Source organism: Notechis scutatus, chromosome 1 (genome assembly GCF_049901735.1).
Source record: "Notechis scutatus isolate UNSWTSFEM ecotype Mainland chromosome 1, rNotScu1.2, whole genome shotgun sequence".
In the NCBI taxonomy this organism is placed as follows: Eukaryota; Metazoa; Chordata; class Lepidosauria; order Squamata; family Elapidae; genus Notechis; species Notechis scutatus.
Genome location: NC_142009.1, coordinates 190,268,252 through 190,412,430, shown reverse-complemented (window position 1 = coordinate 190,412,430; position 144,179 = coordinate 190,268,252). Strand labels below are relative to the sequence as shown.

At 38.6% G+C, this 144,179-nt stretch overlaps 2 protein-coding genes across 3 annotated transcripts; both read right to left on the bottom strand.

Annotated features, from left to right (window-relative positions):
• Nucleotides 1–37,872: 37,872 nt before the first annotated feature.
• TLK1 (tousled like kinase 1) lies at nt 37,873–127,487 on the bottom strand. Of its 2 annotated transcripts, none has more exons than XM_026677722.2 (21): nt 126,583–127,487; nt 81,522–81,640; nt 80,182–80,253; nt 69,904–69,979; nt 68,760–68,806; nt 64,288–64,374; nt 62,576–62,665; nt 60,622–60,714; nt 60,173–60,283; nt 59,353–59,489; nt 58,689–58,877; nt 57,179–57,245; nt 53,009–53,106; nt 51,243–51,324; nt 50,367–50,458; nt 50,188–50,277; nt 49,869–50,038; nt 48,275–48,410; nt 45,509–45,620; nt 44,954–45,061; nt 37,873–39,708 (listed from the first exon to the last, which is right to left on the bottom strand). In XM_026677722.2, exons 1-21 carry the CDS (start codon nt 126,776–126,778, stop codon nt 39,532–39,534), a joined length of 2,349 nt encoding a protein of 782 aa, XP_026533507.1. In that variant the 5' UTR covers nt 126,779–127,487; the 3' UTR covers nt 37,873–39,531. The 2 variants fall into 2 exon arrangements, with proteins under 2 accessions (XP_026533507.1, XP_087805862.1); XM_087949736.1 differs by lacking the exon at nt 126,583–127,487 and adding an exon at nt 83,645–83,863.
• Nucleotides 85,636–89,759, bottom strand: LOC148133143 (uncharacterized). Its single transcript, XM_087959071.1, has 4 exons — nt 89,625–89,759; nt 88,089–88,578; nt 86,193–87,296; nt 85,636–85,643 (listed from the first exon to the last, which is right to left on the bottom strand). Exons 1-4 carry the CDS (start codon nt 89,757–89,759, stop codon nt 85,636–85,638), a joined length of 1,737 nt encoding a protein of 578 aa, XP_087815197.1.
• Nucleotides 127,488–144,179: the final 16,692 nt, after the last annotated feature.

The following is a 144,179-nucleotide window of genomic DNA, read 5'->3' as shown; positions in this document are numbered from 1 at the left end:
GCCTGGAATGCACTACCTGACTCTGTTGTTACATCCTCTAACCCCCCACTCCTTTAACCTCAAACTATCCACTATTGACCTCACCCCATTCCTAAGAGGTCTGTAAGGGGCGTGCATGTGCACAATCTTGCCTACCGTCCCTGTCCTATTGCCCCCATTTATTCGTACCTATTTCCTGTATTCTTACTCATGTTTATACTTATATCTATTATCTTGTAAGCGATTGACAAATAAAATAAATAAAATAAATAAATGATCTTGTGAGGGGTCAGGTGTTGCACTACCTTCAGGAGAGTATTAATACTTCAGGAGTGGAGGTCCCTGCAATTTTCAAAGACTGGGGTATCCTTCCCACTTAAGAAACTTATTCCATCTCTGACTTCCCACCCTTTTTTAAAGAAAAGTTTTATTGAAATTCAAATCATTGGGCAGTTATAGAGCAACTTAGGAAAAAATATTTCAGTCAGAGCTCAGGTTTGAGCATTGTTCATGAGCTTTGTTAGAGCCTGAGTGGAGGTAGTATGTCCTATCTTGTCCTTTCAGATCTCCCAGGAGTCTTTGATTCCGTGATCTTTTTGGACCTGGAGATTAAAGACACTGATTTACAATAGTTCTGTTCCTTTAGTGGCAGAGAAATTCAGAATTATTGGACTAGAGACGTTAACTAGTCAGTTACTCCTACATGGGATGCCACAGGTCTGCTTCCATCCTTCTTGTTCTCTAATATCTACACAAAGCCCATAGTAGAGGCCATCTCTCAGTTTGAGGAGCAGCTGATGTTACTCAAGTTTATGCCCCCAGACCAGGACAGACCAAATATGTTGCCCATATCTTGTCTTAGTACCTGGGGGCTACTAAATGTTAAAACCTTCAAACATCTCTCACAAACACATGGTTTTCACAAGTTCAGAGTAGGCAGGATATTATATTGACAAAGGGCATGTTATGGAATTTGGGAAACTGGATATGTGTCACTTTTGCCCTCATTTAACAATGATTGCATTAAGGTAGAGTTTCCCTGTTGCTTTTCATCTTTTTTCTAATTGAGGATTAGATAGATAGGAAAGGATTGCTTTTTTGATTACATAAAATATCTATCTGGTGTTTTTTTTTGGGGGGGGGGGATGTTTTGGACACATCCAGTGTCAGATATTTCCTCCCACAGGACTCAATGCAGTGGTGGGCTGCAAACGGTTTAACAACTGGTTCTGTCGGTGGTGGGATTCAATTTTTTTTTTATTATCGGTTCTGTGGGCGTGGCTTGGTGGGTGTGGCAGGGGAAGGATACTGTAAAATCTCCAGTCAGAGGTGGGATTTGCTGGTTCTCAGAATTACTCAAACTTTCAGCTACCGGCTCTCCAGAACTGGTCAGAACCTGCTGAATCCCACCTCTGGGTTCTGTGAGAGTGCGCGCAGCATTCAAAATACAGCAATTTGAGGCTCAACAGATTACCTTCTAAGGCAGTCCCAGTAAGTAGAACAGCTGAGGCGTGGAAATCTGCTGTGCCGTGCGAATCAGCTGAGCCAGAAAGAAGGAAATACAGGACAGGATAGAGCAGGGGCAGGTGGGTGGGGCCAGATGGTGGTCGGAACTACCAGTTCCCTAGAACTGGTATGAACTGGCAGCAGCCCACCGCTGACTCAATGGGAATGAAGTTGAACCTCAGCAAAATAGAGCTGCTGTTTGTTCATTGGATCTTATAGCTCCAATGAAGTCTCTTGAATGCTTGACCTGATCCATGCTTTGGGATTCTCCTGGGCTAACCACTATCACTTTATGGGCATGTGGAGCATATGGTCAGAAGGCCTTCCTCCAGCTCTATCTGGTAACTAGTTGTGCTTTTACTTGGGGTGGTAGTATCCTACAATGTTCATGTTTTTACATATTGTGTTTGGACTACTGCTGTGTGCTGCCCATGGATCTGTCCTAGAGTTTTAATTAATCTATAATATATAGATATATTATATATAATATACTATATTATATATATAGTATAGATATACTATATTATATATATAGTATAGATATACTATATTATATATATAGTATAGATATACTATATTATATATATAGTATAGATATACTATATTATATATATAGTATAGATATACTATATTATATATAATATAATGGCTCCTGTACAGTGATAGCTGGCACTTGTCATCATGAAATATATCAGTGTTTTGAATCCTGCGCTAGTTTTCAGTTAGCTTCTGAATGTAATTTGGGGTGTTAGTTGTTAAAGTTTATATGGCTTAATACCAAAGTATTTCCAGAGCCATGTACTCCAATAAAATCAACCTGATGTATTTATTCTAGGAGATACTGCTACCAGTCACCATTTCCATAAGCTCCTGCTACATTTCTGTGGCAGTGTCTGTACTTTGGAGTTTCCCTACCATTTTAGCATTCCAGGAACTACTGAAAACAGAATCATTCTTGGAGTTTATGGTGATGCATAGCATCGGCAATAGATAATTGTAACTACGGTTTTATGATTTAACAAATCTGTAATTTTTATCTTTACCATGGGTGTTTTATTTTTTATGTTCTCATTACGAGAAACCGCCAAGAGTCTTGAGAATGCAGTGGGTAATCAATCCAATATATAAATAAATAAATAATAGATATTAATTTTTAAAATGCAATTGCTGTACTACCGTATTATTATGGCTATGCCTACCGAAACATACACAAAGGCAATTCTTAGCTAGCATTCTGCTATATTTAAAAAAAAAAAAAGCAAGTGGAATCATTTAAATGGCTTCCTGGACGCATGGGTCTAATTTACTGTTAGAATGAAATTAGGAAATGAAAAAAAGAAAATATGTAGGTGTGAGTGCACACCAAATATACTTTCCATTTCTTCAGCTTTCTTCTGAATTATGCAGCAGTGATAATTGCACTCTGCCTTACTTCTCTTGATAGGTTCTTTCAAGAGTGGGAAAGAGAAAGGGATGTAGCACTGATGATGTTACCTAGTTTGGGTAATGAAACATCTGCAACAGTGATGGGATTTAAAAAAAAAATTACTACCGGTTCTGTGGGCATGGCTTGGTGGGCGTGACTTGGTGGGTGTGGCAGGGGAAGGATCCTGTAAAATCTCCATTCCCACCCCACTCCTGGGGGAAGGTTACTGCAAAATCCCATTCTCTCCCCACCCCACTAACCTGCTTTCCAGCTCCGTTCTCCTGTGCAGGGCAACAAAAGAAGACCCAGCCAATCAGCTGGGACTCGTGAGGCAGAGAATAGATGGAGGCGGGGCCAGTCAGAGGTGGTATTTGCCAGTTCTCTAACTACTCAAAATTTCCGCTACCGGTTCTCCAGAACTGGTCAGAACTTGCAAGAAAACAACCAAGAGAGCACCAAGGACCCCTTAGAAAAATTAGTGCATTTAGCATTTAGTAGTCTTTGCTTACCGTGACCATTTGTCTTTGGCAGCTCCCTCTGCCCCACCAGTCCTGGAGGCCACCAACTTTTCCTGCCTGTTCTAGATGACTCCATATCCTGAAATAATTAGAAACATTAGCAAATGTATTTTTATCAAGTGTCTATGAAGATTTTCAGTCTTTCAGGTCATTGTTGTTCTGTTGCTCAGAAAGTCCAGTTGCCTCTTGAAAAAAGCACCTTTGGGATATTTTTTATCAAGAGGCAGATAGAGATGTTTTTGTTTTTTAATTATAAGACTGGAGGGGGGCCAGTGACCCCACTTGTTTCTTCTGCCCTAAGAACCACTGAAAATGAACCCAAACCCCATGCCAGACAGTGATTAAGATTTTTTTAAAAATACTTAAAATTATAGCAAGGCACCTTGAATCAATGATTTCTTAAATCCCATTAATCTATGCAGCCTGCTCTTTAGTAGCCTAGTAACAGAGTCTCTCCGGTGGGTTTAAATATAGAACAAAATTGAAATGATGGTTAAAGCATTGACATGAAATTAAGATCAACGTTCAAATGCAACAAAAAATCAGAATGCATCACATTGCAAAACAGAGATCCAAGAGAGCCAGACTGTGCCAGGGGTCCAACCCTTTCTCAGGCTGATGGTTGGCTAATATTGCCTGCCTTATCACTTGATATTTTACAAGGACAGGAGGAGATAGGTATCTTGAGAGAGCTCCCTAGATAGATTCATCTTCATCCTTACCCAAGAGGAAAGTGGGTTTTGCTTTCTGCTGACATTGCTATCCATCCATTCAGAAAGTAACAGAACACAATGGCTCCTACTGAATGATCCTCCTTGTGGATCATTATCATTGAAGGAAGGGATTTCCTCAGTGAACTACATGCAAGACATGTTTGGGGTGGGTGGTTGATGGCTCCTTGCTTTGCGCTTCACTGCAAAAGAGTGTTTTTAGGCTTAATGGAAAGAGGCCTAAACATCTGATGGCAATTGCTTTATGGGATCTCATTGATCGGAATGTGATTGCAGATCCAGATTCACACTTCTGAAACAGTCATCCCATTAACCAAAGTAACATTGTCATGTTACTTTTAAATGAACCATACAAGCTAAATTTTAACCAAGGGAAAAATCTCTCTTAATGACCAGCCATTCTCCTTTTAAAGTTCTAAGGGCAAAGGATTTACTGTACATCTGAAAAATACTCAGCGTTAGTGTGTGAAGATGGACAGGATCTCCTTTTTTTGCCAGGTGAGAAGCATCCTGATTCAGATTGCCAAAACTGGGCTGCAAAAAAGCTGGATGAGCAATAGAAAAAAAAGAGAGATAAAAAAAAGAGAAAAGAAAAAAGGGAAAAGACAAGACAAGAAAATTCTCATTGTTGTCACTAAGTGATAGGTTGACTCAGTTTTTGCAGTTTATATAATAGATCTACTCTTTAAAAATTTATTGATACAAGGGAGCCATTATCAAACTTTATTTTTTTAAAATTTGGGTTATATACACTGTTGGGCTATGAATTCCCAAGATAGCTTCAAACTATTGTTTATTTATTTATTTATTACAGCTGTCCATCTTGAATATGGGACTCTATCACCATTGTCATCATTTCAGTGTATTATAGTTGGTCACACAGTCAATCAGATGTTTAGATTGGATGGATCTGGCAATTTTGTCCACCTATCAAGTCCTTCCCAAGGACCTGGAATAGGCAGGTGTTGTTGTTTTCAGGGGTTAAAGATATTGTCACAAAGCAGTTCTCATTGGCCCTATTAACACTTTCCTTCCAGATGTATAACACCAAAAGAAATTGCCCAACCCATACCATGTTACTGAACTTCATTTTAACTTCACCTTTCCTGAGGGGAAATGTGCACAACTTCCTCCCACCATGCAGATTTTGCTACAAACTTTTTAAAAAGACCTTAATTTAAAAAGACCTTAAGACCAGAAACAGAAAAAATGGAAACTGAAACTGAAGTTGAAGAAGGATAAAATGTCTTTGACAGATTTATTCCTGCCCTTTGCAACCATCTTGCTCTTAGGCCAAGCCTTCCTTACTTGGAATTTTAGGGTTGTGGTCCTTTGCAAAACCATGGTGAAAGAAGGGTGCTTTCCTGGAAGAAGCCATCTTAACCTGGTGGTTTCATTCAAAGCTGTTGTCTATTGTTACAACTCAGTGAGGTTTGTGGAATTGAATGCCACAATTTCTCAACATCTTTTTCACATGATCCTTTGCAGGCTAATGTAGCCGTCTCATGCAAATTTTTGCTCTTTTGCCTTAGAGGGCAGAAAGCAATGCATACATTGGTTGGATGAGGTAAAAAAAAAAAAGCCCAATGATTCTTTCATTTGTCCAAATGTGCAACACTTGTTTTCAATGTTTATAGTAGGTCAAAATGTAAGAGAGCCTGTGGGAATTAATATGGATTGAACTGATGAGATTTATTCATTTACTTCTTAGAGCTGGAGATGAGGCCTAGCAAGTTCAAAGCAATGGGCCAGTTATTATTAGATGCCCTGACTTCACTATTGCAGGCCTAGGATTGTTGGTTATGGTAGCATTATTAAGGTGTGTATGTGAGTGTAGAGATAATTTCTATCTGAGGATGGAAGAGGAAATTGAGAAGTGTTCTTCCTTATATACTGAACAAGATGGGTAGTGTTTGGCTCCATACTTTTTGACTTGAGAGAACAGGAACCATTTTTCTTAAGGAACTTGGCCAATTCTGTACAGCAACTTTCTGCCCCACTATCCCATCCCATCTGTGGCTTCTTTGATCAAAGGAGTGCACTGTCCATCAGACTTACACTAAAAGGACCATTCTCTTGCCACCAATCTTAAATTGAGGGACTCTCTTCCCTGAGATTCCAATAATGACATCACAAGGTTTCTGTGCACGTGTCTGTTTAAATGCTTCTTGTTCAGTTGTGTAAATCAATCAGTTGCTTGGATTTGTTCCAAATCTTCTACTGCTAGGATTGTGTCAGATGATTTGTCAGATGTTTGATTTGCCCTCCAGGACTGAAAAATTATTACCCAAAACTAACATAAAAGGAGCATGCGGAGACAGGGTGAAATTTATGCTTGCAAACAGTTTTCATATGAATGTAAACTAAAATTAAAACAAAAGACAATCAGTCTCTAATGCCATTCTCCAGAGTTGCCTCATACAGCCAAAATGGGTGACATATATATTTAATAAATGAAAAGTAGTAAACAAATAAATAAAAACATTCATATTAGATGAAGGTACACACACAGAAAATGTGAAATCTCCTTCACCAGTATTAACAAAAGTCTTAGGAGTAATTGATGTGAAATTGTTATGCGGTCTAAAGAATAATCACAGATATAGAAACAAATCAGAATAAATGACAATAGAAGAATGGTAAAATGGAAAATATTATAATGAACAGAACTTTTTAATTTTAACATGCTGCCAGGGAAAATAAAGCTCCTAATTAGGCAATATTTTCTTTTAGGACCATTCAAATTTCCCCAAATAGTGAGCAAATTCTCAAGAACCCTCACTCAGGCAAGATGGTAAACCAAATGAGTAAGAGAAGGAGGAGAACAACATAAAGCTAATTTGACAATGGAAGTGGAAAATGCACCATTGTTCTTAATTATGACGTGAAACTCAAGTTACAGCTGGGTTAGCTGTGATAAATAAAAAGCTAACATGCCCTTTCTGCTCTGAAAATATGAAACCCCAAATTCATAAGCCACAAGCCAAGCATAAAGCATCTATATGGGGTAGAATGATATAAGAGAAGAGAAATAAAGTAGCTTGATATTAATAAAACTAGAGATGAATGGAATCAACAACTTCAGGAGAAAAATAATTATCAGTATGCAAAAGAGCAGGGTTGTGTGATTACTTTTGTTGTCCAGTCAAAACTGTCCAGTTTAAGCATACTGTTAAGAATTCAACAATAAAACCTTTAAAACTTTATTGGCACTACAAGAGGTATTGAGGATCTACAGCTATTCATTGGATATGGTATAGTATACAGCATGTTCATCTCCGTCCCTTTGTGCTATCCACACACTGAGAAGCCAGGAGACTGTATCTAATTAAAATATAGAATTCTTAAACACATGAAACACATGTTATCATAATGTCCCTACAGTTCTATGCAAAAGTCAAGTTCCAACTCTAACATAAAATAGGAAGTATCTCTCCCTTCCTCTGTCCCTCCACCCTAGTTTTAGAACATAAGGTAAAAAGAAATTAATGGATTAGGGTTTTTCAGGACACAACTAAACCAAGTTTGTGCATAGCACAGGTCAGGCATTGCAACCTAAGAACAGGCTTTCAGGGTCATAGTTACTGTTATATTCTGGGCATGGGTGCAAGTAATTGAGACGAGTCAGTGACTTAGTGAACTTCAACTCTTTATTAAGGATCAGAAACAGAGAGCGAAACCCTTGGGCAGAAGTAGCCCTTTTATAGAGCTAGCTACTGACCTGTTAACCAATGACCTGTGTCCACATGCTTAACTTTTGGCCAATGAAAGATGTTAGACTAATAGCCAATCAGGTTGCTCCGTGAGGACCAATCCCAGTTTGCTATCCAAGGGCCAATCTAAAGTGCAGGATTTCAAGCCTGCTTAACATAATGTTAATAAGTTTTATTAAATGGTTTTTTGTTAGTTCATAACACCCCTCCCCCCTAGGTTCCGTTTGAGGGGTGCGGTAACATATTCATGTAGATATGCAGGTCGTTTCACCTGCCTGTTTGATTTTCGCAGTTCCACCGGTTTTTGTCTGCAGTCTGATTCCGGTGGAACGCTATCAAGGGTTTCTGGTGCGGCTAGTTCCGTTTCCACGCGAGAGGACTCGGCGTGGCTCTCGTTGTTGTTATCCCAGTTTCCTAGGCTTACTTCTGGGTCCCGTGGGCTTGCCTCCCTCGTGCTATTTCTGGGCAGAGATATCACCCCGCTCCCTGATTCTTCTTCAGGTTGCGCATTTCTTCGGTTAGGTTGCTGGGTCCCCGTGATTATGTCATCATCTAGCCCGTTTTCGGCCTCCTCGATATATCCTCCCCCCTTAGTTTGTGAATTATGGAAGTCACGGGAGGTGGGTGCCATTCTGGATCGAAGTTGATCTATATGGCGTTTCCAAAGTCTCCCGTCATTAGTCTGTAGGCGGTAGGATCTGGGGCCGGTGGGTTGGGTAATAGTTGCAGGGACCCATAATGGGTCGCCTGAAAAGTTTTTAGCAAACACCAAGTTGTCTACCTTGAATTCGTGGCACTTTCCGCTAGATCCACAGGGTTTTTCTGGTGAATAAGAAGGATGGAGGCGGTCAAGGTGAGAGCGAAGTCTCCGCCCCATTAGCAGTTTGGCAGGCGTCTTATTCGTGATGCTGTGTGGGGTGATGTGTTGGAGCAGGATATTCGGTTGAGCTTGTCGTCGATGTCCCCATAGTCCATTTTATGTAGGGTTTTCTTGACGAACTGTACCATTCGCTCCGCTCTTCCGTTAGCCGCAGGGTGCGCTGGCGAGGTGAGCACGTGGCAGATGCCCCGGTCCGCTAGATACTGTTCGAAAGCTAGGGCCGTGAACTGGGGCCCGTTATCAGAAACTAAAACGTCTGGTAACCCATGCGTTGCGAATAATTTATTCAGTTTATTAATGACTGACTCTGTTGTGGTTGTCTTCATCTTTTGAATTTCTAGCCAGTTTGAATAGGCGTCAACTGTTAATAAAAACGTGTGTCCTTTGGTGGGTTCTGCAAAATCAATGTGGATACGGGACCATGGACCTCGAGGGGTTTCCCACTCGGTTGGCGTCGCTTTAGGTGGGGCGTTGCTAACGTCTTGGCACTTCTGGCACGTGGTTACCCAGTCTGTAATCTGCTTATCAATGCCCGGCCACCATGCGTAGCTTCGTGCGAGCGCCTTCATGCGCACGATGCCTGGATGTCCCTCGTGTAATACTTTTAAAACAGTCTGTTGTAGCCTCTCTGGGACGACTACTCTATCCCCCCAGAGAACGCAACCTCTCTGGGAGAAAAGCTCGGTCTGCCGATTCTTGAATGGTGCGAAATTGTCGTGGATTTGGTCGACTGGCCATCCTCGTTTGACCCAGCTGAGGACTCGTGCCAGGACAGGATTCCGTTTTGTCTTGATCGCGATGTCTCTCACTGTTAGTGGCGGCGAGTGCAGCGTTTCGATTTGGAGCGTCGTGAGGGTTGGAGCTGGGTCGTCGACGGCTTCCGGAAGTGGAGAACGACTCAACGCATCAGCGTGGGGAATGGCTTTCCCTGGGCGATGTTGCAACACGTAATTGTAGGCAGCTAGGAACTCAGACCATTGAGTCATTCTTGGCGATAATATCTAGGGGGTTGACTTGTCTCCCGCTATAATGCCAAGCAATGGTTTGTGATCTGTAACTATTGTAAATGCTCGTCCATACACATACTCGTGAAAACGCTTCACAGCAGACACAACAGCAAGTGCCTCCTTATCGAGTTGGCTATAGTTCCTTTCGGCCTTTGATAATGTTCGTGAGAAAAACGCAATAGGTGCTTCGGTTCCATTTGGGAGTACATGGCTTAAGATTGCTCCCACTCCAAACGGTGAAGCGTCACAAGTAATAGTTAAAGGTAAAGTCTCGTTGTACTGCATCAAAACAGCGTCGGAGGTTAGCAAGTCTTTCACTTGTTGGAAGGCGCGTTCCTCTCGACGTCCCCAGACCCAGGTAGCTCTTTTATCAAGAAGTCTGTGTAAGGGCTCCGCTACAGTCGCCTTCTGGGGCAAGAAAATGTTGTAGAAGTTAATGAGCCCCAGAAAGGCTTGGAGGTCTGTTCTATTCTTGGGCGTTGGGGCGTTTTTAATCGCTTTTAGCTTGTTATCAGTGGGATGGATTCCTTGACTATCGAGAAGGTATCCCAGGAACTCCACCCTCTCAGTACACAGTTGACATTTATTTTTTTTAACCTTCAGGCCGGCGTCTTTAAATTTCTTTAGAACCATTCTGAGACGCTTTTCTAAGATGTCTCTATTAGGGGCGGCGATTAACACATCATCAAAATATGGTACGACCCCTTTTATGCCTTGTAAGAGTCTCTCCATTAAACTTTGAAAAATTCCCGGAGCTACGGTCACTCCGAATTGGAGTCTATTGCACTTAAAAGCGCCTCTATGCGTAATGATAGTTTGTGCTTCCGCAGTTTCCGCATCAACGGGCAACTGTTGGTACGCTTGTGCCAAATCCAATTTAGCGAATATCTTCCCACCACCCAGAGAGTGGAGAAGGTGTTGAACCACCGGTACCGGGTAAGCACTTTGTTGAAGTGCGTGGTTCAAAGTGGCCCGATAATCCCCACAAATTCTTAACGATCCATCTGGTTTAATGGGTGTTACAATTGGGGTTTCCCAACGGGCGTGGTCGGTTGGTTCTAAAACGCCCTGGGCTATTAATTTATCAAGTTGCTCGTCGATCTTTGGTTTTAGTGCAAAAGGCACCCGACGAGGCTTAAGGCGGATAGGAGCTACTTCAGGGTTGAGGTTAAACGATATTGGGGTCCCCTTGTACTTGCCTAGTCCGTCTGAAAAAATGTCCTGGAATTCTTGGACAAGAGACTCCTCCCAGTCGTTGCTCTCAGTTCGGTGGACGCCGGCTACCTCGATCCCGAGCGGGGCGAACCATTGTAGGCCTAATAAGCTAGGCCGGTCACGGTCGACGACGGTCAGCGGTAGTGATGCGATACGGTTCTTGAAGGAGACTTGGATTTGGCTGGAACCGACGACTGGGATTCTGTTGCCCTGGTAATCCTTGAGTATGATCCTTTGGGGGCTGAGGTCCTGGCGACGGATGGCCGGGATTAGTTGCTTGAAGGTTTTCCAGGAAACCATTGACAGGGACGACCCCGAGTCGACTTCCATCACGCAAGGTTGGTTCTCGATGGCGACCTTTACTCGGATCTTCCTTGCGTCTAAGGATGTAGCGTGGCCGATGGTAATGGTTTGGTGTGCCTCTTCCCATCTCGTTGAAGAGGCAGGTGCTTTATTTCTGTAGGAGTGGTTGTTCCATTGGTGGTTCAGGTGGTTCCGATTCGCGGGTGTGAATCCCGAAGACTGGCTGCAGTTATTCTCCCTGCGCTTGGGACTGGACCCTCGCTTGCTTCTGCAGACCTTTGCAATGTGGCCTCTTTTTCCACAGGAACGGCAGAGTGCGTCGAGGAATTTGCAATCGGATCGTGGGTGGTTTGCCCCACAACCCGCGCATTGTCGCGGGAATCGTTGGTTTTGTTGGTCTCGTTCGGACCGGAGTCGGTTGACCTCTTCCTCATCACTTTCTGATGTGGATTCCAGGTCTTCATGATGCACCGTTGTTGAGTGCCTCTCGGGGCGAGGCGAGGTGTCATTCGCGAGTTGACGGAGCGGTGCGTTGGTGCGGCGCATTCGAGCGGCCGACTTCCTGGTTGCTTCTGCTGCAGTAGCGTCTGCGATGGCATCGGCAAGATCGATGTCCCCTTTGGCCATGATCTTGCTTTGCACCATCTGGTCATCTAATCCCAGAACTATGTGGTCTCGCAAAGCTTCTTCGAGGTTGGAAAACCCACAGAGGCCTCCCAAATTCTGGAGGTCAGCGATGTAGTCTGCGAGACTTTCGCTTTTCCGTTGGTCCCTCTGGTAAAATTCATGTCTTCGGACAAGTGTGGGCACTGCGGGTGCATAGTGGGCCTTTAGTAGAGGAGCGAGGGCATCCCAGTCCATTGATTTCACTTCAGCCGGTTTTGCAAGTGATTTCGCCATTTTAAATACGGCTGGCCCGCAATGGGTCAGGAATATTGCTCGTTTCTTGCCGGTTGTCGCGTCCTTTAAGTTATTGGTCTCCAGAAACATCTGGAACCGATCCATATATGAGTCCCAGTCTTCGTTTGCCAGGTCAAATGGAGCGGGTGGTATAGCACCGCTGGCCATGTTGCCGTCGTTGGTGCGTGTTCAGCCACGTGCTCTGTTTGGCTCTCTTTAGTGTTCAGTCAGCTCTATCGTCTCTTGCATCCCACCTTCGTCGCCAGTGTTATATTCTGGGCATGGGTGCAAGTAATTGAGATGAGTCAGTGACTTAGTGAACTTCAACTCTTTATTAAGGATCAAAAACAGAGAGCGAAACCCTTGGGCAGAAGTAGCCCTTTTATAGAGCTAGCTACTGACCTGTTAACCAATGACCTGTGTCCACATGCTTAACTTTTGGCCAATGAAAGATGTTAAACTAATAGCCAATCAGGTTGCTCCGTGAGGACCAATCCCAGTTTGCTATCCAAGGGCCAATCTAAAGTGCAGGATTTCAAGCCTGCTTAACATAATGTTAATAAGTTTTATTAAATGGTTTTTTGTTAGTTCATAACAGTTACTAACAGGGTGAAATATATGTTTACAGTTAAAAATTAGCTGACATAACTCTACACACAGCAACTTGTGTACATTTTCAAGAAACAATGTATTTTGCTTTTATAAGAACGTGCTTTATTCTCCGGCACAAAACACCATCATCGAACTGTGACAGTGGGGCCAAAAAACAAACTATCCAACATATAGTGATAGAGTGCCAAAACAGAGCCTATAATATAGACTTTTTTCTGATTTCTTGGCTGTGACAAATGAAGCACACAAAAAAAGTATGTTTGTAAACTAAAATGTACTTTCATAATATTTTATATTTCATATTTTATACTTTTGTTCCTTGTGTTTTTAATCAAAATCTGACATGAATGTGCCATACAGTACATACATACATGCTGTCTATCCCTGAAAGTGTAAGAAAAGGGAAAAAGAGAAACATGTAACAAGTCCTGGAAATGAGCCACAGGAATCCATGGCCTAATTTCAAGATCATCACAAGATGCAAGGGAAGAGGGAAGGGAGAACTGAATGCCCAGATGTCTTTAACAGAGCAATTATTAGCTATTTTTGCTTGCATTATTTGTTGCAAAGAAACAGTAGAAATTAGAGAAAGCTAAAGAAATTCCCTCCACACGTATGTGGCTCAACACCTTGGTAGAGACTAGATAATGAATAGCCTGAAGGTCCCCACTGAGCTGGTGTCTATTGCCTCTATTTCAAGTCAATGCAGTCACCAAACTGCTCCCCAAGTAATGGATAATAGAGGTTTTACACAGCGTGGAGGTGTTAGAAGCTGATATAATTAAGGAAAATGTAGGCCTGGCTCACTCATGGGCGAGGGCAAGAACGAAATATTACAGAGACACATTAGAAAAAAATATTATAGGTAGTCAATTATGACCATAATGGAGCCTGCCCATTATAGTTACAAGTCATAATTGTTGTTAAGTGGGGCATCCACTTGGTTGCCTTGCTTAGTGACCCCCACCCCTTCTCTCCCCAAAGTAGTTCTTAAGTAATTATGTGGGTCACTAAATGGGGCATGAGTTATCTTGGGGTTAAGAGAAGGCTTGGGAAGCCTAGCACAGGCCGAGGTTAAGCTGTCCAGGGTATCCCAAAGTGTTGTGGCCTATCAGACGCTGGTCTCTCCAGCAGTCAAATTAGAGGAGGAGGAGGAGGAGGAGGAGGAGTGGGAGTCAGGATCAGCATCAGGGCAACCTGGGAGCTCGAGGGAGAAGAGGGAATGGAGCAGGCAGAGAGAGAGAGACAGAGGTGGAGCCTGGGCCGTCCGTCAGCCCTCAGGTGGAGAGTCAACAGCCCCAGGTCTGGAGATGGCTGATAAAGAAGAAGAGGAACATCTGGGTCCAGTGCCTGATGCTCGGCTGTGCAGAAGGCAGAGACAAGGAGAGCAGTAGAGAGCCGTGGGCCGATCCAGTTGAAGGAAGAGCCACCACTGCTAGCGAGGCCTCACCCTGGCTCTGGGGATAAAAGGCAGTGGGTGGAGATGAATAGGTGTGGCAGACAATTGTTCATCTTCCGGACGGATGGACTTGTTAGCCTGCTAGAGAAACTTTTTGCTGGGGTTGCCGGCATCCCTAATAAAGGAATCTTTTGAATTCACGTCAGAGGGTTTGTCGTGTTTGGGGAGCTGGGTCAGAACACAAGGCTTCTGTCACCCCCTGAGGCTTCCTATGCTCTGCTTCCCATCCCACCAGGTGTTGATTCTCAAAACGACTTTAGCTGAAGCCATATTCTTTTTTATTTCATTTTTAGGTTGCCATACATATTGTAGGGGGGAATTACGGGGTGTGGGATATTTTCCTCCTATGTGCCAGACATAACAGCAATAATGAGAATCAAGGTCACCTCAACGAGAGCTCGTAACGGCGTGAGGGAGTAACTGAGCAGACTGCCATCTACCTGGTTGGCTAACATGACCTGTGACACTAGGGGTGGGTGGGGGGTGCCTATTTCTTTTATTATAATGAAATGCAGGAAATATTTAGAGTCGGTTTCATATTTGAACGTGTCGAAATGATGCACCCAATAAAATGAATCTTTGAGAAAAGCTATAGCCTCAGAGTCCTCAACTGATTGGGACCAATACTCAGAACCATGACACTGGGTTTTTGCAAACCTTGAGGCTTCCTTCCCAACCAAGGTTCTGACCCAAACCCTTTTCCAATAAAACAAACATGAACCAAAGGGAACAGAAACCTTTTAATGATTCTTATGAATCCCCAGTTAAAAGGCTGCTGCAAACTAATTAACTTTGATAAGCACAAGCTTCGCCAAAACTGTGCTAGTCTGCCAAGAATAACAGATAAGAAAGATTTCACAACATAAGAGTCTTCAAATACCAACTTAAGATACTGTAATGTCCACGAGGCTGAGTTTCAAAACGTCTTTGCTTCCTGCAAAGAACGTTCGCTTCACAGCTGGTTTTTATCTTCTTGAAGGAGGGGCCATTATCTTGCAGCCTTACTCCTGAGTCGCCTGTGCTGCTGCAGCTGCTCTTTCCTGCGAGCAATCCTGCATGCACGCACACTTGGCACAGGCTCCTTGGGAACCTCCTCATCACTGCTGCCAGCCCCCACAATCTCTGAAGGCAGCAGTCCACTCCCTAATGGTCCTGGCCCCTCATCTGAGTCTTTGCTCTCCTCAGCCATCTGCACCTTCTGCCATCTAACCACAATACCCAACCACTCAGCCATAAATAACCAGTGGAATAGCTCAGGGTCATAGTCTTTGTACAGAAGCCGGCAATATTCTTTAGATGAATTCTGTAAATAGATTTCTTGCCTTATCAGTGAGTGGGGTGGCATATAAATTTAATACAGGTGGTCCTTGACTTACGACCACAATTGAGACCAAATTTTATGTTGCTTAGCAAGACATTTGTTAAGTGAATTTTGCCCCATTTTGCAACTTTTCTTTCCACAGCTGTTAAACGAGGAACATGCTTGCTAAGTGAATCTGGTTTTCCCACTTTGCTTGTCAAAAAGTCAAAAAAGATGATCAATCACATGCAACCATCATAAATGTGAATCAGTTGTCAAATGTCTGAATTTTGATTACGTGACCAAAGGGATGCTGCAATGGTCATAAGTGTGAAAAATGTTCATCAGTCCCTTTTTTTCAGTGACGTAAATTTGAGCAGTCACTAAATGAACTGTTGAAAGTTGAGGACTACCCGTAAATAAATAAAATAAATAAATAAAAATTTTCTGTAGAGATTTCAAGTACAGCTGTCAGTGCAGAATTGGTTCTATATAGGAAAAGGTTCTGGAGCATAAAATGGCTGGAAATCACTTTTTTTAAAAAAATAAATCCAGAAGTCTTTTCTACTCATTGTACTTTTGGGCTGATTGATTTGAATATGAAATGATGAGGGAAAGGGGGATCAGGCCATGCTTAGGGCCATTTCTCTCAATCTGACCTGCAGAAAGAACAGAAAAAAAGTTTCATTTGAGAGATATTTGGTGGGGGGGAGGGAAATCTTTGCAAATCAGAGCTGTGACTTTCAGTTATTATCATATTTTCACAAGGGATAAATTCTATAGCAGCTTTTCATTTCCAATTATATTAAGACAAGTCTAATTACAAACCAAGACCCGCTGAGTGGGAAAACATTAGTTTAAAAGGCATCATTTTCAGTATTAAATTTGTTAAGCATTTAATTATCAGAGAATTCACAACCGATTCTGCTGATTAATTGTCCTGCCATTCAGGCAGTTTATTGTCCCATTCATGAAGATGCCCAAGTCCATTTACCTTAAAAGGAAAATTGCACTGCTGGGTAGGATGATTTTCTCCCTGTATTGTTAAACATTTCACAACCATCAAGTTTAATGTTTTAATTCTTATTCCTGACCATATTTAATGTTTTTCATGGTTAAATATTGTGTTTTTATTACGTTCTTAGCTGCCCAGAGTTTCCTGGTAGTAAGATAGGTGGCATATAAGTTTAATAAATAAACAAAATGGTCAGAAAAATATTAGTGCTATATAGACATCACTTCTGATGAAACATCCCATCTGCAAATTATTTATGGCAACATGTGTACTTTAACCAATTCCTATACTTAGTCATACTATTGCAATATCCAAGCTATGATGCCCTAAAATTACAAAACTTTAATTTGTAGAGCCACAGTGGCACAGTGGTTTTGTGCTGTCCCAGCCAGTCTATGGGAATTGGATAGTTACTTAGGAATTATGAGCTGTCCCCTTAAGGGAATGCATCATGGTAAATGTAGTTAAAGGTATCCTGGGAAATGTAGTTCATATCACATGGCCAAATCTGTATGAGGAGGGTGGAGCTGGCGTCGCGACGATACGGCATGCAATCTCGGAGGTCTGAGATCACTGCCGATATCTTTGCCCCTGGACGGTCCAAACAGATCTAAACCATCCCGAAGAGACAGCGATAGTGAACAGCGCATCCTGTAGATCCCAGGGATACCGCAAAATCCCTGGTTGATCCAGGAGAAGCTCTTCTTGCCAGCGGCAAAGAGGCAGCCATTAAAGCTGCTGAAGTTGGGACAGCTCCGAAATGGAAGAGAGCAGAAAGAGAAAGTGTACCGGTTTGGTGAGAACTTTTTCTTTATTATTCTAAGACTTAAAAGGACATCCTAAGGAAAAGAAAAAATCTGTAAAAGTTTTGACAGAAGTGACTAAGCAGTGATTTTAAATGGAAGTGTCAAAGTAAGGTTTTGCTTTTTTTTTTCTTATTGCTGGATTTCTATATGCAATTTTGCATTTGCTAACTGGACTGGTTCTTTTCTTATTTATACCTACCCTTTCTTCTCCTTTTTGATTTTGCAATATTTTAGGCTAGAGGCTCCCTTTAGTTATTTTTCTTTTTTATATATATCTTCTCCTTTTTAAAATTTTTATTACATTTTGCTTGGGAAAGGAGGGGGAAAGTGAGAGCAAAGAAACTTTGTAACACTGCCAAGTAGAGGCTTGAAAATGTTTTAGACGAAGCTGAGAAAGCTGAGAAAGAAAGATCTGAGACTCCTTTTAAAGGACATTGCTATGTGATAAGATAGAGGGAAGAGCACGGGAGAGTGTTATTGCAGGTGTTCTTCTGGATTTCTATCAACAATTGAAGCCTGGTGTTGAAGCTTACGAAAAGAAAAGCTGATAAGTCTGTGGAGAAGAGACTTATAATAAGAGCCTTGGATAATTAAATAAAGTGCAGTGTGCCCTTTTTATTTCTTTTAAATTGTGCTACCCCTCCTTACCAGCTTTACTGTACTTTTTTTTTAAAAAAACCCTTTATTTTTGTAATATTTTCATGTTTGCTTTTTATCTTAAAGGGAAAGCCTCAAAAAATTTTCTCCTTTCTTTTTTGGGATTTTTTGTTTTTCCATCCACCCTTTTGGTTCATTTTTATGCATTTTTTTATTTTATTTGAGACCTTTCAATTGGATTAGGGTGTTGAAGAACCTGAAAAAAAATTTCTCTTTTTTTTTTGTTCTCTTTAAGCCTTTTTTTCCTTTCTTTTTACTTAACTATTGATTGGATTAAGGTTTAGAAGAACCTGAAGAAATTTTGTCTCCCTTTTTTTTAAAATTACTATTGGGCTTTTTTCTCTCTACCATTTTTATTTTTCACCTTGGATTATAATTGGCTACTTCCTAATTGGATTAAGGTTTAGAAGAACCTGAAGATTTTGAATCGCTTAAAATGAGTAGGAAATTTATAGCTCCTGGCTCCTCAACTTCTACTTCCGCCTCCCCACCATCTGGAGGACAACATTCAATACAGACAATGTTAAAGCAAGACAAAGAACAAGAAAAAGTGACTCTGCAGATGATTATGCAAGGAATCCAAGATCTTAAAACAAGATCAGAGACTATTAAAAAGAGAATAGAGAACATTGAACAAAGAACAGAGAACATTGAACAAAGAACAGGGAAAACTGATGAAAAAGTGGAGAATATTCAACAAATGATGGTGAAGTATGATGAGAGATTCCAAAAAATTGAAGAAGAAGATAAACAAAGAGACAAGAAGATTGGAGACATTGATAGTAGATTAACAGTGGTTGAACAAGATAAAAGTGGGATGCTGAAATGGGAGATGGACAGATCAGAATTTTATCTCAGATTTCAAAACATAGAGGAAGAAAAAGGACAAAATCTAGCTGAGATAATGATAGAAATATTGGCTGAAGCTTTGGAAATAACTGAAGAGAAGATGATGGATGGAGTAGATGAGGTATACCGAGTTTTTACAAGATATGCGATGAGAAATAACCGACCAAGAGAAGTTCATATCAGATTTACAAAAAAAGCCATTAAAACGCAAATATTACAAGTGGTAAGAGAGAAAACGTTGAAATACAAAGGCAAGGAGATTGTGGTCTTAAAACAAATACCCAGAAGAGTGAGAGAGATGAGAAGAGAATATCGATTCCTGACTAAAATGTTACTGAAAAAAGAGGTGAATTATAGATGGCTGATCCCAGAAGGGTTAATGTTCACATGGCAAGAACAGAGACATAGAATTGATTCAATTGAGAAAGCAGAATTATTTTACTCAGAATTTTTTGGAAGGAAAGAGGAAGAGGCAGAAAAAGAGATCTCACTAATTGAATTCCAAGAGGACCAAATGGGGATTGAAAAAGAAGAAGGCGCAGCAGGTGGACAAAGTGGAAACCAAAGAACAACGTGAACCAAGATCTACGAGAGCTGCCAAACCCAACTACAAAATATAATCATGGAAGAGAAAAAATTGATTACAATTAATATAAATGGATTTAACTCAGCCGTTAAAAAAAGGAAAACTTTTCATAAATTAGAGAAATTAAAATTTGATATAATTTGTCTACAAGAAGTACATATTAAAAAACAATATGAATAACTGTTGGTACAGCCAAAATTAGGGAAAATATTTACTTCCTTGACCCAATGTAAGAAAAGAGGAGTGGTTTTATATATTAAAGAGACCACCCCAGTAAAACTGATTTATACCGATGAAGATGGAAGAGTATTAATGGTGGAAATAATGGACAATAATATGAAAACACTCCTGATTGCAATTTATGCTCCGAATGATAAACAAGAAGAATTTTATAAAAAATTACACATGAAAATAATTGAACTGGACTATGCCAATATAGTTATGATGGGAGATTTCAATGGAATTGTAGACAATAAACTGGATTATACAGCAACAACAACAAAGCAAAACAGAAAGACTCTCCCTAAATCTTTCTTTAAAATGGTAGATGAAATAAACTTAAAAGATATATGGAGAGAAAGAAATGCTAAAACCAAACAATACACCTTTTACTCAAATAGACATTTATCATGGTCCAGAATAGATATGATATGGATGTCAACAGAATTAATATCTAATATTCAAGAAATAAATATTGAAACAAGTACTTAGGCAGACCACAATCTAATGACAATTAAATGGAAAGGACAAAAAAGAAGATCAAGATGGACGTTAAATAATACTATTTTAAAGGAAAAAGATTTTACACAGCGGATGGAGAAAGAATTGGCCTTTTTCTTTAAAGAAAATAAAAAAGAAGATACATCAATTTAGAATGTATGGGACACAATGAAAGCATACGCTAGAGGCTTGATAATAGACTATACAAGAAAAGGAATATTAGGAAAAGGCAAGCCACTAAGGTTCTAGAAGATGAGCATAAAAGACTTGAAAAAGAGCTACAGAAAACACCACAGAAAAAGGACATCAAGCTAAAAATGGATATAATTAAACACAAAATGGGTCAAATAGAGAAAGAAGAATTAGCACAGAAAATTAGAGGTGCTAAACAGAATTATTTTGAAGATGCAAATAAACCAGGTAGATGGTTAGCATATAAATTGAGAAAAGAGAAAGAATCAAGGAAAATATTGCAGTTAATAGATGATCAAGGCCAAGTTCGCCATGGCAACAAAGAGAAGAAGGAAATTATTCGAGATTTTTATGGGAAATTATATAAGCAAGAGAATATTGATGAGGAAAGAGTTAAGCAGTATTTACAGAATGCTAATCTACCTAAGATACCGAAAGAGACTGAAAAAATATTAGAAAGCAATATAACGATGATGGAGTTAACTGAAGCACTTAAGAAGCAAAATAATGGAAAGGCACCAGGCCCAGATGGACTTCCGGCAGAATTTTATAAAACATTACAAGAATTGTTAGGGTTAGGGATTAGGTTTGGGTTAGGGTTAGGGTTAGGGTTAGGGTTAGGTTTGGGTTAGGGATTAGGGTTAGAGTTAGGGTTAGGATTAGTTATAGAGGTAATAGTAGGAGTAGGATTGGGTTAGGGTTAGGGTTAGGGATTAGGGTTAGGGTTAGGGTTAGGGTTAGGGGTTAGGTTTGGGTTAGGGGTTAGGGTTAGGGTTAGGGTTGGGTTAGGGTTAGGGTTAGGGTTGGGGTTGGGGTTGGGGTTGGGGTTGGGTTAGGGTTAGGGTTGGGGTTGGGTTAGGGTTAGGGTTAGGTTTGGGTTAGGGGTAGGGTTAGAATTATGAAGAAATTTTGGATTATTGCTGCTGCAATATCAGGGGACAGTAGAATTGAAAACATAGAATTGGAGATCACAATGTCTGAAGATCTGAAAATCAAAAATTTTAAAAGATTATGGCATAAACCAGAAATTGGCACATTGGGTGCCATATCAAAAACATTTTGGATGACACTTCGAGTGTCTGCACATTGCCAGAATTTCTAGTTGTCAATTATAAAAGGCCACACTACTTGGATTTACAGATATATTACACTGATACATTATCACATCCTAGTTTCTTGAGAAGAATTTGATGTGTATGAAGGCCATCCCCAGGCAAAGAACTGGCAGCTGTAACTTCACATTGTTGTGAAGTAAGCACCCCTGATACGTCAAGTTGGCCATGCTGACCCAGTCACATGACCACCCAGCCACGCCTACCCAGCTAGTCATTAGAGCAGAGAACCGGTTGTTAAATTATTTGAATCCCACCTCTAGTTGTGAATAGATAATAATAGTATTATGGGAACAATATAGGGAGGGCATCCTATTTCTTGATTAATTCCCAGAGATAGTGAATGTTTAACTCGGAAAGAAACATCAGTTACACAACAAACTATTTTAACATTATGGAATGTTAACATTAGTAGCTGTGTTTCCCCACATCTGTGTGACCTGCCTTACAGAACTGACTAATGATGTATTTAGCACTGCATTTTAAAAAGATCTCCATAATTGACAAACTGATCATTCTCACTCAGTAATTTATAAAAAGCCTCCATTTAGTAAAAGGAAATATTATGGTATAAAATATGCCATTAGGAGGGAATATTTGCAGCTCAGGGTTGAAGTGTGAGGTCCTTGGTGCTCCCATAGTATAAGGTATAATTGCAGAGCAGATAAGTTGCATAATTAATGAAACCGGGAAGTCCTGGATAGTTCTAAAGTTCAATTTATTATGCAGTTCACTTATACCCATAAAGTGCACTCACAACAGCATTTGGACAGGAAGGCAGCTGTGCCAAAATACTTGGTACCAACCTTTCTAGCATCAAGCGTTTGTGGAAAACAACAAAACAGCAAGACTCACCTTCTCACCTTTTTATTCCCAGTCCTCCGTTGTCCTGCCTGGACTTGGTTTATTTGATATTTAAGTGGCTGTAGAGAATACAAAAGCTTACCAGTATCATTTTAACATTATGGAGTCCTGGAAGGAAACAACTCTAATTTTATGAAATTAGGGTAAATTAAAATAAGAGATAAAATTCCATATTTTACATTTAAAAAGCCTAGGGCAGTAGAAAGATCTTCAGCTGCTATCTGTATGCATACAGAGATGGTGCTACGGGAGCTTTCTAAATACAACCTGTAAATAATCTTTTTTCCAAGTAGATTCCCTCTTTTAAAGAGAAAATTAATTCAACTATTAACATTATTTACAGTGGCCATCTTCATAACCTTTTCAATGGCATTGATTTTATGGAAACTTCTCCCAATATCCACATTTTTTTCATATGCTGTTTATTGTATTTCATACAATTAATTGGCTTTTAAAAAAAAAATCTAAACCTTTCATTTTTTTTATGTTGCTTTCTTCTACACCTCTCCTTATAGACAAAAATAGGAAATGCTACTAAAAAAGAAAGATTAAAGAGGATGGTGATTGATGTAAATTTAGGATAAGCTACTATATATATATATATATATATATATATATATATATATATATATATATATATATATATATATATATATATCAGGATACAAATACTGAAATACAGTATTATAATTGAAAAAGAAATACAATGCATATCACCATAGTAGTCAGACTGTGACAAGGATTTCTATATTTATCGAGCATATTCAGACTCTAGGTGCAAACCATTAATAGACAACTTTAAAGTCCTTTCCTAAGATCATTTATCTTAAAAATCAGTTTGGGACTGGATAGCTCTTCAAAAAGAGACCTACCTCATGTAGAGTAGAAATCTATTATTGGTAAATGAATATATCATAAATCTTTTTTTGGTGTGCTTTCAGTTTGATGTTGGTTTCTCTGTTGGACAGCAGATAGCTTTGTACAACATAAAATAGGCTTTTAGAGGTGAACATTCAAGTAAGGAATATAATTTTATATGAACATTTATTGGAGAATGATAAAGGTATGAAAGGAAATAATGTTTAATTTAGGACATGTCCTGATGAGTGGTGGTATGCTGCCAGTTTGCACTGGTTCTAGCAATCTGGTAGCGGCAGTGAGCAGTTGGCCCTGCCCAACCATCCCTATACTGTCCTATATTTCCTTTGCTTCTAGCTCAGTGGATTGCCGTGCCTCAGATGCTTTACTCACCAGTGCTGATGGTAAGTTTTCATGCATAAAATTTCCCGTTTCATGCTTCACCCACACGTGCCCACAGAACCAGTGGTAAAATATTTTGAATTCCACCACTGGTCCCGATGATAGGAGAGCCTAATTTAATTAACCCAAGCAATTGTGGAAAAGTGTGGAAAAAGAGAAGTCAGGTAAATATCTGAGATCAGAGTCAGAAAAAACGATAAGTGAGAAGAAAGAAAAAAACAATGGAAGCATAGAAAATATTAAATAACTAGCATGGAGTACATGATGTGAAGAATTGCAAAGTCAGGGACTTCCGGTTTGAGCTTCTTTGGTGACAGACCGAAACCGCGACTCTGCACAGTTTTGATCCGTGCTCGCCGCTGGAGAGCCCCGAGCTAGCTGGTTTCAGGGCTAAGCCACCCCGTAGAGGTGGTGAAGAAGGGGGAGACTGCCTGCAGGGTTGAGGAGAGCCACACCTCTCCTCCTCAGCTGGCCATTACTCCCTTTCCCGAAGGCGGTTGTAGTGGTGGTCAGAAATGGCCACCACAAAGAAGAACTCGACCGGAAAAGAATGTGCAGGAGGAAGATAAGAAGAGAAAGTTTTGGTTGACCAGGACAAACAGCAAAAGCAACAAATAAGGTACCCTGGAATTTAAACTATAAAAAAATAATACTGTTCCCAAAGAAGATCTTTAAGCAGTGAAGGAGAGAGAAAGGGGAAAGGATTTGGTTTTTGTTTTCCTTTTCCTATACTGACAGCTAAGAGACTTAAGCAAGAAATTGGGGAAAAAATCCACTTTGATATTAATAGGCATTTAATGCTGAAAATAAAAAGTCAAAGGGATAATAAAGATTTCTGGATAATTAAAAGCTTTTGAAAACAGGAAAGGAGAGAAAAAGAATAAAAGGGCAGGATCTGGAAGGGAGGAGACTGCCTGGAATTAAAAAGAACTCACAGTAAAAGCTCAACAAGATTTCTAAAAGATACATTTTAACTGAAACATGGCAACAAAATAGTAAAACCCTAGGAAGAGAAAGTAAAAAAAGAAATAAGAAGATATAACTCGGGACTGATTTCTGGATTCTTGGTTATTGTTTTGAATGACTAAAATCAATCGGGTGGTTGTTTAAAACTGTTTAAAATGGCTCCACTTTTAGAAGAACTGAAAATGGAACTTAAAAAGTACAAAGAAGATGCACAAGAAGGGAGAGGTTCTTTTGGCTTTGTATTTCAGTTTTTAGAAATGGAGATTTGGAATTATGAGAAACAACAAGAAATGCCTGCAGAACAAGAGGATTGCGACAAAGAAGAAGCCATCTTTAATGAACAAGTAATCTTAGGTGGGGGAGAAAAAGGAAAGGGGGGAAAGAGAATGGAAAGTTTAAGATTGGGAAAAACAACTCCAAAAAAAATAGAGTGAAAAATAAGTATAAAATCAGAAAGCAACAGAAGAGGGAAATGCAGAAGAGAGAATTAGAACTAGAGAGACAAGGGGGTAAAAAGGGGAGGGAGAAGATGAGAGGGAAGAAAGAAAGGAAAAGAAGTTATAAAGGACAGAAGCAAAATATAGAGAAACAGGGCTTATTTAGAGATAATGGGTGAAAACTTAATGGAAAAAGGGATTCTGCAAAGGTACATAAGATAGTATGGTTATATTAGAAACAGAAATAATTTTAGAAAATGTGAAACAATGTATGATTAAAATGTTTGATAAAATAGCTATTGTAATTCAGTGGAATGCCTGTCAATAAATAAATGTAACAAAATGAATATTTAATGATTTACAAAACATATGTGAAGAGAAATAAGGGAAAATTTAATTATGGAGATTATATGTGTTAGGGATAACATTGTTTTACCCTAACTGTTTTGGGTAAAGATAATAAAATGATGAATCATGGTTTGTCACATAAAGTGTATGTGACTTTAAGCTAAAGGAATGTAATTAAGGGTGCAGCTGTAAAAGTACTATATAAGCAGCAAGGCACTCTCTGGCTCTTACTGGCTGGCTTATTGAAGACTGCATTCTTGCTGGATCGGGGAGGAGGAGAAGTGTTGGATTACTTTGAAGATATTTCTCAACGGAGAGAAGATAAGTTTTGGACAGATTTATTATATGTGTACTGACACTGGCTATTCGACACGGACTTTGCAATTAGAGTATCCTCGACAAGACTTGACTGAATTTGGTATATGACTAATGGACTGTTTATAATGACTATGCTATAATTCTTAAATGGAATAAACTATAATTTTGATAGCACAAGCGTATCTGTATTTTTACTGCGTGTTAACGAGAAGGCTTATCTCACACATTTACCTGTCTTCCTATCTGACTTCGCTGCACGTTCTGTTTAGTTTGTTTTCCTTAACACCCGTTGGGGAATCCAGGCTTAACACTGGTTATGGGCCCAGAGAGACTGCAAAGTCAGTTTAACTAGGATAAAAACAGGTTTATGTAAAAAGTGAGATTTTTGTGTTGTTACACGTTACAGTAAACAGACAGCTGTGTTTTATCAATTATAGTTTTATATCCATATAGTGAAACATGGCACAAGACAGTCTACAAAGTTTGTCCCTTATATCCAAGCTGGATGGAACAAACTATGTTTCATGGTCTATGAAATGTAGTCTACTTCTACGAAGAGAAGGTCTGTGGAACATAGTTGAGAATCCACCAAACGTAGAAGAATGGGATCCTGAAGATGAGGAAGATAGTCTAAAGATAAAAGAATTTAAAGAGAAAAATGAACAAGCATTTTGCATCATAGGATTAACTTTAACTGATCAGCAGCTTATTCATATACGCGGAGAGCAAACTGCAGTTGGGTGTTGGCAAAAACTGAGGAGGATTTATGTTCGAGATAACGTTGGTGCTCACATAAATCTAACACGGAAGCTTTTCCGCACGTATCTCCAAAAGAATGGTGATATGCTGAGTCATTTGAACACTATGAAAAGCATTTTTCAAGAACTTCATGAGAAGGAATTAATTTTCTCTGAACTACACCAGGTCTACATAATTCTATCTTCATTAGACGAAAGTTTTGATGACTACGTAACTTCCCTTGAAATATTGCCTAAAGAAAGCCTAACTTTAACTGATATCACTGGCAGATTGATTGAAGAGGCCAGAAGAAGGCTTGAAAGAGATCAGTTAAGGAGGGAGCAACCTCAAAAGGAAGATAATGAATCTCCTACTGCATTCGCAATTAAAAAGTGTTTTAATTGTGGGGGGAGAGGACATTTTGCAAGATTTTGTAAGAAACCAAAGCACCAGAAAGCAAGCCAGAATGCTGTAAGCCAACAAAGAAGAAATAAGAATTATGAGTTAGCCATGTACAGTAATGGAGTTGTAAATAATAATTTATGGGTGGTTGACAGTGGTGCGTCCCACTGTATTACAAATGATAACAAAAAATTTGTAAAAATGTCCATGAGTTCACAGCATATCTCATTGGCAAACGGATGGAAAATGAAGGCAAAAGGTCAAGGTATAGCTCATTGTTCTAGTATAAATGAGAACATAAAAATGTTATATGTACCTCAACTTAAATTTAATTTGCTTTCAGTTAGAATGTTGGTTAAATTAGGATACATAGTTACCTTTAGGGGAGATACTTGTTTAATTGAAAAAGAAGGTAAGAAAATTACTGCATCTTTAAGAGGTGACTTATATGTGTTAAATGATAATGGTTTAAAGGTGGCTAACACAGTTTATGATAATAAAAAACCTCATAATGAATGTATTCACTTGTTACACCGAAGGTTAGGTCATTTAAATTTTAAAATGATTAAGAGAACTGTTCAACTATCTAAAGGAATAAGTTTGAAACCTTGTAATAAGTATTTGCAATGTTCTGCTTGTAATCAAAACAAAAGCAAAGTTATACCGGCAAATAGAGTTGATGGATTAACTACCAAAGAGCCTTTAGAGGTAGTATTTGCCGATATAATAGGTCCTAAAAAGCCAAGTGTAGGTGGTGCTAGATACATATTAAGCATAATGGACCACTATTCTAGGTATGGTTTCTGTTTTTTAATGAAGAGAAAAACTGAAACGTATACAAATTTCTTTAATTGGTTAAAATTTGCAGAGAGGAAAACTAAAAAGAAATTAGTAACTCTTATAACAGATAATGGTGCGGAATTTACAAATAATAAATTCCAGAATAGACTTAGAATGGCAGGTATTCAACATAAAAAGTCTGCACCATATAGGCCTCAACATAATGCATTTATAGAGAGACGAGGTCAAACACTGCAATCAATGGGAAGAACAATGTTATCTGATTCTGGATTACCTGACAATTTGTGGGGAGAAGCTATAATGTGTGGGAATCACATATTAAACAATGTTGTTAATTCAACAACAGGTGAATTACCATTCACTCTGTGGCATGGTAGGAAACCTGATTTGAGTTATATTCACACATTTGGTGCACCAGCATGGGTGCATATCCCTACACAACTCAGGCACAAAGGACAACGTAGAGCTAAAAGATTAATTTTTGTTGGATATCAAGCAAACCATAGATCTTATAGATTCTGGGAACCAGGTACATCTAGAGTATACTGCAGTGCTAGTGCACAATTCCTAGAACATATAGGATGGAATAGATTAGAGCAGGATTCAGATAATGATGTTATTATAGAACCCTATAAGAGGTAGAAAGAAAAGACTAGTTATAAGAAAAGTCCAATTAAAGAAGAAGTCCATGAAGAGCAAATAGAACCAGATCAAGAGGAAATAATTGATCAAGAAGAGATAGATAGTCAAGAACAGGAAATAAAGGAAAGTCCACCTGTAAGTCCTGTTATACCTAGACGCACAACACGTATAACTAGACCACCTGAAAGATATCAAGCAAGTATTGTTTGCCAAGTAAATAAAGTTCCTACTAGCATAGATGAACTTAAGATGTATCCTGCTAAGGATCAGGAGAATTGGAAAAAGGCAATGGAAAAAGAGTTAAATTCATTAAAGGAAATGAAGGTTTATGAAGAAACCAAATTACCTCCAGGAGAAAAATCCATTGGGTGCAAATGGATATTTAAAGTAAAGACTGGAAATAATGGGAAAGTAACTTATAAGGCTAGATTAGTAGCACAAGGATTTAACCAAAATATATTTGATTATGATGAGGTATTTGCACCAAATCTTAAGGCTACAACTTTAAGAGCAGCTTTAGTATGGGCAGCTAAGAAGAATTATACAGTTAACCATTTAGACGTAGAAACTGCATATCTACATGCACCATTGCAGCATACAATATATTTGAAAAAACCGGTTGGTATAAATGATAATAAAGTAAATAGCAATGATTGTTGGAAACTCAAGAAGAGTTTATATGGATTGAAACAATCTGGCTATGAATGGAACCAATATATTGTGAAAGAATTAAACAATATAGGGTTTAAATCTGGTTTAGCAGATCCATGTATGTTTAAAAGAGAAAATAATGGAACGGTGTCATTATTGTTATTATTTACAGATGATATTGCTTTGATTACTAAGACCAATAATGAAGCTACTGAGATTATTTCATTATTAGCCAAAAGGATAAAATTAAAGCATTTAGGTGAAATTAAAAAGTATCTAGGATTGACAATTAATAAAACCACAAAAGGATTTAAGATATCTCAAGAGGATAAAATTTGCCAATTAATTAAATTGTATAAAATGGAACTTTGTAAGCCTGCAAAGACTCCAATGAGTCAGGAAATTTGCAAAATGGATGCTCAAAGTCCCAAATTTGATAAGACCATATATCAATCTTTGATTGGTAGCTTATCATATATAAGCAATTGGTCAAGGCCAGATATAGCTTATAGTATTAATCAGCTGGCACGATTTAATAATGATCCACATCAATGTCATTGGCAAGCATTAAAGAGAATTTTAAGATATCTTAAAGGAACAATGCATCATGCATTGTATCTAGAGCCAAAAGGTGATTTGAATCTTAGTGCCTATGCAGATGCAAGTTTTGCAACTGACATAGACACTAGAAAATCAACATCTGGGATGGCTATATTATTTGGTAAGACTCTAATAGGGTGGAGGTCAATCAAACAACAGCATATTAGCTTGTCAACGATGGAAGCAGAATTTTCATGTCTGTCATTACTGTGCACTGACTTAATTCTGTACAAACAGTTATTATTAGACATGGGTATAACTGTTAAAGATTCTATTATTGTGTACGAGGACAACCAGGCAGCTATACAATTAGCTACTAATATTGCTGTAAAGACTAGATCAAAGCATACTGATTTTAGATACTTAAATGTTAGTGAATCTGTTAAAAATGGTCTAATTAAACTTGAGTACTGCATGACGGAAGAAAATATTGCAGACCAGTTTACAAAAGCACAAGGTGTTGTAAAATTTAAAGAGAGTTGTGACAATTATGATTTGAAAGTGTAAATGGATATATTATTGTAATATTTATTATTATTACCCAAAAGGGGAGAATGTTAGGGATAACATTGTTTTACCCTAACTGTTTTGGGTAAAGATAATAAAATGATGAATCATGGTTTGTCACATAAAGTGTATGTGACTTTAAGCTAAAGGAATGTAATTAAGGGTGCAGCTGTAAAAGTACTATATAAGCAGCAAGGCACTCTCTGGCTCTTACTGGCTGGCTTATTGAAGACTGCATTCTTGCTGGATCGGGGAGGAGGAGAAGTGTTGGATTACTTTGAAGATATTTCTCAACGGAGAGAAGATAAGTTTTGGACAGATTTATTATATGTGTACTGACACTGGCTATTCGACACGGACTTTGCAATTAGAGTATCCTCGACAAGACTTGACTGAATTTGGTATATGACTAATGGACTGTTTATAATGACTATGCTATAATTCTTAAATGGAATAAACTATAATTTTGATAGCACAAGCGTATCTGTATTTTTACTGCGTGTTAACGAGAAGGCTTATCTCACACATTTACCTGTCTTTCCTATCTGACTTCGCTGCACGTTCTGTTTAGTTTGTTTTCCTTAACACCCGTTGGGGAATCCAGGCTTAACAATATGTGTCTTTAAGGAAGTATGATATTCAATTGAAAAGAAGTGTTAAAGATGTTAAGATTTTAATGATTATTAATGATAGAACTGAACTGGAATGGAATGAGGGTTTATAATTACATATATTTATAATCTTTTTTTAAAAAGAATATAGTGTGTATTATAAGAATGTACCAAGCAGAATTCTATTGGAAGTTATGTATTATGTATTATATTGAAGGTCATAACCTTAAGGTATATATTTAAGTTTAAATAAGAGTTGAATGGATGTAATTAAAAGATATAAAAGTGTCATACTCCAATTAGTAACTACAGGAGAAAATTTGTTTAATGAGAAAAGATAATATGAAATTGAGACAGGACAGACAAAAGTATAAATATAATGATTTGAATTGAGACGAGATAATCAAAATAAAATTGAGAAAATTAAAAGAGGGGAAAAACTATATAGAAAATGCAAAATAGTAATAAGATATGGAATAGAACACAAAAATGAGCATGAAACTGAGTTTGTGTCTGTATAAAGAAGTATAACCCGGGACCATGCTATTTTCAAAAAAGATGTTTTACTTGGATTATGTTTTTTTTTTGTGTGTGAAAACCCAAATAAAACTTTAATTAAAAAAAAAAAAGAATTGCAAAGTCAGTTTTTTAAACAAAAAGAAAAATGAAAAATTCTTCTGCTAACTATCTGCACATCTATTTCCCTTAAGTTATCGATATTTTTAGAGGTGCACAAAGTCAAGGCATGCAAAGAGGAAGTCCAACACCCCCCTTCTCAATAACTGGCATCCTAACTTCATATCGTATAAAAATGCTTTCGTTCCTTGTGCAATTCATCCTATTGTCCCGCAGTTCTCTTTTAGTATGTAAGCATTTGCCTTGGATCCAACTTTCATATGCTTACATTTGGTTTGGTCTCATTCTACAATTCATACGAACAAGACCTAAGTGGATAGCCTTTCTTTCTCCTTCAGCGTAATCTGTCCTTAGTTTCTGTCACTAGCAAAAGAAGTGATGTATCAAAACATGGTGAAATATGAACTATTCCAAGGCTGACACAGTTAAGCTAAGTTTGCCTGCTAGATTTTTATAGTCTGTCATACAAAAAAATAGTTTTTTCAAACTATTTTGTATCCTAATTTTTCCTCACCTGTTACAGGTAGACATAAGATCAGCACAACACTAGGCATCAAGGAGGCCACTTGAAACTATAGGCTAAGTGCCATTTAGTGGACAGAATTCCCTCACCACGTGAATAGAATAAAACAGAATAGAATTGGTATGCAAATTGCAAGGGGGGCCTAACAGCGGATCCGTGATGGTTTTCAGGTGGGACAGCACTAGTCTTTCAAAGGTTTTCATAACTACAGATGTTAGAGCAACTGGTTTGTAGTCATTCAGTTCCTTGATGGAGGGTTTCTTCAGATCAAAGTAAAGAAATAAAAGGCAAAGAATAAGTAAAAACAAAATGCATGTTGTCAATTACAGATTGTGTGTCGCTAACTTTGTCAGTAATCTTATGGCAACAGATAAGTCAAATTTTGGTTAGGGAAATGGGCACTTAGATCCTTCTAAAAAGGATATTCAGCTGTGAAACTGGATAATCTCTGGATTGTAATCCAAATTAAGAGAAAAAGTGAGACAGTTGTTGGATACCTACTCTCAACTATTAAACTATTAGCATAAAATATTTTAAATTCTATAATTGTCTATGGTCCTAAACATATCTGCCTCATCAATAGGAAGATTATTCTTCAAATGATGTTCTTGTTAGTAAGATAGGTATGTATTCCTATCCATCATGATAGATCTCCATGCTCCTCCTGCAGATTCCTTGGGACTGTATCTTTGCCATCTTGTGCCTTCCCAACCAAACGTACTATTTCATAAAATGTGGAGGCTGAAGATACATTGAAATTCTTGTATGCCCTTACTAGATCCCAAGCTAAAGACACTCAAGGGTGACAATGTATTATGACAGCATAAATGCTACACTGGATAGAATCCAGTTGATGATTGTATTAAGGGGGAACAAACATTGGAAAAGAATATGGCTGAGGTAGTATTGCTTGCATGGAGTCTCTGGACCAATTAAAGGACATTGGGAGATTTGGCCTTGCATGTTTACCTCTGTGGATACCTCTGTGGAAAGGTGTGTGTGGGGGGTTTGCTGCAATATTGGCTGCCTGCAGAACCTGTTCTCAGCGTAAAAGATGCTTTGCTTACTTTCATAAAGCGGTCACTGAGCATGGGAATAACAGCAATGTATCCTTCAAGGTCAACGATGGGGACACCTATACATTGTGGTGCATAGGACCACAACACTTAAGGCAAAAAAAATGGCAACTTTGTGCACGCTGGACATCACTGTCAGCCAAAAAACAAATAACCACAATGGAATAACCAAAATCTTGCAGAAGAGTCAAGTCCCGTGAAAGCTTGCTGATTTGGGCCATTAGACAGGGTGGATCCACCAGAAATGGATCCACCAGAACAAAAGGAATGAAAATATAGACAGAAAAGTTGCACAGGCGATCAGAAAAGCAATCAAAACCACTCAGAGTTTTTTTTTTCATGGTTTCTAATTGGTGCAGTGATTAAAGCAAAGAGTTGAAAGAAAATATATAGAGTGAGAAGTTTCTATCATCACAGTTAAAACTTCCAAATATTGTCTGTGGTATGCAATGTTAAAAAAAAAACACATACACAATAAAGATACATGCACACGCGACAGGAAACAAAATTGCATAATGTATAGAAAAATCCCACTCCAAGAAGGTAATATAATCCAGGCGAGATGTCTTAATGTCCCATCTGGCCTTAAGTGTTTGGGGGAAAGTTAGGCTGCTGAATTGGAGAGATGACAGATCCCTAAAGATCAGACAGAATGGCAACTGTGCTTGATAGCAAGACAAAGCGAGAAAAGTCATGGTAGTTGATGACTCACTGCTACAAGGTAGTGAAGCAAACGCAGGTGAACCAGCCCACTCAGCTTAGGAAGTGTGTTGCCTGCCAGGAACACGTTTTAGTGATACAAGAGTATGACTTCCAACATCCATCATGTCCACTGACAATTATTTCTTACTGCTGATGTATGTAGGGACAAACAATGCTAGCAAAGAATAGCTATCATAGTATCACTACAAACTCTGAAGTTCAAAAGTGTTGGGGATTCAGCTCCTTTTCTTATCTCCCCATCCAGTTCATCGAAGAGAGAAGAATACCACAACCAGCCAGTGTATTTGCAAGTGATGGTGAGAGAGAGATTTTGTTTCTGAGACAATGGCCTCATGATTATTTACCTCAGGTGAGGTACACCTCCCAAATAGTGATAAAAATACACCTGACCTGTGGTGGGATTCAAATAATTTAACAACCGGTCCTCTGCCCTAAGGATCATTTTAAGTATTAAAAAAAATTGATATACCGAAAGGTTTATGGGCCGGGGTGTCAAACTCACGGCCCATGGGTTGGATGTGTCACAAACTGGCCGTGTCCATCCCCGGTTTAGTGATGGGGAAAAAAGTCGTGTCACATGACAACAAGAGTTTGACATCCCTGGGTTAGGGCCTGACTATTTTTTTGACCACTCTAGAACTTTGAAGCAGATTCCTGTACATGATTCAGTTGGCTTCCTTACTCACTGAATTCCAGATACGAAGTTTTTCTTGTTTTGCTTTTCAAAATTTGTCACTGCTTTGTGAGTTACTTGTATTTTCCTGGCTGGTTGTATGGAGGGGGGAGGTATTTCAATTTTCCGAAGATCTGTTAGATGACAAACTCAGCCAAAAATAACCTTAAAAAATTCGTCAATTTTCAAAAAGAAAAAAGTTGCTATGTTAAGACAAGCTTATTAAACATCTGCACAGGATATATGCTGGAAATAAACGGGTTATAAAGGAAGAATACAGACAGATGTTGAGACTCTAGAAAAAGTACAGAGAAGAGCAACCAGGATGATTAGGGGACTGGAGACTAAAACATATGAAGAACAGTTGCAGGAACTGGGCTTGGCTAGTCTAGTAGAGAGAAGGACCAAGGAAGACATGATAGCGGTCTTCCAATATTTGAGGGGCTGCCACAGGGAGGAAGGGGTCAAGCTATTTTCTATAGCACCTGTAGGCCAGACAAGGAATTATGGATGGAAACTGAATAAGGAGAGATTTAACCTGGATATAAGGAAAAACTTTCTTACAGTGAGAACAATCAACCAATGGAACAGCTTGCCCTCGGAAGTTGTGGGAGCTTGAGACTTTCAAGAAGAGATTGGATTGCCATCTGTCAGAAATGGTGTAGGGTCTCCCACTTGGGCAGAGGGCTGGACTAGATGACCTACAAGCTCCCTTCCAACTCTTGATTATCTGTTATCTGATATTCCAGAAGTGTAGAACAGATGAAGGAAATGATGCTCAGAATGAGCTGAATGAGATAGATATACAGGTAGTCCTTGACTTACAACCATTCATTTAGTGATCGTTCAAAGTTACAACGACATTGGAAAAGTGACTTATGAGTTTTTCACTTATGACCATTTCAGCATCCCCATGGTCATGTCATCAAAACTTGGATGCATAACAATTGGTTCATATTTATGACAGTTGCAATGTCCTGGGATCATGTGTTCACGTTTTGTGACCTTCTGACAAGCAAAGTTGATGTAGAAACCAGATTCACATCTGTGGCAAGAAAGGTCATGAAGATGGGGCAAACTCACTTAGAAACTATCTTGCTTAGCAACAGAATTTTGGGGCTCAATTGTGGTCATAATTTGAGGACCACCTGCATTCCAAATAAAAGGTATTGGCAGATCAGCTGCTAAATGAGGAAAGCAAAATGGTGGCAGGCAACATAGGTAGATCCACTGAAGTACTAAAGGTTGTTTCCTCCAACAAAAAACAGACATTTTACTTAAGGAACTAGCGAAGAATAGGATGACTAAGATCGAACCTGGAGATTTATAGAAATGCAATCAGGGACTACGGTATTTACTTAATATTAGAAGGAATTTATGTCTCCAGGTGCAGATTAATTGCATCCTAAGGGACTAAAGGAATTAGAAGGTAGCAATGTGTAGCTGAATTCTTACCTGTTATTTTTGAGAAATCTTTGAGAACAGATGAAGTGCCAGATGAGCAAATATTACCTCTAGGTTGCTTTCTCTGAACTTGTGCACAAAACTTGAAAAAGTAAACAATGGTACATTTTAGCTGTGAGCTGTTTAAGACAGTGGTTAGCCTGGTTCATACTAAAACTAAGAATTGGAAAAACATGCTTTATAAGCCATAATGGCTAGGTAGATGCTATTTACAGTTTATTATCCTGGCCCTCTAGTCAACTATTGTTTCTTAATACTTCCCCCACACCTCAGCATAGGCACTGTGCTCTTTTGTGCCGATGTTCATTTTAATTTCCAGAGATAAATTAAAATGAGGAAAGGTGGAGCAAAGATTAAGAAGCAATAGTACAAATGCTGAGAGAAAACTCCAGTCACAAACCAGAGGATTTTCCATGTCCTTGAATAACAGGAATCATTTCACACATGACTTACAAGAGATATAACCATGTATGACTTGTATGATAAAGTGCATATACAGTTCACCTATGGTACGCTGAAGCTTTTAGAACTTTTGGCAAAAAATATAAAATCTTCCCTTCGTATGGGAAGTCCATCTTCCTGGACTGCTGCTCCGATTAGCTAATGTCAAGTGCTGGGGAAATCAGGAGATTCCGGCAGCTCCCAGGGACCACGAATAAGGTTGACTGATGGTGGCTTGCTAACGTTGGTGGGAGGGAGAGAGGGAGGGAGGGAGAGACACAAACAAACAGGCACAGGTGGGATTAAAATTTCTTAACAACTGGTTCTGTGGGTGTGGCCTAATTTGTGGGTGTGGCTTGGTGGTCATGTGACTGGCTGGGCATGGCTTGTATGTAAATTTTATAAATATTTATGTAAATATTGATTTTTTTTATAAAAACAGTAACTTTTATCCAAAATCAGGCAAAGCAGGCAGACAGATTGAGTTGCTCACAGAATCACAGATTAATTCAGAGATCTATCTATCTGCCATCGGCTAGCTCAGTCTGTCACATAAAATTTGCTCGCAAGCAAACTCACAAAATGAACTCACAACACACCATGTATGTAAATATTGATTTTTTTTTTATAAAAAAGAGCAACTTTTACCCAAAATCAGGCAAAGCAGGCAGGCAGATTGAGTTGCTCACAGGATCATTTAGAAATCTATCTGCCATCGGCTACCTGAGTCTGTCACATTTGCTTGCAGTGAATCTGCACTGAATAATAGAAGCTTCAGTCCTAAGGAAGGTTTAAAACAGAGCCAAAGATCTAAAGACTAGCTAGAAAGCAAGAAATGCAACTATTTCCTGCTTTCTAGCTGATCTAAATCTTCCGGCACAGAAGAACAGCTGATGGGGGGGGCAAGGAAAATAGCCGCTTAGCAGGCAAGCTTGCCAGATAAGGAGTGGGCAGGAAGGGTTCCCGAGGGCCATGTGGGCAGCACAGCCTTGTGTTCCTGCACAGCCTGAATTAATTGCTTTGAGGGATGCTCTGGAGGTGACATTTCTCTGTGGACCACCAAAATTTTCTCGCGGCCCACCAGTTGGCAACCACTGATCTATAAGAATCTGACCAACCATCGGTTAAGGGAAATGAGCGGGAGATAAGAAAGGCATTCAAGGTGGGCTGGACTTCGATCTCTTGTGGGCACACAGGGACTCGTGACTTATGATGCATTTGACCTCTCCCTCGGGCTCAGCCTGGTCATCTCCTACAGACAGAGTGTCACAGTAACCAAAAAATCTTCATATGATCCTGGAGGACAAAAGCAGATGCTTTTTCTTAAATCCCCCAATCTTCACAGACTGCATTGGAGGACTGCAGGGCCCTCTAAAATAGGGTGTGGAGCTGCAGAGATAAATAAATACACAAAACATACCAGATTGCTTTCTCATCCAATGGGATGCTGTTACTAATTTATTTTTTTTCTCCATCAACAGAAAGAATCCTTCAATTTGTGATTAGGCAATTCTAAATTTGGTGCATTATTCTACATAATAAATGGACCGGCTGCAAGACAGAATATAGTAGACTGATCAAATGCAATTGGACAGAAAACAATTGTTTTTATACTGAGGGACTTAGAGAAACTATTCCTTGTATTAAGAATAAAAGATATTGTAAACTATCTTTTATATTCCAAAATAAGACCTTGAAAACCAGCTTAAATTTCAACTCTCATTATTTTATTACTGTTTTGGCTACATTCTCTACAATTTCAGCAGCATTTTGAAGAGACAGTTAATGTATCCTTATGTACAACAAAAACATAATGGCTTGCAACATCAGAAACAAGAGCCACATTTTAACTGTACAATATTAAATGAAAAACCTGTGGTAATACAGCCTCCCTTTCTGCGACATGGACAAAGTTACATACAAGTATTCAGCATTATGAATATGACAAGAGGAATCTTGTATGGAAGAGAGATACTGCATTTGGAAAAAGAAAAAAAAAAACCCTTACCATACAAGGCAGTTAGAAAATGTTTCACATTTTAAAATATCTGTACAAGCCACAAGAGACATCTCTTTAGAGGAACATCTTTCCCCCTTGTAGACAGTACTTCCAGAAACCGAGAATAACCATAAACAACTTCTACATCTAGTATCCACGTACTCCAGTTCAGGAAACTGACTTGAACTGTACTGTATAGTTCCAACACAGATCGGTTTGACATGCCTTGATTGTAAATGAATTATCTACTTTCAGTCTCTCTAGGACTTTCAGCTGACTTGCACCTTAAGGAGGTTGTTTTGATTTTTTTTGTTTTGTTTTTGTTTTTTGCAAAAGCAAAAGCAACATCATTTAGCAGCAATTAAAAGCGCCTTCAATGAGACTTAAAAAAAATACAATATCCAATTAGAAAAAGCCATACTTTTAAACATTTGTACAGAAATAAGTTGCTGAATTTTTTTTTTAAACTGAAAATATGACATCTGTACAATACATTTACAATAAAATTAGAAGGGAATTTGTCATTATCCTGCATAGAAACATTAATCATGACCAATTTGCTTTTGGTTACATACACGGCCTTGTAAATCCTCCACAAAAAGCCTGGATAGCAGATACCAGTTGACAAGTCTGCTTAGTATCAAAATGCCACTTAAATAGTTGAGCTAGTTTCAAACTAGGTTTTGCTCCCTCGCTGGAACTGTTATTTTTATCCCTTTGAAAATACAGTCAATCAACAAACACATTTTTAAAAACTTCGCACCAGCCCTACCCCGCCCCCACCCCGATATTAAATCCCTTCTATCCACTGAAATTAAGAAACAAAGCTGTGTCACTCAACTTGACTTTGGTTTTTGAAATGTTGACTTCTTGGGAAGAAAGATTCTTTCTTTTATTTAGCTTTTTTTCTTTATCCTGTCCAGGCACTGAGTTGTTGTTCTGTGCTCCATTTTCTTCTTTATTGAAATAATGAAAACTACCCCTCTTTATAAGAACTCTCCAGTATCAACCAAAATGTGTTTTTTTTTTTAAAGTAAAAAGATTATTTACAGTATTCCCTCCCTAGAAGTCCAAACACACATTTTCTTCAGTCTTAATAACACAGTACATCTGGTTGGGAGGCAGCGGGCAATGCTGTCCCTTTCCAAGTTTTCAAAGTGAACATCTAAAATAAAGATACCCTTCTCAGATCATGATCCAGTCTCCTCAGAGAAACGACTTTTCTTTGAAGGGCCACAGTATAAAGACACCATTGTTAAATTTGTCCTGCTGTGTAAACAACGCTAGCAGGATGCTTTCAAATGAAAGTCCACTGCAGCTAAATATCATGAAGGTGTCAAGCGAACCATCTTGGATGAAGAAGCTTCAGTAAGGAATAATGCTTGATATAGGTGGTGTGGGAGAGGCTGCCAGTCCAGTCATATGCAAGTTTCCTGAAGAGTTTGATCTTCTCATGTGTGGAAGTAGGTAAGCATCATTAGCCAGCTGATGGACATCAAACCGATCCTCCTTACGGTATGCCAAGCAACGCCTGATGAAGGCCTAGAAAGGGAAAAAACAGGCAACATGGTGTGGAATTAAATGCAGTCTGCTGATGAAATGTCAACCAACAAAATGTATTCCTCCATATTTTTCTGTCTCTTAAATGTGTCCCAGAGGCTGGGCAACCTCAATTTGAAGAATATGTAGGTGAAAATCCCACTATTCTAATGGAAACCCATTAGTGTAAATGTTGAAGTAGCATAATATCAAATCTCTGATTCAAATTTCAGTTTACATTGAATTTAACAGATGTTTTCAACAAGCCACGCTTGGCTAGATTTGTTCAGCACCTCCTAACAAATTCAAAACTTTCATTTATAGTCAACTATAATATGTTAAGTAATCAGAGATGCTAATTATAAACAACATTTTCCCACTAAGCATTATTAAGAAAATACAAGCAGGCCATAAATGAATGTTAACAGCCACATTATAATAGCGGGAGTAACATTGTTTTAAAATCTGCTGAATTCTAATTTAAGAGTAAATCATTGTAAAGGGATGGGGAATCAAAATCAGTTACTGATGTACATATTATATTGCCAATTTTTAAAAAACTTTTAAAAACACTTCTCCGTTTTTTCCCTTTTAAATGTTTTAATCTTGTTATTGAAAATATGTAGATAATGCCTAACAAGGCAGAAATTACTTACTTCTCCCAATCATCATTTACATAATAATCTCCAATAAAAATATATAAAACAAATTCAGAATAGTAATAAAGATTGTAGGAAAAATATGCATACTAGTGTGCATCTAAATTAGAAATTTAACTAGATTTCTAATTTACACAAATCTCTTTGATTCAGGAGGAGCTTCCATCAATATACCAGGGAGAAAAGTGAATTTGCTGATTCACTGTCCTCTCTGGAATGTCACCTCCTTCCATGATGACTGAAGAAATTTCCCAATCCCTGGAAACAAATCCGAAAAGCAAAATACGATGAATGGATGAAAGTAACATTTATTTAGATGCTGGGGCTACTTGATGCCAAAACAACTCTGTTCCTGTTCTGTTAATAAACATTCTCGTTTTCTGGGTGAAGACCTATGGTAGATTAGATATCCTTGTAAGCAAGGACAGCACTGTGGCCAAGTTTGCAAACTGGATAGCAAGTTCTGACCAACAAAAATTCCTCTGGAGAAGGAGATATTGGGAGATTACCCAGTTATAGCCCGGATAACTGCTCCTCACAAATAGATTACAGAAATTGACTTTCCTGGGGTTGTTTGATCTCAGGCAAGTCATTCTCTCTCAGCCCAATTCACCTCACCCAATTCACTTCAGGTGGGGAATAGGAGGAAGGTGTGTTAGATATGTTCATCACCTTGAATTATTTGTAAAAATAATACAGGGGGAATATAAAACAATAAACAAGCAAACTTAAGAGGGATCTTGGGAATGGTAGGAAAGAACAAAGGGACTGGATATGTCACCTTTTTGTAATTTAAAAACACCTTCAAGTATTTTGACTTAAAAGCAAAAAGCTTAGCAAAATTGTCAATAGTTTGGATGTTTTTGAAATAGTAGCAGGAGGAGGATTTTCAGGGATTAAAAAAGGACATGAAAGAAGTAGTTACGAGACTGAAAAATCTGTAGGACAGCTGGCCGAAAATATAAAACAAATTAATGACAAAGTAGAAGTTCTGGTAAGTAAGATAGAAGTTGTAACTAGAGAGATGGAGAAAGATTTAGACAACTTGACATAACTGGAACTGAGAGAAAAAGTATTTGTTTAAGCTTTAGATCTGGGCATTCTATGGGCCATATCTGTCTTTTGGTTGTTTCTATGAGACCCATGGTAATTCAAGATCATGGGGAAGATATCAGAGAAAACAATTGTTACATTTGTGACTTTTTTATCGGGATGCAGATGACATAGAAATAGAGATTGATAAGGTTTACAGCAGGGGTCCCCAACCACCGGGCCACGGACCGGTACCGCTCCGTGGAACATTTCCTACCGGGCCGCCGGTTTGCTGGGCACCGCCATCTTGTTTGACGAGAAAGTGCTTCCGGGTGAGCTTTTCCGGTTGGAAAGCGGCGTTTGGGTCCTGGAGGAATCCTCGCGCCTTAGTTTCATCAAAGGGGGGGGGGTTCGAACGAAACTAAGGCGCGAGGATTCTTTCAGCACCCAAGGCAAGGCGAGCCGAGCGACCGTCCCGAAGCGAAGCCCATCGACAAAGGTACAAAGGAGGAGTTGAAGGTGGCGGGGAGAAGCGGGAGACGGCTGGCTGGCCGGTCGCTCGGCTCGCCTTGCCTTGTCATGCGTGCTGATGCCGGTACCGGGCCGCGGATCATTTTGTGATGCCGGTACCGGGCCATGGCACAAAAAAGGTTGGGGGCCACTGGTTTACAGGATCAATATATGATTTGCAAAATTAAGTAATATTCCAAGGTATGTGTCTATTGAGAATGAAGATTGAGAAAGATAAACATATATGTACTTAAGGAAATTCCAGTTAGAATACTATGTTTAAAAAAAAAAAGAATATTTTTAGTGGTAGTGGGAGTTTCTGGTGTGATTTATAATGAACCAATCTTCAAAGACGTGGATATGGCATTGTGGCAGAAATCAACACCCAGAAGGCCAACAATGGAATATCTCTGAATAAAGGAGAGACTGTGAGAAACTATTTGTTTTGCATTTTGCTTGCTAGCTGAGCAGCTGGGAGGCAAGAGATATAAATTATAGAAAAAAAGAAAATCATGATGTAATCTTAGACAGGTTTGATTAGAATTGCACTATAGCTGCCAAGAGGAAAGATCAGAAGCCTATATCTATATTTTCTTCCATTGTTTTCTGTTGTTCCTCCTATCTCCTTTTTTCATAGTTCATTTTTCTGTCTTCATATTTACTATATTTTGCTTTCTTTGAATGTGTTTATTATCAATGTAAAATCTTTCAATAAAAACCTATGTTTTTTAAATAGTCCCTGTATTCCATCAGCAGACTGTTTTTATTACATGGAATCCTCCTGCAGTGATTGACTAAAAGCTGCATTTTCTTGGTTCAAAAACCCTATTTCTTCTAAAACTGATCATTAAGAGGTTCTGTATCATGCTCCCTTTTATATGTACTAATATTATCTTCAGAATTCCTCAGCTCCAAAAATTTATCCAATAAGTACAAGTATTCAGTGATTTGCACACTTGTAGTATCCGTATAAACACTTTGCTTGTTGAGATGGGATAATGTAAGTGTGTGGTAAACAGAACCTCCAGATATCAGCCTGTCTTTACTTTAGATTATGATCATTCTGGACTAGTAAACTTCCAAATTTAGCATTCACAATATTTATGTGTTCTTAGATGTGGAAGGTTGTTTGTAACAGAGTATTGCCAATTATGTCAGAAGCAAAGAAACTATAGAAGAATGGTAGTATAGATTAGGGTAGATAACAAACTACAGTGAAAAGGATGACACAGTTGGAAAGAAGCAGCACTATACAATATAAAAATATTTAATGCAAGCCCAGAAGTACCAGGCAAGCCTAGTCTTGCCAAACTCACAGAACTTGCTTAACTTGGATGAGACTACAAACAAAAATAGTGTCTCTGAAGACATTCCTCTGTAGAAAGTAGAGAGAAAATGCAATATTCTCCCTTCATGTGAAGAAGATAAAGAGGCCATTAACATGGAAAATTAAGCTAAGTATGGAGGAATTCTATGAATAAGTTTTCACTTGCCTCCAACACAAGGACTAATGGTTAAACAGGCCAAAACAAACTATTTCTGAAACAAACTATTTCTATTCAGTCAGAAATTATGGCTAAACCAACCAGAATACCATGACTGATTTTTTTTTTCAACATAAACACCATTAAAACATGCCATTTCATTAGGTTAGCTTAGAAGAAACACATAAAACTTGTTCAGAACTATTTACATAAGCACCCCAATCAGCTAAAACAAAGATATAGGTTGGATAATACCTTCTTTCTGTTTCAGGAGATTTGCAATTTCTTGTAAATCAGAGATGTTTGAAATAATCTATGATTAAATTTTAAATTAAAATTTTATATTAAATTAAACTAAGGTTTATAATGCACTGCTTGAAGCTGGTTTGTCGGGAAAGGAATAGTGTTCATTTTAAATCACATGCTTGATTTTGCATTACATGTTCACAACAGCAGATATAATTTTAAAACAGATGATAGTGATACTGTACTTTATGATTTAGGAGAATATAACTGTACTTTAGGATTTTCTTCTAGAATTGAAGATTACAGAACAAAACAAATTGGCTTCTCTAGTTAAGACTTCTGCAATTATTGATGTTCAAAGTATATTTAATGCCACTCATCTTTAGTTACACTTATTTTCTATTCAACAAGATCAATGTTTCAGGATTCTAGAGAATCATTTTCAGTATCTGACAATTTTCTTCAACATCTGATAATAGATTTACATAAACTGGGGAATGTCTATGCAGATTCTCAGTGATCCAGGTCATGGTTGTCCCAAAGGTGCTTTTTCACGAGGAGACTGGGCTTTCTGGTTTTTCTTTGAAGACATTTCACTTCTCACCCAAGAAGCTTCTTCAGCTCTGACTTTCAGGTGGGGAATGGAAGGATTTATACTCCTTTCAGGCAGCTGGTCATTTGCATCCTTTTAGAGAGTCACTGAGGCCACCTGGAGGTTCATTTGTGTCATCAGGGTCACCTGAGTAGTGCAAATGGGTGTGGAATTTTGCACTACTCAGGTGACCTTAACAACACAGAAAAACATCCAGGTGGCCTCAACAACTCTCTAAAACAGGTGTCAAACTGGTCACCTGTATGCTGGATGCGTCACATGCAGGCCACACCCATTCCAGCTCTGTGAAGGGAAAAATATTGCGATGTGTCACGTAACGGCAATGTGACATGGCAAGTTTGACATCTATGCTCTAAAAGAATGTAAATGACCAGCAGTCTGCAAGGAGTATAAATCCTTCCATTCCCCACCATCCAATGGACTGAAGATGCTTCCTAGATGATAAGTGTAATGTCTTCAAAGAAAAAACAGAAAGTCCAGTTGCCTCTTGAAAAAGCATTTTTGGGACATAAATTGGGGAAACACAGAAAGTTTGAAAACAATGCATTTGCTTTTAAATGTATAAATTCCCATGTGAAATTAAAAAACAATTGTTATAAAAATTTAAATGCACTTTGTTTGTAGTTAGTTTTAAATGTTTTGTCTGACTGAACCTCTTGTGTCAGAAGTATCATTCTACCAGAATTGATGGTTGAACTCTTTACCTTGGCTTCATTGCTCGCAACAGGCTTTACTGGGAATTGTACTTCAGTGGCTTTTAATATTGTGTTTTCTTGAAGTATATCTTGTTGTGATTGGTTATGACCAAATGGCTGGAAAGAGGTAAAAAAAAATCAGTTCATTATACCAAACATCCACATGCATACATTTGTTTTAAAAAGAAACCTTATTTTTAAAAATCTAAAATTATGCTATTTTAAAGTATTTTAGAACAATGAGAAATGAAATCAGGTGTAAAGTTGAATGGAGAGCCTAATTGGTGTGCATTAGGCTAGAAACTGGGATATTGTGAGTTCTAGTCCCACCTTAGGCACAAAGCCAGCTGAGTGACCTTGGGCCAGTCACTCTCAGCTCAAGGAGGAGGCAGTAACAAATTACTTCAAATAATCTTGCCAGGGATTTCAGGGAGTCTCTGAGATTTGAACACAATTGAACCGAAGAAAAAAATAATTGTACTTGCCTGTACATATTCTTGATTAATGGAAGTATGTTAGTCAAACTTTTCTGTATGGAAAATTGCAGTTACTGTGCATGCTTACCTTTCGGCCATATAGACACTGGAAAAAGATTACTCCAACTGACCACACATCCACCTTGTTAGAAATTTTTGGTGGTTCTTTTCCTACAACAAAGCACTCTGGAGGCAAATACCTGAACAAAAACAAAAAAGGAAAAAATTCATTCAGGATAAACAGGCATGTGTTGTACACTAGAAGACTGGTTTTTTTAAAAAAACCTAGTCAAAAATGGTTAAGTACAAACATAAAAATAGCATGTATGTTAATGCAATTCATTATAACACTAATTTATTATGTTTATATTAAAATTTTATTAAAAGCTTTCAGGACCCAATATTGTTGACCTAGGCTTTATTTCAATTATTATTAGAGTAGAAATAATATTATTTCAGTCAGAATATAGAAAAACAAACAAAAACATAGTCATAACTATATAAAAATGCAAAATCATAGCCTCATAAGCTTGTCATACTAGTGAGAAAAAACTGTCTTAAAATTAAAACAGTCAAAATTTGCAACTTAGGATCAGTTATATCTTTCTTCTCTGGCTTATGAATGATACTACTACCGGTACATAAAAATTGTGCTACTTTTATACATATCTCAATATCCAAGCTATAAGGTAAAATGAAGCAAGCAATTCTTTACAGTCATCCAAGTAAGTTATGAAAAATGGCAATTAGTATGGTGAACTAATACTATACTATTTGTTGCAAAGATAATGGTACAGAGCTTTGAAGCACATGGTTTACTAATTCTGTTGCTCCAGATCCACACAGGTAGACTCTCTAATTGAATGGAAATTTCCTGTTTTCTATGCAGCACTGCAGAGGGTCAGGCATTTCATCTTACTAATGAGTGTGCTCTTCTATGTGTAGGAGTTGTTAAGACATAAACATACTAAATTGGTTTATGTCAGCAATTTATTTCTTCGAAAGCAACTCAGAAGCAAAGAGGCATATTTGATGCTCTGAATCACTGACTCAAGACCAGAGTAATCCTGATTAAAAGCCATATGAATAAGCTTAATGATGGCATCATGAAGGAAAGCCAATGTTAAGGAACCAAATTCATATGGCTAGACTTAACTTTAACAAACATAAGCAAAGTCCAAATACTCAGTGGTATCTTCAATAGTCTGGACTTAAGATAGCATCTGGGATCTTGAAAATAGTTCTTACAATTTAGATTGGACCAACAGGGAGGTTAGAATATAAATCACACTGGGCTCCACAGAGAACTAAGAAGGTTGCAGGGATGTATTGAGCTACCTCTAGGTGAAAAAAAAATTCAGTACTAGGGCACTAGTGTACTGTAAATTTTGAGTCAGATATTTAGTATGTTTGTTTCAGACTCTAGAATGAAGAAAAACATTCCCCAGATGTTTATCTAGCTCATTTATAGACCAGTGATGGTAATGGTATTTAGGTCTCTACAAAAAGGTGTGCTACTGATGTTGAATTATTAATCTTCCTATTGTGTGAAACCATTTAACTCTCTCCTCAAAGTAATTTCTGTTCTATAACAAATGACATCATCAGTAAGGAATATGATTGCAGAATATTTAATCGCTATTTTAGCAGAACGAAAATCCCGTTCTTTAAATCTTTCCCGAGTACAAAGCCAAAATGCATCTGTTTTACTCCTCTCGGTGTAGGGAGGACTAGTAAGGATATATCATAATACCTTATTACAAGCATTGGTTTCTAGTTGTGGATTACCAAGCAAGCTCAAATCAGAGGATAAATTTACTGAAATGTAACAGATTATGGTAGACCGAACTAGAAATTGAATTGATAAAGACAATTCAAAACCCAGGCTGGAAGTTGGTAAGATACACAACTGAGATGAATACAAGCCATTCTGAATGCTCACAAATTACAACTTTATAGACCAAGTACATTCAAAACATGGCCACATTTTCATGCATTTGCAATCACGAAACTTTTTTTTTTCCTATGATGGAAAATGGCTTTGCCTGTGCATGTCATTTATGCACAGCTTACAAAGTTCTATCGCCACAATAGAACCCTGCTTTCAGGATCTGGGGGGGAAAATACCTCCTGTCCTTCATATGCTCTCGTTTGTTGCAAAGCATTTTTCTAGAAGTATCTGCAGAGTACTAAAACTGGTGAAACTTTGATGATTTTAACAGTGAAACATTTAATGTTCATCACAATTCACAAATCAAATCTATCTGTTTGCCTTCCCCTTTTCAATAGAACCAAAGTTTTACATTTAAAAAATATACAGCAATAGCCCTTAGACTTATATACCACTTCACAGTGCTTTCCAGCCCTCTCTGAGCGGTTTACAGAGTCAGCCTATTGCCCCCAACAATCTGGTCCTCATTTTACCCACCTTGGAAGGATGGAAGGCTGAGTCAACCTTGAGGCTGGTGAGGATCAAACTCCTGGCAGTCAGCAGAGTTAGCCTGCAATACTGTATTCTAATCACTGCGTCCCCATGGCTCTATATAAAAAATTGGCTATTTCTCAGCCTGAATGTATATGTTGAATATTGGAATGTCTCCAGTGAATATTTCTGTTTGTATTTGCCTATCAGGTTTTGATTAAGCTCAGTATGATAAAAGATAAATTCTGTACCATTAAGATATGAACTGAATTAGGCACGATACCAATCTTTTTACTATATTTGTAGGGCAGCTGTACATAAACTTTGTTATTCATGAGAATAACTAAAATGCCATTTTTATTTATTTATTTGTTTGTTTGTTTGTTTGTTTAATAAAAGGAAACAAAGTTTGTGAAATGGAAAATAATATACCAGTAAGTCCCAGCTCCTTGTGAAGTTAGGTCCATTCCATCAACACCATAGCTATCATCATCCATTATTTTAGACAGGCCAAAATCTGTGATTTTTATTTCTCCACATGCTGTTCCATCAACCAAAAGGATGTTTCCTATCAAAAGAGGAAAATCTCATTATAAAAAGCAAGTCTAGCCATTGTAGTGTCTCAACAACATTTCATTCAGATGAGGAGAATGTAATCGTTTTTTAGGGTTGAACAAAAGACTAAAGATGTGTTTCATGATTTGCAGGAGTGTGAACAAAGCACCTCTCTTTGAATCATTCAAATGTCCACATCTTTTAGAGTTCATGTGGCTGCTTCAAAAGTTGTTCCAATTCTCAATGCATACACACATTTGCTAAGCTACTTTGCTTCATTGGTGGACCCAGGAAAAGTATTATCTATGCTTACATAGACCCCCAGAGTTAACCGAACACAGCTTTCAAGGCAACCAAGAAGCTTTACAGCTTCAGTGAATTGCTTATTCTGAGATACTCCACTCTCATTGTATTGCATATCCCTAATAATTTTATTGAACTGAAATATCTAACAGGCATGTTATAAATCACAAATAAACTATTTATAGAACTATCTCATGTAGCACTTGAAACCTGTAAAAAGCAATTTATTTACTTTTATTTATTTATTAAATTTATGTGCTGCCCATCTCACCAGTCAGATGACTCTGGATGGCATACAGCTGGGAAAAAGATAAAGTTCCTATAACTCAAACATCTTTAAAATCACAGAATGCATGCAAACTTAGTTATTTACAACTAAGTCTACAAAACCTTTATATAAGGATCGGTACAGATTTCATAAAATCAAATCCAAATTATGGATTTTTAAATAAATAATGCACTTTGGGGTATTGTAATAATGTCATGCTATTTTTACTAAATTTTATAATTTTTGTGTATTAAATATTTAATAGAAAAACAAAAGCTTCAAGAACTAGAAAACAATGCCTACAATTATATTTGCATTATAATTTTGTTGTATTTCAGTTTTTCTTGATTGACTAAGTTCTGTAGCTGCTGTATTTTGTTATTTCTTTTTGTACATTGAGTATCCACTGAGAAACAATCCAAAAATAAAGCAACAAAATAAAAGTATTTCCTGCCCATTCAAAAACAGACAGAAAATAATGTTGCTATGCAGTGGAAGCAAATTAGGCTATTGTTATTTTATATTCCAGAATAAAAACTGTAATGTTGAGCGTATTACACAATAAAACAAGCAATACATTAACTGTATATATACATTAAGTAATTCAAATTAGGTCTTAATTTCAGCAATATGTTATACTTAGCAGTTCCTTCCAATTTTATTGCATGGTAAATTGGGTTGAGAGAATGATAGGAGCAAGTGAGACTCAATCTGCCTCTTCTTGTCCTAGTCTAACACCTTAAATGTCACCTCTATGCTATCTATTTTTAAGTAATGCAAACCTGATGGATTTAATAAGGACAAAAATAGAAAATTCCCTTATTAATAAGCATGAAACAAATGATATATTTTACAAAAATGCTATATAAAAAGGAAGTTGTATTAATATTTCTGACTTACCTGGTTTAAGATCATAATGTATAATGGGCGGTTTAATTTCATTGAGATATCGCAGTGCATTTACAATCTGCATTACAATGGACCTAGCTTCCTTTTCTGTCATTAGTTTATGTTGTTTGAGATAGAAATCCAAATCATTTCCTTCACAATATTCTAATACTGTACAAAACCTACACAAATAGAAACAAAAATAGCCCAGATAATTTAAAGAACTATTTATTTAAGCATAAAATAAAAATATGAAATTAACTGGACATTTAAAAAAATTAATATAATTCAAATTGCTCTTAAACAAAGAGGTATTATTTTATATACTTACGTATCTGTATCCAAGGAGAAGTAATCATAAAGTTTTACTATCCGTGGATGATCCAACTCTTTGTGTATTCTGTACTCTCTGCAGGCATGCCTTTTGGGGGGAAAAGGGAATCATTAATCATGGATACTGGAGTATCATTTTAACTTGCTTCCAGAAGAAAGGTTTTTAAAAATGCTTACTTGTGATAGTTTTCCTTTTTCTCATCTCTCCAGCTTTTGTTAAGTTGATGTATCTTCACAGCAGCGTATCTTTGCTCATAAAGATCAAATGCCTGCAAGACCCGTTAGATGACATTAGTAAAAGGAAAAATACTATTAAAGTTTCAAGTAAACAACTCCTAACACTTCCCTGTATCATGTAAGACTATAGACTTTATTAATTGAAACATGTAAAATAGGGATAAGTAAAGAGAGCTCAGGAATTATGGGATAAATAGTTGAATTTGGGATGTTGAAAGAGCTTCAGAAATATTTTTTTCCAGTAATTCCAATGAAGAAGAGGTTGACAATTTGCCTTTATTTATTTTTTATGCTGTGATTCATCATAAAACACCTATTTTTCTAAAAAAATACACACAGACACACACACACATTCACCAGAACCAGGCAATTCAGTGGACTCTGAGTTTTCTACCACATAAACACTAAATCATGTTTATAATCTGATTTTTTAAAAAAAATTATAGGCCCTTAATGACCCCATAATCCCTTGCGTTGGGGTGGAGTAGAGGCGACTTTGCAACCATATGATTAAAAATATGTTTTCTTAATTACCATTAATGTAATGTTTCACCCAAGATCATACATAATCTTAACTATAATTAACTGAAACAAGGTAATTTCATAATCTATCGTCCAAAACTTAACAAACCATAGCTCTATACCATTGATAAGTTGTTAATACAAATAAAAGTAAAAAGTGTCTAAGCTTCTCACAATAGTGCTAGAAGAAATACTGTATATTGCTTTAAACATATTAACAATGCCTTAGGAGGATTTCTTTGGAAGTATGTTGGCAATCAATGTATACTTGTAACAAAAAAAGGGAAATATTACCTTATATACTTCACTAAATCCACCTCGACCAAGTAAATGAAGTAACAAATATCTCTCATTTAATGTTGGATGGTCTTTGAACCTTAAAAAAAATTAAGCACAAACGTGGTTTATAAACAAACGTAGTTTGTAAACAATTTAAAGTTAGCGCTCTCTACAGTAACTGTTTAAACAAGCAAAGGGGAGGGAAGAAAAAGTCGAAGACAGCTACTTATTGCAGATGTAAGCATGTATTTTAATCTCTGTATAATGCAGGGAGTCTAAGATGGATCACATTAATATGCACCTTCCTGTGCCCCTCTGTTTAAAAATAAGAAGGAATCGTAAGTTAACCAACAAATGGCATCTGGAGGAATCACTGCACCTGGCTACTACAGAAGCAGGTGTGGATCAGAGCCATTGTGCTATGAGCAGAACCAGAAGACTGGCATCTCTAAATTCATCTTCTCCTTGAACCACTTCAAATCATGCTAGTAAAGGACCATGGGTAAGATGCATGTCCACATTGTGCCCATTCCCTCAAGCACACACAATTTCCACAGGCGAGGGTTAATCTGCTCCTATGCTTATATTACTACTATTGTGGAAATCAACGGGAACTGAGGAGGCAATAAAAAGCACCCCCTCCCCCCACCCAGCAAGTGCAGTGGGACGAAAGAGTACGAAGAACCTTGACAAATGACTATCCAGCTTCTGTTTGAACACTTCGCGTGAAGAAGAGTTCACTACTCCCCAAGACTGTATTATGTAATTAACCATGCGCTTGGTGCTTTTAAAAACACATTTTTAAAATGAGGAGTCGGCCATTTCAGGCTTGTTTCCAGGCCAGTAAGATTTCTAACTGGACTTTAATGGAAACATTTAAGACATTATGGAAGTTGTAAATAACCGCTTTATGAATCTACTTATCTACTTTTATTCAGAGATCCATGAATGACAATGTTCACATTATAGAATAACACAAGATTTATCAAGATGTAACAATACCTGTAGGTTTGACTCTTTAATCTAAAAAAAAAAGCCCTTAGATAATAATTGCTGTGGGTCATCCTTACTACAAAAAGAACAAGATGCATGTTTGTGGAATACAGTTTTTCCATAGTCTCTTTTGCAACCTCTAATATCTGATGACATTTGGGAGTGCTCTACATGAAATTGGAGGAACTTAATCCAGTCCTTATATGAAAGGAGAAGCCATTCCCACCAAAATCAAACACAGATGGTCAAATGCCAAATCAGTTTGGCAGCAAACAACGACTATCTGAAAATAAGATATTATTTTCTACTACTTCAGAGGACTCTTGAGATTCATAAAAAGAAATTGGAAGCTTTTTTTTTTAGTTACTATGAACTACCACACAAACTTTCAGGATATAAAGAATTTAATGGAGTAGGGATATTAGAAAGGGAAAAGGAATGAATTGGCTTGTTAAATCTCCTAATAATGAATTTTCAAGTATCTTGAAGGAGGGTTGGATTGCAAGGTGAGAAAAGACTGCTCCCTGCATTATTTAGACATATTTTAAGATTGTAAGAATGCAAATGAACAAGAGCACATTTTCCACTTCCCAAGATCATCATTAATAAGTATATTCTGCATTTTTAAGAAAAAATTCTCAGGAATTTAATATACATTAAAAGAAAAAGAAAGCCAAAAACTGGCTAAGTAGAGTAACAGTATCTTTTGCTTATTTTTGTGTCACATTTTTCCAGAGCCAGTAAACATTTAGAAAATGAATATGTAACATTAAAATATAGAACCTTACTGAGAATTATCTTCATTGTTTATTCTTTTGAGTTCTCGTATATGAAGATTTCTAACTCTTTCCAAACGTTCAAGTTCTGCTTGTATTTCAGCTTCTTCCTGCAGAATATGTTACAGAATTGAACAAGGAAAAACAACATTTTACCCACCTCTTAACTGCAGTGGTGATAAAATAAAGCTACTACTTTCATTTGTTGGACCCATTCTTTATTGATCCCAATTAACAACTTTCAATCCATTTTGAGGACAAATGAATGGCAATATGGACTAGAGGAGAGCTAATGTTCTTCAAAAAAAGGTGGGAGAAAGTAGGACAGACACATCTGCATTGATATTTAGAAGATTCTAAAATAGGTAATACTAAAATGGTTCTGTCAGGAACAAAACCTTGCCTTATCTTGTTTTTGATCAAGTAAATTCCTTCATTGATTGCCAAACTTCTGCAAAATGCTTATGACATAGCGATGACATAGCAAACTAATGAAGCTGGTTGACATTAGATTAAATGGATATATACATTTTAGAAAAATATATTTATATTTCACACACACACAATCATGCGTCACATATATAAATTCAAATGGAACAAAAATGGAATGAAGTGCCAGAAGATTCTATCCTAGGACCAGCACCCTTTATTATTTTTATTAATTATTTGGAGGAGGTAGTTGAAAAACTTCCAGTCTGATTTACAGATGGCATATTTTTTGCTGGAATAGCTAATTTATTAAAAGACAGAAATAAAATTCAAAATTGTAGTATCAGTAAAAAAAGCAGATTAGAGTTAAAAATAAAACAAAAATAAAATAAATGTAAATGGCAATTAATGCAAAATTCATTTAGGAAGCAAAAATAGAATAAGGTATAGATAAAGGTTCCCCTCGCACATATGTGCTAGTCATTCCTGTTACAAAACTGAAGAGCCAGCTCTATCCAAAGACGTCTCTGTGGTCATGTGGCCAGCATGACTAAATGCCGAAGGCCCATGGAACGCTGTTACTTTCCCACCGAAGTGGTCCCTATTTTTCTACTTGCATTTTTACATGCTTTCGAACTGCTAAGTTGGCAGAAGCTGGGACAAGTAACAACTCACTCCATTACGTGGCATTAGGGATTCGAACTGTTGACCTTTCTGATCAACAAGCTCAGCCTCTGAGCTACTGCATCCTGGGCATAGAATAGGGGATGCCTAATAGTAAATTACAAAAAAAAAGAATAAAGAAAAATATGACTATAAAAAGACAAAACCAGTTTTAGTTGTATCAAGAGAAGCAAACTGTACTTTCCAATTTCTGGGAAGTGAAATAAGCATTCTACCTCAGTGGTCCCCAACCTTTGCAGCTTGGTGGCCCAGCTGTGGAGTGAGAGAGGGGGGAACTGGGTCACGTGAGTGACAGGCCAGTGCACATGCGGGCCTTGTGCGAGTGGTGAGTTGGCCCACTTGCATGGCCCAATTCCAAACAGGCCATGGCCCAGCAGTTGGGGACGTCTATTCTACTTTATTCTGTCTTGATCGTTCCTTCCCTGCTTATGAGCTCTGAATATTCTATTCAGTTCTCAGGATGAAACTTGTAAAAGGATTCAGACAAACAGATCTAGAAACTAAACTACTTGATAAGAAAGTGAAGAAACTGAGAATGTTGATAAGGAAAGAGAGGGGATATGATAGCACTTTTAAAATAACTGATAGGATGTTACATAAAAGGCCAAGATTTTTGGAGAACATGGGAGTAATGGATTTATCTAGAGAAAGCTAAATTGCAACAATTGTTAGAAGACATTTTCTAACAATAAAAACAGTTTTACTGTTGAATGAATCAGAGGAGGAGTAGGCTCTTGTTCATGGGTTTGTTCAAGCAGATGTCAGACAGCATCTGTCAGGAATATTTTAATTTAGATAGCTGCATTGAACAAGAAGTTGTATTGAATAGCTTAAATTATTCTTTCCAGTTCTGTGGCTTTTTTCATAGTGCAAGAACATAAATTAAACTGAATTGCAGCTAGTTTGAAACCTAAGTAAATGAAAAGTTTCCCTGACTGACCAATCAAAATTAGTCCTACTCATTGGGCATGACAAGCAAATATATACATTGCTATATGTGTCAATTTCTCCAGCATGTTTCTAATTTACAATCTTGGTATGACACAATGGATAATCAATATCTACTTTGGACATAAATTCAGATAATACTAGAGATATACAGTATCACTCGTTGCTTAAAATTAATCAAGATTTCTTCGAGAAACTAAAAATTAATCACTTTTAAACAATGAAAAAAAGTAATAGATTTCTTTTAACTATTTTGTTCTACATTTTCTTTGGATGTTGCTGATCTTAAAGAGCTCAGATAATATAAAAATGTAACATTAGTGGGCAACCTTTTATTCTTTCCACAAGAAAGGATGGCCACAACTTTGAGGACAGGTTTTAAGTACCACTCTTTCAGCATCAGTGTAACTTTAAACAGTTGCTGAACAAGTGGTTGCTAACTGACTACTAACTGTAGAGCAATGCACATATTTAACGTCAACAATATAGACTACATTTGTATCCAGACAGAAAACATTTATACTCCATAATAGTAAGTAGAGAGAAAAGGGTTTCAGTTACTCCGCAATTTAGAATCTTAAGCAGCTGTGGCTTATCTAGGAATGGGAAGAAGGAGATGGATGAACCCAAGCCTGCTATCTCCAACTGTAAATAATCATGCCAGCTCTGTTAAGAAATGTGACTGGGAATTGAAAAGAAAATACAAATGAATACTGAAGGAATCCTTGCTGTTCTGAGTCTTTTATATAAAATCTTGAGAAACTAAAGTAAACCCCTATGACAAACTGTTTTGTGTTTTTTCAATGATATACTATGTTCATATCCATCCTTCATTTATCTAATTTCATGTATTTGGGTACCAATTCTCATATTTGAAAATACTCATACTAAGGACAATTTGTGTTATTTATCATTCTTAGTTCTGAATATTCTAAAATGTTATTTTAACATTAAAGATCAGTAGTCATTCTTAAATTGGGGAAATTATTTCCAAGGGTAACTTTGGCGTATCCTAGGAGTAATGGAGCAATTGGTAATTGCTTGTTTGAGAGTTGAAGATTCAGTGTGGGACTGCTGCTAACCGAGATCTTTGTATAAAACAACAGAGTCTGTTTGGCACTGAGACCAGAAAAGATGGTAACTGGGTCAAACAGTTTAGGAACCACTGTCCTAGGTGACTGGACCAATCCTGTCTGCAGCTCATGGAACACTAGAGCAACCATTAAAATTGATACCTTGTTCTTCTCTACCTGTACCTAAAATTTCAAATATGCTTTGGAAGCCTAGAATATCATAGATAGCACAGTTAGGATATACATTCAAGTTGTAGGATCGGAAACCAAACGAAAACATGAAAATTGAATCCCATTCAAACATAGTTGTATATAGTTATATATATAGTTGTATATCAGGGACCATGGACACAGGTGTACAATCATCATCATATCAATGGTACAAAAAATACCAAAGGAATCCAGAATGATTGGTTAAATTCTGCAAAACTTTTCATAATTTATTTTAAATACCGAAGACATTTTAACCATACTTATCCATACGTAGTGATACAAAACAGGAGAGAAAGAGAGGAAAATGAACACAAATCCAAAATTAGGCCATGTTTGTTTTGTGCATATTCCTGGTTTTTTTTTTTTTTTTGTTAATTCAGACTAATTACGACTAATAAAAGATGGATTAAATGAATGTTGGAATGTTGGAAAAATGTGAATTAGTATAAGTTAAAAAAAGGGAAGTGTAATCTAACATGGATTTCAAAACCAATTCTTTTTTTTGAATTGTGGAACATATATTTTCAAGAAAATGTAGCTTTTAAATTATTTGATGGAATCAAGTATCTATCAAACACTGCAGTTTGGTTTGGTGACTTTTATGTATGTTCACTGCACACAGCCCTATGATAATTGTGTTTTGTTGATACATAATAATGACATTTTTACAAGCATTTAAAATGAAATAACTGTTACACGCACAATATGGAATTAAGGGAATAACTGATCTTCTAGAAAGGAACAAAGTTTAACAGGGTGGTTTCTTGTGTGATTATAACACTTCAAACCAATCAAAACTAAGAGTGGATTAGGCAAAATTGATTACATTACATACCTTTTTGAGATGTCCTAATCTAAGCTTGAAAATTTCTTCTTGTTCATGATATTCTGCTAGTGTTAGCCTACAAAAGTAAATACAAGTAATAAAATTTTAAAAATCAAATGGAAAATAATCACCTATAAAGACACATAGCTATTCTAAATACGAAGAAGCCTGTACAAGACTTGAAAATGATAGGTAACAAAGCCTGTGCTTTGATGTGACACAAATGAAGCACCTCCATGCTAAAATAGTTTGACATTTTACAGACTTTTATGTGGTCTTGCAATTGTTTTAGGAAATCTATCTACTGAAGTTCAAGCAACTTATAAAGCAGCCACATCTTTTTTTAGGTTCACCTAGAACACTGAAAAAAGATCAGTCTGTTTTAACAAACCTGAAATAGCTATGCCTCCCCTCCCCATATTGAAATGTACCCAGCCCTATTTTGCAGACTTTGCAGAAACAGTTGCCTCCTGAATAAGCAAGAGTTGAATGTAGAACTGAAGTATTTCAGAATCCAAGTTAATTCCCTTCTCTCTCTCTTTCGTTTCCAGGAGAACCAAATACTGTTCTGCATTGTTGGGGATCTTCAATATTTCTGGTTTAAAGAGCTTCATATATTAGAAAAAGAGAAGCAGTATTGGAGTTCTAATAATGGTTGACACTAGAGTTTTAATCTAATCTAGAAGTGATCCTGGAAATCCAATAATACTGAAGATCTAATAATGTAGGATTACCCATTAAGAACTATGCTTTATTTCAACACTAAACCACTGACTATCCTTAAAATAGTAGTTACAAAGAGATTAAACTTTACAGACCAGGAACAAGATTTTAAGATTCGTCCAGAATAAAATGCTTCTATTAATTTGTTTTAAAAAGTATATTCAGACGTTGTATTTAACTGCATAAACATACTTTATCCACCATTAAAACCTAGTCTGTTATACATTTCCATAAATATGGGTATTTACAGAAAACAATTTTCATTATAGGTCTGCCAGCAAAATGATCATATAAGAAACAAGTTCTTTTTCTGAATGGTGGGAGAAACTATACTTAGCATGATCAAAAAAATTAATTCCTAGTCTCCTTGAGTTTTATGGGAGAGAGCAAGCAAGTAACAAAATGCTGATCACATACAAAAATAACCTTAAAAATAACCTAAGTGCTCAATACACATTGAAAATTGGGAGAAAATGTAAGTCCACTCTCTAGTGTCCTTATACATGGCCCCATTCATGTTAATACGAATGAATTCCCACACAGAGAAGACCAAGTGCTGCTTTATCTATTTATACTGTATGTATTGACATATGCACGTATGGGGTATATGTGTGTCAACAATACCAAAACTATGGGCATGACCAGGTGATCAAACACCTTTCCTTTTCTAGAGCTTGTTAAGGGAGGGAGGGGTCACTTTGATCTCTCGCTCATGCTTGCCATTTGGCATTGCAAATCCTGCCACATATGCCCCTGTATACATCCATTTGTCTTTAAGGAAATGTTCTGAGCTTACAGTTGTGGCAAATTGGGTCTAACAAATGGATCATTTTCTGCTCCATTGACAGCTTTGTTTTTCCTCTGTTTAGGCTCTGAATTGGCAGAAGGTGCTTGAGAATTATTTGTAGCTGGAGGTTTCCGTTTTGCCAGAAGTTTTCTTTGTCTTTCAATGTCTTCTCTTTGTTGGTTTACCCACTCCTGTTGCCTGCAAATCAAAATATCGCCTTTAAACTGCAGAACTTCTTAAGAACAAGTTACATGTTTTATTAACTTCTTCCTTACGTACTTGTGCTTTTGGTTTATTGCAACCATGCAGACTAATTACTTATAGACCTGCTATATTGTGGATTTGAGATCTTTAACAAAAAAAACAGCAAGCTATTAATAGACAATGGCCAATCTGAAATCAGTGGTCTATGTTTATAATAATCTTTATGGAAAGTGGTCAATGCTCTCCTTTTGAATTAGACTCAACTAACGATAAGTGGGTGGAAGGAAGGAAGGAGGGAAGAAGGAATTGCAGTTGATTAAGCTAAGTACTCTGTTTCTTTGATTTTCAAAACAGAATAATAACGCTGTATATAAAACCAGTCACAGCATTAGCTCTTTGAACTAATATAAATCAACCACTCTAGGGAACTAATGATTACTAGCAATTTAAAAACAAAATATTGACTAACTTTACAAGATTCTGAAATGCAAAGCCATCTGTCCATTGTTCAGTAAATGAAGCACCATGTCGAACAGTTGTAAAATGCCCAAGGCGTAATCTGTCTTGCATGCTTTTTTCTCTGCTTGCCAGCTTTTCTTGCGTGCTCTGAAGAAACCAAAATATTCAAGAGGTATGACTTAACCGTTTCTGAAAAGGCAATTTTATCTACTAATAAAAAATGATCTAGATATGTTCCTTCTGTGGCATTTTTAAAGCATTTTGTAATGTTATACAATTATTATTATTTTTCCTAAAATATTAACTTTAATGCTTTTATTTATTGTGTAGGACCCTGTAATCTATATTCAAGCATTATTCAAGATTTTCTTAGATTAGAAACAACAGTTTGCTTCTACCACTTAGTATATCAGCTGAAATTACCAAAGCTAGACAGACTATCCTGTTTCAGTATCACAAGTACCATACTACTGGGTCATAAATGTTTTTACAACTGAAAACTTCAAAATCTGAATTGTTAAAAAATAATTATGGACTTCACCACAATATGGCTGTCACAGGATACCCATTTATTCAGTCAAGGTAGCCACAAACTGTTTTATTCAATGATTGGAAACTGTTCCACCTATCAGCTGTCCTGGTATTACAGCATCTGATTGACTATGACAGGAAAGTGGAGAGCTCTCATAAGGTGTTAATCACATTTTGATCTAAGGATTCTCTTACTAATTCAGTTTTGGTCAAACTACTTCCATCCTCTATTTATAAAGTCAAAGCAAAGTTTCCTTTCCATCACATTCTAAATACAAATAAAATACAACCCAACTTACTTTTTCAATTAAAAGTTTCTTGCTCATTGAAATGCATTTATTTAATCTTTCTTTATATTTTTCAAGTAACTTTTGTTGTTCATCTATCTGCCGTCGTAGATCACAATTAGCCTAAGAATTAAATGAAAGTGTATACATATTATGAATACTGATTATAAACTGCATATCAATAAAAGTACAGTTGTATCTTTCTCTTGAAAATATTGGCATTTATTTACAAAATAATTTGCAGCATAACTGAGCCTAAAGAATTCATTTTAAGCATATGGAAATGTGGGAGGACATTATATTTGGAACATAATAAGCAAATTTTATGCCATTTTGTTTTTGTATTTTGAGTCAAATACAACTATATAAGTTACCATTTTAAAACAGCATACAGTTTATCCTACTCCATTAGTTTAGCACGGGTAGCTCAATTTTTCTATTAATCTTATTATCACACTTACCCTGAGCAAATCATCTATACGGCCTTCTTTTTTTTCCAAGTCTTGATTTTTATTACTTTCAAGTGCAGTTAATTTCAACATTGTGAGATCAGTCTGTATATTAAAAAAAATTGAGGGCGGGGGGGGGGGAGAAGAGAAAATGTAAAAACCCAGCAAATTAAATGCATATCATAACAGACTGTTCTAAGTAATTATTGGTCTTTTTCACCCAAGCAAAATAACAATTTCTCTTAGGAAGACAGAGAAAAAAAGGAGCACTATATAAATTTGTGTTGCTTTATTCAGAGAGCACTGACTGATGCTTAAGTTATCCCTATGCATTAAAAACTACAAGCCTCTAACGTTTGCAACAGAAAGTCCAAACCCAAGGAAAAGAAACCCCCATCCTATTAGTGCAAATGTATCTTAACGGCTTTTGTTACTCGCTTTTCTTACTCGAATAACCAAGAAGCAAGTTAATGTGCCATAAATGATTTGTGTCAACAAAAAAGTCAGTTCAAGATCCAGTCAAAAATTTAACTTTAACAGAAATTTCAGAGATAAAAAAAATGCAGATGTACTAATGAAGAGGACTCAAGATAAAATGTCCATTGACGTAGTTTTTTAGGTCTAATCTTTACCAAAAATGAAAGTGCCTTATAATCAATATGTATGCTGTGCAGACTCTGAAGGAAGGAAGGAGTGTCGACATGATACCATGCCACTCAATCCCAATCAGCTGAGCCAACCCAGGATTATCATGATTGATGGCATCACAAGCTGCCAAGAGGTCAAGTAGAGTAAGGATGGATGCACTATCCTCATCCTGCCCATACCAGAGGTCATCCAAAAGCATGGCCAATGCCATTTTCATCCTATACCAAGGTCTGAATCTTGACTGAAATGATCCAGATACTGTTTCCATCTAGGTCCTCTGAAACTGTACAACCACCTTCTATACCACCTTCCCCGCCAAAAGGGAGATGAGATACTGGACAAAACTGTCTAGTATGGTGGAATCTACCTATGGCTTCTAGAGGAGGGGTGAACCGAGGACTTTTGAAGAGGTAAAATAACAATCCCCTTCCTTAAAGAAAAAGTAATCACTCCCAGAATCCACTCAAATAACATCCCCTAGGCCGCTTTAACAAGCCAGGAAGGATATGGATCTAAGAGTGGGTGGCTGAGCTCACAATCCTGAGGATCCTGTCCACTTCCTCGGTCCGACAGGTTCAAACCATTCCCAGATAACTGGGCAAGAATCCACCCAAGGAATCTCCTCTGGGCCTGTAATAAGGCCAGCGTCCAATTGGGAACAAATCCAAGAGTCTTTATCTGACAGATGCTGTGGAAGTTCCTCCACGCAGTGAAATGATATCCCTTGTAAGAGGTTCTTCTTTTTACCCAAGAGTGTTTGTGTCACTTGTAACAGGGTTGTGGGGCAGCAATCTATAGATGCTATAAGGGCAGAGAAATTCTGACACTTCACTACCTATACCACCAGGTAGTCCTTAACAGTGGCTCTAATTCATCTTTGATGAGTTTATTCCTTGTTTTTGTTATTGTGAATAAAGAATCCTAATAGCAATGACCGGCATTTTTCCCTCCCTTTCTTCCGTTTCATTCATCACTTGATATTTCCAGTTTAATTATGAGTCGTGGAAAAATCCCAAAGCAAATGTTTTGAGATATTTTCAATATTTTTAAAATAAATATCTCCTAGCAGATCACTTGATATTACAGTGGAGAGTGTTGAAAACACACAGACGTTAAGAACGCTTTGTTTCTAGGTACTGCCAGCATTTCACTGCAACACATGTTTCACTTTAGTTATGGATACCTACAGATTCATTGCAAAGGCACTTTCAGAAATATGGAGATGGAAATGGAGAGAAAAAGATTAATGAACTAATTAATGCCTTCCTTCCTTCATTTACTTAGCACTAGATAGATACTTAGAATTCAAGATACACACCTGAGTAATTTTAAACGATAACTGTTTGGGTTGTGTAACAGGGTGGTCCCCAAAAGACAATGCCGTAGGAGAGGGGCTGTTTTGCCGAACCTAGATATACAAACAGTATCTTATATCAGAACACTGGAATAAATCTTTATAAATTTTCTGCATTAGGGTTTTCAGTGAGTCAATTGGTGACAATTACACAACAGGCAAGAACGTTATTTTTCATTCTCTAAATCTAAAGGTATCTATGATGCACAAGAACCACAAGATATTAAAGCAAAGTATTTTTTTAAAGTCAATAAAAATAAAGCATCTTAAAAATACCATAGAGGATCAAGAAATTTACTTGATTTTTCCTGCAGTGAATATAACCACTCCTGAAGAAAGACTTTACAGATCACTATATAAATACAACAACCATGCCATGAAAGTTTCAAACACTGTTGGACAGATTTTCCCATGGTATTATGTTTTTTGTACAATAGCTGGTTGACTTACACTTCGCCTACTATAAAGGGACACAATGGAAAAAACACTGAGAGCTTTTGCTAGCTTCAAATTCTTCCAGTAGCAAGTATCCTTCATTACAGCAAGTAAAAATTGTGTTATATGTTTCAGTAAGTTATGTGGCAACTTCAAGTTACTAAAACGGATGTGGAATGAAAGACATTTGTCACACATCAGGAAACATTATTATTGCTATTGATGAACTACCAGTAAGTTGATTTATCTATTTTTAGCTGTCTGAAGCTTTATGTAACCCCAACCAAAGGCACAGATAAGGACATCCAGAGAATTCACCAAAGAATAAGTTCACTTTGCTAGATTGTTGGCTAGAAAGGATGCACTATCCATGGGTACAGATATAGATGGTAACCATTTGCATGGTTTTGAAATCTCTGCTCTTCATAAAGTAGCTTGTCTTTATTCAGGCTTCTTCGTGAGTCTGAAAGAAAGCTAATGGTGCTCTAAGGAACTGGTAAAATATATAGTAAAAGATAGTTTTATGATAATAATGAAAGAGGAAATCCTTTATCAGTGCTAAACAAAAAAATAACCAGGAGAAGGGTAAAAATGGGATGGGGATTCTTCTCAGTGAATTTTTTCCCCAAGTAAAACTGGCAACTACAATTATTATTATTTTAAAAAATGGATACTTTCTCTTATATAAGTGATATAATTGCAAAGACTGTTTACCTCCCTTGGATATTGCAGCTTCTCTTCCTGAATTTTCAGTTTCTTATTTTCAATTAGTTTATCAATGTTTCCCCCCAGTTGATGAAGCAAAAGCAACCACAAAACTCCTCGGTAAAAAAATGCTTTCATCTTCTAAGATTATGCCACTGTGAAATAGCAGTAGTGCTCAATGGACCGAATTTGAACATTCAGGACTTAATTTATTTAGGCTATGGAACAACATCAACATATTAGTTTATTTTTAGGCTTCTTTCTTTACATTTCCCTGCAATGGCCCTTCACAATATGATTTTTGGCGTTTCTTATAAGCATCGGCTTACAGGTAACCTCTTGCTAACTTCAGACCAGACATCATAAACAAAGGAAATTAATTCTATTTCTATACAGGTTTATTGCCAAGTAATGGGTCAGTAAAGACATAAAACAACAAGATAAACAATTTTGCTCAAACAATATCATATAAAAACACTCTCTGTAATACTCTATATCAGATGCTAACCGCAATGATGTCTATAGATTACACTTACAGAAGAAGGGGCGGAATGTGAATTTTGAGGAGAACGAATTGCAGGAGGCATTCCTCTTACTGGACTAGACCCATTTCCACCTTGATACTAAGAAAAAAAAAAGATATTTACTTAATCATCAGTTGATGGCAAATAATCAAACTCTTGTCTCCCCATTATAATACATGATATAAGGCACAATTGTTGCTTTCCATGTATTGTTAGCTTTATTCTTAATATGATTATTAGATTATTATTAATTGATCTTAAATTCAGCAAAAAGTAACGCGAAGAATGACATGATCTGAAAGCTTTGCACAACGGTTTTATTTTTTTTTAAACTTCACTTCTGCTAAATTCTGAGTGCTATTAAATTGTAGGCATGTCTAAACTATGCGTAATGAAAGTATTAAAATAAATTGTTTTGAAGAAAAAAGTATCTTCTCAAGAGATGTAAATAACCTGTCATAAGATTTTTGCACTTTTTCTTTGATTTAGGTTTGATTCCAGAGTGACACTGGGCATTTCACAATATAACAGACATCATAAAGTACAATATAGAAAACCAGAAGCAAGATAAAAAAGAAGTAATTATATATTGACATATAAAATACATATTGAAACACTTCTCACAAGGGACCTCAGAGATCCTAGCTCAGGGCTTTGAGTTCAAATCAAGTCTTTAAGGTCCCCTGGAATGCAATTAGTTCCAGTTCTTGCATTATTTAATATTTATTTGTTTATTTAAATCTGTATGGCTGCCCACACACTCTGTGACTCTGGGTGGCTTACAAAAATAAAAACCCAATCCACAAACAATAAAAAATAATAACTCCTCCCCCCATCCCTCCAGCGACAAAATCAGTCAGACAAGCCACTTGATGGGCTCCATCTCACTCCACCCCCAGGCCCGTTGACAAAACCAGGTCTTCAGGGCCTTGCAAAAGAGTGTTGAAGTGGAGGCCAATCAAATCTCTGCAGGAATGTTCCAAAGAGAGGGAGCCACTACAAAGAAGGTCCCACCAGATGTACCTCCTTAGGAGAGGGGACCTAAAACATTCATTGCCTCACTGCTCCAGTGAGTCAGGTACTATTATTAAATAGTACAAAGAGAAAACCACCATAACTCCATAAATAAACTGAAACAATTGCCTCAAGTTTATAAACATAGAACTAAAATTGAAGAAATTGCCATATGTCAATGGCTTTGTAATCCGTCTGCATTCCTGTATTGGTAGGTTTTTTGTAAATACTCCTGTTAAAAAATTGTACTTTAGATCACATGTATAATTTAAAACTCAGTGTCTTCTTTTCAAACTTTCCATGGGCTCAACTTTATCACTGCTAGCATATGTGAGCCATTAAATGAACTAACTCTCTTTTAGTTTTATGTCTTCAATTCATGTATGTTGAAAGGGCATCAATAGCACAAAATCAAAACTGTATAGTTAAAAAACTGAACACAAATTTGCCTTTCTGAAGCTTGCTGTAGCTCAAGAAAGCCTTATTAAAATTAATATCAGATGTCCCATTTAACTTTTCTTTAACACTAGTGGGTAAATCAAGACCTATAATGTTTGATATCAAGTACTATCTGGATATGAAATAAGCACAATTAAACAAAGCTGAACTTTAATTGCTAATAATATCATACTACAGAAAGATTAGCATCCATCAGTAGGAATATATTCCCTGTGCATCCCCCCAATCTCTAGTAAAGTGTTAGAAAACCTTACAGAGCTGATTTCAAGGCACATAAAGAGGAAAGGGTGTGGGGGAGAAAGATTAAAAGAAAACCACATAGTGCAAAGGGAAGTCTGGTTATATACTATTGGATTCAGTCCAACACTATTACCTATCAATGACTAAATGGAAAAATAAGCTATAAATTTTTAATACACGCTTCTCTTTTAATGTGGGCACAGAAAGTTAACAGGAATATTTAGCTATGCTAATACTTTCTGCCAACTATTTGTATATTAGTCTTGGTAAAAGCTTGGGATTTTTAATTTCATGCAGTTGTATTAATTTAGACAGCTTCTCCACCAAACATCCAGAAGTTGGATGCCTAATACAATTTCAGATTTTTTCCCCTCAGCTCTAATCATTCAAAGTCTTTGGTAAGAGAGATGGTTAAATGAAAAGTGAGTTCTATCTGTCTAGAAAATGTTATGACATAATTAAATCAAAGAGAAGACATATTTTTTTATCACCAGGAGCCATAACTTTTCAGGTGAGAAAAAAAATAAAAAATAAAACGATACCCAAAATTGCTATAAGGACTAGTTTTAAACAGGATAAAGAAATATAAGAAAATAACAACTTTTGGGAGAGAAAACTGAGAACATGTAGTGAAAGGGAAGGTATCAACAATCCCCAGGAACAATACACAAGCTCTTAAACATCTAGAATAACATTGAAGTAAAAAAAAAACTCATTATGTTGGGTCATTAAGATTAATAAGATCCTTGATTAATGTTCGCACACTCGGATTACTGAACGAGAAAAGCAAAACTAAAAGTACAAAAGTTTCTACAGTTTGCCTTTCATAGGTTTCTTGCTCTCTACGGGGCCCAAGACATGTATCCGCAAACAAACTGATCTGATATACCATATACAGTATTTGCCAGAAAATTCTACTACTGGCTTATTATTATACGGATTTAAAAGCAGATGACTACTGTAGCAACAATAATGATATGAAATCTGAAATGCTTTATCTGTTCCAAGGGACAAAGGGAACTTTGAAATATATCTTTCTCATGCCAGTTCTATCATCTTTTGTACTACCCCATTTTCCAAATATTTTTATGCAGAAAAGATTTTCTATAATTAATATATGTGATGAAAAGAAGACAAATAAGCAAGTTGTTATCTTTTTCAAGCTTCCATAGGTGAAGCTTGAAATTAAAAATAGAGTGGAAGTAGAATTGATAGTCCTTTTAATACAATCAGCATAAAACACCAAACTGATATTTGATATTCAGACCAACACAAACTACAAGGCAGGTTCAAAATTGGCTACAATTTCTAAAATACCCCTCAACTATGCAGTTTAAGAATACAATCTGAGGGGTTCAGAATACCCAATGCACTCTCATTTGTTTTAGCATTATGTTGTAAGAAAACCTCGGTTTTTAGCTTGTCTGTTTAAAAGCCAAAACATAATTTCACAATTTTGGATTGTGAATAAAGATAAGCTAATTGAAAGAACCCAAAATAATAATTTGCACTAAGGGCTCCACACTGCTATTATAAACAATAATGGAGTGCAATCAATTACATGCTTAATTATGGAAAAGTCATTAAAATGTACCAAGCAGATAAACTGGAAAAGAATTGGGATGGAGGATATATACATTATTATTTAAATTCAAAGACTGTGAGGTAGCTTCAATAAACGAAAAAAAGATAAACAACCTAAAACAATAAATAGCCCTTAATTGGCAATTAGCAACTTAAAATTATTGTCTTATGATGGGAAATCTAACCATTCTGACTCCAATATTTAAGGGTGGGCTTAAAAGGTATTCTAATGACCAAAAGAGTTGGGATCAATTGTACAGTTTTTTTCCTATTATTATTTTTTATTATGCAATTTCCATTATTATATATAAAATTTCCATATCCACAATGGCAGTGTACTGTCTGGGTGCAATTTCTTTTAAACACAAATAACAAACATTATACACACATTAATTATAACCATTGTTCACTCAATCTATTCATCATAATCTTCACTTATCCTTATTAAACAGTTTCCATTATTCAATTAAACACTGTTTGGTTTTAGTATATAATATTAGACCTTATAAACATCACATTTATCACCATTATTCTCCAAATCTAACAATCACATTTCTTCATCCTATTCAACTGTATGTTGATGGAGGAGACTGTTCTAAAGGAGGGGTCCAAAACCCCCGGTCTGTAGCCTGGTGTTAGACCATGGCCCATTTGGAACTAGGCCACGGAAATGGTGGGCGAGCGCGTGGAAAGCTGCATTTGTGGAAGTGGTACACATGCACAAAACCAACTCCTCTCCTGCCCCCATCACTGCTCCACTGTAGCGATTCACTTAACAATGGTGGCAAAAAAGATAATAAAGTGGGGCAAAACAACAACTGTATTGCTTAGCAATGGAAATGTTGGGCTCAATTGTAATTTTAAGTCAAGGACTACCTACTGTGTTTACTACTCTCTGATATGACATAATATAAGTAATAAAGAATTTAGAGTCAGTAGGCAATGGTTTGGATTGATAGTACTTAAAATAATAAGGATAATTTTGTACTATAGGCACTTACTATACATGAATATTTATGTATGCTATGAAACCATATTATGAGCTCCATTTTTAAACTACTTTTAAAAAATAGATACCAGGCAATTTCCTATCAAATGAAGTACACTTTAATGTATGAATACTTTTTAATCAGAATCAAAATAAAAGATCATATCAACAAAATAATTTATATTAAAATTGAACTTACCTCAAAATAGTCACTAATTTTGTGCCCACGTCCCGCAATGTTTTTCCCTGAAACAAAGTCAAGATTAAGAAAAAATAGTGGAAAAACCATAAACAATATAGCTATTTCCTGAAAGGTTCCTTACAGCATATTATTTTAATTTGGCAAGTAATTTAAATACAATTTGCCTAAACATATCTATTTGAGAAAGGGAAGCATGAGAAACAATCTAGTTTTCCCAGATTTATTTTTACTACTGATTTAAGTATAATAAAGTTTAGCTGAAGTTTGTAAGATAGCACCTATTAATTTTCTGAATAAAACAAAACTGCAATTCATGGCTAACAGATTTATAATGGAATGAATTTCTATATGGAGTAGCTTACTGTTTTTATATGTTCTTGTTATAATAATTGTATTTAGCTTGTATTCACATTATTTTTTCAAACTGATTCTATGATTTTTCTATGATTCTAAATATATTTAGCAGAATCAATTTAGGAAGCAAAGAAAATGTCTTTTACCAACATTTCACTATCTGAGGAAATTAGCAGCATGAAAAAATGGATTAGTTATTTATTGTTATGGCTCTTACAAGACTAAAAAAGCATTGTAGTTTTAAAATATTATTTACCAATTATAAAATTAAAACTGTCTAATCAAAGTCCTTAATTTGAAAACATTTTCTTCTGATACTCCCAAAGGAGTTCATTAAAAGGCCTGAAAGTCTATAAAGAACAATCTTTACTAAATGCCATCATGATAAGCTTTTTTCTTAAGTTAACATTTTATTTGGTCTCACAAAATATTTAAAACATTTGAAGGAAAAATATGAGCACAATGTTAATAATTTACCTGGCAACCATAAAAGTAAAGAGACATTCAAACAATTATCTTATTCAAAATGCTGTTAGGATCAATAACTTGGTAACAACTTTTACAGATATCATTTCCATTATAATATTAATTACGGAGCTGGGGGGAGGTTGTTTGTTTTTGGCGCAACTATGAAATGTGGATAATAATTAAAGGAACCATGAAACAGAAAGAGACTCACCACAATGTCTAATACTTCAAAAAGCTGAACCTTTACTGTTACGGCATTTTGATCAGCTGACAATTTCCATTCATACTATCAAATTGATTCCATAGTAATATTTTTTACCTTGACTACTTTCACTCTGGTTTTCTGCTTTCCTTTTTCTACCCCGTGAAGACTCCAATTGTTTTTTCTCAGGAGTCTGGCAAAAAAAAATTAAAATATATTTTTCAACAAATAAGAAGAGTTAGGAATTAATCTATATACTGTATATCTATACCAAAAAGAAGCAAAAAAAAGCATAATTTACTTCTACAACTCACATATTACTTTTGTAACACAAAACTGTGTAATTACATAATTACCAAGATTACATCATTGTATTAGAACACAGAATTTATCTCAGATAATTTAAACAAAAAATAAAACGCTTGTATAGAAATACCGAAAATACCCTTAAATATTGGCCTCTACTCTATTATAAACAAAAAAATCTATTAAGGGCCTTTCCACAGAGTTCACTTAAAGTCCTTTCTGTTTGTTAATGAAATTATACATTAATTTTGACCAAGGAAAGAAAAAGGAGAAACCTACCATATGACAAGGTATGCAGCACCAGAATAGAGGTATCAACTGCATTAGTGAGTCTTACCAGCATACAGACTGCTGCATTTTGTACCAACTACACTTTCTGGATAGTCTTCAAAGACACCCCAAGTCGACTGCACCACAGATATCAAATCACAAGTTAATGAAGGCATGAATAACTGTCCCTGAGAACCCCAGCTCTAAAAGTGGACATAATAGGCAGATAGCCATAAATAAACCAAGTGTTCCATAGCCACAGCTTCTACCTGGTGCTCCAATGGGAGCCAGGAATCTATGAGAACCTTCAAGTTATGCATCTGTCCCTTTGAGAAGCAAGATACAACTCTTTTAGAGCCAGATACAAGCAAACTTACTAGATGAACAGCCATTTCATTTTTGGAAGTTAGTTACAGCTTCATATTTACAGTTTCTAGATAATAAATCAAGAGAGCTACTATATCTCCTGCTTGGCCTAAGATAGAGATATAATACAAGGTACCATCAGCGGACTAATATCTCACCCTAAACTGATGAACAGCCTATCTCAGCATTTCAACCTAGCTTTTAAAAAATGCAGAGAACAAAAAAAGAAAGAAACACTATAGCAGCTCATATAGGAGCAGCCAAGGTCTTGTTCATTCATCCATCATTACCACTGTCTGAACTGTCCACTCAGGTAAGAGTGTAATCACTATAAAATTATGCCAATCTCAGCCCTTGCAGCTGATCCAGAAGAATACTATGATTGATGGGACTGAATGCCAATGAGAAATCTAATACCAAAATAGCCGTACTTCTTTTATTTAGGTCTTGACAGAGAACATCATCAAAAGGGAGCAATGTGCCTTCCATCCCACATTCAGGTCTGATATCTGAAAGCAGCAGATCAGGGTAATCCTTCTCATCCAACACTCCTGTACCTGCATTCCAACCATCTTTTGCAAAATCTTCCCTAAAAAGGCATTCAAAACATTGCATATATTGCCCAGACCAGTCCGATATTTAGATGGTCTCTTCCTGAAGGAGTACACCACCACATCTTTCAATGCTATAATAGTCATTAATCATGTTCCAAGTCCAATCATTCCCGCAATCATTGATTGCTTGACAGAACCAGGTGGCAGGTTTCCAGCCCATCTGTGACTAAATTCATAGTTCATCATGGAATCACCTGGATCGGCAGTCAAGGAGAAGACACAACTGGAGGTGGTGTGTGAAGATGTGTCAGATTTTTATTTAAAAGGTTTATACGGCTGTCTGTTTTATTCAATATAGTGGCTAATGACAGCTACACAGAAAAATGAAGCAAGAATCCCACAGAATTAAAACCATCAAGGCAACACAACACTCTCAAGCTTGTAGGCAATTGTAGAGAATTAAGTAAGATGATCTTGACAGACCTAAACAAGAACAAGTACTGTAAGAAAATAACATTCAGAAGCAACTCAGGCAGGCACCACCCTAATTCACTGGAGTAGAAGAATTACCATAATCAGACTTGCACGATTCTATTATAACAGCCAATCACAGTAAAAGTAGTTCTAGTCTTCTGGTACTGTTTTCCTGGTCTGGTATACCTGATGGCAGTCTGCCATAAAGTATGGGAGGGGAGAGGAAGGAAGTAGGGAAGGGTAATGGTAGAAACCAGAAGTGTGAAATCAAAACCAACAGTTGAATGATCCAAGGACACAGGCATGGGAACGGAATGCTAACCAGAGGCACCAAACTTTTAAAACGCTATCCAAAACCACCAGAACTTCATTGGACATTAGTGCAGTGACCCAGGAGGGTGTATGTGACAAGGCTGAGAGAAGGGGAAAACTATCAGCTTTATGCGGAAATCTTCAGATCTGGCTTTACGTATGCTGCAACCACTTGGCTTTAGTAAAAGTATACAGTTTGTTATGACTAGAGTTGAGGGTGTTTCTTTCCTAAATCCCCAAGCTGGACAGGTCTAACAAGCAGGATAAAAATCATCTTCAAGAAATCCCCAAGTGCTGGCTGGAACATAGTTGTTTAAAATAAATCAAAATAAAGGCAAATAGAACTGGTTTCATTCTTCAAATGCAGTCCTTATCTACATTTAATTTTCAGACAGTTTAAACATAACCATAAGTCATCAGAAAATTAATGTTCTTGCCATTTTCAAATTACTACCGTGGTTTGAATCTCAATGCTACAACTCATAGAACCTTTCCTATCAGCTGAGGTGGGATAGAGGAGAGAGAGTGGTTCTCTCTTTTTCCTACAACCTCACAACAACAACAACAACAACAACAACATCTATTCCTACAGGATTTGGGAATCTTTCAGAAGAGATCTGGAGTAAAGGAACAGAAAAAAGAAAGTCTACCAAGGAGAACAGCCTGATTTTAGCATACAACCCTAACATATATGGTCAATACCTAAATAAGTTGAAAAAGTTAAACAGACTGCTTAAAGCATTTTCAGTAATTTCTAAATCATGAAAATACATGATATAATATATTTTCAGTTTTATAAATGTAAAAATAAAATTAATAGAAAATATAGTTAACAGATTGAAAAAAGTCAATTATCGCAACAATAAAAATGCAGATATACAAAAAGACAGACTTCTCTTATTTACAATTCTTAAGGATAAAAATGTTATCAATTATCTCAAATTTTAAAAATAAAAAGGGCATTGGTACTTACCTGACACGCCCATTCTCTTTGAGCTGTGAAGAGCATCCAGTAGTGGGAGGTGCTTCAGTCTCTACATGTCTAGGCTAGGCTTAATTTGTGGAACGCTCCTCCTCCTTCACGGGACTCCTCCACAGCGTTCCCCAGTTTTGGCAAAGAGAAATAAACACCCTTGCCCTCAATGCTCTAACAATTCGTTGGCCAAAACAGGGCCCCACCAGACGGAAAAAGGGTGGGGCTGGATGTTCTTCACAGCTCAAAGAGAACGGGTGTGTCAGGTAAGTACCAACGCCCCTTCTCCCATGAGCTGTTCAGAGCATCCAGTAATGGGACATACCAAAGCTTGGCCTGTCCTATGGGAGGGACTCCGTCTGGCTTGGACTCCCCTCCTGGTCCCTGTGGACCCGTTGCAGAACTTTTCTGCCAAAGGAGGCCTCAACGGATGGCAAACACATCTATTTTATAATGCCTAATGAAGGGCGATTGGACAGGCCCAGGTTGCGCCTCGACAAATTTCAGTTATTGGTGCCTGCGTGGCCCACGCTGCCGATGTTGAAACACTCCTTGTTGAATGAGCTGTTATGCTCCTGGGCACCTGTAGTGATTGAGTCTAATACGTTTTCACTATCGCAGCCCATAGCCAACGGCCTACTGTGGAAGATGAGGCCTTGCATCCCTGAGTGTTGGGCTGAAATGACACAAATAAGGCTTCCGTTTTTCTGAAAGTCGCTGTGCAGTGAATATATATTCGCAATGCTCGCCTCACATCAAGCCGATGCCATTGTCGTTCCAACCCTTGGGATGGCCAGGGACTGAAATTAGGAAGTATAAGCTCTTGTGCCCTGTGAAAAGTCGAATTAATTTTGGGTATAAATGTAGGAAAGATGCAAAGATCTAGTCTGATCGACAAAGCTGCCAGTTCTGAAATACAACAAGCGGAAGTGATCGCTACAAGGAAAACTATACGTCAGAAATTGGAGACTTGACAATTTCAAGGGTTCGAAAGGGTACTTAGTGAGTGCAACGAGGACCTTGTTAAGGTCCCAAGTGGGATAACGGTGAACTGCTGGCGGGTGTAAATTTGTGGCTCCTCGAAGGAAACTCTGTATGTGTGGGTGATAAGAGACAGTAGACCCTCACAAGTGACAACTGCTGCCAAGGCCACCACCTGTCTTTTCAACGTATTAGGTGATAATCCCTTGTCAAACCCCTCTCGTAAAAAATCTAGGATTTGAGCCACTGATGGAGAGATGGGATCAATTTGAGACTTAGTATACCATTTGCAGAAACTGGACCACATGGCATTGTAAATGCGGGTTGTTGAGGGGCGTCTGGCAGCTTGGATGGTGGCGATAACTCTGTTGAAAACTTTTCACTCTTCAGACATCTCTGCTCAACCTCCAGACAGTCAAGTACAACCATTGAGGGTACAGATGTTGAAGGGGTCCCTGGGTTAGCAAAACCCTGTCCGGCGGAATTCTCCATGGTGTTGATAAGGATCGACTGCGGAGGTCTGCAAACCACGGCCACCTGGGCCAGTAAGGAGCTACTAGCAGCAGCTCCACCCTCTCGTCCAGCAGCTTCTGGATGACCTTGGAGATCAGTGGAAGTGGTGGGAATGCGTACAGAAGACCCTGGGGCCAACGGCAGTGGAGCGCATTGAAGTTCTCCACTCCTTGCGAGGGGTACCTGGAAATGAATCTGGGGAGCTGAGAGTTGGCGGGGGGGGAGTGAACAAGTCTACCACCGGCTGCCCAAATCTCCTGACCGCCTCTTGAAAGAGGGTCAGATGGAGAAGCCACTCCAATTGATCGATCATGGCCCTGCTTAGCCAGTCTGCCTGTGTATTCAACAGGCCTGAAATGTGCTCTGCTCTGATGGAAAGCAGATTGTTCTCCGCCCAACGACACAAGCACTCCGCTTCCCGCATAAGGTGTTTCGACTGTGTGCCCCCGTTTATGTGAGCTTTTGCTGTTACGTTGTCAGTCAATATTAGTATGTGTTGATTGCGTACCTGTGGAAGGAAGCTGCGGAGAGCCAGGTGTACTGCTCGAAGCTCCAGCCAGTTTATGCTGCACGACTGTTCTATGGAAGATCAGCGGCCCTGGGCAGTGAGCAACTGAAAGTGAGTTCCCCATCCAAACTGGCTGGCATCAGTGGTGATGGTAAGTCTGTGGGGCTCTTTGAAGAGGCAACCTCTGTTGATGACTGGTCTGGTCCACCAGTGGAGAGATATAAGGACCTTTGATGGTACCTTGACCTTGTATTTGGAGTTGCTTCGGCCAGAGCGCTGGTACGGAAGCAGGAACCACTGGAGGGATCTAGTGTGGAGCCGGGCCCAAGGAATAATAGATATACATGAGATCATCTTGCCTAACAATTTTGATAGTTCAGCTAGGGACACCCTCTTATGAACCCTGATCTCCTTAACTAATTGATGAATGCTGTTTTGTCTTTCTGGTGACAGGAAAACTTTGCCTTCCACCGTATCAATGACTGCCCCCAGATGGATTAAACGAGTCGATGGTGTTAAATGACTCTTTTTCCAATTGATTGAGAACCCATGTTGTTGTAGGGATTGTAATGTAGTCTGAGTATCTCTGACTGCTTGATGATGGGAAGATGACAAAATTAATATGGCATCAAGGTAACACTGGAGTCCTACAGGGATATCTTGGAGATGAGCAGCGAGAGCTGCGAGAACCTTTGTGAAGGTCCTGGGGGCAGAAGCTAGTCCAAAAGGAAGGGCCACATATTCAAAATGGTGGTTATTATAACAGAATCTCAAAAATTTATAGTGGGAAGGCCGAATAGAAATATGTAGGTACGCCTCCATCAGATCTATAGACGTAAGGACATCACCTTTTCTGATGCCGAGTAAGATAGATTGCAGGGTGTGCATTTTAAACTTGTGATATACTAAGAAACAGTTAAGACATTTCAGATCTAATATTGCTCTCCACCCCCCAAACTTTTGGGAACAACAAAAAGATGTGAATAGAAACCTCGCCCTCATTGGTTGGTAACTACTGGTTGGATGGCTCGTATGTCCAGTAGATGTTGGATAGCTGTTTCCATAAGATTGCGTTTAACTGTATCTCTGGAAAAAGGGCACGACATAAAGAAGTCTGAGGGAGTGGATTGAAACTCCAGCGCAAGGCCAAATCTGATCGTGTGTCTGACCCAGGAATCAGACGTTGAAGAGTCCCATTGGTCCGCGAATAATTTAAGGCGTCCACCAATGGGAGTCAGGTCCAGGGAGTTATCTTGGATGCCAGAAAGACCTATTTCCTGCTCCTCAAAAGGATCTCTTGGATTGGCCACCCCTTCTGTTCCTATCCCCAAAGTTGGACCTCTCTGGCTGCTGCCCTGGTCTGAATGATGAGGATCTCTGGAATCTGGGTGAGAAGGATCCCCTCCGAAAGGACTGAGGGTTTCTAGAATCTGACTTCCAAAAAAGGTAGAATTTTCTTTTTGTTTCGGATTTCGATTAGCAGCGGGTCAAGGGCAGGGCCAAACAGTCTGTTTCCCGCAATAGGAGATGAAGCCAGCTTGCATTTGTGCTTAATGTCCGCTTGCCAATGTTTTAACCATAGTAAGCATCACGCTGTGACATGTGAAGTAATGGCTCTGGCTGAAAACTTGACTATGTCAAGTTGCGTCAGCTGAGAATTCAGCGGCTGCTATAAGTTTTGCAATATCTTGGTGCGCTCTAATGTTGGAATTAGGGACATGCTCCCATAAGAGACAGAGCCACCTAAGAGAAGAACAGGTAAAGAAGGAAGTGGCTGTGGCCGCTCTGATGGCCCACACATCAGACTGATGGGCCCTGTGTAGGGCTAGCTCAGCCTGTTTTTCCTCTGGCTTTAATGCCTCCAGCACTTCACTGGGAATGGAGGAGGAGGACGCTAATCCCACTATAGGTTCGTCTACCTTGGGAGTATTCAACAATTCTGAGAAATCAGGGGCCAAATTAAAATATTTCCTGTCATATCCTGTGGGGGCAGGGTACACTGCTGCAGATGCCCACTGTTTCTGTACCAGGTCCGAAAACATGTGAGGAACTGGAATCACATCTGCCTCGACTACTGGTTGGTTGAAAATTAGATCTTCTGGTCCCTCTTCTGAAGGAGTTGGAGTGGTAGAAGGGGTCAACTTGTTCAGGTACACAATGTTTTTTGCCTTAAACAAGAGTGATCTGAATAGTTGGCGGAATAAGCCTGTAAATACAGGTTGATCAGGAACAAGGGCCTCATCCTCAGACATCCCCCTTTCTAAGGGGTCCGCTTCCGACAGGGCCAGGTCACTGTCATGTATTGATCCTGATTCAATCTGTTCCATTTGATCAATTTGATCCACTTCTCCTCCTCCTCCGTCGGCCCTTGGATGGGCGCTTCCCCCTGTAACTGTATCTGGGTATAGTGTTGCTCCGACGTGGTCAACGACCTTAGCGATTGAAAATCATAATCAGCGGTTACAGGATGTTTCCTGGTCAGAACTGCGTGTTGAAGACCTGCTGCAATTCCTTGGTGGATTGCCAGCTCCATCCATGCCTTCATCCTCTCTGGAACTTCCTCTGGAAGAATGTCGTCCTGTCGAAGACCAGCAGCTGTTGGAGTGAATGTAGCTTCGGGAGCCCTTCGCATGGTCAGTGTTCCAGGTAACTGGGCCTGTTGACTCTGGGGAACCAAGCTGCGCCTGGATGAGGGAGAGATCTAGGGGAGGAGGTGGGTGGGAAGAGGTAGAAGGTCCTGGACTGGGGGGCGGAAAGTCCTGTGAGGCCCTGTGTGCCTCCCTTGCACACTTATCTATTTGCTTTTTTAATGCTTTATGGCGCCTGTTGGCATCCTTTTCTGAAGCTTTAGAATGACCTTTTGTCTGCTTAGATTTGTGCTGAGATTTAGCTTTGACCCTTAAGGTCTGAGACTACTGCCGCCTGCCATTTTGATTGAAAGAAATGCAGTATACTCGTTATTCAAAGCGATACTGTGGAGGCGGTTGGCACGCCCAGGAGCCTGAGCCAAGAAGGGACCGGTTGCCCTGATAATATCTTATCCCCTTCTTCTTCTTCATATATGTGTATGCGTGCGTGCGTGCGTGCGTGTGTGTGTGTGTGTGTGTGTGTGTGTGTGTAATATGTATATGTATATATATATATGGCATTCAGCTTTGCTCGGGTATTTTCCCACGTCATTGTAGTTGTGCTTTTAAAGTTGTAGCAACGTTTCGGCAGAATCTCATCTACCATCATCAGGCTTCTGTATAGTGTTCATCTGATGGCAGATGGCAGATGAGATTCTGCCGAAACGTAGCTACAACTTTAAAAGCACAACTACAATGACGTGGGAAAATACCCGAACAAAGCTGAATGCCATACATGTAAGTACCCACGAAAGCTTAAGTATGTATGTATATGTATATGTATATGTATATGTATATGTATATGTATATGTATATGTATATATATATGTATGTATGTATGTATGTATGTATGTATATATATATATATATATATATATATATATATATATGACTTATATCACAGTAATAACATCTTTTGTTATTAAGATATTAATACCAAATATTTATTATTATCTGTAAATTCTGTTGTTGTTGTTGTTGTTATTGTTATTATTATTATTATTGGAGTGAATGATAATCACTATATATATATATATATATATATATATATATATATATATATATATATATATATATATATATATAACTAGAAAACAGCTTGATATAGTGAATATCCAAACAGCTAAATTAAGAACACCTGAAAAGGCCAAGATAATAAAGAGAGGCCTTCAACAGCTTCCCTGTACAGGCGGACACGGGCCTGGATGCTCGCTGTTGTGCCGCTGGGTGGGTAAGGCTGTGAGGGTTAAGTCAACAATAATGCACAGATGGCCTCGAATCTAATAAGCAAACGAGGTGTAATAATTCCTTGGGTTATCTGAAGAGAAACCTCTGATCGGGAAGGAAAACTACCCACACAGCTCGAGTTACAAATAGCATGGCCACACGGTCTTTAAAACAAAAGCAAAACAATGGCCGTTACTTTTGGCACGCGCGAGCACTTCCCAGCAACAAACTCCTGCTGCGTGAAGAATATGCCTCCGATGGCTTCTCCTTGTGGCTAAAAATGGCCAGAGAAGGGGTGGAAAGAATTAAGCTTTCACACTTTCCACACCAAGATGGCATTCTGAGGGGAAAAATCGAATGAGACGACTCGGATGAGGGCAAAAATGCCCACGCCGCTATTGCCGATGTAGAAAAAGGCAATGTGGAATCACAATGGCAGGGGGTAGAACAAGCAGTTGAGGGGGGCCTCAGAGCGATGCCAAAGCCACCCACAGCTTTGGGGAGCAAAACGGTGCTGCCCGAAAATGCAAACTATCTCCGACGGCCAGATGGAGAGAGCTAACGTCGGGAGATCGTAATGTGATTTGGAGGCTAAAAGCCTGAAAAAACAAACTGGACTATTTCCAAACCTGCTGAATAATTCTCCTGTTTCGGCCAAGGAAGAACAAAAAGCACTGCCTATCCTCAACGAGGCTGAGCCAAAACTGGGGAACGCCTGGAGGAGTCCCGTGGGGGGGAGGAGCGTTCCACAAATTAAGCCCAGCCTAGACATGCAGAGACTGAAGCACCTCCCACTACTGGATGCTCTGAACAGCTCATGGGAGAATTTTCAAATATTTCATCACTGAATTGTATCCATAACAGTACCCTGAATAAATCAATAATCTTGTAAACAACATATCCTTTTATTCACCCGATAGGTTAAAACAAGCTTAAGATACATGGCTTATTCACCTTATTCTCTTCTACATGATGTGTGTATATATTCTTTTTTACATATCTATTAAGAAAATTTGAATGGCTCATAATTTCATCCAAACATTTCATTTGCTTAAAAAATAATCAGTTAATTCACAATGAAACAATACATCATTTTGAAATAATCTCCCTGTAAGTGCATCAATTCTGACAGGATGTGCGTCAGTTTTCTCCATATCTTTAATGCAAATATTCTAATTATAATTAGCTAGGAATCCCTCCTAAATGTGTCTATCTTTTACTGAACTCAATAATATAAATGACAGGTTAGAAATTCTCACTTAAATATTTTTAACTACTTCATACCTCAGATTCTTTGTCACTTAGAGATCCCAAGCTACCAAAACTATGGTTGGAACTCTCATTATTAGTTGAGGCCTAAAGAAAAAATAAAAGAAATAAAAGCATCAAATGTGTAAAATTACTAATTATAAACAAATAATGCATTACTAATGGATTTCATGGTTTGAAAAATGAGTGATTATACACACATACTCCGGTCACTGCATATGTAGAGTTGTGGAACAAGCAGTAACAACTGCAAGTGTTTACAGAGGATTATGTGAGAAATAAGATTCTATACATCAAATTTAGTTACATTTATATTTTACACTATTTTTCATTAAAGAAGGAAAATTGTAAACAATAATATGTATAATGAAATATTGGTTACTATCAATAAAAAAACTAACAGTTTAAAGCCAACAATTAAAAATAAGCAAACAATTGTGTCAATGAATACAATCATTTAAGGGCTAAGTAAATAAAAACATTTTCAGGTTCTTATGAAAACCATTCCATAATAAAAGCAAGCTTAGTCTCACTGGAATTGTATCCAATAAGCTGCTCAACAGAAAAGAGAATGCCCTCTCCCCATGGTTTGGCCAGCAATAACATCTGCAACATGCCAAAATGGTGCAAAAATGAGGACACGTGCAATAATATCTTGATAGAAAATCCACTCTTACATATTTGTACAGCATCCCATTATCTGATGCAAGTATAAAAGTGTGGTATTTGTGTTATGATGCTCAAATGATTTCATTATCTGCTCACTTTACTATTGTCCTAAAGAAACCAGTGAAGATCACAAGATAACACACTTGCTCCTGTAGAGGAAGTGAATGTGTGAATGTGCTTCCTGTATCAACATCATGCAGCTGATCCAGGATGCCATGGTTGATAGTATTAAAAGCTGCTGAAAAATTAAAAGAAATACTAAGCTTACAACTTTATCCCCCCCAAGTGAGGGGTTGTTGCTCGTTGTATCATTTTGATTGAGAAACACCAAAATTGTTCCTAAATCAACCTATATGATAAGACCCGATAATAGCAATAGACGTATATACTGCTTCACAGTGCCTTACAGCCCTCTCTAAGTGGTTTACAGAATCAGCATATTGCCCCCAACAATTTGGGTCCTCATTTTACCAAACTTGGAAGGATGGAAAGCTTGAGCTCCATCAGGATCAAACTCCTAGCTGCGAGCAGAATTAGCTTGCAATATTGTATTCTAACCACTGTGCCACCATGGCTGAGTGTTTAGTTGCAATCACATGCACAACTGCACGCAATCCATATTAATTGTAAGAAAATATCAACCATCTGAATTTATTTTTAATACAGTAGTCCACATTCCTTTTTACCTTTGCTCCAACGCTACAGCTTCCCGTACTTCCAGTACTGCCACTCACAACTCCAGTAAATCTAGCCTCTAATAGTTCTTGCCTTCTTGGATCCAGGCTATGAAGCTCATCCATTGCACCTATAAAACATGTTTAATTTGTTACACAACTGCAAATAATTTTATGTAACCATGAACAATCCTACTATTTCCTCCCAAATTTAAATGAAATTTTGAATTATGTAGTCCTCCTCCAGAAATATATTTTTCCAGTAAAAATGCATCTGTGTTAAATGCAGAACACAGTTTTAGAAAAGAAAAAAAAAGATACAAAGTGGAAAGAAGAAAATTCATAATATGAAATTCAGCAATTTATAAATCTTCAAATAAATCAACAATGGGAAGGAGGCAGTTGAACCAAGAAAAGCAAGACTATAGGAAAGTTAAGTACATTATCTGCATTGCCTTCTTTGGAGAAGATGTAGTACAGATCTCTAGTCACAGAAATAATTATTTTTTTCATCAAAGAACTCTTGAGGGCTTGAGGTACATAATGTTTATAAATTCTAGAATTTACTGACAAATTGAAAACAAAGTGGGTCCAGATGAAATCTATTCACAGGTCCAAAACCATTCAAACATAAAATTGCTGATCTAACAATGTATTCAAAATATGTTTTTGAGAACTAAAAAGTGATTAATATGTCAAATTTTAAAAAGAAATCCAGGAAATTACAGGCTGCTTAGCTTAAAAATAGCCTTTTCATTGTGATTCATCTAGTGGTCTACTATGCACTGTGCACTATGCACAAATCTACAATTTGAGGCCCCACATCCTTAAATTCCAAATGTAATTTTTAATATAAAGAAAAAGAAAAATTAACAAAAACATGAGAAATCATTCCACATTAGCTAAATTTACATAATGCAATGTCGTATATCTCCTGTACTTCCAACTTACATCTATACCTGAACGCAGCAGTCTTACCTCTAGTTTCAAAAATATACAACTTCAATCATTTATTTTCAAACCAACAGAAACAAATTGCTGGTTTTTAATTTAGCAAGCTCACGAGATCTACAACTTTCCATTCTCAAGTTGTAATGAAAGCTTAATCTTTATTGACAAATGTATATCCTTTTAAGCCAAATACTTCCATATATCTTACTTTTAGTCTGTTAAAAAATATAATAAAGCAAGCGAATTAAAGTTGAGTCTCGTTGAAATGTTTCCTCCTCACAGCCCATCTCTCAATTATGCTGCCTCTTTAAACAGCTACCAAACTTGTTCTCCCATCCCTAATGTGCTTCCATGGCTGACTGTGCTTCCCACCATCTCACGCCTAATGTTCTTCCATGGCTAACTGTATACCGTCTGATTGATGTTGATTCTTACTAATGACATATAGGCCTTTGTCCACAGTCTGGCCCTTCAGATTTTCTAATAGTAACTCATTATCATAATAAAAAAGGCCATCTACCTTCTCTTTCCTTCCACCTTTCCCAGCATTATGGATTTCTAAGGAGCTTAAACCTAGGTCTCACCAACGTTAGACCAACATCCAGTCTGGCAAGCTGGGCATGCCTTGAGTTCTGTTTGCTAAGGAATGCAGGCTGGCAAGGCACAAAAAAAGACTTTTCTGCCATGGTGCCCACAATTTGGAACATTTTCCATCCAGAGATTACATTGGTCCTGATTGTCCTGTCCTTTCATAAGATCTTGAAGACCTGGCTTTGGCCTCAGGTCTAAGGCCCCCCTAAATAGCTAAAGGGACCTGTCTCCTGGCTATGTGGATGATAGTTTTCGCAGCTGCTGTAATATTATCTTGGGTGCTCATCCTTTCCTGATGAAATTATGGTTAAAGTTTGTCCATTGTGTTGTGAAATTAAGGAATTTTTGCCATGACTTCTGACTGCTGGCATGAATACCCTAAAACAAGTCAAGTCCAAAAACATTAGAAAATTCCTAGAAGCCTGGCATATAGACAAATCAGTCATCAACAGGCATATACAGGCAAATAAACCTACACATCATTCAAAAGCAGCAATCAAAAAGCCAAAAAGGAAACAAAAAAAACCTTAAACCTCCTCACCAACAATTAACACCCAAATGAGCAGAGATTAACAATAAAAGTAACACGAGACCTGTGATGGCGAACCTATGGCATGCGTACTGGAAGTGGCACACAGAGCCATCTCTGGGGGCACGTGAGCTGTCGCCCCAGCTCAGTTCCACTGCGCATGTGCATGCGCCTCCTGCCAGCCATCTGATTTTCGGGTATCTGCCGCGCATGCGTGGGACAGGATGCATGTAGGAGATGCGTGTGCATGCGCAGGGGGCGGGGGGAGAACTGGTGGTAATGAAATATCTATAAGAAAACAACCACATTCAGAGAGCATCAAGGACTCCACAATTATATTACATTAGCTTTATTTAGCAACAGCATTTAGACTTATATACCGCCACATAGTGCTTTATTGCAGTGGTCACCAACCGGTGGTCCGCAAGAAAATTTTGGTTGGTCCGCAGAGAAAATGTCACCCCCAGAGACCCCCCAAAAGCAATTAATCCAGGCTGCGCAGGAACACAAGGCTGCGCTGCCCACAGGGGCCGCGGGAACCCTCCCTGCCCACATTCCTTACCTGGCAAACTTGCCTGCCAAGTTGCTATTTTTCCTTTTTTTCCCCCGACCATCAGCTGTTCTGCTGGGCCGGGAGATTTAGATTAGCAAGAAAGCAGGAAATCGTTGGATTTCTTGCTTTGTAGCTAATCTTTAAATCTTCGGCTCTGCTTTAAAGCAGAGCTGAATCTTCCTTAAGGACTGAAGCTTCTATTATTCAGTGCAGATAGCCGATGGCAGAACCATAGATCTGTGATTCTGTGAGCAACTCAATCTGCCTGCCTGTTTTACCTGATTTTAGGTAAAAGTTGCTCTTTTTTATTAAAAAAATCAATATTTACATATATGGCGTGTTGTGAGTTAATTTTGTGAGTTTGCTTGCAAGCAAATTTTATGTGACAGACTCAGTAGCTGATGCCAGAAAGATAGATCTCTGAATGAATCTGTGATTCTGTGAGCAACTCAATCTGCCTGCCTGCCAATCTGCCTTTGCCTGATTTTGGGTAAAAGTTGGCTTTTTTAATAAAAAAAATTCAATATTTACATATTTACAATATTTTCATACAAGCCACGGCCAGTCAGTCATGTGACCACCAAGCCATGCCCACCCAGTTACAAGACCACCAAGCCACACCCACAAATTAGGCCATGCCCATAGAACCGGTTGTTAAGAAATTTGAATCCCACCCATTTACAATGTAAGCATTATTTGTAAATGTTGTTTAAATAATGTTACCAAGATCTATCTGAAAGGCAGCTGCATTCTATATAATTTTCGCAGGCTTAGAAGAAATAATTCTAGAATGCTATGGGCTCAAATGAGATGTATCTTTCCTTAATCAATTTTCTTCCAATCAGGATTTTTTCTCATTTCAGAGGTCCACAATCACTGAAATGCAACACTAATAAATGAATCAATACTGCTTTATTTTTATGTATCTTAATAAAATTTCATATGTATCATTACCTTTTCTGAAGCCCTCTAACCTTTTAATGTCAAAAAGAAGTAATATTGTGCAGAATGTACCTTACATATTCCAGAACCTTATTTTTTAATGAGTTTTCATTTGCTAATTTTCACCTAGATTTCAGCATTCCATGTACAAAAAGTATTCTATCTCTCAGTATTTTCCAAACAGTATGGCTTCTTTCAAGAGATATTATTGAACATAAATATAGAGCATTTCTTATCAAATCAGAATCAACATGAACATGAAACACGAGGTATCAGATTATATTACTTGAATATTTTTTTAATGAGTTCCCCTAAATATTCACTTGCTGTAATAAAATTGCAGAAAGTTGTGTTACAAAATAAAGCCACTTTGATATAGTGATTAAGTCATCAGGCTAAAAATGGTGAGGTCGTGAGTTCTAGTCCCACCTAGAACCAGTCAGATGATTGACCTTGGGCCACTCACATTCTTTCAATCCTAGGAAAGAGACAATGGCAAACCATTTCTGAAAAACCTTGCCAAGAAAGCTTTAGGATCTAATCCAGGGAGTCACTAGAAGTCAAAAACCTAATTGAAAGAATGAGTATACTGTATATCTTTATCTATATAAAAATTGGTACATGCATGAAGCTTGATACATTAAAAAATGTTAAACTCCACCTCCTAACTCTGTCCCAGCAATCTGAATAAGTATAGTTAAGAAGGGGCGTTGGTCCTACCTGAATGCTTCTTCTTGGGGAGCCGAAGGGAGAATCCAGGCTGGGGGTAGTCTCTAGTCTCCTAGCTCTGCAGACCAAGTTGAAAAAACTGAGGACACACCCCCTGATAATGGTCCCCAGTTCTGAACGACACTGAAGCGAATTCAGCTGCTCCTTGTCTTCAAACAGGCAGTTCATTGATACTGCAAAAAAAGGGATATTTCCTCCCTATTCTGACCAGACAGAATACAGGGTGGGACTGGATTCTCCCTTCGGCTCTCCAAGAAGAAGCGTTCAGGTGGGACCAACGCTCCTTCTCCACTGAGCCAAAGGGAGAATCCAGGCTGGGACATACCAAAGCTGGCTGATGGCTGTCCTACGGGTGGGAGCTGGATTAATTGGAAGTCCCCACCTCTACTTGCACACCCTGGAGGACTCGTCTTCCAAAAGGATGCCTCCGCTGAGGCAAAGGAGTCAATTTTGTAATGTCTTATGAATGGGGTCACTGATGACCAGGTCGCAGCTCTACAAATGTCCAGAATCGATGCCTGCGTTGCCCAGGCTGCGGTGGTCGCTGCACTTCTGGTTGAGTGCGCTGTGATCCTCCTGGGCACAGGAAGGTTCTGTAACTCATAGGCCCTTGCAATGCAGGCTCTGAACCAGCGACCTATTGTGGAAGGTGTCACCCTGTGACCTAAAGTTAACGGCTGAAAGGAAACAAACAAGGCTTCCGTCCTCCTAAAAGAAGATGTTCTTTTAATGTAAATACGGAGGGCCCTCCTAACGTCCAAGGTGTGCCATTTTTTCTCTAGTGCATGGGTAGGCTCAGGGCAGAAATTAGGCAAAATCAAATCCTGGGAACGATGGAATAAGGAGTTCACCTTGGGCAGGAAGGTAGGGTCCAACCGCAGAACCACCCTGTCTGCATGGAATACACACAGATCCTTCCTGATGGATAAGGCCGCCAACTCCGAAATACGCCTGGCCGAGGTAATGGCCACCAAGAATGCCACCTTGCACGTGAGAAGGCGAAGGCAGACTTCACGTAAGGATTCAAATGGGGGAGAAGTTAGTGCCTGCAGGACCTTAGGCAAATCCCAGGTGGGGTAGCGGTGGACCACCGGTGGCCTCAGATTCGTGGCCCCCCTAAGGAAGGCTTTCACCCCAGGATGTTGGGCCAGAGAAGTAGAGCCCTTGACCGAAATCACCGAGGTCAAGGCAGCCACCTGTCTCTTCAAGGTATTGGGGGCGAGACCTTTATCCAACCCATCCTGTAGGAACTCTAATACCTTTGCAACAGAAACTCCAGAGGGTTCCAATTGGTGACCAGTGCACCAACTGCAGAAAATCTTCCACGTTGTGTTATATATCCTGGTCGTGGAAGGTCTTCTGGCCACCTGGATGGTCTGAATGACCTTTGTGGAAAACTTCTGTTTCAGGAAAAACTTCTGCTCAAGCGCCAGACGGTCAATCAAAACCAGGCTGCATCTGGGTGCCCAATCGGGCCCTGGCTGAGGGAGATCTTGTGCAGGGGAATTCTCCAGGGTCTGGCGACTGACAGGCCCATCAGGTCTGCGAACCAAGGACGCCTGGGCCAGTAAGGGGCTACCAACAGAACTTCCGCCCTTTCTATCAGTACTTTCCTGATTGCCCCCAGAATCAGGGGAAGGAAGGCATACAATAGTCCCTGGGGCCACCTGCACCGGAGAGCATTGACCCCTTCTGCTCCTTGGGCAGGGAATCGAGCAAAGAACCTCGGAAGGTGCGTGTTCTCTGGTGATGCAAAGAGATCCAAAATCGGGCGGCCTAAGCGTTCTGCCATCTCCTGGAATAGACTGCGATGCAGTCGCCATTCTGACTGGTCAACTGTGGCCCTGCTCAACCAGTCTGCCTGCACGTTGGATACTCCTGAGATATGTTCTGCTCGTAGGGACAACAGGTTTCTCTCCACCCACCTGCACAATTGAGTTGCTTCCTGCATTAGAGATCTGGAGCGTGTGCCCCCCTGCCGGTTTATGTGGGCCTTGGTAGCCACATTGTCCGTAAGGAGAAGCACATGTCTCCCCACCACCTCTTGCCTCAAATCCTTGAGCGCTAAGCGGGCAGCCCTGAGCTCTAGCCAATTTATGTTGTGGGTGAGCTCCTCTCGTGACCACCTCCCCTGGGTGACCTGGGCTCCCAGGTGGGACCGACCATAGAGACTGGCGTCGGTGGTGATGGTAATCCTCTGGGATTCCCTGTACAAGCATCCCTGATCCATGGCTTGGGACTGCCACCAATGGAGGGAACGAAGAACTGGCAAGGGGACGCGAACCCTCCTTGGAGAGTCGCCCCTGCTCGCCCTCTGGTAAGGGAGCAGGAACCATTGAAGGGTTCAGGCGTGGAAGCAGGCCTATGGAACAATCCCTATGCACGATATCATCTTGCTTAGAAGTTGAGACAGCAAGATGACAGGTGCCTCTCTGGAAGACAGGATCAGTGACGTGACTTCCCTGATACTGTCTCGACGCTCCTGGGAGAGAAAAACCTGACCAGCTAAGGTGTCTATAATGGCTCCCAAATGCAAGATCCAAGTCGATAGCACCAGGTGGCATTTGTCCAGGTTTATCAAGAACCCATGCTCTCAAAGAATCCTGATTGTCAACATCAGATCCTCCTCCGCCTGGGGTCTGGAAGAGGATGCTATCAGGATGTCGTCCAAATAGCATTGGATCTTTATGGGTAAGGTTCTGAGGTGTGCCGCTACCGCTGCCAAGAGCTTGGTAAAAGTCCGAGGGGCTGATGACAGGCTGAACGGAAGAGCCCTGTATTGAAAATGGCGGCCAGAATAGCAAAACCTCAGGAACTGACGGTGGTTGGGGTGTATGGGCACATAGAGGTAGGCCTCCGTCAAGTCTACCGAGTCCCTCTAGAATGGAGTGGAGGGAGTGCATCTTGAACCTTCGGTAGATTGGATGTCTGTTGAGCCCTTTCAGGTTGAGGATTGCTCGCCACCCCCATGAGGCCTTTGGAATCACAAACAACATTGAATAGAAACCCTGTCTCTCCTGGTCCACCAGAACCGGCTGGATGGCCCGAATGTCCAGCAGATGGTGGATCGCTGATTCCATGAGATCCCTCTTTGAGGGGTCCCTGGAGATGGGGCAGCACACAAAGACTCTTGAGGGGGAGGAGAAACTCTAGAGAGAGGCCCGATCTTAAGGTTGACAGGATCCAAACATCCGTCGTGGTCCGTTCCCACCTCTGCCAGAACAGTCCCAGACGGCCCCCTATGGGGGATGAGGCTCAGGCATCACTTGTTACGCCCTAAAGGACCTTCTGCCCTTTTGCGTCTGACGCCCTCTGGCGGCAAAGGCCTGTCTATCGGCCTGAGAGGAGGATCTCTGGAAAAAGGGCCTACTTTGATGGGGAAAGCCTGCCCCAGCTTCCCCCTGTTTAAAGGAGGGCTTCCTGTAATAGGGATGAGACCTGTAATCAAAGCGCATTCCCTGGGAGGGCAGGATCTTTCACTTGTCCCTGGTTTCCATCAAAAAGGGATCCAGGGCTTCCCCAAAAAGTCTCTCTCCCTTAAAGGGAACCAATGCCAGCTTCCATTTGGTTCTGACGTCCATCTGCCAATTTCTTAGCCAGAGAAGCCCGCGTGCTGTTATGGAAGAGGCCATGGCTCTGGAAGAAAATTTGGCTGACGTGAGGGTGGCATCCGCAGTCAACTGAGCCGCAGCTATAATCTTATTCAGGTCCTGATGCACCTGAGATCCTCAGGTGGGATTCTGTCCTGTAGCTGCCTCAGCCACCGCAAAGAGGCCTGTGTAAAAAAGGATGCGGTCGTCGATGCTCTGATGGTCCAGACGTCAGCTTGATGAGCTCTCCGGGGCGCCATTTCCTCCTTCCGGTCCTCTGTCTTTAGAACATCCGCCGCATCAGGTGGGATGACAGATGAGGAAGCTAGGGCTACCACTGGGACATCTACCTTTGGCACTTCCATAATGTCCAAAAGGTCTTTGTCCACATTAAATAAGGTAGACTCAGACCCACTGGGGCGAGTGTACATCCCAGGGGACTCCCACTGCTTTTTGATCAGGTTGAGAAACATCTGGGACACAGGTACAGCGTCCACCACAGATGCCTTCTCAGTGAACAGGAAATCCTCCTGATCCTCTCCCTCAGTGGGAAGGTCCTGAGTGACGTGTCCTTTTTGAGATGAGCCGTGTTCTTGGCCTTAACCAGCAGAGTCTTGAAAGAGCCGGCTGGAAAAGGCCCTTAAAGGAGGGGGGACCTGCTACCTCCGACTCCTCATCCGAAAAAACCCTTTCTGGAAGGAGATCCCTCTCGGAGCCATAAATTTGGCTGCTTTCTGAAGGGGAGGCCGAGCGCTCTCTGAAGTGGACCGGCTGTTCAGCAGAAGCCTGCCCCTGCCCCTGCAGGACTCCTCTGCTAGTTTCCAAATAAGACAGCTGGCGCAGCTGGTTCCTGTCTTATTGTCTGGGATATCCAGGCTCTCAAGAAGGATGGCATTTCTTGCATCTGGGTCTCCTCCGGCCGTAAGCCAGCTGCTGTAGGTGTAAAGGTGGCTGCAGGCACAGGTCTGGCTCCACTGGAGACTTGGTCTGCAGGTGGCGCCATCAAGATCCCGAGGCGGCTCAGAAAAATTGTGAGAGGTCTCAGTCCTGATTTGGAGATTACCCTGGAAATCGTGGGTACTTGAGCCCCGAGGAGACCAGGCCGTCATATACTGCCTATCTGCCAGTTGGTCTGGCTGCCTGTCATCTTGAGGAGGCAAAGTGAGGGGTGGCTCTGTATTCAGCCATCCTGGAATCTCTCACTGCCCTGTCAAACTGTTTTTCTATGGCCTTTTGTGTATGCCTGGCCTGTCTATTCTCAGCCCTAGAGGATCTCTTAGGAGCTAGAGCCCTGGCTCTAATCCTAGCTGCTGCTTCCAGACCAGCAGACCTGGGCTTAGGGGATCCCTTTACAGCCTTCTCTCTACCCTGCTGAGGAACTGACAATTCTTGATCAGCTCCCTTGGCGGCCATCTTTGAGCCTGCCAAAAATAACTGTCACTTGACAGGGGTAGAGAAAGGGAGAAAGGAGTAAGAATGAATGAATGAATGAATGAATGAATGAATGAATGAATGAATGAATGAATGAATGAATAAATAAATAAATAAATAAATAAATAAATAAATAAATAAATAAATAAATAAATAAATAAATAAATAAATAAATAAATAAATAAATAAATATTCAGCCTAAGCTGTCAGCTACAGCCACAGTAGTTGTCCACCACTTCAGGAGGCTAGTGCGACCCAAAGTGGTGAGCTCAGCCCTGCTCCGCAATTCAAAAGCCGAGTTAAGGCGGGGGGAAATGCCTGCCTCTTTGAATTGCAGCAAGCCCTGACAGGGCAGAGGCTTGCGAGCCTGGCGCTGGCTGCACTGCAACTGTCAGGCAGACTCAAGCTTCTCGCAGCTGCCACGGTGCTCTGGGGACTGGTTGGGGGGTCGGGATTTAATCCTGATGGCCAGAACCCCCCCACAAGGGGCAATCCTGGAGACGAACTGCAAGATTACCCCCGAACGAAATAAATGGCCGCTGCCGCCGAAAAGGGACAGAAGCGCTTAGCGGCAGCTGCAGCTCGTCCCGGGCAAGGGAAAGTTGATTGGGAGGAGACAAGTTCAATAAGACGCCAGCTCCCACCCCAGTCCGGGCCACACGGGCTCTCAGGGTCACCTCCACTTCAGTTTTGACAGGAAACAAAACAAAAAAACCAGTCCACCAGCAAGGAAAGTCAAAAATTAAAATAACAAGCAAAAACCGTGAACCGGGAAAAAGGCGCGAAAAAATGAAAGTGCTAAACCGGCAAACCGGCTAGCTGTCAAACCTGATCTAAGCCTCTCTGCGAAAAAAAAGCTCAATCCAGGGGGTGAATATTCTTCTACAATCCTAACTATTCAGAGTCCTTAAAGGGAGGTCTGAACACACTGAGACTGAGTGAAGAACTGGGGACCGTTACCAGGGAGTGTGTCCTCATTTTTTTTCAACTCGGTCTGCAGAGCTAGGAGACTAGAGACTACCCCCAGCCTGGATTCTCCCTTCAGCTCAGTGGAGAATTATATCAATTTTCACAAGATGCTAATGCAGCCACCCCAATATTATACCAGGCTGTATAAATATTATGTATACACATCATGCAATGAATGGAACATCATGCAATGAATGGAGTAGTCCATGCTCAAACCCAAGTGATGCATTTGGTCTGTACGTGGCCTAAAATGTGTGTGTTTTATATGGGCTTGAACCAAAAATATACACAGGAAACAATGGAGACAAAGTAATTGTAATAACAATGACAACACATGCCTGAACAGACATAGAGGAAAAGAAAGCACTCAGAAGGTTGTGGGCTAGGTATGCTATGCTTGAGTTCAAGAACTGCAATGATGGCTCAGGAGAAGGAAGATACTGTCAAGGCTGTGGTGAGGAACACGTGGGACAATCAATTATGCTGTAGTGGAATTCAAGCATGGATGCTAAGCAAAGGTCATGCAAAAGGTACAAAGGCCATATAAACATAGCAAGGAGAAAGGGGTGAATGCATCAGCCTTGTCCTAATCGCTCTGTTAAGACTCTTTTGACTCGGCTGAAATCTGGAACCACCAAATGCCTTGGCTTTTAGTTTCCTGGATTGTGACCTCACAGGATTGTGTCTTCACAGTATTTGTTTTGTATACAAATAAACATATTTCTCATGGACAAACATTATTTTACTAAACTTCAATTCAATAATTCTTAATTTAGCAAAACTTCATTCTGCAACACTTTTGTGCAATTACAAAAGAATGCTATAGTAGTTACCGCTTACCTATATCCTTAACAATCTCTCATCCTTGTGGATAAATGGTCTCTGAAACCTATGGAGTAGTGCAATGATCCATCAGAAATGCCTGCCAGATCAGCTACATCCAAATCAAAAGGTGACAAGGTATTTTATCATTATGCTTTATATCCACAGGACTTTAAAGAATAAGCTGTCTCTCTGAAAAAGCAACTTATTTATAGCATTTTTTTATCCTGCTCTTCAGGCAGAAGTAGTCTCAGAGAAGCTTATATAAAAATCAATGAAAAAAAACTAATTCTTACCAACAGGGATATTATTTTAAGGAGCGTGACACAAAAAAGAAAAGAGATGAGGGAGAAGGAGAAAAATAACAAATCCAGGTTACAAAGGGAAATGTTAGTTCTTAAATAATACCCAGCTGCTTATAGTTCAGGGAGAGGCCAAGCCTGAGGGAGGTGCTATATCTGCAAGACTGAAGAGATCTTTCCCTTCCCAAGTGATTTCTCTCCCTCTGAAACTAGAGCTGTTACAGCTGCTATGTACTGTAACAAGTGGATGTTGTTTCGATCTTGACAATAAACCACTAATATTCATAACACATGGTGGTTTTTCTGTCAGGATTTGCAGCATTAATAGTTTTAATGTACAAAATGTAGCTATGAGTATAACCCTCTTGGATTAATCCTCCTGATTGTTTGTTTTACTTAGATAGCTAAGAATACAAATGATCTGCAAACTCTAGGAATGAAAGTAAAGGAATACAGTGAAATGGGACAAAGATTAAATACTAAAAAGATGGAACTCATAACAACAAATACGCCAATCAGCTTTAGAATTGAGAAGGAAGATACTGAAATGGGAGATAGTTTCTGCCTTTTACAATAAACTATCAACAAGGAATCAGCAGTCAAAAACATGCCACAAACTAGCACTTGGTAGAGTAGCAAAGTTGGTCTTAAAATATATTCAGATACCATGAATAATATATTCAGATACCATATCTACAAAAATCCTAATCACGCAGGGAATGGTTTTCCTATGACATTCTATGAAAGCAAAAGACAGACCCTGAAGTAGCAGAATAGAAAGAGTATTAAAACTTTTAAATGCATATAAAAAGGTATGGAGGAAGCAGATCTGGACCAGTCAAGATTCAGACAGGTTTATAATACCAACATTGGTTATGTTTATGGATGACCTCTAGATAGATACGGGGCATCCATCCTTGCCCTTCTAGATCTCTCTGATACCTCTTTGATGACTTGGTATTTAACACTGGGAGCTGCTCTTGAAGACTTTTCAGAAGCTTCAACTGGTGCAGAATGTAGTCTCGCACAATCTTGCAAGCTTTGAAGTTTGTTTCTCTAGAGGTTTCTGCACATTCCTTCAAATCTAACAGAGAAAGTGCCCACTAGGTCCTGTCTCTTAAATAGCGTGATCCTGAGGTAGGCTTACTGTATCAGCATGCAGATTTGTTGTAATTATCATTGTTTACACGAGAAATTCCACAAATGTTTTCTCCACAAAAATGAACAGATATGAGGATTTCTAACATTCTCAATGGTAAAGTACACACATAAACCTATTTATTTTTTATACAGATCACATACTTAATAACATGAAGCTTCCTTCTACTGATTCAATTTTACTTGGGGACTTGCTGGACAGCATACAAATTTAAATAAATAAATTTAATAAGTAAATAATTCATTCATGGTATATTCCTATTCTGGGCTAAAGATGATCAAATTCTGATGTCACTCTATTTTTTAGATTTTAATTTTTTTTATTAAATCATTTGACCATATCAAATATATAAAGCTGAACAAAAACATAACTAGATACAAAGAAAACAATATGACATATATTTTCTAGACATGGATAAAATGATGCATAAAGCTTTTGTCTGCTTTCATACAAGATTTTCAAGTATAGTGAGCATTTAATCTCACATAAGAGAACAAGATTTAAAGATCGCAGTAATTTTTGTTTTAACTATACCAATAATTGGAAGTTTTCTTAGTAAGTGGTCTGAAACATTTGTGTACTTATTCACCAAGAATTTTCACTGCAACTTTTTCAAAGTTGTTGACTATTTCTGTTCTTATATTCTAAGAACTCAGAAAATCTTAGCAAGCTTCTTTGTAACTAGCTGATTTAAAACAAGAATTATATCAAATTACATATATCCAAGCTTCAGCCTATTTTCATTGTAATGTTTTCTAAACGTGTGTTATTGATATATACATATTAAAATTTTCTAAAATCTGATTCATAACCAGATAATGTAGATAGAAATGGAATTTGAAAGCTTACTGTATTATTTTGGAATGTTTCCTAGCCATAGAGACTGAATCACGTGTTTGAGCAATTGTACAATATTGTCCCAGAACAGCTTGAGCGTAAATTCATGGTTTCTGCTTTCATATCATTTGCAATATGAAATATTCCAATGTTCATTATTCAGAAAAATACTTTTTTCATAAGAACATAAATAAGCCCTAAGGTACTCCACCTCAAAGTACAGCTGAGGTTATAATGTCCTAAGGCTACTGCTGTTGGGACTGAAGAAAAGAAGGCTACTAATATTTTCACTAAGGAAAAGGGTATCTTCCATGTTCCACAAAGCTAGACATTGACCTAGGTTCAACCCATGACCTTTGTCATTATTTCTGTATGTAAGATTTGGTTCCTTGCACTTTCTTCACAGCTGGTTATGTCAGGAATGAGAGAAGTGAAACAATTATCGTACAGACTGTAAATAATTGCTGGTGCATTAACTTACAAGAAAAGAAATGTAATTCCATTCTTGGAATACTAAACAATATATTGTTTTCTTTCCTGAAACAAGGTATAGTGCTTCAAATACCAAACAATATTTAAAGGTGAGTTCTCCTGTGCTCAACAGGATATTCCAAGTTAAGGAAGGATTAAATATTAAAAAGAATCAGTATAGACATTTTAAATTTTGAGTTCTAGAAACAAACTTATATTTGCCCTCCCTCCAAAAAGGATACATATTTAAAAAGCTATGTACTATACTGGCATCCAGTTATCATATAACAATTTTTTCTATTTTTAAATATAACACCATGTTTTAACAGCCTTTCTGTTGTTTTCATGATTTTGAGTAGAAATTGATTTATTGTTTATATCCCTTCTTTCCCTTAAGACAAGCAGAAAGGAAGGAAGGAAGGAAGGAAGGAAGGAAGGAAGGAAGGAAGGAAGGAAGGAAGGAAGGAAGGAACAAACAAACAAACAAACTGTGGTGGAATGTAGTCTGGATTCCCAAGAGGGAGGGGCTGCATACCAGACCAGGGGTCTCCAACCTTGGCAACTGGCAGAGGAACTCTGGGAGTTGAAGTCCACAAGTCTTAAAGTTGCCAAGGTTGGAGACCCCAGTACCAGACCACCAAGACAGCACAAAGTTTAGATAGTTTAGTGGGGAGAGAGTTAAGATAGTTCTTTTCTAGAAGTCTCAAAACATATCTTTAATGATGTAGTAGTTGCGTTAATTTGGCAAGCTTTCTGTCTTGTAGGTGAGGAATAATAAAGGAAACTGCTTAGTATTAATTCTGCATGTCTTTCTTGGTTTTTGGAGCCTGAACAAACCACAAATAGTAACCAATAGCAGTCTTTTATGACATGTATCATCATATTCCTAGGCACAATTAACAGCTTACCTCATATTCTGAACCAAGAAAAGCTTCTAGATAATCTTTTAAGGAGACTCTTACACAACACTGAGTTATACTAATTTAACCATGATAAAACCATATTCATGAAGAAATTAGTAGTTAATAAGAGATGAGGAGGAAACCAAGAAAAAGCATGTAAGAAAATTAAGATAAATAGTAACATTGCAAGCTTTTCAATTTCTTTCCAAGTATAAAAGAAAGCATGGCAAAGGTTACATCCTGACTCCTAACAGCTAGAGTAGCATTTGTAAGAGATAGTCATCTAACATTGAGCCTTGTTTATCATTAATATCCCTTTTCATCATAGATAGGGCAAAAGGATAATGTCCTTCACACAGTGACATCACCAAGCAGAGGCAATTCCAATGAATGCTTATGAAATCTCCCTTCAAAGTATGTGGTGGCAGATGGTCTGAAAGTAAAAAAAGGTACAATCCTTCTTCAAAGAAATGCTGGAGGTGGTGACCCAATACTAGGAGAGGCTTCTATTTTTCTTTCAATAGTATCAAGATGAAAACTTTGAATTGTACCATCATCTCTACAGGTATCCCATTCAAAAAAGTTTATCTCTGATGTACAGCTTTAAAACTAAGCTCCCTTAAAGGGGGCAGGGAGCCTTTGAAGTCTAAATCAGTATCAGAGCATAGACTAAACAGTTTACTGATGACATCCAACTAGAATTCCAGAGCATAGGATGCATCCCTTTCTGAAAACTACAAATATATCTCTTTTTGAAATGTGGTCTTTGTTCAATTAGCTTGCAGTAAGAATTACCTTGATTTAGATGATCCAGTAGCTCTCATATGTAGATTTTCCTTCATATTATTACTGGGGTGTTTTTTTTCTTGAACAATGTTTTCTCACTTTGTACAAACTACTATATTTTATTTTGTTATGGGATTATTAATATTCATGAACAGCTGTGAAGGAAATCAAAGGGAATCAGCTGATAGTTAAAGGGAAAATTGGCTAAATACATAGCTTTCCTGGACAGGATTGTAGTTCACTGCTACTGAAGAAACTAGTACAAACTTTAGAAGCCAAAATAGCTATAAAAAGTCCTAAACAGATTGAGGTCAGGATACCTGGGGGGATTCCCCATATAGACCTGGAATAACATCCCCTTAAAAATAAAATATACATTGGTAGTTCTCCTCCATGCTGCTGCGAGAGCCCAGGATGGGTATGACTCCTCCTGATGACATCATCAAGCTGGGTCCGTCTAGTATAAAAGTAGCAGCCTGTGGGAGAAACCTCCCAGCTTTGACTTTGCTTCTTTCGATGACCATAAGCTGGTGTCTCTGAAAGCAGTTTAGTTAGCAGCAAAAGCGAAAGCTATCTTCATCATTGGCATAGCTCACGGGAACCGGTGCAGCTGTGCCTTCAGGAGAGTGGGGCTCCACTCTCCTGCAACACCAAGGATTTGACGTTTCTTCATCCAAGGGAGACTGTAAGTAGGGAGCAATCCTTGATCCTCCCCCACAGTCTTCCCTCAGCGATTTCGGCCGCTATGATCATAAAGATCACATTGGTGATAACAGCGCCTCTCAGCTGATCATTAAAACTGCAGTTTTCACTTTATTGATGATTTCGCCGTTCAGGGCTGTTTATAGCCTAAGGAGCGATTTAACCCCTGCGTAGCCTGTAGCTCTTGCGAGCAGCCAATTTGGAGGCTTCTTCTTCAACCGCACATGGCGAGCGACCATTTTGAAAACTTCTTCTTCTAAAGAAAGTAGCGAGAGGCCATTTTAGGTGGCATCATCCCCCAAAGGCCAGCTTCTACCGTTCATAAGCTCCTATTCAGGCTACTGCATAGACAACACATAGTGAGGATCGCTTTCAGCACCTTTGTGTCTGTTTATGCATACTATGGATCAAGACAAGGTCCACATAGAGCCTTCTCAAGGCCCCCAAGCTGGCAAAAGAAAGAGGAGACAACGCTCCCAGTCTGTTCAAAGGAAGGTGGCGGCCAAGATTAGGGCCAAAGCTTTGGGCCCTAAGAAAACATCCCAAGCTGAATTAAAAGCAGAGAAAAGAAGCCATGCAGCCTTAGAAAGGCAGTTCGGCAAAACTATTAAACAAATGAGGGGTCAACTACAACAGGCTTCCCAACAAGCCAATCCTCTAGTTGTTCAGCCAGCTACTTCTAGGGAAAGGGAAGATACCTCAGCTCCACTTAGCCACCTCCAATCCTGGTCCCCAGAGTGACCTGAAATCCAACCAGGACCTCAAGACTTCAGCAGGTCACGTCCCAACTTTGCCCAGACTCCTTAGGATCTTTCTTCTTCATCTATCAGTGGAGGAAATTGCCCCCGAGCCTCAAGTGGTACAATTGGGGCATGGGGATTCCCTCTTCTCCAAACCCATTGTTCATTTGAAGATCCTTCCCCCATCATCTTTCTTGACTTAGTCAAGGAATAATTTGCCTTCCCCACTGCAGGCCCCCGCCCATCATCCCAAGATAGGTGGTTCTACAACGTGGGTCCTTCCTTAGCTATGGCTCTGGCAGTTCCTCCAGTAGACACCCCAGTTGTGGCCTCCTTCTCCTCAAGCACTCCAACTGAGCCTGAGGATGTACTAAAGGGCAGAGGACAAACACTCCAAACAAACAATGAAGCGTAACCATCAAGCCTCGGCTTGGGCCATCCGGGCCTCGACTGCTGCATCATTTTTTACAAGGTCTTCCATCCGCAGGCTATTCCAACTTCAAGGCCGCATACCTCCATCAGACTGCAGGTCGCATCAAGACCTCAATAAGATCATAGCAGCAGCAGAGTTCTCGGCGGACGCCACCCTCAATGCCGCCAAGTTCTCTTCCAGGGCTATGGCATCATCAGTGGCAGTTAGGAGACTGCTATGGCTACAAAATTGGCAAGCGGAGCCTCGACAGAAGTGGAAACTAGCTTCTGCCCCATGTACCAGTGAGAAGCTGTTTGGAGATGCCCTTGACCCATTTGTTGTTGAAACAAAAGACAAAAGGAAAGTCCTTTCATCAACAGGAAAGAGGGCAGATTTCCGCCCTACCCCATACCGGCCTCCCTCATTCAGGCCCGAAAACGCTTCTCGCTTCTCCAGACCTCAGAGCGTCAAGATCAACGCCATGAGGCTACCGGCAGACAACAAGCTGCGGGTAAATGGCCCTTTTGTGGAAGAGGGGGTCGCTCCTTCCATCGCTCAAAATAATCTCTCGTTCTCCCCTCCCATCGGAGGTCATTTGGCCTCCTTTGCTTCCAGATGGGAGGAGTCAATGACAGACGCCTGGGTACTCAATACAGTAAGGTCAGGGTTACAATTAGAATTTCTATCACCACCCCCAGAAAAATTTCTACTCTGCCCCGTTTCCCGGGACAGTTCATGAAGGGCACTTATGGAATCAGCCATTAGTCACCTGGTCGATATAAGGGCCATTCAACCAGTCCCTGAATTACAACGTGGACGTCAGCTTTATTCTCAGCTTTTCGTGGTCCCTAAGGCCTGGGGGGGGTGGGGGTGGCAAGCCATTCTTGACCTAAAATTTCTGAATGAGTTTATCCCATATAGGCGCTTCAAAATGCAGACTCTGCATTCTATTCTGGAGAGCGTTCAGGAGGGCAATCTCCTCTCTTCCATTGATCTCACGGAGGCTTACCTCCACATTCCCATCTGGCCTCATCATCGCCAGTTTCTCCATTTCTGTAACCAGAATTCCCACTTCCAGTATCGAGCCCTTCCTTTCGGGCTCTCGTCTGCCCCGAGTCTTCACAAAGTTATTGGCGGCATTGGTGGCTTCGCTCTGGTCTGTTCCAGTGAGGATCCAATGCTACTTGGACGACATCTTAATCCTGTCGTCCTCCACCCACTCTGCCCATCAAGATCTTCAAACCACTCTCCATTGCCTCTAGTACCACGGTTTTTCCATCAATTCCAAGAAAAGCCAACAACCAGATTGCGCCAACTGGGAGCCATCATCCACACAACTCTGTGTCAAGTTTTTCTGTCTCCAGCCCGAGGGCAGAGCTTATCGAGATCATTCAACAGGTCCAACGTCAACACACTGTCTCCCTGTCGCTGTTGTCCAAACTTTTGGGCAAAATGATCTCATGCATAGGCATAGTTCCGTGGGCACGGCTACACTCACAGGCTCTACAATGGTTCCTGTTCCCCTTTCAACAAGCAGGAACCAGCCAAACATCTGCCAAGGTCCTGCTCTCTCCAGAGGTCCGCCGTTCCTTCAAGTGGTGGCTTTCCCCAGCCCTTTCGAAGGGTCTCCCATTCAAGGAACCAGACAGACTGATCATCACCACCGATGCAAGTCTCCTGGGTTGGGGAGCCCACATGGAGGGTCTCATGGCTCAAGGGATCTGGTTCCAGTTAGACAGGACTGGGCCGATAAACTGGCTAGAACTCAGAGCCATCTATATAGCCCTGAAACATTTCAGGGACAGGATAGTGGGGTCCCATGTGCTAGTGTTGACAGACAACATGGCTGCAAAGGTGCACATCAATCAGCAGGGGGGCACAAGGTCCAGGGCCCTCATGAGGGAAGCCGAAAGGTTGGGGAGGTGGGCAGAGAGACATCTGCTGTCTATCACAGCAGACCACATCTTGGGAGTCAACAACTCCCAGGCCGATTGGCTGAGCAGGAGCCCAGTCGACCACGCAGAATGGTTCCTTCCCCAGTCCACTTTCAGGGATCTGTCCCTCAGGTTCGGGACCCCGGAGGTAGTCCTCTTCGCCTCTCCCCAAAACGCTCAAGTAAACAGATTTTTCACCAGGTTTCCTTGTCAGGGAGCGGAGGGGACCAATGCACTTTGGAGCAGATGGCCCACCGGTCTCCTCTACGCCTTTCCCTCTCTTCCCATCATTCCGGCGGTCATTCGGAAGATGTTGGAGGAATGGGAAGAGCTGATTCTCCTAGCCCCCCATTGGCCCAGGAGACCCTGGTTTGCAGATCTGGTGAACCTGTCTGTAGCCACTCCCTGGAGGATTCCAGACCACATGATCTCACTACATCAGGGACACTGCTCCATCCGGATCCCCAGTGATTCAAATTGACCATGTGGCGCTTGAGTGGCAACTGTTAAGAGAAGCCAATCTCCCAGACCAGGTCATCCTTACCATCCAGGCGTCTCGTAAATCTTCTACGATGCGTATGTACAATGCCACCTGGAGGGGTTTTTGTCATTGGTGTCACAGGGAAGGTCTTTCTCCTACAGTAGCGGGGGTACCACAGGTCCTCTGTTTCCTCCAGGATGGCCTTGACAAAGGTCTGGCTCCTAACACTTTACGCCGTCAAGTAGCGGCTCTTGCTTCAGTCATCTCCTAGGATTCCTTTCCTTCTTTGTCCCATTATCCTTCAGTTCAGATTCTTAAAATGGGGCTTCCAATCTCCGCCCTCCTGTGGTTCACAGGTTCCCATCCTGGGACCTTCACAAGGTTCTCCAGGCCCTAACAGAACCTCCCTTTGAACCCCTCAGAAAGGTGTCCTTTCAATTCTTGACCTTCAAGGTGGTTTTCTTAATAGCCATCACTTCAGCTAGAAGGGTGTCAGAGTTGGCTGCTCTATCTATATGGCAGGACCTCTGCACTTTTCACAATAGAGTTGTTCTTCATTTAGACCCTACCTTTGTACCCAAAATAAATTGTGTATTCCACAGTTCCCAAGACATAGTAGTTCCTGATTTTTGTTCCTGTACACACCACGCCTTAGAGCGCAAGTGGCACACCTTAGATGTTAGAAGGGCTCTTAGAATTTATATCAAATGCACTTCTACATTTAGGAAGACAGAGGCTATGTTTGTATCCTTTTCCCCTTCCCAATGGGGGAACAAGGCCTCTCCTGCCACCTTACGTAGGTGGATCAGGGCTTGCATTGCACAGGTCTACAAAGCCAAAGCTCTGCCAGTACCACACGGCTTGACAGCACACTCCACTAGAAGTGCTGCAACTTCGGCTGCCTGGGCCACCCAGGCACCCCTAGAGGAGATCTGCAGAGCGACTACATGGACATCCCCATCTCCGTTCATCAGACACTACCGCCTGGATTCCTATGCCTCCACAAGCACGGCTTTTGGCAGATGGGTTCTTCAGCGAGTGGCTACTTCAGAATGAGAGACCGGACGAGGACCCTCCCAAGGACATGAAGGCTTTGGTATGTCCCATCCTGGGCTCTCGCAGCAGCATGGAGGAGAATGGGCATTGGTAAATCTATCTATGCTGCTAGAGAGCCCAGCCCCTCCCTTGTTGCGTCTGGATTGTGGTGAGGTATGTTATGGTTCACGATTCTGTTTTGGCTTTCAGAGACACTCACTAAAGTCTGTCAAGTATCTTCGCCAAAGCTGGGGGTTTCTCCCACAGGCTGCTACTTTTATACTAGACAGACCCAGCTTGATGATGTCATCAGGAGGAGTCATACCCATCCTGGGCTCTCTAGCAGCATAGATAGAAAGGGCATTCTCAGGTAAATTTACCAACGCCCATTCTACAATCTAAACTTATGCCAAAACAATTTTATTCACCTTGGCAATCTACCTGAAATCCTTGCATGATGCAACTGAACTAATTATAGCTGTTATGTCTACTTTTTAATGTTTTCATATTATTTTATTTATATTTACATGTAATTCTAATTCAATATTCCTCTCAAAACCGCATGACCAGTAATATAAAATTTTCATTACAATATACTAGAAAATCCATGCCCCATTGAATCATTGTTTCAGAGATATTTCCTTATCTAAATACCAAAGACAAGCAAAAAAAACCAGCTGGAGTAACTTCCATTTTTCTGCCAGCTTCCATATTGAATTTCCTTGTGGAAAGTTGGGATGGAGCATCAGAAATTTTCATTCTTTCCTTTCCTTCCTCCCTCCCATTCCTGCAAGTTTCCCCATTTGCTTGTGAAAAGCTTGCAAGGAAAAAAAAAATCAATGGGGAAACCAGCAGGAAGCACAAGTTCAAAACCAGCAAACGGGTAAATGACTACTATTTGGTGGGGGAACAGCAAGATGGCATACATCAGGAAGACTACATATGGCTCTGTGAAAGATGTCACACAGGTCAGGAAGGACGCATGGGCATGCATGAGAGGTGCCTTGCAGGTTGGGGGCAGATAGGCTGCACATGTCAGGAAAGTTGCCCAGATCTTCAACTGGGGTGGCATGCCTTTCTATGGTATAGGAAAAACAAAATGCATAGATATTTTCAAAGACATTATGTTAGAAATGCTTTGCTGTTAGTATGGGGAAAAATAAAATAAAAACATTATATGAAAATACCAGTCTGGTTCTCCACGGTGGAGGCACTGATACATCCGAATGTTGTAACTTGGAAAAAAATTACAAGATATAAAGACATTTTGAACTAAAAAAGGGAACTTAAAATGAAGTAAGAATTGAAAAATCAAGGGATTGATCTAGCATGGTGGCTGCAAATACAATCAAGATATGAGAAAGATGCAAAAATGTATGGTTTTTATTAAGAACCAACAGCATTAGATCAGATACTACTAGGGGCAAATGAATAATAAAGAAAATGTATAGCTATCTATTTATTGAGCATTAAAATGGAAGAAGAACAAGTTAAAGAAACACTGATAGTATGGGCAAAAAACTTTGGATATATTATAGAGTTAGATAAATGGCAGAAATTGTGGCATAGAAATTATAAATTAACAATGTCAACTGCCTATAACAAAAATCTATATAAAATATTTAAACATGTCCACCAAACGTTAGAAATGTAATCAGATACCAGGTTTGTACTATTATATGTGGTGGACATGTCCAAAGGCAAAAAAAATTGGACAAAAAAATACATATGGTTAGAAAAAACTATAAAGCAACAGACTGATTTAAAACCAGAAATATTTTTGTTGGGTATCTTACCAGAACAGTACAATAAAGGGAATACATATTTAATCTTACATGTGTTAACAGCAGCGAGAATTGTTTTTTCACAACAGTGGAAAAATGAAGAGATCCCTACAGATGAAAGTGTAATAAAAAAATATTAGAAGGCACAGAGATGGATAGATTAACACTTAAAATAAAGGAGAAGGAAGAAACAGAATACTTTTTAACATGGGACTTGTTTTTACCAATGGTTAACAGAAACAGAAGTTTAAAAGCTTTAAAGAATGATTAACTATATAATGAAGGTTTAGTAGTATGGATAAGCTAATATTTATATTATGCGATTATCAATGATTTGTATATTATGGTTATTATTATTTTTCAAAACTATACTCAGACAACATGCTGTTTATGTAGATATTGAGTTTTATGTTTACTAAAGAAAATTAATGTATTATGTACGTATGTATGTACGTATGTATGTATGCATGCATGCATGCATGCATGCATGCAGGGGTGGGATCCGACAGGGTTAACTACCAGTTCAGTCATTTACGTGGTTTGGTGATTTATGATGTGCTTCCCTGCACACTGCCGGCGCGCGCCTGTAAATCGTCATCAGCATGCTGCGTGCAGAGAAGCAGCCTTTGAAACAGCCTTCTTTTCCTGCTTTTTTAACTGCAGCTGTGCCTCGCACGGCAGCTGAAGTTGAAAAAAATCAGGAAATAAAGGTCAGGTAAGAGCCCGGGTGGGCGGATGGGCAAAAACATCAGCAGACATAGAATCGGTTCTATGTCTGCTGCTCTTCAGAGCTACCGGTTCTAAAGAGGTGGACAGAACCGTAGAAACACACCCCTGTATGTATGTATAATACTTGAGAGTGTATAAGAGGTTTTGTAAGAGTCAAGGATGGCGCACAGGAGAGCAATTTGCATCGGAGGTGACATAAAAATCAGAAAGGGTGTGCAAGGGTGCACTAGAAATGCCATGCAGGTCAGGGAGAATTACACAGGGGTAATGCAGGTCAGGAAAGTGCATGTGAGTGTTCAAGAGGTATCACACAGATCAAGGAAGAGACGTGGATTTAGTGTGGATTAGGAAGGTGCATGATGTTCCCTCCCTCCCTCTTCCTCCTTCCCTTCCCAGAAGACCGATAAGTAACTATAGCTGGGCAAGAAGAAAAAAGAATTTTGTGAGTAGAGGGAAACATTACAGAACATTAAAATTGATCATGTTATTGCAGCAGCCAAACAGCATTGAAGCGACCACCTCCCCAAATTTCATTCCCTCAGGAGGAATGAATCCCGACATTTTATAAGTCAGCCTACTTGAGGTACTTTTGTTGGCGAAGTTTTGCCTTATGATGCACTGCTCCTCCCAGTTTAAGATTATGGACCTGATAGTTTTAGTACTACATAGATAAAGTAATTTTTATGAATTGTTAACTGTTGTTCATTTACCCAAATATCAAAAAATGTTTTTCAAAGATTCAGGTCAAAGCAAGCTTCAAAGTATTCATCATATGAAAACTTAATTATTGTGTAATTTAGTTTTAATAAAAATTATCTAAATCAGAAAATTATCTATTAAGTTTAATTACTTCACTAGAACATTAACTATAAATACTGTTCTTCCTAAAAAATCAAGCAAAAATTGATCCTTCAAAATCTTGGCTTGTATTTTAATACTCAGTTTCTAAAAAACAAATATTTAAATGCTTCGATAGCAATATAATTGCATACCATTCAGATCAAATAAGATTGTAAGACCAATTGTCCCCAAAATAGAACACAATCTCTCATATACAAGAAGCATTCAGGGTTAAAATTCTATTTAGTTCTGACTCCAGGTTGTCTTCACTTAACTCCCAAATTTATTCTAAAATGGAAAGGTATCCTAGATAGAACACACAACAGATTAATTATGGAGTAATTTCAATTTCTTTAGTATGCCAAAGACTGTTTACACTGACTGGACAACAATTCCAGAATGCACCGAGATGCTGTTTCTTCCAGTTATCCATTCTATAAGTACCTCTTTCACCCAGACATCTCTACTGGGACAGGTAATTTTACCAAGCAAACATCTGCATGATGAATATGCTGTTGTCTAAAACCATAACAAGAGGGCTGTGATTCTATTACTTCTTTTGTGACAAAGAAAATAACTAATTTAGATTTGTATGTTCTTAGAGCTACACAAATAACATGATGAAATCAAATCATTACTGGTATTTGTTTCTCCCAAGTTGTAAAAATTTTACCTGGAATTCCGGGCAAGCCAGTATAAGCTTGACTGTAGAAGGTTTACCATAACCTGCAAAAGCACTTATTATTTCCCAGCTTTTGAAAGCATGGAGCTGGAGCGATATATTTCACATATTGTATCTCATAGGAGAAGCTGCTGATTAATATTTATGTTCTTTGATCTTTGAAAGACGTGTTTCCAAAGGAAATAATTGTAACACAGGGTAGCAATGACTAGGAATGTTACATATCTCAAAGATAAATGCTAATTGTGTTATAACTTTTCTTGGCTGTGTCTCATGCAAAGAGCAGCAATCTAGTACTGTATTGGGTTCTTCCTGAATTAACCATTCAGTGACACCTTCAATATTGCAGTAATTACCATAGATAACTAATGAGATTTCTCTCTATAGTTTTTCTCTGTATTTTTTAATTTTTTCCCCAAACAGATTTATTTGATTAGCATATAACACATTAAAAAAAATGTATCAGCAAATACCTTATGAGCTCTTACATATTCTTGTATTGTAGAGCAGGGGTGTCAAACTTGCGGCATCACGTGCCGTGTCAGGACTTTTTCCCCCTTTGCTAAACCAGGCATGGACGTAGCCAGCGTGTGATGCATCCAGCCCGCAGGCTCAAGTTTGACAGGCCTGTTGTAGACCATCAATGCAGCTACTATACAGGTAGTCCTCAATACAGGTAGTCCTCGACTAACAGTAGTTCGTTTAAATGACCGTTCAAAGTTACAATGACACTGAAAAAAGGGACTTGTGACCATTTTTCACATTTAGACTGTTGCAGCATCCCCATGATCAGATGGTGATCAGACACTTGGCAACTGACTAATATTTGTGATAGCTGCACATCTCTAACAAGCAAAGCCAATGGGATAGCCAATTTCACTTAACAATTGTGTTACTAATTTAACAACTGCAGGGATTCACTTAACACCGGTGGGAAGAAAAATTGTAAAGTGGGGCAAAATTCACTTAAAAATTGTCTCACTTAGCAACAGAAATGTTGGTCTCCATTGTGATCGTAAATTGAGGGTTAGCTGTATATAAGTTCTAAATTCTATACTGATAAGCCATTATCTTGCTTTGGCTATTTTATAACCAAAGGCTACCAAACATTTCTGGCCTATCACAAAATATGATAGTTAAGTTTTGATATGGTGATCACACCTCAAATAAAAGACCTGTTCAAATACAGATCTATTGCCATTTAATGTAATTTCCTTTCTCTCAATTAGAATTCCTAATGTTGAGAGCAGACTGTGATTTTGGCAAATAATTCTGTCCTTCCATTTATGTTTGTGTTTCCTTGACAATCTTTCAATCTGAAAGTTACAATGAACTTTTATTGCCAATTTCTTTCCATTTTAAACATGACTACAATCGAATAAGCCAAAGTGATCAGTAGAAAAAATACTTAATTTTTTACTTCTTGGCACTGAACAAGTTTTACTTTTTTTCTGTTTAATGTGCATAAAATAGGTCAAATATTTCATACTGATGAAGACAAAAATGATTTTGTCCTTGATGCGGAAGACTGTTTCAATTCTAAAAATTGTCAGAAAATATTCATAATGACTATTGTGAGAACTTGCAAATGAAGGTGTATATTAAATATTAAAGTATATTAAAGTATTCAAAGTATAAACTATAAAATGAAGATTTGTAAGCCTCACTCCTACATTTTAATTCATGAAGAATATGCCAATTTTTGAGTATTATCCATTTAAGTATTAAACCAAATTTTAAAATGAATTGTAATAATTAGGGTTAATAATTTTATTATGGTCAATAAGTAATAGATAAATGCTTTTCATTTCTTAATGCAGTTGATATCAAACATCCAATTTTCATCTGGGCTCATGATTACAGGTAAATTTTATTTACTGTTTGTAACAGAACAAAATTGCAAAACTGCATAGTTGGATTGCATTAATGAACATAAGATGATGTGTATATATGGGCTTACTCATTGAAAAGGTCCTATTATCCAATGAAAAATGTACTTATTCCAAATATTGGAGTTTCCTAAGAAAATCATCCAATGGCCATTTCAGCTGTTGGGCAAATTCGTAAAATATAGATTTACAGATCAAAACCTACTGAATGTAAAAACAATTGTAAGAGCCAATTATATTTAAGTAGTGGTCAATTCATGATAATTAGATCCAAGTTACCATAACTGCTGTATAGTGAATTAGTTTGTTCACTTCAAGATAGATACTATGATTCCTTCAAAGCCCTATTATTAACCAGTTTCCCAATGTTTTCTAAATGAAAAGAGCTTTAAACTAAAATTGGAAGCATATTTAATATTTTTAAAAATTACTTTTACATTCTTGTTAGACAAAAAAATTCCTGCCAATAACTGATGTAAAAGACTCAGCAATTAGTTTCCTTAAGAGGATAGGGTATTTTTGCTATTTTTTTTAAAGCTGGAATTTTATTATTTTGGTTATTATTTGAAGAGCCAGTTTGGTCTAGTGGTAAAGGTACCAGGCTAGAAAGCAAAATAATGTAAAAAATAATAAAGTCAAGGTTATATATGTATACTGTATGTGTGTACATGTATGTAAATTTTGACATTTTATACAAACTAGTTATTACTCTGAATAGAATTCAAATGAAAAGAAACAAAATCAAGTAGAAGATAAATCATGTGTGTTACATACATTTTGGATGCCCAACTACAATTTTCTTCTTGCTCTAGTGACTTCCTCATCCATTTCCAAAATTTAATTAAATAAACAAAACTGTGAAAATTACACTAGCAGTATTCTTTTTGAATGTTTCAATTGCTTATCAAGAAGTAAAGTTTCTAACATAATGTATAGAATAAAAAAAAAAAACTAGGATTTCAAATTTCCAGAACAGCATTATCAAATTTATGCAAGCTATCAAGAAAAAACAAATTCTGGCACCTTAATATGATTCAACTGAGACCCAACTTTGATCCATGATATAGTGCTCTAAAATGTCCTAGTGGATTTATTCAATCCTTCCTTAACTTTTGGTTTTCGCTCAATCATGATTTACTGAAATATTAAGATTAGCTCTAGCTACAACTCTCAAGTTTTCAAATGACACTTCATATAATCATTTTAAATATGGATAGCAAAAGCTATAGCTAACCTTACCTAAAAGAAGAAGCATTCTAGGGAAGCTTCCTGAAAAAATAATAATCTGATATCAAAACATTTCTATTCCTATAGGTAGAACTCAACTTAAACATTTTGCAAATACACAATTCTGATGTATAGCTTTATCCTACTACATTGATTCTCATGTTCTTTTCTTCTTCCTGTTGCTTTCCAATGTTGAATTTTAAATTATAAGTTCCTCAAGACAAGCCTGTATTTTTACTGATTCTGTAAACATATTCTACAGTACAGCAGCATTTAAAGCCATCAGATTGTTAAATATAACTTCAAATGATCTAGGAGTACACAATAAAATGTTGACTTTAAGAATTTAAGAAAGCAACATGAAAAACTTCAAAAATGCGGTACACTAACCTCAGTGTCTGATGGCATTCACCATGCACCTCGCTCTATTGTTCTGAAAATCATGCAAACCAGGTTAAACTTAACATTGTGTATTAAAATAGCACGCCCTATAGCCAACTATCACAAAGATAAATTCCCTTCACTGAAATTTGCACTGGGTAATAGAGTTTAATGTGCTGACATCACAATGTTCTTTTATGACATTCATATCTTTTTGCTCCTTCAGGATACACCAAATATTCAGTAGTCAGAACTAGGTCTATTAAACAATTCAAGAAATGGTACTACAAACTGTACCACTAATTAAAAAGTTAATTGTAATAAAATTCTTATAAGACATACATTTTTAGACTATAAAACAATTGCATTAGATGAGTGAAATGTCCATCTTAGACTATCATCTTTCTTTGATTAGAAGCCACAGAGAGAGCAGGATCAGCAATATAACTGCAACTTTAGAGCAGAATAGTAACTTTTTGTTGAGTCAGGTTGCTGGTCTTATTTAGAATTTAAAACTAAACTCAACAAAGTCAGACATATGGATTAATTCCAATTCAATACGTTTCACTTTAATGTCTTGCTCCAGGATATTAAAGTATTGGCCATGTCATAATTTATTTTCATATGATAGTACTATTCGCAATACTGTATAATGCACCCTTTTCCATTGTACTACATATGTACATATTAATATATATATTTAATACAATGGAAAGGGGTGCATTTTACAGTATTGTATATATATGTGTATATATGTGTATATATACATGTTAAAATAGAAGATATCAAATCTACAGAAGTCATGTGTTGTTGTTAGTCGTAAAGTCGTGTCTGACCCATCGTGACCCCATGGACAACATTCCTCCAGGCTTTTCTGTCCTCTACTATTCCCCAGAGTCTGTTTAAGCTCACGCCGACTGCTTCAGTGACTCCATCCAGCCACCTCATTCTCTGTCGGTCCCTTCTTCTTTTGCCCTCAATCGTTCCCAGCATTAGACTCTTCTCAGTGAGCCCTTCCTTCTCATTAGGTGGCCAAAGTATTAGTCATAGGCCAAGGTTTACAGTATAATCCATATAGTATGATTTACAGTAAAATTCATAAATAGTTGAGTTTATTATGTTATACTTGTTTGGCTTACAGTATTATATGAATTAAATATTTAAAGATTAAATATTTCAGATGAGAATTTTTCCTAACTACTTCTCTTAAATTGTTCCCTACATCTGACATGTTTTTTTTTTCTTTCTTCTTTTTCTATCCACGAGTTCTCTACTATTCTACACCATTATCTGGGATCCTATAAAAGTTTTGGGTATGTCAACTGCATATAAAGAAAATTTGTATAAAATGTTCTATACATGGCATTTTGCACCAACAAGATTGGCAAAAATGTATAAAGGTAGATCTGCTAAAAGTTGGAAGTGCAATCAAATACTTGGTTCATATTACCATATATGGTAGACATGCCCAAAAGCTAAAAAATACATACTTGGTTGGAAAAAATGATAAAGAAGCATATAGACTTGAAACCAGAAATATTTTTATTGGGCATTCTGTTGGAAAAATATGATAAAAGGACTATATACACTGCTCAAAAAAATAAAGGGAACACAAAAATAAGACATCCTAGATCTGAATGAATGAAATATTCTTATTAAATACTTTGTTCATTACATAGTTGAATGTGCTGACAACAAAATCACACAAAAATTATCAATGGAAATCAAATTTAGCAACGCATGGAGGTCTGGATTTGGAGTTACACTCAAAATTAAAGTGGAAAAAAAACACTACAGGCTGATCCAACTTTGATGTAATGTCCTTAAAACAAGTCAAAATGAGGCTCAGTAGTGTGTGTCTGGCCTCCATGTGCCTGTATGACCTCCCTACACGCCTGGGCATGCTCCTGATGATCCCTACACGCCTGGGCATGGTCTCCTGAGGGATCTCCTCCCACACCTGGACTAAAGCATCCCCCAACTCCTGGACAGTCTGTGGTGCAATGTGGCATTGGTGGATGGAGTGAGACATGATGTCCCAGATGTGCTCAATTGGATTCAGGTCTGGGGAACGGGCGGGCCAGTCCATAGCATCAATGCCTTTGTCTTGCAGGAACTGCTGACACACTCCAGCCACATGAGGTCTAGCATTGTCTTGCATTAGGAGGAACCCAGGGCCAACCGCACCAGCATATGGTCTCACAAGAGGTCTGAGGATCTCATCTCGGTACCTAATGGCAGTCAGGCTACCTCTGGCGACCACATGGAGGGCTGTGCGGCCCCCTAAAGAAATGCCACCCCACACCATTACTGACCCACTGCCAAACCAGTCATGCTGGAGGATGTTGCAGGCAGAAGGTTCTCCACGGCATATCCAGACCCTGTCACGTCTGTCACATGTGCTCAGTGTGAACTTGCTTTCATCTGTGAAGAGCACAGGGCGCCAGTGGCGAATGTGCCAATCTTGGTGTTCTCTGGCAAATGCCAAATGTCCTGCATGGTGTTGGGCTGTAAGCACAACCCCCACCTGTGGCCCTCATACCACCCTCATGGAGTCTGTTTCTGACTGTTTGAGCAGCCACATGCACATTTGTGGCCCGCTGGAAGTCATTTTGCAGGGCTCTGGCAGTGCTCCTCTTGTCCCTCCTTGCACAAAGGCGCAGGTAGCAATCCTGGTGCTGGGTTGTTGCCCTCCTACGGCCTCCTCCATGTCTCCTAATGTACTGGCCTGTCTCCTGGTAGCGCCTCCATGCTCTGGACACTAAGCTGACAGACACAGCAAACCTTCTTGCCACAGCTCGCATTGATGTGCCATCCTGGATGAGCTGCACTACCTGAGCCACTTGTGTAGGTTGTAGACTCCGTCTCGTGCTACCACTAGAGTAAAAGCACCGCCAGCATTCAAATGTGACCAAACCATCAGCCAGAAAGCATAGAAACTGAGAAGGGGTCTGTGGTCACCACCTGCGTAGAACCACTCCTTTATTGGGGATGTCTTGCTAACTGCCTATGCTTTTCACCTGTTCGCCCACTTTGGGAGCCCCTGTACTAGAGGGCCTGCATCTTGAATCTCCTGTAAGCCAGGTGGCTGTTAAAACTTTTCAGGTCTAGAATTGCTCTCCACCCCCTGAGGTCTTTGGGACTACAAATAGGATGGAGTAGAATCTTTGCCCTTGTTGGTCCTCTGGGACTGGCTGGATAGCTTGAATGTCCAACAAGTGTTGGTTTGCGGTCTCCATGAGGCTTCTCTTTGTGTTGTCCCTTGAGATGGGGAAGAATCTCGGGGGGATGGAGAAAAATTCTAGGGTGAGACCTAGTCTCACCGTGTTCAGGACCCAAGTATCTGTCCTCCGCCTATCTGTCCTCTGTCTTCAGGGCGTCCTCCATATCGTCAAGACAACATGGTGGAGGATGCCAAAACCGCCAATGGTCTGTCTATCTTGGGAAGCTGTAGAGCTTCTGTGAGGTCCAGGGCCACGTTATAAAATTTCTTATCGCTCCCACTTGGAGACAGGCATGCCCCGGGGTGGGTCCATTGCCTCAGGACCACATCCAGGAATAGTTTGGGTGATGGAATTTTCTCACTCTCCATGGTTGGCTCTGACACGAGCAATTCACTTGGGCCCATTAGGCCCAATACTGACTCCAATGTAGTTTGATCAGCTCCCAAGTGGGCTGTGGCTTTGGCCTTGTATAGCATGGATTTAAAGAGGCCGGGGTGAAATAGCCCTGCAGGATCTGGAGCCATCCCCTCATCCTCTGAAAACACCAGTTCTGTTTGATCTTCATCTCCTGAGAGCGATTCCCTGCTCTGCGTGGATGAAATGGGCGAGTGAGGCCTTTGAAAGGCCGCCAAGTCTCTTTGAATCTGGGGTGCTAGATGATGGCCCTGATGTAGTGGGGGAGTCAGCTGCCCCAGAAGCAGTCAGGTGTCTTTGCTGCAAGCCTGCAGCAATTCCCTGCGTTATGACCTCTGAAATCAGAATTCTCATCTGATCAGAGATTTTGGGGCCCCGGTTTTCCCATGGGTGGAGTCCCACCACTGTGGGTGTAAAAGTGGCCTCTGGTGCAGAATTCAAACTCTTTGGAGATAGCTCCCAATTTTGTTCTGCTGGAGGCAGATATGCCTATGGAAGAAAAAGTTTATCATTGCTGAGAGGATTGCTCTCTGGTGTCATCTGGTGACCAGGCTTGTGAGCTGAGATCATTCAATTGCCTTGCTTCACTTAGAGGCTCTAACAGCTGAATTGACAATGCGCGGGAAATGGCAGCGTCTCCCCTTGGGGAGTTTGCCTGTCCCTGGCACTTTGCTTCTCTCTCAGCTTTGGCCACCTGTTTGTCCAGGGCTTTCTGACACCTCTTGACGTCCCTCTCTTCGGCCTTAGAGGTCTTCTTTGTAGATTAGGCTTTTGCCCTAATTTGGGCAGCCGCTCCTCTAATTGCCGATTTCAGCACCGAGGGGCTTTCCTTGATCTGGGATTGGACTGGGGAACCGAGGTCTTGCCCACTGATGCCCAGCTCTTTGTGGCTGCCTGATGCCGCGGGAGTCGCCATTTTTGCAATATGAGCTCCTAATTCAATAAGGCAGGCTCGTTCGCAATGACCCGTTTTGCTCTTTGCCGCCAATGTTTGCACCGGACTTAACCGGGCAGTGACTTTCTGTTAATAGTATGCACTGGAGTTAACCAGGCAATGACTTTTTAGTCCCCTCCACTGGGTGCGTGAAGGTGCCAGGGACCTCGGCTCTGTTAATCTGAACTGAAATAAAGTTCTAGTACCCTCCGCCTAAAGGCAGGGATCTCGGCTTAGTCCTTCTGAGCCAGCTTAGGCCACTTTGTCAGAAGATCCGGGGAGCCAGCCGAGCAGTTTGTTGTTTTGCGAAGGCTAACACAATGCCATGATCTTACTTTAAGTTCCGAAGAATCCAAGGAATGAAACCCTGTCTTTGTTCGAAAGAACAATCTTTCCACACGTCTCCTCTGAGCCAAGACTGAGTCAAAACTGGGTATGTGCAAGCAAAGGAGGTGTGACCAAAAGATTGATTGACTCAGTCTCTGAGCAGAAGAGCAGAGTTAACCCATTCCTTGGATTCTCTACTCAGCACACTGGAGAATAGATATATTGAAAGTAATAAAATCTGATATACTACAAACATGGATTAACTCAAATAGGACAATTACAAACATAAAGGAAAAATACTGGTTTAAATATAATATTTACAATCCACCAGTTTCTACAACAATCAAGATATAAATATTGGTTTGTACCAATAATCCAAGATCTTTGGTGATGCAGTTCAAGTATCAATCGTATTGCAAAACTTATGGCTGCTTAAAAAATATTTGTTTCACATGAAATACACATCCAAAATGACAGAGCCAAAGTCACCCATCCTTTTTATAGCACAATAGCTGCTCTTCCATGGTCTGCCTAGAATGTTTCTGTAACATCTTGTATGTTCACATAAGAAATTATTTAATTTGGCCATAATTGGCACAACTGTTGGCAGACATTTAAACATCCCAACTAAAAGCCAACTTGTTTCTGTTCAGATTCAGAGGTAGAACCTATCTCACAAATGCTATTAAAATGTCCATGGTACACATCCAAATGGCAATCAAGTTTAATACTTCCAATTGTTAACAACTCTAGTTGCCATTGTGACCAGGAGGATGTTTATCTTAGAAGTGAGTGATCACTCTTCAGGAATTTCTAAGAAATTTAGAAACTTCTAAGAAGATTGCAAAAAATTTAGCAACAGCTATAGATGTTACAAACAGTCTGGTTCTTCCTTCATGCTATTAACTGTTAGCTGCTAATTGTTTTAGGATTTTCTTGCAATTTTAAATTTTCTTTTTATAGTTATTTTATTCCATACTGGTCTTTTACTGTGTTTGGTTTTGGACCATAAATAAATTTTACACAGATATATTAAGAGATTTTAATATCTTACAATAATATTGAGTTATGCAAAAATATTAAGCAAAATCATCAATCTGAAATCTAACAGTAGTTTTATCAATATTTATTTCTAAACAGTCCCAATGAATAAAATTAAATTTCTGCACACACATAAACATAGCTAAGTCATGAAGATTTTCAAGAATGAAGAACTGCTAAATATTGGGTAAAATTGATTGATGTTTTTTTGTAATAGGTAAATATATCCTTATAAATTAAAATATAATTTAAATTAAATACATTAATTGAAAAGTGACTGCATTTTATAAGGCATAACATAAGAATATCAGAAAACATATGGCTTAATTATATGAATAATTTCAACCTGCAATTAAGGACCATTGATAGTCTGCAATGATCCAAGAGGCAGGGGGCGGGCGGGAGATAATATAATACAGAAGGTAATATCTGTAAACTGTAATATATTTATTCTAAATTCTTACTTTTTTTTCCTAAGCTCATTCAATATGGTTTCTTGTAAGTAAAATTTGTAATGAATTTAATGTTTAATACTAATGACTATTATCCTCGTGAACTAATTCTGCAATACTTTGGGGTACTGAATTCTCCCAGGACAAAAAAAAAAAGTAAGTTCAGTACATTATATCTAGGAAGAATGAAAAGATCTGCATACTTTCCCTCCATGCATGGCAACCGCTGAAACTAAAAATATAATAGTCCCAATTTGCGTTCTTTTAACTAAGCAAAGATCATTAACCAACCTAGCAAGCTTTCTTCACTTGGAACCAAGTTTAAGAGGGTGATAATCAAGAATATAAACAACCTATGATTTGTTCATGTCTACCAATGTTGGAAGAAATAAGCAGAGTCAGTGGTCCTCAGGTCAAGGCTGGCATCATTTTAACACCAGCTGCTCAGCTTCATGAGCTTCAAGTGCATAATAGATGTCCATTAAGTTGTAATAAGAATGGGAAGAAAAAGATAAAGAGTTTGACTTTCTTTGTGTATAAGAATATGGAAGCATAAGACACTTATCATCCATACAGGAAATGGGCAATCAACTATTCAGTGTGGCTTTATGCTTGTTTGTTTTGCAACAAAGCTAATTATGAAACCAAGCTTTGTCTGAAAGACTTCAAATGGCTTCAAACAGGAGCCTAATTCAGGCAAGTAAAATCGGGAGGTCTATAAGTTATTGCCAAGTCCCAGGTCTGGGGAGGCTACCATAGAACTAGAAGCAGAATCTATCAAGTGTAAGAATTCTAGCAGTGGAAAGTACATTTGAGTAAAATAAAGTGCCTATTTCCGTGAAAAGAAATAATCACAGGATATATTTTAAATGTAAATGACTATACCCTTAAAGATTAAAATATGCTATTCTGTAGATTCAAACTCTACCACAATTAGCCAAGATTGTTTTGAGAGCCCATTCTGAATTCCAAAGTCAGTGTAATTGTTCATAATTCAAATTATGCAGCATTGCATCAATGAATTTGATTCAGATTTAAGCGTATGTGAAGACACTAACCATTCTATATTATATAACCTTTATTTGACAGGCAATCTAAACAGGTAGGTGCTTGTTTACAAAAAAGCTTCCTGAAAAACAATTTATAGAATTTAGTGAGATAGATTTTAATATTTTAAAGAGAAAATATTATGCCCAAGCTATAGAAAGATTTTTCCATAAAAGTGATCATACAAGTAGATTCACGTGCTGTATAACTTGGGTTTTCAAGCTAAATAACAATGGACTGACATACAACACACAATATACTAAACCATTAAATATTATTTACAAATCACAATAATTGGGTACAAGATTCTTAAGTCAGAACTAACCAAGTTATATTTCAGCTTAGGGCACTGTATGATTCAAACAACACCTTGCTTAAATAAAATTTTGCCAATTCCTGATAACAAATTAAAGGAATTCCTATGACTCCATACATAGATCATGACATGACTACTGCAATGACTACTAAGTTTAATAAAGAAATTGATCTATTAATCACAGCAACACAATAAAAATGTCAAAGTTTAAATTCAAGATAAAAAGATTTTTAAAAAAATTTAAGATGCACTGATCATTTTAGTGTGACACATTTTTGAATGTCAGTTATAACTTAACAATAACAATAGTTAAACTTTCAACCAATATATACCAGATCCCAAAGCAAACCACAGTTTACCACAGTTCATTAATTCCCCCCTCCTTTCTGATCAGTAATCCAAAAAAGTTTGCTTTACCTAGTACTCTTTTTTTTTTTTTTTGCAAATGTCTCTCTTTTTCAAGCATCAACTAATGTAGCCTGTGATGGCCTGGTTGGCTGAAGCCACCTCCTTGACAATTTGGATAAGGAAAGACTTGTTCTTTCTTCCAGCTCCTTTGTTTGCAAAACAAAACCATTGCAAGTCCATGGGGAGTGAAAATAAAGTGGGAGCAGCAAAGTCTTCAGATACTCATGCAATCTTCGTGGATTTTCCCAGTGGTATAGTGATTGCTTAACCACAAATTACTATTACTCCTGACTTAGTTGACACACCAGAATAATATAATAAGGTTATACACTATGGTTAAGAAAAAGTATGTAAGTCACAATCTAATCTGTTGTTGAGGTTCATATACCATGTTAAGGCTAACTAAACATAGCTTATCGTGTGACTTTTTGTTACAGGATACAATTCAGATACCACATCCTAGTTATTCAAAAGGACCCTGTAGTTATACCATTTTGCCATGTATCTGTGAACACAATCTGTGGTTCTAGTATTACAACATGTGACCAGCTTCCACACCAGACTGGAAATACAGGGCAAGGAGTAGCCTCTGAGAAATGCAAAGTCAAAAACTCCAGCTTTTATCCTGCTATGAATAGTTATCAAAAACAACAAAATTAATTACCATTAATAATCTTGTTTTCAGTTTCTCATTAAAGTAAACTTAAGATGGTGTTGTGGATATGACAGAATATAAAATGATAGTGCATAATTATTAACTTGGTTTTTTGCTTAATATGTCACAAACACAATAGGAAAAACACATAGTTTGAATTTTCCCAAAGCATTAATACGGTTATATTTTCTATCTCTCTAGTGAGCTACCCAATGATTGGGTATGTACAGCCTACTAAGTAAAAAATAAGTCACATTATGAATTAGTCGTATAAATTATTTTCAATAATTTCATGTGTTAAAATAAGTGTAAGTCATGAAATTGACTCACATAGGTCTAGGTCAGCACTTTTATCCACTCAAAGATGCCCAAACTCAGTGAACTTTTTAATCATTAATTACAAATTTATTAATTTTGAAATAGTGAAAGTTCCTTCACATATTTAAATTTCTTTTTTTTCCTGAAATTTTATTTTGTAAATTTGTAAGTTTACTCTTTTATTTAAAGAAATATTCATTATCAGAAGCTGCCAAACAATATCTTTAAAAAGTTTTTACAATTAGATACTGCCTAGCAATGAGAATCAACTTAATAATAAAAAGTTGATTCTCTTTTGCTAGGCAGTATGTAATTGTAAAAACCTTTACTATTATCAGCACCCCAAAATGCCAATGACTGAAGAGGGGGCAAGTTTTCATCTCTCACCTATCTCAGCAACTTGTGGTTGGCAGATCAAAGACAATAAATATCCATACAGAAATACAGGTAGTCCTTGACTTGCAACAGTTCATTTAGTGACCATTTGAAATTACAACAGCACTGAAAAATTGACATGACCATTTTTCACAATTGCGACCATTGCAGCATCCCCAAGGTCATTATGATCAAAATTCAGAGACCTGGTAACTGGCTCATATTTATGACAGTTGCAGTGTCCCAGGGTAATGTAATCAATTTTTGCGAACTTCTGACAAGCAAAATCAATGAGGAAGCCAGATTCACTTAACAATTGTTACTAATTTAACAACTGCAGTGATTCACTTAACAGCTGTGGCAAGAAAGGCTGTAAAATGGAGCAAAACTCACTGAACAAATATCTCACTTAGCAACAGAAATTTTGGGCTCAACTGAGGTCGTAAATCGAGGACTACCTGTAATCCCTTTCAGATAATAGCATCCCTCTTAGAATCACAACTAATCCTATGCAATTCCAGCATTTTGTTTGCAGACATTTAAAAATGACACTAGTTCTTAATCCCGATTATAACTAGTTCCAATTCTCATTTTTTTAAAAATATTCTGAAAATATTAACATTTTGAAATAAAAGTGTTGAGACAGACCACTGGGTCATCTAATCCTAATTCCTGCTCAGTGCTAGAACTCAAATAAAGCATCCCAGACAGATGCTGTCTAGTATCCACCTGAACGCATCCAATGAAGGTGCACCTACCAACCTTTTGGATAGCTGGTTCCACTACTGAACTGTTCTTCCTGTTAAGAAATTATCTGCCTTCCTGCAACATAAATCAATTATTTCATATTCTGTACTCCTGGGCAAGAGAAACACAGTCTTGACTTTCTTTTATATAACATTCTTTCAAAGACTTACCGTAGGAGTGCTCTCACATTCTGCTCAGTCATTGTTACTCAAATTTAAACATGCTCAGCTCCAATCTCTCTTCATAAGACTTATCATTTAGCCTTGTAATTATCTCTCCTACCCTTCTTTCATCTATTCTAGCCTGATTCAATAAAATATGATGCCCAAAACAGAAATGGTTTAATATGTAACATGCAAATCTAACTGAAATACAATACAGAGGAACAATTACTTCTTCTGATTTGGAAGTTCTTTTTGATGCAAAGTCAAATTGTTTTGATCTTTTTTGCAGTCACCTCACACTGCTGGCTTATATTTACTTTGCAATCAACTATTATTCCAATAGTATTTTTCTCTCATATCATTACTAGTTCAGGTTACTTCTACTTTTCTACTTGCACATTTGCTTTGTTTCTTAAGTGAAGAATTATGCATGTGTCTCTTTTTAATTTTATTATGTTACTTTCAACTTTTTCTATAAGCTATCACAATAATTTTGAATTTTATTAGGTATAGAAATGAGTACTCTGAGTGCCAGGTACAAACAGAACAAGCGCAACATATTCTATACGGAAATATCCTTGAAAACCATGCAGAAATAACAATTAGTCCAGTATAAAGCAGTACAAATAATTTGGGTGCCCCAAGTCTGCCCATGTTACACTGCTGCTGCGCAAGCTGCACTGATTTCCAGTTTCTTTCTGGGTGCAATTCAAGGTATTAATTATCACTTTTAAAATTTGTGGGACTATCTCTTCCCTGAGGTTACCTTCCATTTTACCAGATCAAACAGTACGGCCCCCACCCTTGGTCCTTTCCTTTATATTGTTGTTTTATAACATTGTATGCCATTCAGTCTCTTGACAGTGAAATGGACAGCATATAAATTTAATAAATAAGTATTATCATCCAGCAAGAACTAGACAACGTGCCTGCTTAATAATTTTCCCTGCCCTTTGGAACTCCATTTCCCTTGAGATCTGGGTCTTCCGATAAACCCTCAAGGCCTGTTTTTTCATTAAAATACTAGGGAACTATATGGCTGAAGTCCAGAAAAATCATTGAGAGAAATGAAGGTTGTGTTGTTTTAAGGGCATTAGGAGTTTTAGGTTAGTTCTAGGCTTTTATTATTGTTTGTAAGCAGGGGTGGGATTCAAAAAATTTTAATAACCGGTTCTGTGGGCATGGCTTAGGTGGTAGGCGTGGCTTGGTGGTCATTTGACTGGGTGGACATGGCTCGGTGGTCATGTTATTGGCTGGGCATGGCCAACTCAATATCACTCACATCGAGGCACACATCTCCTCGCCTGGCCTCTCATGACTGTGGGGATGCTGCAACAGTCATAAGTATGAAAAATGGTCATAAGTCACTTTTTTCAGTGCCATTGTAACTTTGAATGGTCATGCCACACAAGCAAAGTACCAGCAAAGGATGAAAAAAAAAACTCCAGAGAAGTTCCTGAGACAGGAAGTCTAGTCCTGCCAAGAATATAATAAGGGTTAACGGAGAGGCAGTTTCTGTAAGCAACACCAGAATGTTTCCTTCCTGCCTTCCTTACAGGATTAGGCCAGTAATTTCTTCTAACAACTGGTTCTCCGAACTGCTTAGAATGCTAACAACCAGTTCTAGCGAACAAATGCGAACTGATAGAATCCCACTCCTGTTTGTAAGTTGCCCAAGATTATGCTGCATAAGAGCAGGGTTATATAATTTTAATAAATAAATTTTAAAATCACAATCCATAATATAAAATAAAAACAAATAAATGTGCAAACCATTTTCACCAAAAATCGATAAATAACATTCATTGATAGCCTTCTCATGGTACTATGGATATCACTGAACCAGAAGATTCACAACAAAAAAAAAACAATATGGCTATCTAATCTTAAATAAATACAGATATATGATAAAAGAAATACTGACCCTTACTAATGGGCATTAAGAGAAATGTTTTTGTGGTAAGAGATAATACTGGCACACTCTGCTTAAAACAATGAACAACAGCATGTATGTACACAGCAATTATGCCAAAATGACATACATGTGGGGATGTCGTCATGTAAAACCAACCCATGCACTTATATCCTGACGTCTGAATTGTCATTTATGTTTTTGCCATTTGTCTACCTCCATACAAATGTCCATAGGAAATAATTCTGCCCTGTAGAAGACTTTCAGAAAGGGGATGGATGAATCAATAGAGAGGGTTCAATTGATTCCTGCCCTGGACTAGGTGAGCCATAAAGACAATTTAAACTGATGCATTCTATAATTTTGTAATGTAAGATACAGCAGTTCTTACTATGACTTACAAGTTTATAAATACCTGCTGATACTGTTGGCCATGCATAGTACATAGCCTTAATCAATAGAGACCACATTTCTTTAAAAACAGTAGCACTAACTTCTCAGTAATCATGCATGGGATTGCTATGCTTATATTAAGGGATGGTCAGCCCCTCAGAATCCCAATTCTGAAATTCAATGAGAAAGTGGCCCATTTTGGACAGCATGATTTAGTTTTCTTCACAAACCAACATATTAGTGTGGAAATAAAAGATCTCTGAGAAGCAAACCACTCATATACCTTCCACTAACTTGCCATCACAAAACATACAAAATGCATGATTTTGAGATGCTTTAAAGGTGAGGACAAGAAGCAGTTTACCACCTACTTTCCATTATACCTTCCTTCAAAAATCAGATAAAAAAATACCAAGATTAAAAAACATTATCACTGGAAGACATCCTGTGACATGCCAATAAACAGAGTTGCAGGCCCTAGTCAAAAATGTACTGCGTTCATAAAATTGTATGCTTGATATTTTCAACAATTATCTCACTTTTTAAAATACTACTTCTTTCTCAAAGTCAGATATTGTACAATACTCTAAATCTTTACTTCTGCAGTTAGTGAAATATTTCATATTTGTTAGTATCCCAATGATCTTCTTAGGGGATTGCATCTTCCAATCTAGCCACCTCATGTGCTCTCCAAAAATTACAAATACTTAATTATTTTTAGAAATCTTTATATGAAAGCTATGCTTTATATGTATGTTCACTTTTGCTGCCTAAAGTCCTCGAATTACGACCACAATCAAAATTTCTGTTGCTGAGTAAGACAGTTGAGTTTTGCCCCATTTTGCGACATTTCTTGCCACAGTTATTAAGTGAATCACTGCAATTAAATTAGTAACAAAGCTGTTAAGTGAATATGGCTTCCCCATTGACTTTGCTTGTCAGAATGCTGCAAAAGGTGACCACATGATCTGTGACACTCCAACCATCATAAATATGAGTCAGTTGCCAAGTATCTGAATTTTGATCACAAGACCATGGGGATGTTGCAATGGTTGTGTGAACAATGATCACATCACTTTTGATTGCTGTTGTAATTTCAAATGGTCACTAAATGATTGGTTGTAAATTGAGGACTACCTGTATGTTTGTTTTATATTGATTACTTCAAATGCTTGAAAAGCGAATGCAGAGAGTTTAGAGGGTTATTGTCTGTGATCAGAGAGCAACTAGAAAGAATTACAATTTATAAGTATGCTGCCCAATTTTAAAAGCGACACAGTAAAAGGCAGGCAATTCTTTTTGTTCAATGGCCACTTCCTCTAGAAGTGATCTATTGAGGACAGCACATCAACAGTGGGTGAGGCCTAAGCAAGCAGTGAGCAGGGCCTAAGGCAAAAGTTGGGGTTATCTATTTCTAAAGCTCTTTTCTGTTTCTCGTGTCCAATTGTTTCTTTTTAATATTTTATTCTGATTTTCTCTGTACCCCCCCACTCCACCAATCTGCAAGTTAGGACAAGATGCTCTTTTTATTGCCACAGCATGGAATGATTGTTTGTAGTGAACTTTTGAATTTCAGTGAACTTTTGAATTTAGGCCAACATTGCCATACCTATCCATGCAGCCTGTTTTATGTTAATGAGTTTTATTATACATTGGTCATTGACCACAGTAAAAAAAAATCTTCTTCTAAAACAAGGCCTTTGTTAAATTAATCTGAGATCTCCATATGGCCTTAGTTTTGTTGGTTGTTCACCCTGCTCTACAGTGTCACTTTTTTTCATAAGGTTTATTATTTAAATGAAAGATGCAAGGGGAACTCATAGGTTTATAACAAGTACTAAAGGTCAGAGGGTGGATTAAAGTTCTCATGTGACATGGAAATTATCTTTGTATCACTGAAGTAATATTTCTAGCTCCCAATGCCAGGGATAAACTTTAATGCCAGTAAATTGTCTTCTGAAAGAGTTACTGAAGCAATTACTATCCATGATGGCCTTGCAAGTTGAATTAACAAAATGAGAAAACCAATATCTCAGCACAGTAGATAAATATTAGGTACAGCAAGTACTGCAAATAGAAAATGCACCCAGAAAATGGGTAAGGTCTATTTATGTATTTCAAACAATATAAATAAGTAGCTAGATAGGTTTACTGATCTAAAATAAAGACTGACCAAAGATTACTATACATATTAATGGAGTTAACCAGTTAGCCAACTGTGTGTTAGCAGCAGCTTAATAAACCTGGTTCAAACATATATATATATATAACTTTAGCTTTTCAAAGTTTAATTTCCCCAAAGAAACCAGAAAGAACCAAATGTAATATCATTCAATATATTAATACATGATATAAACCAAACAATTTCAGGTATTTTCTATACTACCTTCATTTGAACCAGGGCTTAGCATTTTCAGCTTCCTATCTAAGAACGTGTGCAAAAATGACAAAATTCATACATGTCTAAATGGAAGAAACTAGATAGATACTCCACCATGTATGGCCAGGATTCTGATTATTTTCAGACCTTTTAAGATGTTACTGACAAATACCAACAATTTTCTTTATCATATAAATGTATTTTGATCTGGAAATATCTACTTTGTCAAAAACAATGTAATATTTCTCATATTTAAAAGTTTATGTACTTCTCAGGAACTACTTATTTTAGAAACACACATAATACAACACAAACAAAAGGCAAAAGGCATTGAATTCACTGGAGTAAGCACTCTGGTCAAAGAGCTATCAAAATCCAAAAATCATGAATATGCAGTATTCATTCTTCCAGTATACCATATGTTGTTGAGTCAAAGTTCCTTTATATCCCCTGCTCACCAACATTTTAACTAAAATTAATCATTTCATAAAACAGTATAATTGCTACATCTTGTGGCAACACAGTTTAATGCAAGAAAGAAGGGGGGGAAATGGACAAACAATAAAAAAGACTTGTTTGCACATAACCTTCATACAGATATTCCCTGCAAACACCCACAACACCCTGCTCTCTCACTGTCGTTCTGCTAGGAGAGGGTGGGGGAAGGAAAAGAGGGAGGGAAGAAAGGGGGAAAAATCGTCTTAGATGCAATGGAGAAAAGGGGGAAAGTTGCAGTTATTCTGCGCCCCGGATTTTAACACATCTCCCTTCACTTCTGCGAGAAACCTACGACTGAAGAAAGTCTCTTCCCTGTACCAATAAGTGCGTCGATCTTTGTCTCTTTTCCACCATCCTGCACCTCCATGATGCCAGAACGATTCGACCCTTTTTTCATTTAAGCAACAGCCACGTTCATCACCATTATCACCATCAGCGGAGGGGGAGAGCCGCCTTTTTTTTATTTTAATTTGCAATAAGAAATAATCAACTACCGGGGGGAGAAGAGAAATTTGCAAAATTATTTCCCTTTTGTTAAAAAATAAAGAAAGAAAAGAAATCAATTTAAAAACAAAGAGGAGGAAGGCTATCTATTGAAGACCCTTATTTGTCAAGGAACTGTTGGAGGCATTAAAATCTACCCTCTTCCCAACAAGCACTGAAAAGTGAGAGGGTGGAAGGAATTAAGTCGACCCCGAGGGGTGGGGGTGGGGGCAGTCTGCAATAAATGGCTACATTAGGGCTGGAGTTTTCCTGAGGAGCCTGCCTGGGAGGGAGCGGGGGGGCAGAGTCTAGACCTTCCACCCTCGGATGCAGAAGGAAGACATTTCTCGCCTCTTCTCGCTGCCCTCATCGCGCACTCGGCCCCAAGCAAACCAGGCGCTGGCCTCAGGCGGCGGCGCCTGCCGAGGTTGCTGATGCTATTGACACCGCCGTGCCCCTCCCTCCCTAAGGGCCCATTCCCCACATCAGCCAGTCCGTCATCTTCTTCCTCCTCCTCAACCTCCCCTTCCCCGCCGCGGAAGCAGAGCCTCTGGAGCGCTTTCTCGCTTCCCTTCGCCTATTTACCTTCCTTGAGCGGCGTGTTGTTATGGAGCAGGGAGGCCGCCGCTGAGGCCGCCACGGCCGCTGCCGCCGCCGCTGCCGCTGTCGCCGCTGCCGCCGCCGCCGCCGCGGAGCAGCCCTGCAGGCTCGGTGGGGACGTGGAGAGCCGGGACCAAGATGGCGGCCCCTCCAAACTTCCACTGCTACTTTGGACACTCATCAAGCTACTTTCTTGGAGCCCGGCGGCAGCCGCCGGGGGCAGCAGCACTTGGGGAAGAGGCGGCGCGGCGGCGGAGACGCGACCAGCAACCCGGCCGCCACTGCCACCGCCGCCGCCGCGGTCATGGCCGGGAGTGGGACGGAGGAAACGGGGAGCGGGGATCCCCGGACGCGGGAACACGGCGGCGGGGCTGCGGGGGAGGCCGCCGCGCGTCCGGGCAGGAGCTCCCGTGCTGTCCGACAGGCGGCCGAGGAAACGCGGCGTCTTCGGCGTCGGAGTCTCAGGCCGGAGCAACCTGCCCACACCTCTGCACTGCGTCGCCTCGGAGCAGCCTCCAATGTGGAAGACGGAGGAAATCCTCTCTCCGCCTAACCTTCTCCCCTGCTAGGGAGCGGGCGGCAGGGAGGGGTCATGCGCAGAGAGGATCGCGGGCTGGCAAATGGTGAGGGAACGGCGACGCCGGCGTGCTGCTCTCGTTGCTGCTGCTGCTGCTGCTGCTGCTGTGCATCTCGGCGGTAGCGCTGGCGGCCCCTCCAGCTCGCCTGAGAGAAGGACGGCGCACGCAGTCGGCTGGGGCACCTGCTCCTCCCCCTGCTCCTCCATGCAAGCAGGCCGTCGCGCCGCCCTGCGACGCGCCCTCTTTGGCCTGGTGGTGAGCGGCTCGGCGGCTGAGACGGTCCCGCAGTGCCTGGCCTGGCTCGCCTCCCAGGCCGGCGCGCGTCGCACGCCCTCCGTTCAGCCGCCGCGCCCGCAGCCGAAGCCTCCTGCTTGCATGGAGGAGTCGGTCGCCCCTGTTGCCCGCGCGGCTCTCCCTGCGGGCAACTTCGGCAAGTCGTTTTCCATCAAATGTGGCCGCCCCACCCCCGCCAGGGTGTTCAAAGTTGTTGTCCGCATGGAGGAGAAAGTAGGTTCCAAGGGAAGAAGAAGAAGAAAAAGAACATAAATCATTTTTAAAAAAATAATAAATCACAAAAGCAGCGATGGGAAATCTGCCTTTCCAGAGATTGAATTGCTTGGCTGTTGGATGGGACTTGATGTCCACCAATTTCTGGAGGGCCGCAGATTAAAAATTGGGATTGTACGAATTAATAGACGATCGATCTGTGAGTGGAGCGGCTATGTTCACGAGCAATATACCTTTCAATGCCAAATGCTATGATCAATAAAAGCAGGTTGCCATTTTCTCTGCTTTCTGACCTCCTAAAAACCTGTATGACAACTGCTAGGAACAGCATGTTAAATTAGACTTTGGGTCTTATCCAATAGGACAACAATTAGGATGATCTTGACGCTAGAGATTTTTTTTAAAAAAACCAACAACAACTTGATCTCGATAGTTATCTAGATGTATGGATATTACTCAATCTTTCACCTGATAATTTAGAAATTGTAGGATGACTGAATAATCTGGCTGATTTTCAAAGGGCAGATATGATTCTCAATCACATTGTTCTGCAATAATTAACTTGGAATAACAGCCACTTTTGCATTTTCATGATTCAGATTTTTATTCACTTCTGTGCCTATATTGAAATGGGAAGATTTATTTATGTGCAAAAACTGATGACATTTTTCCTGTAGCTATTAAAACCACTGAATACAATAGAAAATGAAACAAAAGGAGTTGAGAATATTTCAGGGGGATTCTTTTGACAGAATCATAAAAAATCATTAAATGCTCATAATAACAGGAAAGATTTTGCTGAGTGACTTAAAATAGTAATTATTATCCCTGGTAAACATTACATTGCACTACATACGTAGGAAATAATAATAGGGACCACTATACAAAATATTCTTTCTCTAAAGCCTCAAATGGCAGATCTATCCAAAGAAGGAAAAGTAATGTAACATGGGTGCCTTCTGGTTCATGTAGAGGTAGTCCTTGACTTACAACCACAATTGAGTCCAAAATTTATGTTGCTAACTGAGAAATTTGTTAAGTGAGTTTTGCCCCATTTTACAACTTTTCTTGACACATTTTGTTAAGTGAATCACTGCAGTTGTTAAATTAATAACACTGTGGCTCATTGAACCAAGCTTTCCCATTGATTTTGCTTGTCAGAAGGTCACAAAAAGTGATCAAATGACCTCAGGACACAGCAATGATCATAAATACGAACCAGTTGTCAAGCATCCAAATTAAATCACATGACCATGGGGATGCTGCAAAGGTCATAAATGTGAAAAATTGTCATAAGTCACTTTTTTCAGTGCCGTTGTAACTTTGAACAGTCACTAAATAAACTGTTGTAAATTGAGAACTATCTGTATTCCCCAACACATTTTTCACAGGGTCTGCTCGCTAGGACAAGTTCAATTATACCTCATTTGGATATTTAAATATGAGATTAGATTCCATCCAATGTTACATGGGAGACTTATGTTCACAAATCTTCGAAATACAGTTACTCTCATTCCCTGTGCAATCTCAGTGTGCGCTCCAGATAAACTCCCGAGAGTCTCCTGAACGATATGTGTGTCTTCAGGGAAGAGAAGAAGAAAAAATAATTGCTCTACCAGTGAAATCCATTATACTGTTATAAAGAGAGTTAAATTGGATTTAAAAGCAGACCGCTAGGTCACAAAGATAGTTGGTTTATTTATGAGCCATGAAACTAGGGCTACCTGATTTGGGTTACAAAAATCTGGATGGCTACTTTCTTTGCAACCATCTAACCATCATCCAGGATTTTGCAGCCCAGAATAGTAGCAAACCAATCCCATTAATATTGCTGCCACATTTTAGATCAACTGCAGTTTTTGAACAGTCTTAGTAAAGACCTTCAAGTTTCTAGGTCCTATCATATCTCAAGACTTAAAATGGACATCTAACATCAAAAACATCATCAAAAAAGCACAACAAGCTCAAACTGCCCAAAGAGCTGTTGATTCAGTTCTACAGAGGAATTATTGAGTCTCACCTGCACCTCTATAACTGTCTGGTTTGGCTCTGCAACCAAACAAGACAGACACAGACTTCAACGGATAATTAGAACTGTAGAAAAAACAATTGCTACCAACCTGCCTTCCATTGAGGACCTGTATGCTGCACAAATCAAAAAGAGGGCTGTGAAAATATCTACAGACTCCTCACATCCTGGACATAAATTGTTTCAACTTCTACCCTCAAAATAACGCTATAGGGCACTGCACACCAAAACAACTAGACACAAGGACAGTTTTCCCCCGAATGCCATCATTCTGCTAAACAACTAATTCCCACAACACTGTCAACTTATTTACTAAGACTGTAGCAGTGGCTCAGTGGCTAAGATGCTGAGCTTGTCGATCAAAAAGGTCAGCAGTTCGGCAGTTCGAATCCCTCGCACCGTGTAACGGAGTGAGCTCCCATTAATTGTCCCAGCTTCTGCCAACCTAGCAGTTCAAAAGCATGTAAAAATGCAAACAGAAACATTGATAACAGGGTTCTGTGCGCCTTCGGTGTTTAATCATTCCGGTCACATGAACACGAAGACGTCTTCGGACTGCGCTGGCTCTTCAGCTTTGTAACGGAGATGAGCACCACCTCCTAGAGCCAGAAAGGACTAGCACGTATGTGCAAGGGGAACCTTTACCTTTATTACATTATTCTCATCCTTCCTAGTACCTATCTCTTCCCACTTATGACTATAACTATGTTGCTTGTATCTTTACAATTTATATAGTTTTATTTGTTTTCTGGTATGATTTGATTGCTTATTAGTAACCTATGACTATCACTAAGTATTGTATCTTATGATTCTTGATGAATGTATTTTATTTTTTCTTTATGTACATGAGAGCATATGCACCAAAGACAAATTCCTTGTGTCCCAATCACACTTGGCCAATAAAGAATTCTATTCTATTCTATAATATATAGCAATAATCTAGTCTAGATACTACTAGTGTAGAGAGGAGTAAAGTAAGAGAAGTCTCAACTGATGTACAAGCTCAGGTAGCAAACGTTACAGGCTACTGATGTTTTGAATATCCAAAGCAAAGCTTTGCCACTGTTATCACCTTGATAATAACAGCTGTTAAAACAAATTATAGGGCATGTAGTCTGTAAAATTATCTTGATTGTAAACCTGTAGATTCTACAACATGTTTGTGTTTTGTTGTCCACAATTTGCTTTTTGATCCTGCTACATATATTCATTTTCAGACAGATTTGCCTTCTTTTTGTACAACCAACATGAATGAGTGCCCATGCTCCCATACAAGTAGCCCAGTCTCCCATGTTGAGGTAGAAATATCCACTTTTCCAGATACTTGGATGACCTACTAAATGAATCCATTCTAAGGACTTCCACAACTTGCTAAACTGTTAACTCCTATTGATTTCCAATACCATCCTGTCTGCTACATTCAGAGCCTTCTATAAGGCCTATAACAAGGTCTTCCATTAAATCCTTATTGACAACATGGTAAAATGTGGGCAGAACAAAATTAGTTTTAGGTGGCTTTGGATCAACCTGCCAAAAGTTCTCAGATCAAATAGATTCTGTCCTTTTCATAAATGACAGTTGTGGGTATAGAGATGATGTTTATTAAATGTGAAGATTAACCAAAACTGGAAGAAAATATTTACTTGGAAAAGTTGACAAGGGAAAGAGTTACTTGGAAATTGACAATGTGAAGAATTCACTAATAGAATACATTCATTTGTCATAACAGGTTAAAAAACCCTGTCATGCTATGTCTAGAAATAAATAAATTTAATATGAAGAAAACTAGCATATCTTATTGCCGACAAGGTATTTCATGGAAATTTTCATGGAAAATATTTTCTTTAGTTCTAGATGCAACTTTAGGATTTGGATATATTCCTGAATATTAAAATAGGTCAAAGCCATGATCTTTAATACATCATTTATAAGACACTATTTTCTTGTGATATTCTTTGCTTTAAAATTTGCTCCAGAAGTATTTTATAGAAAAGTACAATATATGATGAGGTTCCAGCTGTGAGAATAAATATATTCGGGTAGAAGCTAAAGTAAAGAAGAATATGATCAGATGTTATGACAAACTCTAGAGAGGGCTTGAGCAGACATTGAAATTTAAAAAGCAGTAATGTACATTCAGAATGAAAAAGACTCACCTACTTGGGGGAAATAATACCTGGAAAATGGGATGCAAATTGATCTAGTGAGAATAAGAGTAATCTGGAACACATCACCCCCAGCAAGTGGATATATTGAAATCCTGCCAAAGCACATAATAACCCTAGAATTCTCATTTAAAGAAAGAAAGGAACAAAAAAAAATAAGGGGATTGATGCAAGGCCTTTACAAAGCTAAAAAAGTTATTTAAAACAACTGCCACTCCTAGGCATTTTGATTGCAATAGCAGATAGATCAAATTGTCCTTTGTCCTTTAAAAAATAGTTTTCGAATAACATTCATATATAAATGATTATTGGAAGTTTGTAACATGTACCAAAGCGTCACAAAGATGGAAACATAGAGAACTGAATTCACGCTCAGCCTATGGATGGAAAAAGTATTACACTTGTGTAATCAACTTTTTATATATTTAAATTTCAAAAAGGCCACAGCAAACCTTTGGTACCTATGGTTAGAAAATGCCTAGCTAGTATATATCTCAGATTTCACATAATGTTCTTCTCAGTTGCAATTGCAGGAGCTGAATTTTAATCCTGGTAAAGTTTGATGATTGTGGAACTTTACCCAGTACAATTGATCAAATTAATTGATTCTTACATATAATATCCATGACCAAACTACACAGTCATATTTGAAGTAGGTTTAAATCTGTTTAGAGTCACTCGTATAGCAATGTATTGTCTCTATGTTCTGTTTTATTATAAAGATTGGTAAAATCTTTAGTTAACAAATGGTAGGATGGGTGAGTTTCTATATGTTACATCCCAAATTGCTAATAGAAACCAGATGATTCAGGAGAGACATCAGGACTTTAAAAAAATACAAAAGGGAGACTCAGAAAGTTTAATACTGGCCAAACATGAGTACTGAATTTGAACATGTTCATTAATGTAAAATATGCTGAATAAATAAACCCTAAAACAAAAAAAAGAACAGTTAGTAGATGATGCAATACAATAACCATTGTATAGAATGATTGATTATATTTACTCTAGCAGAGAACAGTGTTTATTTCTTTTACTATATTAAGATCACCTATTAAGGTAGGACAGTGAGTTTACAATTACAGGTTACAATGGGACATTCAGGCATATTTTTCCCTAAACCTGGCATACCTTGCAAAATTTCTTTAGAGAAACTCTATAAATTAAGGATGTCACAGTGTTCCTCTTCACCTGACCCACTTGATTGGGAGGTTTACATGTTGTGATGATGTTTGTGTTCAAAGAGGACCTTGACATCTACTGGGTTATGGGCTGTCCACAGGTGGCTGGTCAGGCTGTACGGGCACGGAATGTTCTGCCACATGTTGGGCAGGCATGTGGCCACCATGTTGACAAAGAAGAAAGGGTTGATTGATGTATCCACTATCCCCACAGAAGTTAGATTTTCCTTCAAATAGACACTGAATAGCTATCATGTGTTTAAAGAATTAACTAGTTCTTCTTGCTTTGGAAATCACAACAATGTCCTAGAAAGGCTCCATAATAATGGGCAATAAAAGCATAATCTCTACTGCCATTGTGATTTTCGCCTCCCTGTAACCTCCCTAGTGGGGAGGGTGGAAAATGGACAGTAATGGATGGAAGTAGAAAGGATCCACAGTGTGACATGTTTTTATGTTCCAGAAAAAGAAAATATGATCAGATCAAAGGCAAGTGAAACAGAAAACAATGGTTTCCTAGGATTCCTTAGGATAGCTAGGAGGACTATAAAAGTGGCCAGCATTCAGAATCCAGGTATCTGGACTTATGATGCCTGTTTACAAAGGTGAGTGAGTTAATTGGGAGAGGAGTGGCTGGATCATTGTGCCATGGAGGAAAAAATCACTGTGCATGATATCTGTAGCCTAATAGGCTTATCGAAAACAGAGTCAAACTCTTTTTAATAATATTACAAAACATTATCACTTTGAAGGAATAACATTAGCTTTAATATATATACATATAAAGAGGGAGGGGTAGGGAGAGAATTCAGTTGCCATGACATAGCTCAAAAACTTTTTGAAATGTTGAAAAAAATCAGGGTAGACAGACAAAATCAGGTGAAACATAAATAATCCTTTGATAATTGTTCTGAAGTATTGTATTTTCATGCATTAAAAATTCATCTATATTTGAATTTTCACAGGCAATTCCTAGATTCAAAAAGCAGATGTGTTTCATTAAGATTGTTTCTTAAACCTACAAAGTACTAATTGAGAATGTTGCTTCTGTTGATATAACACAGGTATTTGTAATTTATTCCTGAGGAATTTGAGACCTGAAGAAGCAACAACAAACTGGATGAGAGGCCTAAAAAAGGGTGAAACTATTGTTAGAAACCAGTCTTGATTTGTTCCACAGAGATCAAACTCAATATGCAGGGTAGAATACCTAATTACTGAGTACTACTAATGTCTGTTTTAGTTTTTAAAAAGAAAAATATAAAAATAGAACCCTGTCCCTTTAAAACTTGAGCATATACACTATGTATTACAGTATGTATTAATGGGAATTGATTGAGACTAGTTTCAGAATCTAACTGATTCTTGAGAGGCTGTTTGAGAGTGAAATCAATTTTAGATACCACATGCAATGTAAACTTAGTAATAAATAAGGTTATTTCTTTTCAAAAACATAGTGCTGTTGCTTCTTACGAAACAGTACATCATACAAAAAACAAATTGAAAGTGGGAAGGAAGCACATTTTAACTAAGCATTAGGGGAAATGTATTAATATTGAGCACTGTTCAACAGTGGAACAGATTGCCTCTAGAAAGTGCAAAATTTTCCTTTACTTTTTAGATACTTAAGTAGTGATTAATTACCCAGCTGCCAGGGATCACTTTCTCCAACTGGGTTCATACATTTTGCTACTCCTATACCACATAAACCACATTATGGCTTTCATATGAATTCAGTTTCTTTCTCTTTTTCCCCATGGTGGTTTTTTTTAAAAAATTTTTACAAAAGCCTTCACATTAAGACATCCCCTTAGCAGGGGAATTACCTCTATATAGTTCTGATTATTAACCCTCAAGGGAATCTGCTAATATCTGCCAATGATTAACTCCTTGTGAGAAAATATCAACTGCTGGCGACTAACAATCAGTCTTCCAAACAGAACTATAACATTTTGCACATATTCTCAGAAATTAAGTTCTTTTACAACAAAGAGCTTTTCCTGAGCTTGCGGCAGGAACATCAAGGACAAGCCTCAAATGGCTTAATTGTTTTTATTGCAGTAACAAGAAGTCCCAATAATAAAGCAATTCAGCTACTGCCAAATCCAGCTCAGTATATATAAGAGTCTCAGGGTTTAAATGTCAGACTTTTCCCCCCCTGCTCTTGTGTGGTAATGCATTTCCTTCTTTCTTGACATGGAAGGCGCCTGCATTATGTTTTGAAATGAACTTATCTGGTCTTAGGCCAGGGGTGGGATACAACCGGTGTTACTACCGGTTCAGTGATTATGTTTTGCGCTCGCGTGTAAAACTACCTTAGGCTGTGCCTCCTGGACAGCTGAAAAGCGCTGCGCTTGGGTGTGCAGCATTTGAAAAGCCTCTTTTCCCCTGCTTTTTCAACCCCAGCTGTGCCGTGCAAAGCAGCAGAGGTTGAAAAAGCAGGAAATAAAGGACAGGTAAGAGCTCGGGCAGGCAGGTGGGCCAAACAACAGCAAACACAAAACTGGTTCAGTGTCTGCTGCTCTTCAGAGCTACCGGCTCTATAGAACCAGGCAGAACCGGTAGCATCCCACCCCTGTCTTAGGCTCTTCATTCCAGCTTTGTCAACTTAAGCCTCCACAATGTTGTTTCGTCTGCTAAAGTTGCACATTCAGGGTTTTAGTGCAGAAAGAAAGGAAAGGAAGGGAAGTAATTGTAAACTAGAGGGGCCACAACTTGACTAGCTGAGAGCAGAGGAAACCCATCCCAGCTTTCATGGAGGAGAACATGGATAGTAGAAAATTGCAAACGTGGAATTCTCCGAACTGTTGGACTCAACTCCTGATGACTTCATAAGCTTATCCAGCCAGCTTTCTTGAAAACAGTACAGAAGTAATTAGCCATTGCCTTCATCCAGGATATCTAACTTTCTGTTCTTGTTCAGGGTGTGGCATTTCCCGACAGTGTCCCTTTAACCAAACCTGAACGTATTTGGCTTCTGACTCCAGACATAGAAGTATGTTATGAATAGAAGTATATTATAAATTAATAGATTGATACAAGGGAGAGGAAAACATGCATATACATTTGTGTGATTATGTGTGGAATAATTCTTTGTGTGTGACTAGTATATTCAGAAGGAAGATTTAATTGCATATATGCAGATATTTTATAGGCAGGTCATTTTAATCAATAGTTTCTTTTTCTGATTCTCCCCTTTTTAAAACCAGCTTTTAGTCACTATTTACACACTTATTCAGCCACAGATTTATGGGGAGAGGGAGAAAAACCTAGAATTATTTGGGTTGGCTGGATTTTGCAATCTTAGGTTAACAAGATGGAGAAATTGAGCATTTTGTTTGTGTTTATATTTTTCTTCTTTTGAATCTCTAAGATTGCCTTTTTATGTAATTGTTCAGCAGAAATCTTTGAATGCAGTGTACTGCCTTTATAGAAACCTCCCTACTATTGGAATAAATAGGAAACCCAGCCTGAAATGTAGCCCCACCTATTACTGAATCAAAATATGCCCCTACTTTGTCACACAATTCAGAACTATCTTAACCTAAAACCTGATAGGAAGTACAATTGTTTCATATGTGGGTTAAATGGAAAGTAACACCTCCACATCCATAATTTGCTTAAATATAGAGATTGTAATAAATGAAACCTGGAGACCGTCCTTGAAATGAAGTTTTTGTTCCTTATATCTACTCCATCATCTCTCAACCTTTCGGGAAACTGATACCATAACCAATACCAGAACTCTACTTTATTGATACAAGCTATAATAAAAAAAATATTGAAGGCTGTTTTGTGGGCTGTTAAAATGCAGTAAAGAAATCCCTCAACTTTACAGTACAACAATTGCCGACAAATTTCAGCTCTTGAAGGTTTCGCTTCTGCTATCAGCATGCAAAGAACATCTTACCAAAACCTTCCAATATTGAACAACATCAATGATGTATAGGTAATTTTTGACTTATGACCAGTCACTTAGCAACTGAAGTTACAACAGACCTCCAAAAGCTACTTATGACCTGATTCCAATGGCCATTGCCACTCCATGCAGTCACATGACCCCATTTTGGACATTTGGCAAGCTGCCTTCATTTATGCCTGTTTGCAGTATCCTATGGTCACATAACTGCAATTTACAATGTTTTTGCAAAAACCAGAGTATTATTCCAGTTTTCAGCAAAAATGCCCCAACAAACAATGGGTTTGCTTAATGACTGCCACAAAAAATGGTTGTAAAAACAGATTGGTTGCATGATGACTTTGTAATCATCATGATTTAATGATCAGAATGGCAGGCTTTATTATGCTCCTAAGTTGAGGACTATAAGCCACTTTCCTGTGAAAAACCAAGCTTTATAACACTTTCCATTTAAGTGAGCCACCAATTCTCCTTAATTAATTTACCAACCTTTTTTTTATGTCAAACTCATTGGCTACTGTCACAAATTATCTACTTCATTCTTAATCATGTAATCAAGTCTTCCTGGTTCGCCATCTTTACATTTTTGGGCCCAGAAAAACATAGCATTCTTGTCATCATACTCATCCCCATAAACAATTTGCATTCGTGGATGAATTTCAGTTAGAGGAACCGCTTTGGTTATTTAATCGCAGTGTATCACTTAAGGTACACTAACTAGCACTCACTGCAAACCTCCATCTCACAAACAATAGCAACGCAATATTTTCTCATTGCCAATTGAAGTAAAATAACAGATGTAAAAGACTTATCAAAGGTTCTAGTGCATCAGTTGGCAATGTTTAACATCAAAAGCATTATTTTTCATTCAGCCCTTATAGATTATTGATCTGGTGTTTAATCTGTATGGATGCCAGAGGTAGTATTCAGCAGGTTCTGACCAGTTCTGGAGAACCAGTAGTGGAAATTTTGAGTAGTTCGGAATACCACCTCTGACTGGCCCCGCCCCCATCTATTCTCTGCCTCCTGAGTTCCAGCTGATCGGCTGGGTCTTATTTTGTTGCCCTGCACAGGAGAACAGAGCTGGAAAGCAGGTTAGTGGGGTGGGGAGAGAATAGGGATTTTACAGTATCTTTCCCCTGGAGTGACGTGGGAATGGAGATTTTACAGTATTCCCCTGCTACGCCCACCAAGCCATGCCCACCAAGCCAATCCCACAGAACTGGTAGTAAAAATTTTTGAATCCCACCACTGATGGATGCCCAAGAAGATTGAGATACATGTTACTTATAGCACAGGGATGCCAAACTCACGGACTCACGGCGGCATCACGTGATGTATCGGGACTTTTTTCCCCTTTGCTAAACTAGGCATGGGTGTGACACATCCGGCCCACAGGATGGGAGTGACAGCCCTGATATAGCAAATTGAAAGCAAGCAAGATGTTCTTTTCAGTATTTGATTTTCTTTAAAATGTGTTAATAAACTAATATCAGTCTTAAGCAATTAGTTACCTCCTCAAGTCTGTAAGATAGATTTTTAGCTTATCTTGTAAGCATCTTGTCATGCAACTTAGTGTAGGTACCGTGTACACTGAGTTATCATAGTGTACCAACCATTTAACATGCTGAGGATCTATTTGAATTGTTAATAATGCAATTTTGGACCACTATATTTTCCACACATACTAATTTTACAGACAAAAACATAGATACATAAGCAACAAATTAGGATATTTTTCAAAGGCATCCAAGTTTTTCAGCAATGATATCTTCCCATTTTTCATTTCAATCGATTATTGTATTATCAAAAAATTATAAGAGGGCCTTCCTCAATTCATAGGTAATTAAAAAAAAACCTCATATCTTGGTATAGGTAACTACCCTAATGAGAGCCAGTTTGGTGTAGTGATTAAAACACCAGATTAGAATTTAGGAGATGTTCTACTCCCATTTTAGGCACAAAGCCAGTTGGATGACTCTGAGCCAGGTACTCTCTCTCAGACCTAAGGAGTTGTAAACCCAATAATACTGCGGGGACTTGTCCAAGCAATTGCCAGGAGTCAAGGCTTACTTGAAGGCATCAAAAAACTCACCATCGCTCTATCTCTTATGCTCTTTGGTGGAAGTATGATTGATTTATAAGTCCAAATCATATTGATGGATCTTCTGTAGGCATTCATGCCTTATTTGTGTATTCAGTTGTTGCTATTATTTGTCATTCCATGTTACTTTTGAGCAATTTCCTCATACCAGATTAATCACTGTCTTCCAAAATTATTCAAAATTGTTACAAGTGAAAAGGTTTTCAGGAACAAACAAAAGCTTATCATCATAAGCATTGTTACCAAGATGTATACAAAGCTTTATGAAATAACATATCTGCAAAATTATATCTTATTTCATTGGTAAACTCATGGTAAAACACCAGATTACTCTTAATATGAAGGAGAAACAGTTATTTTAGAGGCGGTGGTTGTATTTTAACTGCTGCAGCTGTTAGTCCTAAATTGCAAGCCTTGAAGGAAGATAATAATGTCTTGAATTCTCCAGAGTTTGTGATCTGAGTTGGAATTAGATCTAATAGATTCACGCTAGCTGTGTTTTCATGACACGCTAACCCAAAAAGCTCAGTTAAAAAGTATGTATACTGTTATTTTACTACCATCTCATCATAAATTGCCATTGGTTCAGATTTTGATAAGGTAGTAAAGCTAAACTCACCATATTATCAAAATATGGAGCAACTACAGTTTTTGCTTTATGGGAACTAGAATTTGGAATCAAAGTTTATGGAACGTTTACATTCCAAAAAAAACGGAATAATAGTTGCTCTTCATTTTACTGAAGTAATAGCCCTAAAGCTCTGAATTACAATAGTTAAAATGATGGTGTGCATGTGTTTGTTAACTGGGCTGTGGGGCATATTTCATAATAAAATCCTATGGTATCTCTGGACAACTGAATAACTGGATAGAAGCATTCCTGTCAAACAGACAACAAATGGTCAAAATCGGGAGCGTTCTATCAAATCCAGTACCTGTCAATAGTGGTGTCCCCCAGGGCAGTGTTCTAGGACCAACTCTCTTCATACTCTACATAAATGACCTCTGTGATCATATTAAGAGCAATTGCGTTCTCTTCGCTGATGATGTAAAGCTGTTCAATACCACAGACAATACTGCTACCTTACAAAAAGATCTTGACTATGTATCTGAATGGTCAAACAAATGGCAACTTCAAATCTCAACAAATAAATGCTCTGTCTTACATATTGGCAAAAAAAATCAGAAAATAAAATACAAGCTGAATAGTCAAGATCTTGTTGATGACCCAAGCTCTGTAAAGGACCTTGGAATACTCACCTCTAATGATCTAAGTGCTAGAGCCCACTGCAACTACATAGCCAAAAAGGCATTAAGAGTTGTTAACCTAATCCTACGAAGTTTTTTCTCTGGTAATATCACACTACTAACCAGAGCATACAAAACATTTGCTAGACCAATACTCGAATACAGTTCATCAGTCTGGAACCCTCATTACGTATCTGATATTAGCACAATTGAGAAAGTCCAGAAATATTTCACAAGAAGAGTTCTCCACTCTTCTACTCGTTGTAGAATACCTTATGCCACCAGACTTGAAATTCTAAAACTAGAAAACCTTGAATTACGCCGTCTTCGGTCGGACTTAAGCATGGTATATAAAATCATACATTGCAATGTCCTACCTGTCAATGAATACTTCAGCTTCAACCATAACAACACAAGAGCACACAATAGATACAAACTCAAAGTAAACCGCACCAAACTTGATTGCAGGAAATACGACTTCAGCAATAGAGTGGTCAATGTCTGGAATACTCTACCCGACTCTATAGTCTCTTCCCCAAACCCCAAAAACTTTAACCTTAGACTGTCTACTATTGACCTCACCCCTTTCCTAAGAGGTCTGTAGGGGGCGTGCATAAGCGCACCATCGTGCCTACCGTCCCTGTCCTATTGTTTCTCTTATTCTTTTATTTTTCTTATATGTACCCATTTCATGTATTCACAACTATGTATACACTTATACTTATTATCTTGTAAACAATTGGCAAATCAAATAAAATAAATAAAAAATAAATAAATAATATATGCAAAGCCACTTTTAGGCCAATTTGTGAGTGAACAGGGTGAAACATTTTTGTTTTTGTTTTAAAAAGATACATTCACTTACATTCCCTCCCTTCCAGGAAATAAACCATAAACCTTCACAATTAATGGGTGTTATAAAAACTCTTTAATCTAATTCCTAAATAGACTTAAGCACAGGTTAAGGATTACAATTGCTAAAAAAGCTTTTTGCTGCTTTGGCTGAGTTGCACACCAAAGTTGTGAGTTTGTGTCCTCACCTGAAGACCTTTTAAACTAGAATTAAAACCTATTTTTATATGTGCATGTTTTAGCCCCTTCACGCTTCACCCCTCTAAATTTCAAAACCCTTTATTTTGGGAGAATAATTCTAACTGGAGGATAATATATAACAATTATAAAAAGATGAATAATAGAATTCTATAAAATAAAACATATGGAGCTATGCCTTATCTAAGTTTAGAAATGAATCCGCAGAAAATGAATCAGAAGAGATTTGTTTGAGGTGAACTGGAATCATTTAATTCCTAAACACGTCTTCTTTGAGTGTTGTGTTGCCTTGATTTAGAATGTAGTCTAAAGTTTACTCTTCTATATCAACAACAACAACAACAACAACAACAATACAAAGATGGTTTAATGTTCAGTCTAGGTCCCAATCCTTTTCCTTTTCTCCCAGATATCAAATGTTGAGTGAATTCATCAACTTAAATTGGCACTGTTTTTTTTACCTAGGCAATCCATTCCATGAATATTTCATAACATTTATTCTTATAACTCCCAAATAGCTGTGTTTTGGAATGTCAAGTGTTTTATTGTCTATAAAATATTGCTAAATGCTTTCCAAGTATTCCAACTAACAATTAAATTCTAATTCAACTTCCTTCCAAAATTGGGAAGCCTACAAAAAGGGAGCAATTTTGCATGCATGCTTAGATGGGCATACATATATATTATATATACATGTATGTATATGCACAACAGGCATTTGTCATGTTTTTGTACTTAACTGGATTCAAAGTCCAAATGACAGTAAAGGAGACATATTTAACTCAAAAGAAAAGATCTGTGTCCATAAACTACATTTTTTCCAGAGGGACAATAAAAATCTGCTTTTAATTATTTGTGTAATAGAAACTTTATATGAATAAGAATTCTGGTCAGCTTTGGAAATTGGCACAGTTAAATTCTACAAATGGCTTCAGCCCAACCTGATTTCTTTCTGCCAGCAGGAATAATCTAAAAACATCCTCAAATTTAAGCATCTATTTTTGGATTAATTTGCCTCTTGCTAGCTTTGAACTAAATTTGGTTCATTTTGTGATTTCACTCTTATTTCCCTTCCAGAAATCAGTTCTAGAGTTTTCCCCCCACTATAATTAAATTGTGGAATTGTTTATGTAGACACTGGAAATCACCTGATTCCGTATATTATTTGAGGAACTTTCCTGCCAAATTAAACAAAAAACAGTCAGCCAGACCCCTGAAAACTGCCCCAGTATCAATTCTGTGAATGCATTATGGACATGCAAGAATAGTCTGTCAGTATACCTGTTAGAATCAACTTATAGCAGATTCAGGGAAGCTTGTTGATAAATAGCAAAATCTTCCTAAAGTGCCAAAATATGATAGAACGCAAAAAATTATATCCAAAGGAAAAAATATATTACCACATATTGAAAGATATACTATTTGAAAAGAAAACAAAGAAATGTATAGGGTGAGCCACTGAGCATTGCAAAACTTCAGAAGACATCTGGTAGCAGCTTTTTCAACCAATATCCATATTCTACTAGAAGTCTAATTTCCATAAGATTTAATTTGGTAAAGAAATGCATCATAGGGCAACAATTTTTGAACCAAATTACCGCAGATGAGCTGGCTTACAGAATGTGTCCAAAATCCAGGATCCATAACTCCTGTGGAATTGAAAATTGGCAACCACTTTATGACCTAAAATTATCATAAAGCAGATTATGACCTAATACGAAATGTCATAATTTCCTCCTCTGTGTATGTGATATATACAGTCCAACATGGACTATTTTCAAGGCAGATGCATCTCTGAATCTATCTCAACTTTTCCAGGGAAGGCAGCACATCAAAAATTCTGTCATTGTTCCAGGCACTGAGGAAACTGGTAAGGAAATATCTCTGAAAGAATGACCAAACAGGTCATGAGTTGTCTAATGTGATTAAAAGGCATAAGCGTTTGTGAGCTGCAGCTTGGTTGTTTATTACAGATGCAGGGGACTTGTGAAAAGGATTACAAATGTCTTATCAATGTCTTTTAATACAATTTAATAATCCAAAAAAAGCGCTACCAGACTCCTGATGTCTTGCCATCATAGACTAACATAGGACTCCTCCCACAATAACTTATACATTGCCAAAGAAAAGGGGCATTGGTACTTACCTGACACGTCCTTTCTCTGTGAGCTGTGAAGAGCATCCATTGTTTGGGATGATGCTTCTGTCGCTCGTTTGATAGGCTGGGCTTTAATTGAGAGGACGCTCCTCCTCCTCCTCCGGACTCCTCCCTAGCGTCCCCAGTTTTGGCGAAGTCGAAGTGATGAAATATTTCTTCTCCTTCACCCTTTCTAATACTTGGCCAGAATAGCATCCCACCAGATGAATAAGGGTGGGGATGGATACTCTTCACAGCTCACAGAGAAAGGGCGTGTCAGGTAAGTACCAATGCCCCTTCTCCAGATGAGCTGTTCAGAGCATCCATTGTTTTGGACATACCAAAGCTTGGCGTGTCCTACGGGAGGGCTTCCGTCTGGTTCGGATTCCCCTTTTTCTTGGTCCCTATGGACCCTTTGTAACACTCTCCTGTCAAAGGCAGCCTCCGTAGAGGCGAAGACTTCATTCTAATAGTTTCTAAATAAAAGACGATGGTGAGGCCCATGTTGTCGCCTTGTAAATTTTCTCTATTGGCGCTTGTGGCCCATGTTGTCAACATCGCAGTGCTCCAGGTCGAATAAGCAGTGATGCCCCTGGATACAGGAAGAGATTGTGTCTCATAGGACTTGGGAATTGTGCTCTCAGCCACTTACTGGTGATTGAGG

What these genes read in the sequence shown, in the direction of transcription:
- LOC148133143 (XM_087959071.1), bottom strand. Translation starts at nt 89,759, where the DNA reads ATGGAAGTGCCAAAGGTAGATGTCCCAGTGGTAGCCCTAGCTTCCTCA. An exon ending in GGAGAGCTCATCAAGCTGAC is followed by an intron (nt 88,579 to 89,624) that starts GTCTGGACCATC and finishes TTTTCAATACAG; the next exon opens with GGCTCTTCCGTTCAGCCTGT. An exon ending in GGGGCGACTCTCCAAGGAGG is followed by an intron (nt 87,297 to 88,088) that starts GTTCGCGTCCCC and finishes CCCCTGCACAAG; the next exon opens with ATCTCCCTCAGCCAGGGCCC.
- TLK1 (XM_026677722.2), bottom strand. Translation starts at nt 126,778, where the DNA reads ATGAGTGTCCAAAGTAGCAGTGGAAGTTTGGAGGGGCCGCCATCTTGG. An exon ending in CCAGAGTGAAAGTAGTCAAG is followed by an intron (nt 68,807 to 69,903) that starts GTAAAAAATATT and finishes ACTTTGTTTCAG; the next exon opens with GGAAAAACATTGCGGGACGT. An exon ending in AAATTAGTGACTATTTTGAG is followed by an intron (nt 64,375 to 68,759) that starts GTAAGTTCAATT and finishes TTTTTTTCTTAG; the next exon opens with TATCAAGGTGGAAATGGGTC.